The 112,313-nt window shown below is 67.4% G+C and overlaps 3 protein-coding genes across 9 annotated transcripts; 2 read left to right on the forward strand and 1 right to left on the reverse strand.

Moving 5' to 3' along the window:
* The first annotated feature begins 20,181 nt into the window (after nt 1-20,181).
* Nucleotides 20,182-21,525, forward strand: HES5 (hes family bHLH transcription factor 5). The gene is made up of 3 exons (XM_046024473.1): nt 20,182-20,264; nt 20,335-20,500; nt 20,577-21,525. The coding sequence occupies exons 1-3, from the start codon at nt 20,211-20,213 to the stop codon at nt 20,858-20,860; spliced, it is 504 nt and encodes a 167-aa protein (XP_045880429.1). The 5' UTR covers nt 20,182-20,210; the 3' UTR covers nt 20,861-21,525.
* Nucleotides 21,526-23,627: 2,102 nt separating this feature from the next.
* On the forward strand, nt 23,628-38,185 carry PANK4 (pantothenate kinase 4 (inactive)). 4 transcript variants are annotated; one of them, XM_046019270.1, is made up of 19 exons: nt 23,628-23,759; nt 27,057-27,139; nt 27,447-27,661; nt 28,130-28,313; nt 28,519-28,611; nt 28,953-29,106; nt 29,194-29,375; nt 29,930-30,011; nt 30,673-30,773; nt 32,829-32,984; nt 33,628-33,740; nt 33,923-34,010; nt 34,954-35,105; nt 35,971-36,026; nt 36,154-36,203; nt 36,587-36,691; nt 37,008-37,108; nt 37,189-37,257; nt 37,717-38,185. In XM_046019270.1, exons 1-19 carry the CDS (start codon nt 23,636-23,638, stop codon nt 37,928-37,930), a joined length of 2,322 nt encoding a protein of 773 aa, XP_045875226.1. In that variant the 5' UTR covers nt 23,628-23,635; the 3' UTR covers nt 37,931-38,185. The 4 variants fall into 4 exon arrangements, 2 of the variants coding, with proteins under 2 accessions (XP_045875226.1, XP_045875233.1); XR_006820308.1 differs by lacking the exon at nt 37,189-37,257 and having other exon boundaries at nt 36,587-36,774; nt 37,717-37,855; XR_006820307.1 differs by lacking the exon at nt 37,717-38,185 and having other exon boundaries at nt 36,587-36,774.
* A 2,001-nt stretch (nt 38,186-40,186) lies between these two features.
* Nucleotides 40,187-91,816, reverse strand: PLCH2 (phospholipase C eta 2). 4 transcript variants are annotated; one of them, XM_046010884.1, is made up of 23 exons: nt 91,748-91,816; nt 63,697-63,843; nt 61,519-61,762; nt 61,203-61,332; nt 57,947-58,117; nt 55,515-55,608; nt 55,116-55,319; nt 54,782-54,902; nt 53,145-53,316; nt 52,676-52,783; nt 51,318-51,476; nt 48,910-48,996; nt 48,418-48,500; nt 47,888-47,985; nt 47,626-47,808; nt 47,173-47,280; nt 46,480-46,604; nt 46,318-46,402; nt 45,961-46,107; nt 45,456-45,535; nt 42,724-43,480; nt 41,998-42,025; nt 41,671-41,768 (listed from the first exon to the last, which is right to left on the reverse strand). In XM_046010884.1, exons 1-22 carry the CDS (start codon nt 91,776-91,778, stop codon nt 42,015-42,017), a joined length of 3,345 nt encoding a protein of 1,114 aa, XP_045866840.1. In that variant the 5' UTR covers nt 91,779-91,816; the 3' UTR covers nt 41,671-41,768; nt 41,998-42,014. The 4 variants fall into 4 exon arrangements, with proteins under 4 accessions (XP_045868355.1, XP_045866840.1, XP_045866409.1 ...); XM_046010453.1 differs by lacking the exon at nt 91,748-91,816 and adding an exon at nt 73,290-73,418; XM_046011701.1 differs by lacking the exon at nt 91,748-91,816 and adding an exon at nt 68,893-68,978.
* Nucleotides 91,817-112,313: the final 20,497 nt, after the last annotated feature.

Genomic DNA, 112,313 nt, shown 5'->3' on the forward strand with positions numbered 1-112,313 from the left:
CTGGGACTCGGCCTGTGGGTGAGACCCCACCTCTGCGATGGGCATGCTGAGGCCCACCCACGCGGAGAGGCTGGGACTCCGGGGGTGGCTGCGGGGACCCCAGGGGCAGGGGGTTCTCCTGCTCACCGCTCAGTCAAAGCCCCAGGCCCTCTCCCAGGCCTCCAGTCGCCTTGGTCGAGTCAGTCTCCGAAGACGCCCATGGGCCCGCTGCTTTGTCGCTGTCCCTCAGCTGCCAGACCGGTCCCTGCTGGGGGTGGGGGGTGGTCGCGGGCCTGGGGCGGCAAACCCGTCTCCTCCTCCCCTGCCTGCAGCCTCCTTGAAGCTCCAGCGCCAGCAGCACTAGGGAGAGACGCAAGGGAGGCGGCCAGGGGTCCCTGACCTCACGCTCCTCCCTCTAGCGGTGTCCCTGAAACTGGCTGCCTCCGTTGTGGGGTCCCCGTCCCCAAGGCCGGCAGCCCCCTCCTCACAGCACCATCCCTGGCCTCCGGGGGCTGCACTCCCGGGCTCTGGAGCTGTGGGCCGCCCGGATTCTTCCTTCCCCGGTGGTCTCCTTCGTCTCTCTGCTCCTCCTGCCTTAGAACCGGACACGGTCGCTGTCCGTGGGGGACGGGGCTGGACGCCTGCCCTCCGCCGCTCCAGCCGGCCCAGGGTGACCACCATCCCCCAGGACCAGCAGCCCATCCCCATAGACACAAGGGCCCCAAGGCAGGATGGCGTCAAGAGGGCCCCAGAGGCTTGGGAACCCCCATGAGACCCCCACCAGATCCGGCTCTGTCCCACCAGAAGCCCGTTTGAGGTGCGCACGCCCCGCTCCTCACATGTACACTCATAGTCTCTCGCCTGCAGGGGCTTCCAGTAAAGGTGAAAGGGGTCCCTCTCCGCGCCCTGCACTCAGCCCTCACGTGCATTGGGAGGTAACCTAGAGGGTTCCAGGAACACCAGCAGCACGCGGGTGTCTCCGAGCACCCAAGGCAGGGTGTTGGGGTGCCGGGACTCACTGCGTCCTGCTGCACCGGTTTGACCTCCCAACCCCGGCCATGCTCCTCCTGACGGAGGCGGCTGAGGGTCCTGTTGGCTGGGACTGGCTGACATGCACCTCACAGTCACTCCCTAAATCCATTTGCAAGGGACCCTCCGGAGGAGATCCTCGGCGGCAGGGGAAGGGCCAGGGCAGGAGCAGCTGAGCCACCACTGGGGAGTGAGGCAGAAGGAGGAGGCTGGTGACAGGGCCCTCTGAATGTCTGAGACTCCCTGGGGTCCCGCACCCCATCTTCCCTGGTGGGTGAAGTGAGCCCCTAGCCTGGAGCCTCTCTTCCCATCGCCCCCTGTGACCCCGGGACGGCCCCCCACTCCCGACTCAGCCTGATTTGTGCCCAGACACCCATGGGGCTCAAGCTGGGTGTCCCACCCTCAGACGGCAGGGAGGGTCTGGCCGCCCATCTCACTGCCTCCCTGTGACCTCCCGGTCAAGACCGTGCACAGGAGCTCTGGGAATCCCCCAGCCACATTTCCCTTTTCTTCTTGAGGCAGATTTCCGAGGTCTTGGGGGGTAGGACAGAGATGGTGAGAGCTTGAGCCGGACCTCGGAGGAGGCACGGGGCATCCCGAGACCCCGCCACAGCGGCCCTCCCTTCTCTCCTCTGCACTCAGGCTCCCCTCAGTGCCCCTGGTCTGTGCGAGCTCCAGGCCGGACCCAGGGCGGTTCAGAGGCAAAGCGGCCAGGTCTCCCCCCTCCCGGGGCTCCGGGTCTAAGCAGGGAGCCACACCTATAAGCCAGAGATAAGTCACGTGGTGAGCACCTGCCTAGTGAGGGGGCAGGTGCTGGGCGGGAGGAAGGATGCGGGCCTGGGATGGGGAAGAACATCTCTGAGGAAGAAGACAGTTGCGCAACAGGGCTGGGGAGACCCTGGGGTTCATTCCTGGTGAGGCGGGGGGCTCGCACAGTGCAGGGCTGGCCGGGACCCCCTCCCCCAGGGCCACCATGCAGTCTGCAGGCTCGTGGGGGGCAAGCAGAGTGGACAGGAGGCCAATGGGCCAGCTCCCGGGTTGGGCTAGGCGGGAGCCCTGAAAGGCAGGGGCAGGGTGGGAAAGGGGACACCAGAGACGCCCAGAGGCGGAGGCGGGAAGCCTACTGGAGGCCGCTCGGCGTCGCCGTGGAGAGGAGCTTGGACGCAGCAGACCCCACAGCACGCCTCCCGCCTGCGACAGAGGGGAAGGACGCAAGGTTAAGGGGTCAGAGGAGGGCCAGAGCGCGTGCAGGGAGCCCGGGGACTTCCCAGACGTTGAGGGGCCGGCTCCCGGGAGCAGAACTGGGGGGACGGTCTGCCCCAATCTCCAGACCGGTGTGTCCGTTGCTGACCCCCATCTCCCCGGCACCCCAGGCTGTGTGTGCACCCGCACCCTCACCGCCTCCTCCCTGCAGTGGGAAGACCTTCTCCTCTCACCCAAAACCGGAGCCCAGAGGCAGCCGCGCCTGCCCCCGCCAGCCAGGCCCTTCCTCCCCGCCCGTCCCCGGGACCCGCACCCTCGCCCTCTCTCCACTGCCTGGCAGCTGCCGGGGCACCTTTCCAGCAGCAAATCAAGCCACGTCCGCCACTCCCACATTGTCTGGGTCCTCGTGACCACGCGCCTCTGGCTGAGCTGCTTAAACAGCACGCGTCTGTTTTTCTCCACGTTCTGGACACAGGAAGTCCAAGATCACGGGACCAGCAAGGCGGAGGGCCTTGGCCGAGGCCTCTCTCCTTGGGTCGCAGAGGCTGCCACCGTGCCGTGTCCTCCCACGGCCCTCCTCTGCACACACACTGGGGGGAGGGGTACAGAGCTCACGTGTCCCTTCCCCTTGTTCTGTTTTGAAGCCATCTCCTCGCCCAGCCTGCAGCCCGGGGCAGGTCTTGAACCCAAAACCCAAGATCCAGACCTGAGCTGAGATCGAGTCGCTGTCACGCAGCCCTAATTACCTCCCAAAAGCCCCGTCTCCCGCTGCGGTCACGGTGGGAGTGAGGGCCTCCACGCGAGAATCTGAGGACACACAATCCAGAGCGACCTCCACCCAGAACATGAGCTCCTGAGGACGGGGAGCTCTGTCCCCTGTCACTGCTGCGTCCCTAGCAGCAGGCACGCAGCCCAGGCGCATGGGGACGCGGGAGGTGGAGGAAGCCTCCCATCCGTGGAGAGTGGCCCACGCCATCAGCGGGGTTAATCAGTGACGTCACAGCGTGTCAGGAGGACAGGCCATGTGCGCACTCAGACAAAACAAGGTCACTCTGAGGCCACAGAGCCACCAGCTGAACCTGGTGGCTTGTCACACACAGCCTCTGCCTCGCTCCATTCCGCTTCTGATGCGGGGGAGGTACGTTAATACCAGGGGTTCGTGGGACACGCGGGTCTTCAGGGCCAGTGTCCCCAGCAAGGAAACAGGGTGTCGGGACAGCGGAGACAGAACCGGGCTGGCACCACTTAGATGCGACCACGACAGCTTCCTGTCTGGCGGGATGACATGTGCAACGCATCCCAGACAACCAGGAACCGTGGAACGTCATTCACTGTCCACTTGGTCCCCAGAGCTCAGCCCACGAGACCAGCAACACGTGAGCAATTACCCCACAGGCACACGGGGACCGGATCAAAGCTGTGATGGGCACACCTTAGTGGCCAGTCCTCAGGGGGGCCCCTCTCAGGATGCTGGAGACAGTTCCTCAAAAGTGCCTATAAAAACCCCTAAGGGCACCTAGGTGCCTCAGTCTAGGAAGCATCTGCCTTGAGCCCAGGTGATCCCGGTTCTGCCGGGATCCCGGTGGAGTCGGGCTCCCTGCTCGGTGGGGCGTCTGTTTCCCCCTCCGCCCGTCCCCCTGCCCGTGCTCTCCCTCAAATAGGTAAATGGGCTCTTTGAAAAAAATAAATAAATAATAAAAGCCCCTATATTTGAGCACCAAAATGGCAACGCTCTTGGGTCCCCTGTTTCTCCAGGCGCTTTGAACGATGTCGGTAAACTTCGCTTTGCCACCCCCCGTCTGGCCCATCTCCTCGGTCTTCAACGAGCACGGCCAAGAACCACAGGCACTAAGGGGACAAAAGTCTTGTAACATTAAGACACCTGGTCAGGAGCTCCCCGCTCGGGGCCGCACTCAAGGCACACACAGCCCCAATGCCCCGACACAACCCTAAACCCCATGCCCACTGCCCCCAGAGCAACCCCACGCCAGCAATCCCCCAACCTCACAGCGTGGGCATGTGCCGGGGGCTCCGAGTGCCAGGCCTGGAGTGTCTGTGTTCTTCCAGTAAAGTCGCTGCTTGGGGAACGGGCGTTCTTTGTCAAGCAAATGCTGATCACCTGGGGGTAGCTCTGGGCGGCCAACGCGCCCAAGGACCCAACACCCACACGCACAGGCCTGCACGTGTGTACAGGCACACAGCACACAGCCCCGCTGCAAGGCCTGTGACGGGCATTACGAATCCCGCCTGCACCGTGCTTCCCTGCGTCCTGGAAAAGGTCGGGCCTCCTTCCGCTCAGCTCTGGCCAAGGACTAACTTCCCCTTTCTGCTTCATTCTCTTCTGCTTCGTCTGGGTTTTTTTTTATAAGACCATGTTTCCCTTTTACAAGAAAAAGCCTGACGGGCAGATGGATTGACATCATTGCTGGTGAAGGCTGGGCCGCCGGGTCAGCCCCAGGGGAGCCCACGGGTTCCCCAGAATGCAGCCCTGCCGGGCAGCGAGGACAATTCCTGTCTGCTGCACAGCCCGCTCCCCACCCCGCTGGCCGGTCTCCCCACCTGCGCCCCTGGCGCCCCAGCCCTCAGGTCCGGGCTAGGGGCTTGGGAGTGAATCAGGGCCAGCGTCGGCCTGAGGCTCGGAAGACGCACGCTCACCCGGCCAGAGGGAGGAAGCAGCGTCCCTCACAGATGAACACATGAGCCCGTACACATTCCCGCACCACGAGCGTCACGGAAGCTCTGATGTGCATGGTGACCAGCGTGGTTGACCTTGAGGACGTGGGGCTCCGGGAGCTAAGCCAGTCCCAAGAGGACAGATGCCCTCTGAACACACTTGCACAAGGGACCTGAGTCGTCACCTTCCTAGAGAGCATGGGCAACAGGGACTGGGGAGGGCAGGGGCTGCAGTGTCAAGGGGACAGAGCGTCAGGCGGAACGTTCCGGAGACAGGCAGTGGGGACCGGCGTGTGCTTCACGCCGCCCACAGCTAGCACGGCGGCTCTCATGCATAAGCCACTGCAGTTTTTAGAAAAAAAGAGATAGAAAAAATTGTAAGAGAAAGCAGGAGGGACCCTCGTGTTGCTAGAACGTTCTCTAGCTGGCCCACGTCAGCGTCACTATCTCGGTCAAGCCTGTACCTTGGCTTTGCAGGACGTCACGCACGGGGGAACCAGGCAAAGGACACGTGGGGTCCCTCCGCACGATTTCCTACGGTTCCCTGGGAATGGCACCGAAAGAAAAGCCTCACTTAAAGACTAAGAGCTGTGGGCCCCACGGGCGTGGTGCACTTGTGTGGGGCGTATGTGGTTGGGGGACGAGTCCTACGCCCCAGGCCTCAGCGCCCTGCTCGTTGCCACACAGGAAACCCCTGAGGCCCCGGGTCCCCACGTGGCAAGGTTCCTGCCTGCCCTGGGAAGCTACGGTTTCTTTTCCAGTATATTCCACAACGGTGTTTTCTCCCTGAACTGTCATAATGAAATGAAAAGTGTGACTCTACTTTGCCTTTCTCTTCTGTTTCAACAAGGTCACGGGATGTCGTTTACGCAGAAAAGCACGAACACACCGTGAATGTGGGTGTGTGCCCGTGGCGGGGGAGAGGCACCTCGCTTGCTCACGGGGCAGCCTCGAGCCCCCACCCCACCTGTGCCTGGACGGCAGCTGCCCACCCACCTGCCGGGGTGGGGACCGGGACCCAGGGGATGTGTCCCCAGGCCCGCGTCTCTGTGTCCCACCAAAGATACGACCTCCGGGGGACCCCTGAAACTGCTGCTTCAATATCCAGCAGATGACAATGGGCTCCGGCCAACTGTTGATGAGGAAAGCCCTGGTTAGTCCTGGAGACAGCCCTGGGCCAGGGGAGGAGGAGCCTTATTCCAAGCCCAGAGCTCCCCCGCCTCCAGGAAGCCGAGCTCTGCGGGGCCCACGTTTATGAGGCACCTCCTGCACGCCGGGCTCTGGGCACACACACGGCTGTCTAGCCGTCTCACCCACACGGGAAAGGTGCGCTGCTCCACGGGGTAACTGGAACACTGTGGAAGTCGGGGAGCACCCAGGGGCCGGCTAATGGGGAGCAGCTCAGGGCCCCACGAGCTGGAGCCGCACCTGTCAGGGAATCCGCAGTGGCATGGACCCGGCGGGCCGCAGGCAGTCGTGGTCACTGCCCGGGCAGCGACTCATGCTCTCTGCGGGTCCCCGCCTGGAAGAGGTCACAGCGGGGCTGGTGCTTCCCCAGAAGGTGACTTCCCGGCCGGGACGCATCACTTCCCCGCCTTTCCCGGAACCTACCGGAAGACCCGCCCAGGCCTGGGCATTCCCTCCGTGGCCGTCTCCCCCGCGCCCCATCCCCGGGCCAGGGACGGGCTGGGCCTGGGTCCGCAGGGACCCGCCGCCTTCCCCTCCGCTGGGGGGACACGAGCCTCCGCGGAGCTGCGGAGGCCAGCAGCCGCCGGGCCTCCCCCACGGCGGGGTCGCAGGACACCAGGGGGCAGCAGAGCCCAGCCCTGCGCTCCGTCCCCCGGAGGCGCCTGCCCGCCCCTCCGCAGCGGCCTCGGAGACGGGGAGCGCGTGCTTCTCCCGCTCAGCGCGCGACCCAGGCTGGGCCCGGGACCAGGCAGCCTCTCCGCCGCGGTGCCGCTGGGGGAGGCGGTGCTTGTCCCGGGAACAAACGCGGGGCGACGTCTGGGGCACCGGCGGGAAGCGCGGGGCGCCCCCGGCACAGCGCCAGCCCGGGCTGCGGAGAGGCCCCCGCCCACCCGGACCCCCGGTGCCGCCGCCGCAGGCTCCTCCGTGAAATGGGGACACTGAGGCCCCTGCCTCAGTGCTGCTGCGACTGCGGGGCCCACGACCTGGGGGGCTGGCACACTGCCTGCCCCACGGGGGCTCAGAGTCAACGGGAGACACCCCGAGGCGGCCCAGGGAGGAGAGGAGCCGCCGCGGGCTCGGCACACCCAGAGGGTCTTCCCGGTCGGCCGGAGCCGGGGGCGCGGGCTGCCCTTGACCCGCGGTCCAGGAAAGAAGCCTGTGGGGCGGGGCGGGGCGGGGCGGGCGCCCCAGGAGGGGGCGGATCGGTCCGCGCAGCCTGGGCGGGGCCCAGACTCCGTCCGCCTCCCGGGAGGGCGCAGAGGCCCAGGCGGGGCTGCAGACCAGCCGCTCTCTGCCAGCTCCGCGGTGCTCCAGGCACGCGCACCGCCACCCCGCCCGCCCCAGACACCTGCAGCCCCGGGGTACGGCTCCAGCACGCGGCCTCGCCCTGCCAGCGCGCGGCCCTCCCACTCGCTCGCCCTCCCGCAGGAAGCCTCCCGTCCTCCGTCATCCTGGAAGGCACGGAGGTCCCGCGGCCGCAGCCGTCCTAGCGCGCCCGGCACCGCCTCCGCAGCCTCCGCGCGCCCCGCACCGCCCCAGTCACGACCACTTACGGACCTTGTAACACCCAGAGCCCTCGCCCCCAGGACCCCTCCTGTTAGCGGCCGCTGCCCGCACCGGGCCAGCAGGCTGGGCTGTCAGGAAACGGGAGGACACAAAGTGTCCAGCCACACCAGCCTTCTCCTCTGGGTCCCAGCGGCCTGGCAAAGTCACGGCCACCTTGAGAGCGGGGGCTGCACTCGCTCGCCGCTCTCGCGTGGGGCGCGCTCTGCCCCCTGGCCGGGGTGTCCCTCCGCGCCTGGAGCGTGCAAAAGCTCGCCTTCCCCGAGGTCCGCTCAAGGTGCTGGCGGGGCTGCGGCGGGGCTCCCGGGCTGTGGAGACTGAGCGCGGCAGGTGAGCGGGCGGGGCACACAGGCGGGGGGCGGGGGCTGCCCTGGGGGACACCCTTCCTAGCTGGCGCCCCCAGCCCCCCATCCTCCACCAGCCCCGGGCGGCGCTCACCCGGGATGTTGCCCCCTGTCTCCACGCTGTCCCTTCTCCAGCTCAGGGCTGGGCTGGTGCCCGCAAACTTCTCAAACACAAGGGAGGCCAGGGAAGGGGCCCAGGGCGTCTGCTAGCCCCGCCCGGACCGTACCCCCACCCCCAACCAGCGGTCCCCAGACTCCAGCCAGTCTTCATTCTGAGGGTGAACAGGGGCTGTGCCGGGGCTGTGCCTGCCGCCAGGCGTCCACGGCTGGAGGGTGGTGGGAGGCTGTGGAGGCGGCTAGGTGCTGGTAGGGTCTTTATGCGGGGCAGGGTGGTGGGGCCTGAGGGGCGCGTGCCTTCCCACGCTCTGCCGCCAATCAGCGGCCAAGCCTGGACAAAGAACAGCCGCCCCCCCAAGCCCCCCCCTCCCGCCGCTGGGCTGGGATAATGATGTCCCTGCCCCCAGCAGGTGGGGGGGGGGGAGACACGTGGGGCACTAGCTGGGACTTGCCCTGCCACCAAGTCCCTGCTGTCAGACCCTCCCAGAGCAGCCGCCAGCGGTCCAGGCGACAGAGGCCCCGGGAAGCTGTGGTCCCTGGGGGCTCAGCTTGGGGACCCCACCCTCCCAGCACAGGTCAAAAGTCGCTCTCTGATCACTGCCTGCTCTCAGGAGCCATGCTTGGTCTCTCCCCTGGGCCTCTCCAACCCCGCACACCTGACAGGTCTCCAGCCAGGCACCTGCTGGGCCTGACCACACTCACCCGGGGACGAAGGCCGCTGCAGGAGCAGCTTGAGATGTGGGAACAACGTGCACATCAGAGACGGGGAGCTGGCCAGCACCATGCCCCTCGAGTGTGCCAGGGCACGGCCCCTGGAAAACCCCAACCTCATCTCGCATTCGGAAAGGCCAAGCTCCAGCTGGCCACCTCTTCCGGGAAGCCCTCTGAGCGTCTCCTCCATCCGCCAGTCTGGTCCTCACATTACAAGGTCATCATCGGAGGTGCTCTGGACAGTTAATTCCCCGGGGGGTGGGAAGTGCATGAGTTTCCCACCCCTGCCTCCCTGGGACCCAGTATTTTTAAACGATGGATCTCAGGAGGCTTTTCCACTAGCCCAGGGAGGAGGAAAGGCCGTCCTGCACCTCAGAGAGGAAGCTAAGTTCAGGGCGGGGGCAGTCTTGCCAGCCCTCTGTCCCTACCACACGGCCTGGCAGGATGCATTGGGGGGGGGAGCACCGTGCAGCCAGGCTCAGGAGCAGGGGTGCCAGGAGGGGATGAGGCAGGGCCAGGGTAGGTGGCGGGGGAAGGGTGGTGGGGCTGGTTGCCCAGGATGAGCGAGAGGCCCAGGAGTGGTGCCAGCCGGGGGCAGGATGGGGTTGAGGGGCTGACACGTGGCTCCCCAGCCCCCATCCCAGGGACCTCCCGGGCCCTTTGACGGTCAGCAGGCAGGCGCTGCCCCACGGAGGCTTCGCTTGGGGGTGGCCAGGTAGACCCAGGCTGCCCCTCTGCTTGCCCCGCCTGCCTCCAGGCCCTGAATGGCTGGGAGCCTTTTGTGGGAGAGCAGCTGGCGGCCGGCCCTTTATGTGGGGCTGTGGGAAAGTCGGCTGGCAGCCTCTCACACCCTCTCCAAAGCCCGGATTATCTCGGGGCCAGCAGGACACCCTCTCAAGGATGTCCCCCCCAGCAGAGGAGGGGGTGGGGGCCCCCCAGAGGTCCTGTCTACCAAGCACTGGCCCCAGAGTCCCTCAACAAGGGAGGGCCCCTGAAGGCAGAGCCCCTGGGACGCCTGGCTCCCTGCCCCCCACCAGCCCAGCTGCTAGACTCAGAACTGCCCCGTGCCGGGAAGGACCTTCGAGGAGCCCCCACCCACCTCGCCCCTCCAGCTTGTCCAGGCCTCTGGCCTTCATGGGGGTGGTGGCGGGAGAGTTCGCTCAGGGCTGACAGCCCTTATCCTGGCCGCGGGCAGCTGGGCCACAGCTGGGCCAACTTGCGGCAGGCCCAGGGCTGAGGTCAGACTTGGGTTCCTGAAGGACCTGGACAGGGAGGATGTGGCAAGGAACTGTGCACTCATTTAGCACCTACTGCATACCGGCTGAGCAGGGCACATTATCTTCCTGGACCCGCTCAGACTCCTGAGGGGGAGGCAAGACAACAGTGCAGGGCCCAGACCCAGGCCTAGCTCTCACGCTGTCCTGGGTGCACTTTGGCCCCTGAAAGCCACTCCAGTGGCCAGCTCCCAGGCAGCCCGGAGCTTGGGCAGGGGTCATGCTCCAAATGGAGTGGGGTGGCCAAGCAAAGGCCTAGCGGAGCCAGCGTGGGGACGCCAGGCGCGGGGACGTTAATACCAGCAGCCCCGCGGGGAGGCCTCCTGAACGCTCTGCCTTCACCCACTGCCTTCCTCCTCCGCACCTGCCTCACACGGACTGTTACTGGCCCCATTTTACAGATGAAGAAACTGAGGCCCTGAGAGCCCAGCGACAACGCAGTGGCGCTGGATCAGCACCCCAAGCAGCGCTGAGGGCCTCTGGCAGGAGCGCCCCGGGGCAGCAGTCAGAAGGGGCGGGCGGCCCGCATTCCCCTTTGTCCCGTGCTTGGGCCAGCGCTGCCAGGCCCGGGGCGCGGGGACGGCTGAAGGCTGCGGACACGGGAAGGCACCGGCCGGGCCAGATGTGCGACCCTCCAGCGTGCGGTTCAGGAGCTGCTGCTGCCCCAACCTTTGAAGGCAGCCTGGGGGCGCCCCGCCCGGCTCCCAGTGCTCCCCAGATGGCCTCTGGGCCCAGCGCTCGCACACAAAGCCAGCACGCGCCTTTTGTGCAGATGAATGTCCGCGGCAGGCGCGGTGTGGGAAGCCGCCCCGGGAGGCCCTCTGGCCCGCCTGAATTCTCCTCTGGCTTGGGGGCGGGCAGGGCTGCAGGGCTGCGGGCCGGGGCCTGCCACCTCAGCCCGCGTGCCCCCCCAATCCCCGGGCCTCCCCGCATGGCGTCAGGCCGGCGGGGCCCTGCACCCCGTACGACCACCGAGACGCCCTCACGCCCTGTTTCACACCAAGAGAAATGGGCCGAGGGGCTGGGGGGCTGCCCGCTCTCTCCCTTGAGGGAGCTGCAGGGAAGGTGAGGTCTGCCTCATGGGTCCGAGCCCAGGGACAGGCAGGCGCTCGCTGGAGCCACCTCAGTCCTGGGGGCTGGGGCAGGAGACTGCCTGTGAGGTCACTGCCCGACGTGGGGGACAAGCGGAGTAGGAAGGGCCCGACTCTGGCGGCTTCGCCCACCTCCCCCACACCCTGCCCCAGGGCCAGGCTTGGGCCTCTGCCTGGCACCAGCAGCCACTGAACGAGGGTAATTATTGCCCAGCAGGGGGTGGGCAACCTTGGTCTCGCTTCCTCCCCTAAGCTCGAGGCTGACCAGGATCCCGGGACTGGCTGGGCCCTCGAGCCTCCCTCGTGGACTCGGTGTTGGGTCCTGCGGGGTCGAAGGAGACCCCAGCCCAGCGGCCGCACGGAGCATCAGGTGTGCCCAATGAGCTGGTGCTGAGCCTCCCCGATGGGTCCCTGCGCCAGGCTGGGCCCTGTGCCCCCGACGGCCAGCCCGACGCCCGACTACCGTTACAGTGGGGGGGAGGGAGGATCCCGGGCAGGTAGCCAAAAGGAACGTTGATGAAGTCATCTGGAGTCAGGACAGGGGTCCTGTGGGGGGAGGGTCCAAGGATGAGTGAGGCATGACCCTGGGGAGCACGGAGCCTGGACCCTCATCTGCGACCCTTCAGGCCCCCACGGTGCCTGGGAAGCAGAGGTCCCAGCGGGGATGGTTCTTGGCTCTTCCTGCCATCCTCAGATGGGGGGGGCTGCGTCAGTGTGTCACTCTGTGACAACCACGCCCAGAGCTGCCCAGGCCCCCTCTGCTTCCCCCAGCGGCTTCCCAGGTAACTAAGCTGCCAGACCCCCCCCCCCGACCCCCCATGGGTCACTTTGCCTTCTCTTGCCCCATCATTTGTGGGCAAATTTGTTGCCCCCCCAGCCCTCTGCTGCTGGCTTGCTGCTGATTTGGGGAGTCCCAGATGACTTGAGCAGGGGGTGCTCTCTAACCCCCAGCCAGGCCAACCCTTCCACCGTCAGATGGGGAACCCGAGGCCCAGGGCAGGCCAGCCCAGTGTCCAGCAGGCCCACAGGCTGGAGCTTGGTGGAGCAAGGGGGTAGGACCCGCCAGTCCAGGACCCAAGAGGCAAATGGGGGTCAGACTGGGCAGGAAGCGAACTTAGGGAGAGGGAGCGAGGACCTGCTCCGAGGGCCTGGGCTGGTCCACCGGGTGTGAGGGACGGTCCCCCACCCCCAGCCTAGACCCCGGAGGAAGCACAGTGGTTGACAGAGAGGCTGAGTGACGGAAGCAGGACCAGATCCAGGAACCTGCTCCCGCCCTTTCTGTGGGAGAAGCAGCCGCCGCACCTGCCCTCCCCAGGCTCCAGTCTGGCCTCAGCTCCCAACGTGCAGCTTGGGATAGACTGGTCCCCCGTGTCCTTGCCCGTGCACATAGGTGCGGTGACACTGAGCCTTGGCACAGCAGGGGTCCCACAGCAGCCCCAGAGGAGCAGGGCAGGCGGGTGCGGGCCCCCCCATGGGGAGTGAGGACGGAGGTCAGCACCGTGCAGACAATCCACACGGAGCAGGTGCCCCCCACCTCCGGGACAGGCCCAGGGGCATCAGGCTGACCCGCCCCCCTGCTCCCCGCTGCCTCGGATCGGGAGGGCAGCCCCCGATCAGGGAGGGGTGTGCCTGGCGCGTGCCCCCGACGTGTTACTCACTGATGCTCAATTTGAGTTTCATGTCATTTTCATGTGTCACAAAACATTTTCCTTCTTTGGCTGTTTGTTCACGGGTTTGAACACGTGACTGCGTTCTCGGGGAGACACAGACACAGCGCAGCGCCCGATGCGCACCCCGGTGCTCAGCCTGGTCTCCCCAAACCTCAGGCGGCACCGTCGTCATCGCGGTTTACAGGAAGCCAAGCTGGGGACGGGTTAAGAGCCCCACCCCGGCTCTCCCAGCGGAGAGACACCCTGGCAGGGCCCGCGGGCCGGCTGGCCTCCAGAACCAGGCATGGGGTCCCCACACGCCCCTCCTGCATGCGGTTCGTGCTGGCCTGTGGTTCCCACACTGCGGCCGCCGCGGAAGCGTGCCCGGGCCCCCCACCCCTCAGCATTAGTGCTGGGCTCTGCTTTTGAATGAATGGGGGCGGCCACGGGGGGCGGGAGGGGGGACGACTCCCAAAAGACCATCTGGCCCCGCGTTATAATAGAGCAATAAAGGGCTTGTCTGCCTTTCAGAGGTTGGGAGCGAGCTGCTCTCTGACACGGCAGGGTTTTAACCAGCTTTGGACTGCGACCTGGGCCTGCCCCCGGCCACGGGGGTGGGGTGGGGTGCGGCCACGTGGACCAGAGAGGCCCCTAATCCGGAGGGGGCCCATGAGACTCAAGGGCTCAGCGCTTTCCCACACCGCCCGCCTCTGCACGTCCGCCCTTGCTCCTCTTTCCGCTGGGGAAACTGAGCCCCGGAGGCTGGGGCTGGTCAAGCCTAGGGTCTGAGCTCTCCCAGCTCCTGCACCCTCCATTTAGGAACACGGGGCCTGCTCTGGCCCACAAAGCCTGGGGTCCCCAAGTCTGGCCTGGGAACTCGGTGGGACTGCTGTTCATGTGTGATCCCTGCCCCCCATGAAGAGCGGGAGCCTCGGAGACCACGGGACGGCCTGCCCTCCCCCAGTCAGGTTGCAGGGTAGAGCCCGGTTTTGACGGGCTGAGAGAAGTGTGGGTGCAGAGGCTGGAGTGAGCACCCCCACTGCCCAGGGGAGGAGCCAGGTCACCCCAGGCCCCCAGGAGTAAGGACGGAGGCCAAATTCACAGCTGGACAGCTGTCCAAGGGCAGCTTCCACAGAAGGGTTTCAGCCCCCCGGAGCACAGACGGACGGAGCTGGCAGGTCTGTGACCTGAGCCCCAGCATTCCATGAATGAGGCCCAGCCCGGCCCGCCTCATGGGGACTCACACGCCGTCCTTCCCTGCTCGGAGCTCCGACTCCCGGGGACCCCGCCCATCGCGGAAGGAGAGGTGTGTGTACAGACAAGGGTGTGTGGACAGCCTCGAGCCCCTGACGTGGTGACCCCGATTCAGTACACTGGCCTCTGCTCAGACGAGAATCGCAGGCAACCCCACGCCTTCAGCCCCAGCAATGGGGTCTCCTTCTGGGCCAGGCCAAGTGGGCCAGGAGGGGCGGGCACTGCTCTCCTCTGCGCAGTGCCCCCCTGGGCCACCTGTGGCCACCCTTGGTCATCTCCAGCGACCTAGAACCAGTGCCTGCACCGGGCGGTCTCCGCGGGGAAAGCCCACCGCACAGAGGTGAAGTGAGGCGCGGGAAAGTCCAGCGCGAGTTCACCATAACACCAAGGGCAGAGCCTGGCCTCAGCCTCCACTTGCCCCCTACACCCGCCCCCCAGCGTCCATGGTGAACACGCTCCGAGAGCAATCCCCCCGGTCCCCACTGCCCCCCAGGCACTGCCGAAAGGCCCAGGGAGAGCATCTATGGGGAGCGCGTGTGTCCGTGTGCGTGGGACGCTGCGGGAGCCAGGCACAGAACCAGAGGGGTACGGGCACTTCACAAAAGACAGTACTGCCCCCGCCCAACAGTGCAGGAGACAAGTTGTCGATAGGGCCTTCCCCCACACGCCCCCCAGGGCCAAGGTCCACCTGTTCCCGACCAGGGGGCACAGAGCAGCGCTCAGCCCAGCGTGAACCTTCTTCCACAGGGGCCTCTAACACTTGGGCAGCGCGACGGCGCTGGGAAGGAGTGACCCAGCTGGGACCAGAGCTGTGTCTACACACTGACCTGCCAAGGAGAGGGGGCCAAGCTGAGGGGCCAGGGAGCCAGGGCCGGGCCCTTTATTCCCGGAGCCCAGGGCACGTACACAGAGGCACACACACTGGGTTGAGCACACACAGGCGGGGGAACCCCTTCCAGCCAGACTTGGAGACGCTGGTCCCTTTTTCAACTGCCCCCACCCTGCCAAGCCCGGATCCCGCCATTCTCCTTGCCCGGCAGTGTCTGCCGTCCCTTATCTGGAACATGCCCGCTATCCCGCCAAGGACTGCTCAGGCCTCTCCTCCTCCAGGAAGACCTTGCTGGGCACCCCCATCTCCCCCTCCATTCCTGAAGTCCACAGCTCTTTCAAGAAGCATCAGTGGGCCCGCCCTTCGCCCTCTGCAAGATGCCGAGCCCAGGTGTGCGCGCGCGCTCTTAGAAGCCACAGGAGGTCTGACGCTCGCTCCAGAGAATCCGGGCAACAGGCATAATGGAAACCAACCCCTGTGTGTGTCACACAAGCTAACCAGTGTGTGCCCCAGACCACCGGCACCGGGGAGCTTTCCCGCGACTTCTCGGCCAACGTCAAGTGGGTGTCCAGCCGGAGTGCCGGCCGGTCTTAGATGTACACCTCGCCACGTTACCCCCTACCTGTGAGGGTTTCCTGCCCCCCCCGCCCCTGGGTGGAGGCCGGGCCTCAGGACCCTCTTAGCCCCGTGGGCCCAGGTGTCTGTGCCCCTGCAAGGGGAGGAAACCCCGCAGTACGGAGGGGAAGGGAGGAGGAGAGAGGGCGCCCATCTCTGTGTCCAGTTCTTCGGCATGGGGCAGGGGTGCAGGGAGCTAAGGCCACAGAGGCTGGGGCTCCTCCTGGCCGGGAGGTGGCCACGGCCTCCAGGGTACCCCCAAACGGAGTGGGGTGCACAGCCGCCAGCTCCCACAATGCACCTTCGTGGCAGTGCATGTGTCCTGCAGGCCCAGGCGCCAATGGGAGGAACCCAGTGGCACCCAGCTCCCGGAGGGCGGGCACGGGGGTCCCTCACGGCATTCCCCGGCCCTCCAGCCACTTTCCGAACCAACCTCCGGAAGGCCGTGCAGACGGGGTGCGTGGAGAAGGGCTGCACCCAGGAAAGCCACACGGTGACCTCGGACCTGGCACCCTCGGACTCGGAGACCTCGGACACGGTGCCCTTGGACACACGGCACTCCCGGACACGGCGCAGCACCCGCCGACACCAGCCTGCGTTCTGGAGCCGCCGGGAGACTTCGCTCGCGGTCTGTCTCCAGGCCTGGCCCATGGGGAAGGCGCAGGCTCCGGGGCCGGCGCAGGCCTCTCCACGTGGCAGGGACGCCTCACGCCTGACCTCCGACCCCCAGTTATCAGGGTCACCCCGTAGCCCGGGCGGCGCGGGAGGGAGCTGGGCGCTACCCCAAGACGCGTCTCCCGTGCGGCCGCAGCGTTCCCTGGGCTCCCACGGAGCAAACCGTCGGCCTCCTTTAAAAACATCTCTGTGTGTCGTGCAACACGCCTCACGTGAAATTCGCGGTTCTTACCGCTAAGGGGACGGCTCCGGGCGCGAAGCGCAGTCAGTCGTGCGCCCGTCCCCACCGTCCGTCTCCAGGACGTTCCATCTCCCAGACGGACGTCTGCCCGCAGGAAACACTAGCCCCCCGACCTGTGGCACCCACCCTGCCACTTTCTGTCTCCGCGATCCGACTCCCGCTGGAGCCGCGGGGCAGGGAGTCCTGCGGGGCCTGTGCTGTGGGGAGCGGCTTGCTCAGGCTGGGTAACCGTCCGTCACACGGAGGGACCCGGTTCTGCACCTCCGTCCGGCCGCCCGGACCCCGGGACCGCTTCCACCGCTGGGCCCTCGTGAGCGCGGCTGCCGTGGACGTGGGGGCACAGCGCTCAGCCCCTGCACCCGGGTCTTCGGGGCGCATGCCCAGATGACGAGCTTCTGGACCACGTGGTGGCTCCCCGCTGGATTTCTGGGGAACCCCACGCCGCTCCCATGGCGGGCGCCCCATTTCACTTTCCCTGCAAGTGCTCTCCTGCTCCAGCCTCAGGAGCGAACGCCCCTGGAGGCCTCCCCCATGCAGTCACCCTGGGGGTGGGGTGTCATTCAGAAAGGAGTTATGGTCCCAGATTCCTATTCTAGCATAATCAGCCCAACTAGGGGAGCCCCCACATCCGCAGCCAGGCATCTTCCCTCAGGGGCTGTTTCTCCCTCACCTCACCCCAGACTTCCTGAGGTCTCCAGGGTGGGGGGCAGGACAAACTCTCCCTCCCCCTCAAAGTCCCAGCTGGAGAAAGGAGCCCCCCCCGCCCAGCTGTCGGGGACAAGCAAGTCGGAAGACCTGACCATCCCCTGCATTCCCCGTTGCTCTGCGCCAAGCCCGCCAGCCCAGAGCGAGCCTCAGCCCTCCCCTCCCCCGCCCACCCGCACCCCCTCCCCCAGGCCTGGTGGGCCAGCCCCCTCGGGTGGTGTGAGCCAAGAGCCCAAGGAGTTTCCCACACTTTGGCCCCATTCATAGTGTTAAACGGCCCACAAAGGCCAGGCGTGTGCCTTGGAGGGCTCAGAGCTGCCATCTGGCCCGCACGCAGGGAGGGAGCCAGGCTCTCTCCGGCCTCGCCGGGATTGAACACCGTTCGTTTCATATCTCCCACAACTGACAAATGGACCAAAGCTGCTCCAGCTCAGGGGGAGGAGGGAAGGAGGAGGCAGCCCACTCACCGTGGGCCCACTGCGGGCGGGCGGGCAGCTGGGGGGTGGTGGGAGCCGGACCACGTCTCCTGCACGTGTCTCCCTTGGACCAAGAGCCAGCTTGGGGAAGGGGGGTGAGGGCAGGACACAAGCCTTAGCCAAATGCCCCTCTGAAGCAGGAAGAAGCGAGACAGGGAGCGGGAGGGCCTGGCCCGCGGGCGGCCCCCACTCGTGGTCAGGGCCCTGGGACCCCCGCGTCTAGCAGCCAGGCGCTTAGGACTCGCATGGACTTGGGCTCGTATCTTGCCGGCTGTGTCTAGCCAGCTGTGGCCAGGGCCGGGGTGGGTTTGGGGCTTGCTCCCTGCCCCTGCATTCCCCAAGCCCTTAGCTAAGCAGTTTCTTGGTGCTGAGTCCCTAGCTTCTAGGGTGTGGCCAATGGAGACATAGGCGACAAAGTCATCCTCTCCCTCCCCACCCCAGCCCACCCCAAGGGAGCCCATAAACAAGCAAGGGACACACCAAAACATGCCCACTGCCCAGCATGAGCCCCATCTGGGCTGCAAAAATGGCCCCAGGGAGCATCCTGGGGCCCACAGGACCTGCCAGCCGACACCCAGGCTGCGGGGTCACCGGCAGCATCATCCCCAGCTTCTGCAGGTGGTCCCTGCCCTTCGCATCAAACTGTAGCAGGGCCCCATCTGCTTAGGGAGGAGCCCCGGCCCAGGGTCTCCCGCCTCCCACAGCCAGCCCGGGCCGGGTCCCCCTCAAGAGGAGTGCTGTTAGGAGGGAGGAGGAGGAGGAGAAGGTACCAGAGGGGTGAACAGGGGCTCCCTATGCTCCCCCTTCAAAGTCACCTGACGGTCCCCCTCTGGAAGCTCCCCAGCCTAACACACCCCGGTTGGGTGACCCCCTGGCCCACAGGGCAGCCCCGAGCTGGCTCCCAGCCACTCCTGTCATGACACCATCCCGCCTGCTTCCCGCCTCCGCCCATTGCTGGGAAACCAAAGGCTCCTTGTATGCGGTGGGGGTGGAGTGGGGGAGGGGGTTTCTGGAGCAGGTCCACCAGGCAAGACAGTCATAGCTGTGGGTCCCTGCCAAGACCCCGGCCGAGGGGGGGGATCTGACTGGACCCTTGTTAAAGCCCCACGATTTCCAGCCACACCGGGACATGTTCCTGGATTCAAACTCTGGCTGACGTGCCCTGATGCCACCTGCCGGTTCCCGGGACAGAGGTTCTGCCTGCCCCTTGGACCTGACTGGGTCCCGCCTGGCCCCTAGGACGAAGTCCCAGAACCCCCCAATCCCTGCAGGACTCCAGAGAATCAGAGCAAGATGACCGCTCTGGGCAGAGGGGGTGCTCCCGGACAACCAGGGTAGGGCTGGCGGTCCCCAAAGCAGCTGCGGGACCTGGGCTTGGCTGGCCAGGCACCAGGATTACCAGTTTTCCCAGGGAGGCCCTAGGGGGCCATCTGAGCTCACGAAGCATCCGTGTGGGCTCCAGGCCTGTCCTGCTCTGACCCCCATGCCTGCCACCTGGCACCCTTCCTCCCCACCCGTTGGCAGAATGCCCAAGGAAAGCAAACCCCACACGTCCCCGCCAGGCTGGGCAGCGGCCAGCAGGCAGCAGAGGCTCCCCCCACCCCCGTCTCGTACGCGTGGTGACCACACACGTGTGTCAAGCACACCCCTGGGGCCCTGGGCTCTCCTGCGCTCTGCGGACCGTGTGCTCATACCTGCTGCCGCATGGGGCAGGGTGGGGCCCCGAGGAGCACGGGCTGGTGCAGGGCACCCCAGATGCCGGTGCCTGACAGGCTGCTCCCCGGAAGACGGGGTGCAGCAGATCCCGGGGGGAGAGCCTCGGTGCCAGACCCCACGCTGGGCACTTCGGGTGCTCTGCTACCCTGGGTCTTCCCCAAGCTAAGCCACGGAAGCACGGAAGCACGGCAGCCCGTTTTCCGGCCCTGAAGAAGTCACCCATTGCAGGTGACAGCCTGGGACCTATCACCTCAGCCAGCAGGTCTGACTCCAAAGGCGTGGGTCCCTCTTCCCCCTGCCCCCCTTCCCCCGCGCTCCATGCCACCCGCCCTGGCGTGGGTGTGGGGTGTGCAGCAGGTCCCCGTCAGGGAGGGAGCCCAAGCCACTGGAAGCGGCCCCACCCATTCACCGGAGAGCTTCTCCCCACCTAGCCTCTGCCAGCCAGCGGCGGGAGACCCCGGGAGAGGGGAAGGGGAGGGGAGAGAGGGGACCCGGGAGGGGGCACCACTCTTTCCTGCTCCCCCCGCCCCCATCCCCGAGGCCTGGGAAAAGACAGCATATTGAGGCGCGGGGCTCCCAGCATCAGGCCCCGGGATGCTAATGAGGGCGAGCGCGTTCCCACAGCCCGGACATTGTGCGGAGCGGCCCACCTGCTCCTCGGGGAGCGCCCATTGTGCCCGCGCCAATTCACAGGCAATTTAGCGTGCGCTAATGGGCCGGCGCCTTTGTGCGGCCCGCCCGGCCATTGGCCGCCGAGTGTGGGAACGGCCGCGGCGCCCGGGCCCCAGGCGCCTGCCCGCCGCCGCGCCTATATAGGGCCCGCCCGCCCGCCCGCCGGCCGCCACCGCCCGCTCGCCCGCCGCCTCTCCGCGCCAGGCATGGCCCCCAGCACCGTGGCCGTGGAGCTGCTCAGCCCCAAAGAGAAAAACCGCGTAAGTGCGCCCCGCGCCCCGCGCCCCGCGCCCCGCGCCCCGCCGCCGGCTGACGCGCGTGTCCCCGCAGCTCCGCAAGCCCGTGGTGGAGAAGATGCGCCGCGACCGCATCAACAGCAGCATCGAGCAGCTGAGACTTCTGCTGGAACAGGAGTTCGCGCGCCACCAGCCCAACTCCAAGCTGGAGAAGGCCGACATCCTGGAGATGGCCGTCAGCTACCTGAAGCACAGCAAAGGTGAGCCGCGCCCCCGCCGCGCCCCGCCCCCGCCCCGCGCCCCGCCCCCCGTCACCGCCGCCCCGTCTCGCCGCAGCCTTCGCCGCCGCCGCCGCCGCGGGCCCCAAGAGCCTGCACCAGGACTACAGCGAGGGCTACTCCTGGTGCCTGCAGGAGGCCGTGCAGTTCCTGACGCTGCACGCGGCCAGCGACACGCAGATGAAGCTGCTCTACCACTTCCAGCGGCCCCCCGCCGCGCCCACCGTGCCCACCAAGGAGCCCAAGACCACGGGCACCGCGCCCCCGCCCGTGCTCACCCCCGCCAAGGCCACCGCCGTCGCGGCACGCCAGCCCACCTGCGGCCTCTGGCGGCCCTGGTGACCCTGCCGGCCTGGCGGGTGGCCACCCCCGAAGACCGGAGGGCCGGCCAGCCTGCTCCTCTGGCCATCCATCTGTCCCTCCTGGGGCTTGGACAGGCCCCCTTCTCCGGAAGGCTCTCTCCAGGCTGGCGGGCCAGCAGGAGGGTCATTCTCAAGAGAATGTGCTTGCAGAGTCCTTGTCACTTAGGACAATCAGGGCCACCTTCTGCCAAGTGTCTGACTCCGTGGGGTTGTTCTGTGTTTGCATTTCAGCAAGTGGCTTCTGGGAAGTCCCCGCCGCCTGGGGTTCTATGATATTTGTAAGTGTCAGGGGCTCGGTCAGCCGGTGCCTCCCCGTGTAGAAGACTTTCTTCAGGGCCTGCTGCGGCCGGGCCAGGGGGCCTGGCAGGCGGGCCGTGCCGTGGGCACATTTGCCTTTTGTGAAGGCGGAACTCAAGGTGTATCCTCATAGGAACGAGCATCAGCCTGGACGGGCACGGAAGGGCCACGCGAAGCCGCGGCCACAAGGCCCCTGCGCGCACTCGGGTGTCTAGCAGGGGCTCAGAGTGGGCTTTGGGGGGAGGGTGTGGGTCTCCACCATGATCCTGAAAGGGTTCCTGTGTGGGGGTGGGTGCGTGGGGGCAGGATCTGAATTCAGAATTTGAACCGTCGGTCCCGTGGGAGCCCACGGCCAGCTCTGCTGATTTCCAATAAAACCTGACCAAGCAGCCCTCGGGTCTGTCTCTTGTGCGGTACGTGGGTTCTTGGCAGCCGCGGGGGTGGGGGCGGTCTGCAGGGGTGGAGGAGGGCACGCACCATCACGATCCCCAGCTGGGGGGGGAGGTGTCTCTGCCAGTCACCCTCCTGACGAGGCAGAAGCGCTGGTCCCCACCGAGGGAAGGCAGGAATGAGGACAGGAGGTGAGCGAGCAGGGGGGAGGCAGGCCAGAAGAAGAGCAAGCCCCATAGAACGTAGAGCCCCACGTACAGCAGGAGCTGGAGTTTCCCTCACGGCCCCTCGCTAGCTCCCTTCAGGTGGGGGACAGGGAGGGGGCGCTAAAGTGACAGCTGCGGGACTTTCCAGCTCCATTCAGCTGAGAGGGATGCAGAGACCCTGGCCTGCAGGCGGCCCTCTCCGCAGCCGAAGGGGTTCAGCAGGGCCACACTGCACAGGAGCTGGTGTCCCCCTTCACCCTGGCCTTCCGGCATGGCCAGTGGCCCCTGCCCCTGGAAGAGCTCCTGGGAGCAGCCTCTTGGCTAGTCCACGGGTGGCTCTCCCGCACTCCCTGCAGGCCGACCGCTCACCAGGGCTGCAAGAGGCAGGGCTGGTGACGAACTTGCCAAGGACAGTCCCTTGCCTCGGAAAGGGCACCTATTTTTAGGCAGGGTACTGGACACTGGTTGCCTCTGCAGGAGCCTAAAAGGGTGCAGGCTGCCCAAGGGACAAACCCACCCATCTTGGGGGGAGGGGAAGGAGCTGGACATGGGGCCAAAAGCCTTTCACGCGTCATTGGGACCATGGGGCCCAGGCCTGGCCGTCCTTCCTCTTCAGCATGCCTCATCCCACTGCCCTCTGGAATCCTTCTGGCCACTCGGAGCTGAATCCAAGGCGCCCTCTCCAGGCCAGCCCATCGCCTGTCCCACGGCTTTCCCCTGCATCCCACAGGCTTCCTGCACGTGGGCAGGCATGTCAATGAACCGGGAGGGGGGTGCGCCTCCTGGCCAGGCCCAATGCCCCCCACCCCCGTGGCCCAGGGTCCTCGAAGCTCCAGGCCTGCGTCGTCAGGGACCAGGCCCTCCGCACTCTTCCCCTCCAGGCGCCCCCACCAGGCGCCCCCACCTCTTCAAATATATTCCCAAGGCTGCCTCTCCAAGGCTGAAGCGCATGGTCCCCTCCCCTCTTCCCCGTCCCCAGAGCTCCCAGTTTCTGCTGCCCCACAGGCCTGTGCTCCGAAGGCCTTGCCAGGCAGCTGGAGACGGGTTCAACAGAGGCTGAGGTCCAGAGACACAAAGTAACCAGCCCAGAGTCACCTGGGAGTCCGTTGCCAAAGCCACCTTAGGGACCCTCTGTCTGCCACCAACACTGTCTGGGCTCTTTCCTAAAGCGCCTAGTGCCCCTGAGGGAGACACATCCCTCAAGGGTCTCCCAGCCGTCAGAAGCTTCCCAGCGACTGGCCCTGCAACTCTCCCCGACCACATCTGTACCCGCGCTCCAGCTTCAGGAACCGTTTCAGCTAGTTCTCTGCAAACGCCTGTAGACTCTCTGCTTTGCCAAAAGGCAGCCTCCTCCAGGCAGGCTGCCATGCTTTCTGCTGCACTCTCTGCAGACCCCACCATCAGAGTGAGTGTCCACCCTGCACTGGTGGCGCCTGGACAGCAGGGTCCCCGACACCCCCATTTCCATGGGGCTGTCGCAGCCCACAATCCTTCGCTCCTAGAGAGCCGGGCTGGTGGGTCACCCGCGCCTTGATTACCGCGGTACTCATGGACAGGGGCAGGTCTTTGGAGCCCCAGGGGCCTCCTCTGCACTAGCTCACAGCACTGGACGTCAGCATCCGGCCAGCTCGCTGAAAGGGCAACAAAGACAACAGTCCAGACGTTTTGTGTTGGGCCGACGGCCTTGGGGACCCTGGCTCAGGCGAGCCCAGTGGCCCGCCAGTCGCGGGGACCTCAGGGGCGGGCGGGGAGGAGCAGGCCCGGACGTCTCATTAGCATAATATATGCACGGAGGGCGTTTAGCAGTCAAATATATGCGCATATATCTCCATAGATGATTAGGCTGGCCGGGCACATTCAAAATGGCGGAGTGTGGAGCGAGCGGCAGCGGGAGCAGCGGGGACAGCCTGGACAAGAGCATCACGCTGCCCCCCGACGAGATCTTCCGCAACCTGGAGAACGCCAAGCGCTTCGCCATTGACATTGGTAGCCGCGGGCGGGCGCCGGGAGCCGGGCGGCGCGCGGCGGGCGTGGGCGCCGGTGGCGGAGCCGGCGGGCCGGGGGCGGTGGCAAGGACGAAGGGCGGGGCGCGGGCCGCCGGCGCGCACAGCCTGTCGGACCTTGTAGTCCGCGGCCCGCCGGCGCCCGCGTTCGCCGCGGCGGCCGGACTACCACTCCCGGCAGGCGCTGCGCGGCCGCAGCGGGGCACGCCGGGCGTCGTAGTCCGGTGCGGAGAGGCGGGCGGCCCGGCAGCCCCTCGGTGGTCCATCTCGGTAGGGTCGGGCGCCGGGCGGGGCCTGTGCGGGCCACGAGAGGGGCCCGGGGCCCGCCGTCTAGGGCCGCGCCGAGGGTGGACGGCGGCCAGGCCTCGGGCCGCGGGAGTCCTCCGCGGGCTGCCGCCCGGGCCCTCCCGCGGCCGCCTCAGCTCCCGGACGGCTGACATTTGGCGGGAGTTTGGAGGACCTGGACGTGAAACTGGGGGCCCCGGCTGGCGGCCTGCAGAAGCCTCCCGAGCCGCGCGGCGCGCAGCGGTGCCCCAGGGCCCCGCCCCGCCTCCGCCCCACCTTCCTGCGCCGGCCAGCCGGACCCTACCCCGCCCTGGCGCCCGCACCTCCCCGCCGCCCGGCACGGCCCAGACCGGGTCACCGGCTGTAAGCGGCCAGGTGGGCCTGGCTCCTGGGCAGCGCGGCGCCCGGCGGCTCCGCCCGGGTCCACCCAGGGGATGGAAGTCTGGGTCCTGCTGCGGGGCGCGCCCGGAGCAGGCCAGGGCGGGCGCAGGCTCAGATCCCCTCAGCCGGCCTGTGCCTGGCCGCAGCCGGAGTGGGCGCTTGCCCGCGGCCCCAGCCACTGGTCACACCCGACCTGTGCGAGCTGGGCAAGCGCGCTCCTCTCCGGCATGAGCTGGGGCGTCCTGGCAGCCCCGGGTGGCCCCTGGAGCCGCGGCCCGGATGCGAGTGGCTCCGCTGTCTGGGACTTGGGTGGGGCCGGCGTCCCCGGAGGTGGGAGCCCTGGGAGGTGGGGCTGGATCCGGGTTCTCAGCCTGCAGACCGCCGGGGTGGTGAGCAGCGCTGCTGTGGGGCCCTGACGTGGTGGCCGGCGCGTGAACGAGCCCGTGTGGAGCCCGGCACAGGCGGAACGTGGGACCTGATGGTACGGCGCGCCGGGGGCGTGCTGCTGCCGAGGGGAAGCTCAGAGGCCCGGCTGGGGGGGTCCTCCACAGCCAGGCTTCCCAGGAGGCCCCTCAGGGCCCTGGTCATTGTGTCTTCGGAGACCTGCCTGCAGGTGACCAGGCCGTCGTCGGTGTGCGCCCTCGGGCACCCACCCGGTTTGCTGCTGCTTGGGAGCCAGTCGGCACTTAGTGTTTCTGAGGTGCAGCCGGAATTGACTGGCCGCGGGGTTTACCTTTGATGTTCTCTGTGGCCCCCAGGGGCCAGCCTGTAGCCACAGGACGTGGGCAGTCCAGGAAGGTGTCCTCCGGCGCCAGCCCAGGCGGGGCTCCTGGGCAGAGGACACGGGATATTTTTAGTGTCCGTGTTCATTTCCCCTCTTGGGAGGTTCTCTGGGTCCAGGTCCCGTGTCTGTGTTTCTCCAAAGGACACGGTCATTGTTCCGAAGGACAGACCTCGCATGCGTTCCCAGGGCTGGTGGAGGTCACCGCTCGGGTGCGGGTCCTCAGCCGAGTGCACCAGTCACCATGCGCGTCTACAGTCTGCTTTAAAAACAGGCTTCTCCCGCTTCCCCTGGCCTCCCCGAGGCCTCTTGGTCCAGCAAAGCTCGGCTGCTCTGTTCTCAGCAGGCCATTCCTCTCTCGGACACTCGTGTCAGTCGAGTGGATTCCTCACTTGGAAAGCACTGGGGACATTTTGTCAACACAGATTGGGGTGTCCCGCGCGCCTTGTTGCCCACAATGGAAGGACAGGCCAAGAAGGCAGAGGAGAGTCCGGTCCTGAGTCAGGCCCCATAGGTCTAGACAAGTGGGGAGGTCTTGTCTCAGGGGCTGGAGAAGGGACACAGGGAGGCTGCGCTCACAGTCCGGCTGCTCCCCCAAACCCCAACACTCATATTTGCTTGTGATTTAAAGCTCATCCAAAGAACACACAACCCAAAACTGGGTTTCCATGGCAGGGTGGAGGGGTCTCATTTAGGGTCACTTTTTGAAAAGTGTCTCAAAGTGCATCTCTATCCCTTTGCATTGCTGGTCTTTTTAGGAAACAGTTAATTCAGAGTGAAGGACGCTCTGGGCCAGGTGGGGATTGGGGGCAGGGAGGATGGATAAGGAGGCTTAAGACCAAGTTCTCCCTCTAAAGCCCACGGTCTAGGGATGAGGGTAAGCCTGTGCCCGGGCGGCCTGAACAGGGCCCGCCAAGGGCAGGTCACCGCCGTCCTCGCAGGCCCGTCCACATTGCGGCAGGCTGCCAACGCGTGCGCTCGGCAGCGGGTTTCTCTTCCCTGCACCAGCTTCAGCCTTCAGGTGTTTCCCATCTGGCCTGTTTCTTACGTGTTCCCTTGGGATCGTGTCTGAAAGCAACGGTCAGAGATTAGCCTCAGCCTCCCCCAGGCCAGCCCACAGAACCGGGCGGGTTTCAAAGCTGCTCCCGGCCCTCCTCATCACCGGCTGTCGCGCACGGATCCACGGCCCACCTCACTCCGCGCACTCGGAAGTGACCTCCCAGTTCGGCTTTTTAAGTGGCCCTGAAACGTGTTTCAGGCAAATAAAGCCTCTTCTGCTTCCCGATACTGGGCTTCCCGGGGTGTTCACAAGGCCGGCTGGGAGGAGGAGACCCTGCTGCCCCCGCGTGGCCGGCCAGAGCCATGAGAGGGTGCGCTGGTGAAAGCAGCCCCTCCTCTGCCTGTCCGGTCCAGGAAAATGCTTCTTTGATTGCTTTCCCGTGTCGCCACGGCCGGTCGGGTGCCGGTCAGTGCACGCTGTGTACGCGCCAGCTTCCTCTGTCGGGTCATCTTCACGATCGAGTCTGAAACGGAGTTTTTCTGAACCACTCATGATCGCTGAGGCCTCCTGGAAACAGGACGCTTTCCTTCCCCCCAGGACTGGATGTGGAGGGGAGGTGGACAGGCTCAGGCCTCATGTGGTCTCGAAGACAGCGAGTGTCTGGGTCTCCCGGCTGATGCCCTTCCTCTGCTCGGGGCCCTGCAGAGTTTGGGGCTCACGTTACACCAAGTGCCTCACGCACGGGACAGTGTGGCCGACGAGGCCGTGCGCGGAACAGCCTCGGACCCTCCCGTCCGGCTCCTGACTTTGCCCGTCTGTGTCTCCCCTGCCAGGGGGCTCGCTGACCAAGCTGGCCTACTACTCCACTGTGCAGCACAAAGTGGCCAGAGTGCGGTCCTTCGACTACTCGGGCAAGGTGAGCCGCCTGGCGGGCGGGGCGGGCAGGCAACGCGGTGCTCTCGTGCTCTCCTTGCCCCTCACCGCTCACCCCGTCGGCTTCGCTTCCTGGACGCTCCTCACGGGAAAGACCCTCCCTGCTCCCTCGCGCGGGCACCCCCCCCCGCCCCGGTCAGGGACCCCCGCAGGAGCATCTGCTCCCTCCCCGGCTCTGCCTCCCACCTGAGCTCGGCCTGGAGAGCTGTGCCTGTTCAGGGCCCTCTTGTCCGCGTCCTTCCCTCCCCGAGGGCAGCCCCCGCACCCAGACCCCCGCCCTCTCCCCACAGGACGCAGAGCAGGACCACGAGCCGCCCTACGAGGTCTCTGTGCAGGAGGAGGTCACCGCCAGGCTGCACTTCGTCAAGTTCGAGAACACCTACATCGAAGCCTGCCTGGACTTCATCAAAGACCACCTCGTCAACACGGAGACCAAGGTCATCCAGGCCACGGGGGGCGGGGCCTACAAGTTCAAGGACCTCATCGAAGAGAAGCTGCAGCTGAGGTCAGTGGGGGCCACAGGGTCTGGGGGGGGGCGTGGGGGCCGCCGACCTCGGGTCTCGGGGTCAGGCTCTGAAGGGGCTAGAGTCTGAGCTGGGCTGGCTTCAGGCTTCTGGTGGCCGAAGCCTAGGACGGCCTGGGTGGCCGAGGGGGGAAGGGGGCCCTGCTCCTGCGGCAGCGCTCCCCGTCCTGCTGGGCCAGAGGTCCCTGACGTCTTCGCCCGCGGGGGGAGTGAGGCTGCGGCCACGCACGCGGCAGAGTTCCAGGTCTTGGGGTGCGTGCGGCTGGCCCGTCCAAAGCCATTTGCAGGGCAGAGGGGAAGGGGTCGGTCCGAGTTGTGTCCGGTGCGTGTCTGAGAGCCACGCGTCCCTGCGAGTGGGCGGCTGAGCACGGCCGGGAGGCAGCCCTGGAGGGAGCCCGGGGCCGGCCCAGCCCGAGCCGCCGCACACGGCAGAGGCGCTGTCCCTTGCAGAGTGGACAAGGAGGACGTGATGACGTGCTTGATAAAAGGCTGCAACTTCGTGCTGAAGAACATCCCCCACGAGGCCTTCGCGTACCAGAAAGATGCCGACCCCGAGTTCCGGTTCCAGACCAATCATCCCAACATCTTCCCGTACCTGCTGGTCAACATCGGTTCTGGAGTCTCCATTGTGAAGGTGGCTGCTGCGTGGTGGCCGTCGGGCGCGGGGGCGGGGCCGCCTGGGGGCGCCAGCCTGGGCTGTCGGGGGCGCGGCAGGCGGCCCGGGTGTGGCCCTCAGGAGCGGAGTTCCCCGTGTCTGGGCCACCCTGAGCCCCCATGCCCCGTGAGCCGCAGGGTGGGGCCGGGCCCCTGCTGACCGGCCTATCGCGCCGTGCGTGCAGGTGGAGACCGAGGACAGATTCGAGTGGATCGGCGGCAGCTCCATCGGGGGCGGCACCTTCTGGGGACTTGGGGCTCTGCTCACCAAGACAAAGGTACTGCAGGGGCTGCAGAGAGACGCCGCGGGCTCTGCCAGGTCCTGGGCCCCAGACCATCTCAGGAGGGGGTGGCAGCCGCGAGGCCCGAGGCTGGTGGCTGGGGGGCGGGGCTGGCCAGGGACCCCGGGCCTCATCCCGGCCGTGGTTCTTGGTCGCTGCGGGATGGCCATCCATACTGCCAATGTCGCCGGGGCGGGGGGCGGCCAGCGGAGCCCTGACCGCCTCTCCTATGCTCAGCTTGACCCCCTTCCCGGACTCAGGAGGGCCTCGTGCTGCTCCGCGGGCTGCGGCAATGCCGGCCGTTCCCGCAGGCCACCCTCTGTCCCCCGTCCCCGCAGAAGTTCGACGAGCTGCTGCACTTGGCCTCCAAGGGCCAGCACAGGAACGTGGACATGCTGGTGCAGGACATCTACGGCGGGGCCCACCAGACCCTGGGGCTGGGCGGCAGCCTCATCGCCAGCAGCTTCGGGAAGTCGGCCATGGCTGACAGAGGTACCTGCTCCCCGCAACGCCCTCTGCGTGCCGCCAGCCCCCCCGCGGCCCGGCCCTGCCCAGCAGCACCCGCCTGTGCCCCCCCAGAGTTCTCCAAGGAAGACATGGCCAAGAGTCTGCTGCACATGATCAGCAACGACATCGGGCAGCTGGCCTGCCTCTACGCCAGGCTGCACGCCCTTGACAGGGTGTACTTCGGCGGCTTCTTCATCCGCGGCCACCCCGTCACCATGCGCACGATCACCTACAGCATCAACTTCTTCTCCAAGGTGACCCCCGCCGGCCCCTGGCGCTGCCGCTCCTCCCGACCCTCCCCGACGCGCCCTAGCTCGCCCTCCTGTCCTCGCCGAGGCTCTGGCGCCAGCCCTCCGTGTCCTCAGAACCCGTTGACCAACGGGCGGTGGGGGGGGCCCAGGGCAGGCTTTTCCCGGGCCCCTGACTCTCCCCTGGCGGGTCCCAGCGCCGCACACCGGGCGCCGTGGCCGTCTCAGCGTTGGTCGGGGTGGCAGCGGTGGGCACTCGGGTACTGTCCCCCCCGTGGATGAGCTGACCTCGGAGACGCAGTCATTCCCTGGGACACTCTGGGCTGGGTCCGCGAGTGGGGTGGTTGGTGGTGATTTTGTGGAGGAAGCTGGTCTCTCTCTGGTTTCTCAAACGCCAAGCGTTTCACTCCAGCCCTGAACGCGGTTTTGTGGACGGGTGCGTCGCGGACTTTTCGGGAAGCCTCTGCCGCGTAGGGAGGCGGGCGGGGGGTCGGTTCAGAGCTGCCCAGATTCCCCCCAGTGGCGGTGATGCCAGCTCAGACGGAGTCTTGCTGTGGCAGGGGGAGGTCCAGGCCCTGTTTCTGAGACATGAGGGCTACCTGGGAGCCATCGGAGCGTTTCTTAAAGGAGCAGAACAAGACAGTGAGTCCAGCGGCCGGGGTGACGTCGCGTCTGGGCGGTGCAGGGCACGTGGGGAGCGAGAAGCTGTGGAGGCTGTGGAAGTGGGTCTCTAACCTTCCCCGGAGGTGCCGGCCCAGCGCCTTCACTCTCCCTCTGGAGTCCAGCGCCTGCGTGGCTGTCTCAGTGGGCCGGGCGGGGGCGAGGGCTGGCCTGGGGCAGGGAGGGCGGGGGAGAGGGGTGCAGGGACAGGGGTTGGGGGGCAGGGGGCAGGGGCGGGGGCTGGCCTGGGGCGGACGGGGGGGGGGCAGGGGCAGGGGCGGGGGCTGGCCTGGGGCGGACGGGGGGGGGGGGGGCAGGGGCAGGGGCGGGGGCTGGCCCTCGGCAGCAGTCCTTCCTTCTTCCGATGGGTGGTCAATGCGTGAGGAGGGCGAGGAACGTGCCTTGGCGGCCCGCCCGTTGAGGTCCGCTTGGTCGGTGTGGTGTGGAGGGCCGGCAGGCTGCTTCAAGACGCTTGGAAAAGTCCCAGTAGTCGGACAAGGGTTCAGTACTAGCGAGAGAGACCACGGTGCCACAGCCCCAGGCTCCCTTGGTGTTGTGGGGACCTTCCATGGCGGTCGGGCCGTGCTGGGGTGTGGGCGCAGAGTGGTACCCCCGGGGTGACCCCTGGTTTTCCCCTGTCCAGACCCTAACCAGTACAGCTGGGGAGAGAACTACGCAGGCAGCTCCGGGCTGATGAGCTCGTCCCCGGAGCTCTGCCCGGCGCAGCGGGCCAGGAGCGGCACCGTAAGTGCGGGGTCCTTGGTGGGGTCAGGTTCCGAGACCCCCTGTCCTGGGGCAGACTGGCCACTGACCGACCGTGGACATCGGGACGATAAGAACAGGGGTGCTGGCTTCCCTCCTCGGGCCCTAGCATTTCTGTGTTTTCCAAAAGTTCCACGGGATCCCCAAGACCGTGCGGTCCAGGCCCCTGTCTGCGGGGAGAATACGGTGTGTGCTCCCGCGGGACCGTGGAGCCCCCGACAGCAGAACCAGGGCGGCACCAACCCGGGCCCCTCCCCTTAGGCCTCGTTCTCTGCCTGATGGTTTCAAACCGACGGAAGCACAGAGTCTCTTGCCCTGGGACGTTTCCTGCCCATTCCTCGCCCCCCAGCTGGGGAGTCGCCCGCGTGACTGGGCAGGGGCTCCTCCGTCCTGCTGAGCGGGCATAGGGGGTCTCCCACCAGGACCGGTGTCAGCCGGACACAGGACGCCACCATGGCCCATACTGGGGAACTCACAGGCTTACTGAGGACGTCCCCCCGACGGGCATATCACTCTGTAAGTCTCTGAGCACTTGGCAGAGTTCGGGCACCGGGCTGGAGAACCAGCTGGACACGTCCAGGCGGCCAGTCCGGGCACATGGGTCGCATGGCCTCCCTCAGGACCAGGCTGCTGGCTTTTCGGATGCAAAGCGGGTTTTCAGTTGTAGACGCAGGTTCTCTCACGAGTTGGCCTAAGCACCGCGAGAACGCGGGATCTGATCATGCCTTCCCCACGCGACCCCCTCCCAGGGCCACACGCGCCGGGCCCAGCCGTGCAAGTAGGTGGTACGTGTGGGGTCTCTGCGTCTTTGATCCCCTCTTCTGATCTGCGGAGGCGCGACGTGGATTCCTGCCTTGGGGATCGCAAAGCTAAGCGGACGCGTGAGCGAGGGCCGTGACTGTCGGAGCTGGCGTGTGAGCTGGCTGGTTCTGCGCCTCACGCACCCGTCCTGACGGGTCTCCGTGCGGCCCGCAAGGCAGGGGCAGAGGCCCCCTTCGCACAGGGGTGCGCAGAGCCTACACAAGGGAAAGCTGAGGTTTGAACTGCTTGTCGGCTGGGCGCGGTGCCCCTGAACACCGGGCCGAGGCCCCAGAGATGGGCGACCGTCCACTTTCTCTCATCGCCCGGAGATGTACCAGCCGTTTCCTGGGTGAGCGCCCTGTCATTCGGGCACCCCGAGAGCCAGGTGTCCCAGGTGCAGGCACCACAGCCCAGAGCACGCCTGCCTTTTGCCCTCCCAGCTTGCTGGTCTGGCCGCCGGCAGACAAGAGCGGAGTCAGGTGCGCGGCCGCAAGCAGGGAGAGGGCTGCCAGGCTCGTGCTGAGTGAGGTGTGAGCACGTCTCCGGGGACCAGGCCTGGTGCGACACCAGCCTCGTCTGAACAACGTAAAACTTAAAGCTCCAGGTGGCGGAGGGACGGCTCCTCCGGAAACGGCCGGAGCACGTGCTTATGGCTGGTGGTCCCAGGTAGCACGTCGGGCAGGAAGGAGTCCTACCCCTCGGCGTAGCTGGGGAGTTGGTTCTGGACACGTCATGTGTGTGGGCACCCGTGCTGTGGAGAGAAAGGAGCCAGTGTGGGAGCCTGGACTGCCTGCCCCACGGGGTCCCCGCGGCCCTGCTGTGGGCACAGTACCACGGGAGTCACGGAACAAGGGCCTGCTGGGCGGAGAGTGGGGACCACGCCCGTGGGGGCTGGAGCAGCAGAGACGGGTCCAGATGAGCACGGCGTGTGTGGGAAGAGCGACACGCGATGTGCAGACGCCCCCGGCCACGGCCCACCCCGTCGCGGAGCACCAGCAGAATCTGGGAGGGAGGTGGCCTCTGTGGGGTTGGGCGGACTCGGGATCCGGGGAGCCTGGCTCTGGGCGCCCAGGCCGGGAAGGGCTGCAAGGTGGGTGGGCGGGGCCCGGGAAGAAGGGGCTTGTCCACCCCGGCCTCGTCCACTCCCCCCGAGAAGCTGCTTCTCAGACTGGCACGAGGGGTCTCGGTCTTCCAGAACCGCCCGGCTGACGCATACGTCACCTCTCGCCCTCCCAGTTTGACTTGCTGGAGATGGACCGGCTGGAGCGGCCGCTGGTCAACCTGCCCCTCCTTCTGGACCCTTCTTCCTACGTGCCTGACACGGTCGACCTGACGGACGACGCGCCGGCCCGCAAGTACTGGCTCACCTGCTTCGAGGAGGCCCTGGACGGGGTGAGGGCTTGGGGCGGGCCGGGCGCCCCCGGGGACGAGAGACGGGCGTCTCTGGAAACCGTGGGGCTCCCGAGGAGCCAGCGACAGGTGGGGGGGGGGTTGCTCGGTGGCCGTGGGGTCTGTGTCAGACTTTGAGGGTTGATTCCTGTTCCTTGGGTGTAAGTGTGACCCCACGGGCTTCGTGGAGCCGCACCTGGGGCCGTGCCAGGTCGCCACGCTGGTCGTGTGTTTGGGCAGAGGCACGTGGTGGACGCGGGGTCGGGGGCAACGGCAGGAGGACTCCAGGCCCTGGTGGGCCGCTTCTCGGGCCTTCCTGGCTCCTGCGCATGTGCGTCTCTCTTCAGCCCTCACAGGCCTCGGGCTCTGTCCTCTGAGTGAGGGGCCTCCAGCCGGGACCTCACCGTGGCCTCCGGGATGGTCCCAGGGCACCTGTCCGCCCCCCCTCCCAGTGCCGCAGGAGCTCGTCCCGGCCAACATGGCTCTGAGCCCCGGTGGGGGCCAGCGGTGACCCCATTCCCACCCCACAGGGGAGAGCCCGGGACCCCGATCACCAGCGGCCGTGGGCCTTTGTGTGGGGACGTGCTCGGACCACAGCCCTGGCCGCGCAGAGGCCGGGGCCTTGCTAAGCGGCTGTGCCCGGCAGGTGGTGAAGCGTGCCGTGGCCAGCCAGCCGGGCGCAGCTGACGCAGCCGAGAGGGCTGAGAAGTTCCGGCAGAAGTACTGGGGCAAACTGCAGACGTTGCGGCATCAGCCGTTGTGAGTGTCCGCGCCGAGCTGCCGAGAGCCGCCCCGGGCGCCGCGTGCCTCTGCCTGGCCTCCGCGCGCACCTGCTCCGTGGCCGCTCGGCCGCTCGGACGCCCTCCGGGGGCAGAGGCGGGAGGTGGGCAGTGGGCTTGGTGGTCGACCCCCTGAGCTGCCTTCTCCCGCCTCTTCCCCAGCGCCTACGGGACCCTGACCGTGCGCAGCCTTTTGGACACGAGGGAGCACTGTTTGAACGAGTTCAACTTCCCAGACCCCTACTCCAAAGTGAGTACTGCCTCCCTGCGCGGGGTTGGTGCCTGCAAGGGGGGGCGCGGGCAGCAGGGGCAGGGGTGCGGCCTGGCCTGGCCTGCCTGGCGCCAGCGCGAGCTGACCTCTTGGTGGGCGGTGCCTGTCTCTGGCCTGGTGGGGTCAGCGTCCGGCCTCAGAGTTGGCGTTTGTGGACACCAGTCCTGCTCTCGCAGGTGACAAGCCCCCCCGAGCCCCCCAGCCGGCCGAGAGGCACCACCCTCCTCCTCGGACCGTTGCGCCCAGGAGGCCGTGTGCCCGGGGACGGCAGCCAGGGCTCCGAGCCAGCGCCGCACACCCCGCCTCCCGCCTCCCCTGCCTTCAGACGGAGTGTCTGGGGATAGGGCGTGGGGCGCCTGCGAGGGTCCGAGTCTCCCGCCCTGGCGCGTCTGTGCCCTGCCTGGGGTCACGGCATGAGCTCCCCGCGGCCGTGTGTGGGTGCGCGCCCCGCGGCCGGGGTGAGAGTGCCCCACAGCTGGGCTGAGTGTGCCCCGCGGCCGTGTCTGGGAGCGCCCCGCGGCCGTGTCTGGGTGTGCCCCACGGCCGGGGTGTGAGCGCCCCACAGCTGGGCCGAGTGTGCCCCCGCGGCTGTGTCTGGGAGCGCCCCGTGGCCGTGTCTGGGTGTGCCCCGCGGCCGTGTCTGGGTGTGCCCCGCGGCCGGGGTGTGAGCGCCCCACAGCTGGGCCGAGTGTGCCCCGCGGCCGTGTCTGGGTGTGCCCCCGCGGCCGGGCTGTTCTCAGTCAGTAGCTGCCAGCACCCAGGTTTGGTGGAGCGCCTGCGACTGCGTGCTGGGCGTCCGTCCCCTTAGGCGGCCTCGTGGGGACGTCCGCAGCGGGTGTCCTCCCTCTGCCCGGTCCGCCGAGGGCCTGAGGGAGGCAGGGCCGTGCCTTCACTCTGCCCAGTGACTCACCTCTCCCCGCAGGTGAAGCAGAAGGAAAACGGGGCCGCGCTGAAGTGTTTCCCGAGGGTGATCCGCTGTCTGGACGCCTTGGGCTGGGAGGACAGGCAGCTGGCCCTGGTGAAGGGGCTGCTGGCGGGGAACGTCTTCGACTGGGGAGCAAAAGCTGTTTCTCAGTAGGTGCCCGCAGCCTTCACGGCCCCTCCACGCTTCAGCCCTGTCCCTGCCTGCTCACTCCGTCTCGGGCTCAGGGCTGCGGCCCGTCCTGTCCCCCTCGGCCACGTCCACTGCCCCAGCTTGGTCCCCGAGGAGGTGGCAGTGAGGGATGGGGTCCCGGCGCCCCGGCCCCAGGAGTGGGTGGCGGCTCTCCTTCCGGGCTGCCGCGGGCCTGTTCAGAGCACGCGGAGGGCTGGGCTGTGGGTTTGGGGCGTGACGTTTTCAGGCGTAGAAACCCAGGTCTGGCCTTTGCCCGTTATGGTGGGAATCAAACCGTACTTCCTGGCTGGAATTGGGAGACGGAGGTGCTTTTCGAAGGCGCTCGCAGACTTGGGTGGGAGCAGGTGGCCCAGGGGCCCTGAGGCCCGGGCCTGGGCTCTGAGTCTCGGGGTGCTGTAGGCTTTCCCGGGGGCCCTGAGGGAGTGGCACCCCAGCCCAGGCCTGCGTCTCTCCCCTTGCTGGATGCTTGGTCTCCTGCCTGGTGTCCTGTCCTTGCCCTCGCTGGGTCCCCGTTGAGAAGAGCTCTCGTGCCCTCCTTACCCTTGTCACCGGCTGTCCCTTTGAGTGGCATGTCGGGGCGTGTGCCGGGTGAGGCTGGGGCTGACCCAGCAGCCAGCCGGAAGCTGCCACACACTCGGTACCCTCCACGCCTCACCCCACCCCCAGCTCCCCACCATGCCCCGGGTCCTGGGCGGCTCTTCTGATCGCCGCTGCTCTGGGGCCCGTGCGACCTGCCGGCTCCTAGAGAGCTCTGCCCGTTTGGGCTCTGCAGCGAATGCCGGGAGCTGAGGTTGGATTTTGTGACGCATTTTCTCCCCCGCGCAGCGTTCTCGAGTCTGACCCCCAGTTTGGCTTCGAGGAGGCGAAGATGAAGCTGCAAGGTGGGGGCCACGTCCTGTGACAGGGCGGGGGCCTGCGGGGGGGCGGGGGGATGTGGCGAGGGCGTGGCTGCGGGGGAGGGGAGTGGGCCTGCGGGCCCGGCCGGCTGACTGGCTCCGTGTCCCGCAGAGCGGCCGTGGCTCGTGGACTCCTACAGCAAGTGGCTTCAGAGGCTGAAGGTACACTCCGCGGCCCCCGCCTCCGCCCCAGGGCCGGGCCATGCTCTCGAGGCCCCGGGGGAGGGGGGCGGGCACGGGAGGCGGCAGGGGCCACTCCAGGGCGGTGCCCCAAGGGCCCCCTGGAAGCGGACACCACGGCCCCACTCCCCCCGGCCACTGCCCCCTGCAGCTCTGCTGGTTAGGTCGGTGGCCGCGGCTCAGAGGTCATTGGGGACACGGTTCTGGAAGAGCCACAGGCACGTCCCACCACCCCCCCCCCGCCCCCAACACCCGCGGGAGCCAGCAGCCCCCGGCCTCGGCCCGCGGGGAACGTGGAGTATGGAGCTGTCTGCAACGCTTGGACGCGCCTGTTCCCGACTGAACGTCCTGGTTTTGTCTTACAGGGGCCCCCTCACAAATGTGCCTTAATTTTCGCAGATAACAGTGGAATAGACGTCATTTTGGGAGTCTTCCCCTTTGTCAGGGAGCTTCTCTCTAGAGGGACGGAGGTGAGCGTCCAGGCCGCGGCGGGACCCCTGCCCTGGGCCCTCCACTCGCAGTGGGGTTGGCGCCGTCGTGGCCTCTGGGGCAGGTAGGTTCGGGTGAGGCTCCTCGCACCGCGGGCCTCGGGTCAGCCCGACCACCGTGTTCTGGGGCCGCCTTCGTCCGACCCAGGAGCCCGCCCTCCTGGAGGCCAGCGAGCAGGGAGAGGTCGTCGGCGTCGTGCCGCTCAGCCGGCAGCCCCGGGCGGGTGGGCAGACAAGCGCTGGCTCGGCGCCGGGCAGTGGCCAAGGCCCCTCCACAGCTCGGGGCCTCCCGCCGCAGGTCATCCTGGCGTGCAACTCGGGACCCGCCCTGAACGATGTCACCTACTGCGAGTCCCTCATTGTGGCCGAGCGCATCGCGGCCATGGACCCCGTCGTCCAGTAAGCTGGCCGGGGGCCCGGGGTCTCTGGAGGGGCGGGGCTGGAGTGGGGGGGTGCCGACCGGTCCCCGTGCTCTGCAGCTCGGCGCTCAGGGAGGAGAGGCTGCTGCTGACGCAGACGGGCTCCAGCTCCCCGTGTCTGGACCTCAGGTACCCCGAGGCACCCCCGTGCCCGTCCCTGGCCTCGCTGCGTGCCACAGAAGGCAGCAGCCCCTCGGTGGGACCCGCTGGCCGCAGCGTGGGTCGGGTGGGCCCCGTCTGGTGAGAGAGGCAGACGCCCCCGAGGCCCCTTGGCGCCGATGACCGGGTCGCCGCGCTGGCGTTTCAGACCCTGGGGACCCTAGAGTGGGAGAGCCGGGCACCGGCAGCCGGCTGGGGCCAGAACAGTTCCCGGGGCCGACCTCTTCCCTTTCTGGGGCCGCTGTCAACCAGGAAAGGGGATTTCATCATGGAGAGAAGAGGCGTCAGGCCCAGGGGGCGGGGGCTCCCCAAGCATCCCTGCCAGTCACTGCCCTTCAGGAACACAGGGCATGGCGTCTCCCCAGGGACAGCTCAGTGCAGGGGGGAGGCGCCGCCATCCCCCTCTCACGGCTCCCTCCCTGCCCGCAGCCGCCTGGACAAGGGACTGGCCGTGCTGGTCCGGGAGCGAGGCGCAGACCTGGTGGTGATCGAGGGCATGGGCCGCGCCGTCCACACCAACTACCACGCGGCCCTGCGCTGCGAGAGCCTCAAGCTGGCCGTCATCAAGAACTCCTGGCTGGCCGAGCGGCTGGGCGGCCGGCTCTTCAGCGTCATCTTCAAGTACGAGGTCCCGGCCGAGTGAGCCGCCGGCCCCGCCGGGCAGCTGTGCTCGGCGCTTGTCAGGCACGTGCTCCGACCGCAGCAGGGAAACCGAGTTCCAAGCAGAGCGTTCGTGTCGCGCGCCTGGGACAGGACCAGGGGCCAGGTGCGCCCGGACGCGAGCGTGAGCCGTCGGGTGTCTGTGACGCTGCCACGTTCGTGCCAGGAGACGCGACTTTTGTCCAGTGAGACATGCGTACTGGAATATATTTAACTGTGAAGTAATCTTTCATACACACGTGTGCAGATGTAAATCCGCGCTCACGTCTCCGGCAGGCCAGCGGGAGCTCGGGGCGCCCAGAGAGAGCCCACGGTGACGTCCGGCCGCGCCGGGAGCTCTCGGCCAGCGGGCCCCAGGAGCCCCTCCCTGGGTGGCCGCGAGCGGGGTCTTCCCTCCGCTTACTGCTGGAGCCCCTAGGTTGCGTGTGGCTGAGGGCCACGGCCGTCCCGTGGCTCCCCGTGCCCGGCACGTCTGTCAGCGAGAGCCGTCAGTGTCCGCGGCCCCACCGCACGGGGGGGGGGGGTGGGGGTAGTGGCCCGGGCCAGGCTGGGCCACGCGCCTGACTGGAGGCGGCAGCCGCAGGGGGTCTTCAAGGGCTCTCGGGCTTGGCGGCCGCACACACTCCTCGCCGCTGACCCGCTCACGGGGCCGTGTGCCCAAGCCCAGAGCCCTGTCCCCGGCCCCCGGAGGGCTGCGTGCTGTCCTTTCCCGCAGGGCGTGGGCCTGAGCCACGGCTGCCGTCGCCCACGTGCACGCGGATGGGGCTCGGCTCTGCACCTGGGAGCCTTCCCTGGGGGGCGGCCAGCCCTGTGCCCGATGCTGCAGCTCCCGCCGGGCCCGTGGCCACTCCTGCGCCTGCCTTCCAGGCCCCCGGTGAGCCACACGCGTCACCCCGAGCCCCACGGGTTCGTGGCTGCGTGCGCCAGGCCGGGTCTGGGCCCCTAGTCGCAGCCCTTCTCAGGGCCCCTAGGCCAGGCTGGCCCGGTAGGGGGTCCCCGTGAGCCCCCACCGCCCCCAAGGGTCCCCCTCCCTGAGCCCCGCCACAGTCTGGCCTGCATCTCCCCAGCCGACGCCCCTGCATAGCTCAGCAGGCTGTGGCCCCCTGGGCATGGCTTCCTGGCCCCTTGGCCCGATGACCCTCTGCCCCCTGCTTCCTGGTGCAGGGAGGGCCCAGCACGGATGCCCAGGAGGCCCCACAAAGTCTGGCCAGAGCCTGGCTCGGCCCAACACCCAGACGCCCCCCAGGCCCTCCCACCTGCCGAGCTTTGTCGTCAGCAGCTGTGGTGCCCCCGCCCTGGCGTCAGCTGGGCAGGGCCGCGCGGGCAGGACCCCCTGGGACAGGCCCGGCTCCCCAGGTGTGATGGCCGGCGGCTCCCAGCCTGGGCCGGAAGGGAATTGGCCCCGCTTCTCAGCTCCGGGAGCCCCAGCAGCCAGCCTGGCCCAGAGCCCACTGGCGGATGCCCCCGGATGCCCCCTTTCAACACAGATTCTAGGGACCCCGGAGGCCAGGCACACCTCCTAAAGGCTCTGCTTTGGGGCTCCTCTTGGTCTTGGGGCACCGCTTCCCACGGAAGTGTTCCCCGTACCTGAGAAGGGGCGTGGTGGGTTTGGGGGTGTGTGGGGCCCACAGGCACCCTCCACCCGGCCTTTGCTGAGATTGGGCGAGTGGCTGGAACAGGTCCCTGGAGTCTGCAGAGGGGACACCTCCAGGGCGACCGCGCCCGCCCACCAGCACCCAGCTCGCGTTGGTGCCCACCTTCCCGCCAGCCTTATCGGGAAGACAGGACGGCTTATCCTGGTAGCTGGACATGAGACCTCCCGGGCCAGACTCCCCACCTGCTGCATAAAGGGCACTCTCGTCGCAGAGGTCTTTGGTGGCTCCCGTGGAGGTCAGATGCCAGAGGCCGGGCTGGGGGCCAAGCCCAGACACAGACCCTCTGGTGTCCTGGCTGTCATCCCCTCCGCCCCAGGGGAGAGGCCGTGTATGCATTCAGCCAGCTGGGGGTCCTCTGGCTTGGGGTCCCTGCCCAGGGCCAAGGTTGCCCCCTGAGTGGGACCACGAGGTTGGGAGGGAGGGAGCAGGGGCTCCGTCTTGGAGGCTGGAGGTGTCCCCCGAGGCCCTGTGGAAAGGGGTCGGGGTGTCCTCACACAGAGCCTGGCCCAGGAACATGTAGCAGATGGTCAGGGCGCGGGGGCGGCCCTACAGCCAGCAGGAACGTGTTTATTGGAGTTGTGTCCGCAAGCCTGGGGTCTAAAGCGTCCCGTACAAAGGGGGCTTTGTGCAGAACAAGCCAAGTGCCGTCGGGCAGGGAGTGGGCATGGGACGAGCCCCGGGTGCCCGCACAGCCGTGCACCGCGCTGCGGAAAAGCAGGTACGACAGGGCAGGGACTGGGCACCACTTTAATGTAGAAGCTTTGTCTCTAGTGTTTAGATACTTGTCGCATGTGTCCTAACGTCATGAGAAATCTGCCCTGACGGCGGGCAGGCTCCCTTCCTCCCTGGGGAGGGGTGCGGTTGAGGGTCGGGCTTCCACGGGACCACAGTGCAGGGCCGGGGTGGGGGGAGGGGCTGGGGACCTCCCACCCCGGGGAGCCCGTCAGAGTCTGAGCAGGAGGCCGGTGGCAGCCGAGCCCTTGGCGGGGGCAGGCACCTCCCCACAGCCCCCGGGGCCCCCGGAGCAGGCACCCTCGGGGGTGCCCCGCTCCTCCCCTGGGGGTCCCCTCGGGCCCTGCAGCCGCTGCTGCCGTTCCTGGGCCTGCCGGGCCCGGCTGGCAATGGCACGCACGCGGCTCTGGCTGCGGGAGGAGGAGCGCCGCAGGAAGCCCGGGGGACCAGGCGCCCCTTCCCCCACGGCAGTGAGACTCGTGGGCGAGGTGATGTCGCCCGCCTGCTGGAAGCCCGTGAGCCAGCGCAGCTGCTCCGTCAGGGCGTCCCGCCGCACCCCCTGCCCTGCCCGCCCCTCCCTTGCCAGGCCCAGGCTCCGGCCCAGGATCCCCACTTGGGGGGCAAAGTCGTCAGCAGTCAGGTCCCCCAGGCTCTTGGACTTGGCAGCTGCAGGGCAGTCCCGGAGGCCCGCCAGGGGGAGGCGACCCCAGGGGGGCCTGGGGGCCAGGGGACGCGGCAAAATCTCTTCCAGTGTGGCTGGCAGCTGGCCGGCAGCCCGCAGGTTGGGGCTGGACTTGCTCTTGGTCACGGCCGACAGGTCCAGGCGGGCGGCTGTGGCCGAGCAGGGCCGCAGGGGCAGACGTCCGGCTAGAGCCCCTGAGACGCTCTCACGGCCCAGGCCCAGGCCCGGCAAGGAGAGGTCGATGACCGTGTCGCTGGACGACACACTAGAGGACGAGGACACGCTGTCGCGATGGCCCCCTGGTTCCAGCCGCCGCCACAGCCGGTCTCCGCTCGTGGCATCCGAGTACACGGTGGGGCAGGGCCCAGCCAGGGGCCGCCATCCACCCGGGAGCTCCAAGGGCACCTGCCCCTCACTCATGGCCTTTTTGACCATCTGGCTGCTGGGGGTCCCCTCGCACGCCCCCCCGGGGCCCCCACCATTGTACACCCTCCGCCGGCCTTCCAGGGCCGGCTCCGTGTCCCCTCTGCTCCGGGTCCTGGGCTGGAAGGGCGTGGAAGCTCCCAGAGCTACCGCTGCGGGGCTCGCCACTTCGGTGCCGGGTCCCGAGGTGCACGGGGCCCCTCCCGGGGAGCGGCTGGGGGGGGCGGCCACCAGAGGTGGGGAGCCAGGGCCCAGGGATGGCTCCTCGGCAATGGTTTCCAGGCCACACAGGGAGGAGCCCGTCCTCTGCATGGAGAAGGGGCGCGTATCTGTGGGGGAGAGGAGAGGAGCGCGTTGGACATGTCCCCCGTGGCTGGGGACTGCGGGACCCTCAGCGGCCAGGCCCCTCCACGCACAGCTGCCCCCACCCTGCCCTCCGGCTCTGCTACTGCTGGGGCTGGGGGAGCAGAGGGTCTGTGCCCACAGGCAGGGTCCACAGGGCCCCCTGGCAGGCCAGGGCTGGGGACGGCCCAGGGCACACGGGCTGGGCCCCATTACCTGGCACGCAGCTGCTCTCAGTCCCTAACTATGAAGGCAGCGTGGGGACAGAAAGGAGAACAGGGTGGTCAGCGTGTGGGTGCGACCGGCAGGTGGACAGACAAACAGCGAGGCTGGGCGGGGTGCCAGGAGGGACGGGGCCTGGGGGAGGGGACGGGCTCAGCTTCCAGCCCCTCCCAAGGCTGAGGTTCCCCAGGGCAGAGGGGCGGGCGCTGTCTCCCCCACCCCTGCAAGCGCGGGGCCTGGGCACCGTCAGCCGTCTCGGGGCGTCAGGGGCCGCCTTGCAGAGCGACACCAACACTCCAGGCTTCCCAGAGGGCCAGGGGCCGAACACCTGCAGCCTGGCCCTGGGGGAGAGGGCGGGGGACAGGAGGCTGCCCCTAGCTCTTAGCAAAAGCGTCCGGAGAGGGCGGGGCTGGCCAGCAGAGGGCCACAGGGGCTGCTGGCTGGGGCCGTCTGGTCAGTGCGCGCAGCAGCCGGAGTCAGACCTGCTCTCACTTAGGGGCTCGTGGGGAGTCTCTGAGGGCAAGAGGGGTCTGGCACCATCAGCTGGGGAGGGGGTGCTGGGGTGGCAGGGGACGCCCAGGCAAGCCCGCGGAGCAAAGGAGAAGCAGCCAGGACGAGCACACGGAGGCAGGCTCTGAACACAGAAGCACACGGAGAGCGCCGGGCCCAGGCCATGCCGAAGCAACACAGAGGACGCCGGCCAGGAGCGTCTGGTCTTACCGGTGGACAGCATGGAGGAATTACTCCTAATCTCCTCCAGCTTTTGAACGAACAAGGCATTCATCTCCCTCTGCAGGGCCCCTGCCTGCCTGCGGGCGCCCTCGGGCCAGTGCGGGGCCACCTCGGGACTGCCCGGGCCGCTGGAGTCCGTGGACACAGAGCCGCCTCCCGGACCTTGCCGCGGGGCCCCTCTGCCTCTCCCTGTGCCGGCACAGGGAGCCCCCGGCGAGTCCGCCCTGGCCTGGGGCTGCTGGCTGATGGCCTTGTGCGTGGCTGGGGACCCCGGGCTTGGCAGCCGTCCCCGCCGCAGGCCCTCGGCGTCCTCACCGGCGCAGGAGCCCACCACACACTTCATGCAGGTGGCGGCCATCCCGGCAGGCCCGGGGCCCTCAGGGCCACAAGGGGGCAGCTCCTGGCCCAGACTCTGGGGCATCCGGCTCCTCCCCACCGGTGCCTTACCTCGGGGGCTGCAGCTGCCAAGCTCCTCCGGGGCGGGGGCCTCCAGGGTGGGGCCGGGGCTGGGAGCGGCCACGTCTCGGGCCTCCCCCTCGGAGCCTGTGTCCTGCGTGCCCAGGACCAGCTCCGGGAAGGCCTTGCGGCCCGGCTTCTGGCTCTTGGTCGGGGCGCTGGCCGTGCGCCGCAGGAGCCTCTGGCTAACGGAGGGCCGAGGCGGGGGCCGCCCAGCAGCATGACTGTCCAGCGACCCGGGCTTTGGGCCTCTGAGGAACAGGCTTTTTAGGCCCAAAGCCTGCTTGACCTGCAAGAGAAGGAGCCCACATAGCCGGCAGCCAGGCCCCGGGGACCAGGGACTGCCAGCTCGCTGCCGCAGCCCAAGGGCCAGCGTGTCGGGCTTGTGCCGCTCACAGCTGCAGGTGGGGAAGCAGGTCCCCAGGGCACCCCTGCCGGGGACAGCAGCCGCCAGGGCCTCGGCACAGACCGGGAATGCTGCCGTCCTTCAATGCAGGGGGAGGGTCTCAGGACAGGTGGGCCCCATGAGGGCTGGAAGGAGGAGGCCCCCCGGACTTCCCAGACAGGGACCTTGAACCCTGGCTCCTGTGCCCACCAGGTAACCCCTCACAGGTTCCCAAAGCCCCCGGCTCCAGCAGAGCGGGCTGGCACAGGGTGCCCGGGGGGTGCTGGCAGGGAGAGAGAGAGGAGAGAAAACCCATGAGAGCAGCACCGCCCCGCTCACGCTCACCCTGCCTTCCGGCACACAGGCCAAGGAAGCAAGCAAAGCCGAGCGCAGGCCGGTGGTCTGCTCTCCCACGTCCCTGCCTGCCCGCTCCCCGGAGGTGCTCCCTCTTCTGGGAAGCCTTCCCAACTGCTACGGGCCTCACCGTGCTCTCCGTGCAGCAGCCCCAGGGGCATTCCCTGAACTGCTGCTGGCCTCGGCCTTCCCGGACAGCCAGGCCTCTCCCCGCCGCCTCCCTGTCTGAGGGGGGCAGCTGGGGATCCCCGGGACCAGCTGGCAAGGTCCCAGGTCACTGCCAGAGAGGCCGACAGCTGCGTCTCTGGAGTGCGGAGGCCAGAAGGGTCCTGGCATGCAGAGGCCCTGACCACAGCCACGACTGCCCAGGGACACGGGGCGCTTCTACGCAGGGCTGTCCACGTGGCCCGCACTTGAATCGGCTTCCCGATTCAAGATCCCAAATCCAGAGCAATTTGGTCAAAGTTGGTGGCAAAGTCATTTAGAAGAAGGTCCAGGATTCAAGCTCAAATCACCTGGTCCCTGGGGCTTCCCCACCCCGCAGCGGGCGTCGTGGGCACACACAGAGCCAGGGAGCACACGGGGGGCAGAGGGGCCGAGAGGAAGGGCGAGGGCAGGGAGGGCAAGGAGTGCAGGCGCTCTGAGCTAGAGGACAGGACGCGGGGTGGGGGGCGGGGGGCACGGAGCGCCAGACAGAGGAGGGGCGGAAGGCCAGGAGAGGTCCCCACACAGGAGGCCTCGCCAGAGTCCTGGACCTGCCTCGTAAATGCTGCTCTGTGGCTGGACATGGCCCGAGGGACCCCAGAACCCCATCACGACCATGTCACAGGAGCTGACGGTCTCCAAAATGCTACCAGGCTCCGCAGATGCTAATGGGGTGGCCTGAGCATGCGGGGGCGGGGGGGGGCGGGCGGGCTCGGCCGCCCTGGCGCTGGGGTACCTTCGAGCTCCTAACGGGACTGTCCGTCTAAAGGTAGACTTTGGGCATGGGGAAGGCCACTGCAAGACCAAAGAGACAGAGTGACGGCGGTGAGACGCAGACAGCCGGGCGAGGAGCCCGCGACACAGGCAGACGCAGGACAGACAGGCAGCTGGACGGGGAGTGAGAGCCGAGGGGCCGGCGGCACCTTGGGGCCATGGAGGTGGCAGGAGAGAGACAGTGGGTGCCAGGACCATGCCAGCCCCCGTGCACGCCTGACACGCCGCCACACGCGGGCCCCCGCCTGGGCCCAGAGCTCAGAAAGGGGGAGACAGGGGAGGTCCCCCATCCAGGGATGCGGGGGACGGGAAGCAAAGCCAGGCAGACCCCTTCAGAGACGGACAGAGGACCAGGGATCCTGAGACACAGAAGGGCTGGGGAGGCTCGAGAGAGACGGGGAGCGGGGCTGCGGCCGCGGTGCCCCACCACCCATGTGCCGGTGGGGAAACAGGCCCAGCAAGGTAGCCAGGAGGCCCGGCAGCCCTGGCAGCGTGGCTGGGGGCCCTGGGCGGGGGCGAGGCCGGCGGCCCTGCGGGCGGCTCTCACCTTACCGCTGACGTCACTGATGGCCACGTGGACGAAGATGGAGGCTTCTTCCATCCCCTCCAGGTACACGTGCCTGTAGCCTGCAACACCGGCCGCCCGCCCGCTCCGCTCAAAGGCCCCGCACGCGGCCGTGAGCCCAGCTCTGAGGACACCTCCTCCAGGAAGCCCGCTGATATCACGGGCTCCTCCCCTTCCCGGGGGGCCCGTCCATGCGGCGGCCTGAGGGCTCCTCCCCTCCCCCATCCTCAAAGCGCCCTCGGCCCCCACTGCGTCCCCAGACCCAGCCACGGCAGGAGCCGACCCACAGAGGGGAGCTGAGCCCTGGTGCCCTCCACTGACCTACGGGAGGCCCTGGCCTGTGGTGTGGGGGACACCCCGGATGTGGGGGAGGGACTGCTCTCTGGGGGTGTGCTGGCCTTTGTGGCAGACGCCTGCCTGTGCAGGGGACGTTGGTCTTTATTATGGGGGACGCTGCCCCTCCCCAACCTGCCGGCCCCCTGCCTACCTGGCATCATGCTGCTGAAGGCCAGCGTCCTCTGGCCAATGAAGTCACGCCCGATGGGGTCGTGGTCCCAGACGAGGAAGCGTACCAGTGCGACCTCAGGCATGTGCACGGTGAACACCAGGGTCTCCTCCCACATGGGGTTGAATCCTGGAGGCCACCGGGAGGAGGTGTTGCCTCTCAGCCCAGTCCCAGCCAGGAGGCCACTTGGGCCCATGCCCTCTTCTGGTGCCTCTGCCTAGGCTGGCCGCCCGGTGGAGAAAACCAGCCCCGGGGACCAGGCTCCCCCACGGGCTCCTGCGAGGGGCAGCGGCAGGGTCCCGGGTCGTCCCCCGCCCCCGCCTCCCCTGTGAGCCTCACCGTTGTCGTCCACCACGCGCGTCTGCTCCTTGTTGCAGTCCACGGGGAGCCCGATGACCTCCACCTCCACGAAGGGGTCGATGATCTGGGCGGGGAGGGCAGGGGTGGCACCGGGCCTGGCGTGGCGGCCCCGCCCCACACGCCCCGCCGGGCCCCGCCTACCTCGCCTCGGTCGCCCAGCACGGAGGCCCGCGGCTTGGGGAGCTGCTGACCGCTGATGACGCGGAGCACCAGCTGCTTCCTGAGCTGTCCGGGCAGAGGGTCCTCAGAGTTGGGGTTGAAGACACCTGGGGGGGGCCAGGGCGCCAGGCTGAGGGGTTTGTGGCGGCACGGGGCTCTCCACTGCACCCCGCTGACCGGCCGGGAGTCCCGGGCCGGGGACAGGGGCGGAGGAGCAGGGTTCCAGCACGGGCGCACCAGGGGTCTGCGTGCCAGTCTCCCCAGGGACCGTCCTCGCCCCCTCCACACGCTGGGCTCCCCGGCCATGGGGCTGTGCAGGCCCGTGCCCCAGGCGCTGCAGTGAAGGTGGCCAAGGCCGGCCAGGAGGGCTGGGAAGGCTCCAGGTTAAACTGGGGACAGCTCCACACGGCTGCCCGCGGCTGGCAGCGAGAAAGCCCGAGGCTCCGGGAGGGGATTCGGAAGCTCTGCGCTGAGCCCCGTGGGCCGCCGCCCCAGACGTGTCCTGCTGGGGGCCTCGTGGCGGTCAGGCGGGCAAAGGGGCTCCCTCGTTCACCCCTGCCGGTCCCTGGTAGTGTGGGGCCCTCTGCCGCGCCCCCATGTCTGGTGCCCCCACTTTGGAGGCGAGCCTGTGGCAGCTGCCCCTGCCCGCCCCGCGCCCCGGGCCCCGGGTCTCACCCTGGCACATGCACTCGGGCTTGAGCACGTAGCCACAGTTCCCGTTGGCACCGAACTTGGCCCGGTTCAGCTGCAGCATCCGCCCCTCCGACTGGTAGTTCAGGGCGACTGTGGGGGACACGAGGTGGCCCGTCGGCGCCCGGCCTGCGCCCCCCCACCTCCCCTGCTCGGCCGCCCCCGAGTCCAGCGTTCGCCTACGGGAGCCGGCCTCGGGCTCACCCTCGTGCATAAGCCAGGCCAGGCGACCCGGCAGAAGGCCCCTGGGGCCCAGCACAGCTGGTCTCCCGCCGTCCCTAGAAGCACGTGGCCGATGTGCCTCAGTCTTTCCCACCTCGTCCCAGGGTCCCCGGGACCCCCCCTCCCCAGGGCCGGCCGCTGGCGGGCACGGCGGAGGCTCTCCCAGCCCAGCTCCTGGGGCGCCGGGCCCTCCCACTTGGCGTCCGGCAAGCGCACCCATCTGGCAACCGGCGTTCCAGAAGGGCTGGGGGTTGTAGTTGCTGGAGTCCACGCGGTAGGGGGAGGGGTAGATGCGGGACAGCTGGTGCTGGTTGAAGCGGAGGTACTGGGCCGGCTTCTGCTGCAGGATCTGCTGGGCCCTGGTCTCGCTGAAGGACGACACCTGCCAGCTGGACGCCACTGCGGGGCGGGCGGATGGCCTCAGAGGCCCGCCCAGGCCGCGGCGCACCCGCTCCCACTCCCCGGCCCCGGGCCTCACCCTCTGCCTCCACGTCGTGCATGCCTACGGACTTGGTGTACTTCACCAGGTCCGACAGGGCCCGGGACAGCTTCACCGTCTTCTTCTGCCGAGCCGCCCTGCGGGGAGGGTGGGCGACAGCGGTCAGGACCCCGGCGCGGGCGCCGCTGCGGACTCAGGGCAGCCTGGGCAGCGCGGCTCGTGAGCCAGGCCCCCCGGTCCACACAGAATGTGCACCCAACGCCTACTACGCCCCGGGGCAGGGGCCAGGATGTGCGGGGGACCCTGAGGAAGGATGTGGGGGAGGGGCAGGGGTGGGCGCCAAGTCCACCCAGCCACAACGGGCTCTGGGAGCAGGCGCAGGGGTCCGTGCTGGCCCGTCCGGCCCCGTGACCCTGAGGTCCACACACTGGGCTCCCCCTGGCCCAGCCCACTGTGACTTCGCGGAGCCACGGCAGGGCCGGCCCGTCTGGTATCCGCCATTTCAGGGACACGGGCCTGGGTACTTCCTGCCCCGTCTGTCCAGGGTCAGGCTGGGGCAGGGCACTGACCCTCGGCTCTGGCTGCCCTGGGAGTCCAGGTCCTCGTCCCCCTCCTCCACGCTGGCCACCTTCTTCAGCTTGCTGGACTTCTTCTGTGGAGGGAGAGTGGGGTCAGGCCCGGCGCAGCCCGCGGATCAGCCATGGCCCTGCGCAGGCCAGAAGCTGCGGGAGGCAGGCCTGCCGTCGGGGGGGGGCTGGTACCAGGGCTTCCCGGCTGGGCCTGCCGGTCCTCTGCCGTGCACTGGGCGGCCTGGGCCCGAGCGAGCCAGGGGCGTTGGCTGGTGTGCACCGGGGGGAGAGCCATCGAGGCACCTGCCCCAGCAGCCCCTGGCAGACGATGTAGCGAGCAGCCCCGGGGGGGGGGGATTCCGGGAGGCAGGTCAGGGGCCCTGGGGGCTGGAGGGGATGGCCCGGCCGGCTGGCACAGGGACAGCTGGGCCCGCGGGCAGGAGGAGCACAGGGGGCTCCAACAAGGTGCCCCGCCTGGGAGCCCCGCCCGACCTTGCGCTTGGAGAAGCCGCTCATGAGGGTCCGGTTGTTGCGTCGGCTGGCCCCGGCGTCCTCCCCCGACTCCACGTCCTCCTCCGCCTGGGGGACAGGGAGACAGGGGCAGCAGGGGGAGCCCAGCCTCAGGCCCAGAGCTCTGGGTGGCCTCCCCAGAACGAGCCGGAGGGAGCGGGAGCAAGAGCGGGAGGGGCTGCTGCCACCCCAGGCCCGTGGGAGCCCGGTCCACGCCCGCCTGGTGGGCTCCGAGGCCGCTGCCGGGGACCGGGCTCCAAGAGGGGCGTGGAGGGCTCAGCGGGCCCCCCCGGGTGTGTTGCTCTAAACCCATTCAGGCCCCAGTTCTGCCTTTTTCCCCCACAGGGGGTGAGCGTGTGAGAAACGCCGTTCGCGTGTCTGGAAGTTTCCTCGGCTGCGCGTGCTGGTGTCCTGTCCTGCTCCTTGCGGAGACAAACGCGGTCTGCGCCCCCCGAAGCTGCCCGTGCTCACCTCAGGACCACCGTGAGGCTTCCTCGCCGCTGCTTACAGAGTACCTCCCTGCCCCCGCCCGAGGGGCTCCCCAGGCCTGGTCCTGCACACGCGTCGGCACACCCGTGGACGCACCTTCCCCACTAAGCGTGCCCTGGCCTGGACCACCAGCCGCAGCCAGCAGGGGAGTAGGCCCCTTCCATTGTGGACGCTGGAGCTCAAGGAGGCCCCACTGGACCCCACTATCGGGACAGGGAGCACCTGCGGCTCAGCTCCACCCCGGGACACGGGGGACACGACCTCATGCTCTGGAGTGGCCCCCAGGAGCCCCCGGAGTGCCTGCCCCCTCGGCCTGAACACCCCTGTGGCTCACACACGGGAAAAGGAGTGTGTGGCCCGTGACACCGCTGGGCAGCCGCCCCCCAGCTCCAGTGGCTGCCCTGGGCTGCCCACGCCGGCTCGGGAGAGAACCTGGGCCCGTGGGGAGTCAGGACGCTCCCGTCTCCGCCCTGGGCCTGTCCTGCTCGCGCCCTGCTCGTCCGCGGCTGTGCGGAAGGAGCGGGTCGGCGGCCACAGAGGAGCTCAGCATCAGCCAGGCTCCGGTCGCGCTCAGAAGCGTTTCTCTCTCTCTCTCTGCCCGGCCCCAGCAACGCCAGCCCATCTCCCTCCTAATTCACGGAGGGCTCCACGGCCCGCGGGCAGAGGCGCGGGGGGCCGTGTGCCTGGTGTGCTGGGGGCCAGGGGAGGCCGACACATGTCGCCGCTCTGCAAACACTGAAAGGGCACATACGGCTCTAAATCTAGGCGCAGCCAAGGAGGGGCGCGTCACCCCGCGTCCTGGAGGGGCAGCGCAGCCTCAGCCAGAATCCGCCGTCACCCCCCCAGCGCCCACACGTCTGAGCCCGGCTGGGTCACAGCACGGGCCCGAGCTCCCACCGCCCTCAGGGATGCTGTGGGCGGCAAAGGACCCGCCCTGGGCCACTCCTGCCCCCCAGGCACAGCCTACTGACCCCAGAGAGCACAGCAGGGTGGAGCGGGGCACTCGGACCGCAGGAGAAGGTGTTTCTGCGCCTCGGACACAGCACAGACGGCAGGGCCCAGCCCAGCCGGCCCCCTCTCATCAAGAAGGTCCAGTCCCGGCCCCTCTAGATGTCGGGGAAGGCGGCGCTGCGTCTCTCCCAGAGAATCGGGCCTGTCCTTGGCCAGCGCAGCCCCTACTAGAGCTGCGCCCAGCACTGCAGACCGGGGTCCCGACCGGGGTCCCCTCCTTACTCCTCTGACGGCACCCGAGCCACCTGCCCTCTCCCACACGGGACCTCCCGAGGGATGGGGGGCTGCAGCCGCAGGCCTCCCAGCAAAGGGGACAGAGAGGTGTGCTGGGGGCCTGCGCATGACCTCACTGCCCAGATGTCCCCCTGCCTAGACCCCCCTCAGAGAGCTCTGTGCCCCACACCTCCCCATTGTCCCCCTACCCATGTCCCAGCGGGGGAAGCCCTAGTGCTGGGGACAGGGTGGTTCCCCGATCCCCTCCAAGAGCCACGCCTGGCCGCTCAGCCTAAGCAGCTTCTCCTGCTCTTCCTCTTCCTACTCCTCCTCCAGGAAGCCCTCCCTGAGGACCGCCCCCCCATGCAGAAAATCACACAGAGGTAAGTTTCCCAGGTCCAAATGGCCATCCTGTGTCCCCAACTCCCCAGGTGCATGCCCAGACATTGCGTGGTCGAGGGAAAGCAGGGACTTCACGCCGTGTGACCGCACCAGACACACTGCCCATCGGCTCACCCACCAGGGCCCAAGGTGCTCTGAGTCCGCCCCACCCAGAAACCTGCGACGGGTTTGGTGAGGGTGGGGGTGTACGCACGGGTGTGCACAGGTGTGCCCGGCTGGATGCCCCGGCCCTTCCCTCGGCCGCAGGCTGACCTCGTGGCGTGCACGGCCCTCACCTTTTTGCCCTCTGCCTTGCGCCCAAGCTTTCCAGACGGGGGCAGCGTGGACACGGTGAAGTCATTTGGGTCCTCACAGTCCCGAATCTTCGACTCCTTCATTAGCGAGTCTAGTTTCTTCTTGGCAATGTTTTCCACACGCTTCCGATTGGTGGCGACCTGCCAGAGCCAGACGGCCACCCCTGTGCCCTCATCCCAGCCCTGCAGCAGCAGCGGCAACGGCCCCCAGGTCCCTGCTGGAGGGGCCCGCTGGAGCTGGGGAGCCCGAGCCCCATCTCGGCTTCCCCCCGGCCCCCGCCGCACACTCACTCCTACACAACATTGCTGATCCGCACGCCGCCCCGCCGCAGGGCTACACAGCGGGCATGTCATTCGCCCGGGGCCCCAGACCGTGACCAGCAGGCCCTGAACAAAGTCCTCTCTGCTTTGAACACCTGCGTGTTCAGTGCTGCCCGCAGAAGCTCAGCAGACAGCTTTCCAGGCATCAGGCCGGCGGGCCTTGCCGGAGGAGGTCAGTGTAGCCGGTGGCCACTCTGGGCTCCAGGAGCCCCCAAGCAGCTGGGGATGTAGGATCCCACCACCGGTTCCCAGACAGCTCCAGGAGTGGGCAGGGGGCGGGGACCATGGCCGGCTGGCAGCCTCCAGGTGTCCTCCCCGCCTAGAATAGCCCCCACCCCCTTGTAGCCCTGACACACGGGAACCCCTCCAGGGCAGGGTCTGGGTGGGGGGGGCATCCGGGCGCCCCAGGGCCCAGGTCAGAGTCACGCAAGGTAGACGTCAGACAACCTGGGTTCACAGTCACCTGGGGCCAGAGAAATATGCATCCACATCCAAAGCAGAGAGAATGCTGCTTCAGGGCTTTCTAGAACAATTCACCCACGTGGCTGGGAACAATTGGCCCATGTGGCTGGGAACAATTAGCCCACGTGGCTGGGAACGCTCCTGCTCAATTATTTTCTCATCTGATGGCCCCTCAGGGAGAAGTAATGCCTTCCTGCCTCACAGCGGTGGCTCAGAACAGTGCCCGGAGGAGAGAAGCAGCTAATTACAGAGTCCCCCCAGCCCGCTCTGCGGAGCCCTTTTTCACACCTCAGCCTCCCCGTGTGACTCCCCCAGCCCCAGCGTCTCTGGGCAGAGAGCAGAAAGCCCGCTAGCCGGAGCTCGCCCGAGTCTCAGGTGGGGAAGGGCACCCCCTCCAGTCGAGCATACGCCCAGCAGTCTAGCCACTGTGCAAAGCACCCTCGCAGCATCCCAGTACCCCCCCTCGGCCACCTGCCTCCTCCCAGCAAGGCCAGGAGTCTGCTGCTCGGGGCTGCCACTCCCCGCCTTCCCCAAAAGGACCTCCCAGCCCGACTCACATCCCCGTTGAGAAGTTTGCAGTCCTCGTCAATCTCATCTGCACTGTCTTCATCCGACACCTCGCCCTCCTCAGCGTCCTCACTGATGCTGGCCGGAAGCTTCTTGCCCTGGAGGGAGGTGGTGGGCCAGGGGAGGTGTCCTGCGGCAAGTGCTGAGGCCGGTACCCACCCGAGAAGCGGCAAAGGGGAGGAGCCCTTCTTAAGCTTGCTCGTGGACTTCAGGTCACGGGGTAGAGGCCAGTCCAGCACTCGCTGGGCTGTGCACACGGACGTCCCTAGACTGAGGGCCCACCGTGGGGGAGACTGAGGCCAGGTCGGGGGTAGGGCCTACCCTGACTCCTCAGATCTGCCACCGACAGTGTGGAGCCCCGCACCGCCTAGAGCAGGGCAACCGTCTCTCCCCTGGCCCAGAGCAGCGGTCAGAGGCCCAGCAGGACGCCGGCCTGGGGAGGGGCAGGCAGGGGCTCACCTTCACCAGAATCTTGCCCTTGAGCACCTGCGGAGAGGGAAGCATGGTGGTATCCTCGCCGCTCACGGATGACAAGTCCAGCTTATCCCCGAGGATCTCCGTCAGATACTGGGCCATCTTCTTCTGCTGGGCAACACTGCAGTGGTTCTCGATGGACAGGATCACTGGGAACCTGTGGGCCCCGATGCGCAAAGAACAGAGTGAAGCTGGGGGAGGGCCAGGCCCCACCTGCCCAAGACCTCAAGTCACCTGTACCAGGGAGTGAGAAGAGATCTTCCCATCAGCCAGGACAGATGGACCTGCCCACCACTCTGGGAAGGGGCCCTTCAGTGGCTTTGAAAAGCACCGAGTGGGAGGGAAGGTGGCTGGGACGGGTAAAGAAGGCAGTTCATGTCCGGGTGAGAAAAAACAAAGGCAATTAGAAACTCCAGGAAAACCAGGGGGCACATTCAAGCAAGTCAGCAAGTCATGGTTTAAAAATGATGGGCTCAACGGAGGGGCGACGCGGAGCAGTGAACCGACGGAAAAAGAATCTGGTCGACCTGGATACCGGAGACATGGTCCTGTGAACGGCCCCGGGGCCCCAACACTGGCCCCATAAGAAAGGAGACATCAGCCGGGCCCATGCCATGGGGCAGAACATGGGTGTTACCGTGCAGTGCAGAACAGGGAGGGCAACTAGGAATTTTCATTATATGCTCTGCGGCTGTTTCATTTATTTTTTAACCAAGTGCACATTTTACTTGGATTTTTGCCAATAGGTAACATGATCTTTTTAGAAAACGTAGGTGGCCCCGACCTAGAGGGCATGAATCAGAGCAAGAGACAAGTCCCGTGATGTGGAGAGGGCAAACAGGACTTGGGTCAAAAGTATTCATCTCCCCATTTCTCAGGTGAGAGACTGAAGCCTAAAGTCCAAGGCGCCAGGGAAGGACTCTCTGCCTGCAAAGATCGTGCCGGTGCACAGAACTTGCAAGCCCTGAGCTGAGACCCTGGGTTCTCCGCGGCTCCAGACACCTGTCTGCCTCAGCTCCCCTGCCCTGAGATGCCTTCCTCACCTGCCATTCGGGGGCCCGGGCTACCACGGCGCACTCCCACTTCCTTCCAGCAGCCCCACGCGGGCTTGGGCAGGCTCTTTCGGGAGGCGCCCGTCTATTCCCGTTTCCTAAATCAATCTTGCTTCTCTGCCCCTCCCTCATTCAATTAGTTCTTTCCTTGCCTGTGAGCCTCATTTAGCCAAGACTTGAAGGTGACGGTGAGTACGGGGAAGCCGTCTTCTATTTCCAGAAACTAAATTGGATTTTGTTCAGCACTGTCTGTAGCTACAGCTGAGTGACAGTAAATTGAGTTTGGACACAGAGCAGCTTCCGGGGGGTAATTAGTGCCAGAGCTACCCGTGCTGGAGAAGGCTGGCCCCAGGGCCCGCGAGTGTGTGCGACAGGGCCGCGGGCACAGGTAACCCCCCAGCCGAAGCTCACCTGCCGTCAGCAGCTGCCCCCGCCACCCTCCCTCTCCCCAGACCTGCAGCTTCCTGCCTTCCCTGACCCTCAGCCTCAACGAGAGACCCCAGAATCAGTCCTGTGACCTCTGCAAACATGCCTCCTGAGAGAGGATGTGGGCCAGTCCCAGCCACTCACTCGTTCTTGACAAAAGCGTATTTGTTGATGGTTTCAATGACATCCTTGAAGAGGATCTTGGAGGTCAGAGTGTAGCCGTGGTGCACGATGGGCTCCCCGTCAGGCCCGTCCCAGCAGTCCACTGCGGGCAGGCAGACCGCGGTCAGGTGACCCACAGCGCGGGCACCGACCAGAGGCGTCCTCCCACTCAGCAGCGAACACCAACAGGCAGGAGCCTGTCCCAGCCCCTGCCCGGGAGGAGGGCAGCCCCCTGCTCAGAGCCGCCATGGCTGTGTCCCCAAGAGCAGACGCCGGTCCACAGCCCAGGCCCGGGGCCAGAGCCCCCCGCACGTACCCTCCACGCAGCGGCAGCCGGCCTGCAGGACCCAGGCGTACATGTCCACGCGAGACTGGGACATGAGCTGGTCGCCCACGAGGTAGGTGTTGTGGGACGCGGTGATGAAATAGTGGCTCAGCGGCCGTGTCATGTCCTGGTGCACGCCGTAGTGCTCGGGGTTGAAGATGTCGCCGGCGGGACTCCGAGTATAGTTGGTGAAGCCTGCGTGGGGGGCACAGGGGGCGCTTAGCCCTGCACGCCAATCCTGCCCCAAGGCTCGTCTCAGCACCACCCACCCCCACGCCGTGTAGGACAAGAAGCTGCCCGCTCGGGCCACCTGTCCCGCCCTCGCGTTGCCGGCCCGCACCCCCCACGGGCCTGCCAGGACAGCCAGACCGCAGCGACGCCCCCACTCACCGTCGATGCCCAGAACCCCCTTACTCTTGTTTTCCGGGCAGGGCTCGAACTGCTGGACGATGTCCCGGCAGCTCTCAAGGGTCACACCCGCCATCTAGGCCAGAGCAGGGGCTTAAGCCCAGGCTAGCCCGTCACTGGCCTAGGCTGGCCTCAGGCAGCCCCCCCCCATCACTGCCTCCCCCTGCCTCTGATCGTCACATCAAGACCAGCCATGGCAGGGGGAGGCTCAGGCCCCTGCGGTGTGCTTCTTGGACTGGGGAGCACGCTGGCTACCCCGTGTCACAAGACTTGGGACTCGGTGGCCAGGGAACTACTGGTGGGTCACACGGCTTCGAAGAGCTGTCTCCAACTTCAGATCCTTGAAGCCGGGGAAGGGTCTTTCGTTCCATCGGCTGGGCCACCCCCCATCCCCACCGGGCTAGGCATCGCAAGAGCTATGGACCAGGGCTGTCCCGGCAGAAGTCCCTGTGCGGGAGGAGGTACAGGGGAACCAGGACCCAGGCCGACCTTGGAGGGACCCAGGGGCGCAGGGAGCCTCCTCTCCCTGCCTCCCCCTGCTGCCTCCCCGCATGTCTCACAGGAAAGCTGCACCACAAAGATGAGCCCAAGATAGCCCTGCACATCAGTGACCCCATGGGCCAGAGGCCAAGTGACCTCCCAGAGCCCTGCGGTGCAGCAGGCCAGGAGCCCCCAGTTCCCAGGTGCAGGCCCACCATTCCCGAGGAACGCGGGTGACGGTGCATTGCCGGCAACAGAAGGGAAAGGGGGGCAAAGGGGGTCAGAGCCCAGAGTCCAGAGGCCTGGGTGTGGGCTCAAACGGCCTTCCTGGTGGACAGTTTTGGTCCCAGATATATGTTCTAGAAAGCTTAGGGTGACGGACAGGGAATAATGAGTCAGAACTGCCCAGCCCAGTCAGGACGACCCTCCCACTGCCCAGTCCCATGCACACCAGCCACCACGACAGAGAACCCACAGCCTCGTCCCAGGGCTGCCCACGGAGGCTGGGCTGAGGAGGTTAGGGTTAGGGTTAGGGTTAGGGGTTAGGGGATAGATATAGGGTTGGGGTTAGGGTTAGGGTTAGGGATAGGGTTAGGGTTAGGGTTGGGGTTAGGGTTAGGGTTAGGGTTGGGGTTAAGGTTAGGGTTAGGGTTAAGGTTAGGGTTAGAGTTAGGATTAGGCTTAGGGTTAGGGTTAGGGTTAGGGTTAGGGGTTAGGGTTAGAATTAGGGTCAGAGTTAGGGTTAGGAGTTGCCCTGGACATCAGCATCTGCGAGGCTGTTTCACGTCTCTTCCGTCCAACCCAAGAGCTTCCCCAGCAGTGCGGCCGCAAGGACAGAACCTCATAAGCTGTGTACGTTAGTGGAGGTATTCTGGGACAACCGTCCCAGGTGCTGCCCTCTGTCCTGTGCTTGGCTTGAGGCAGCCTTGTAAGGCCAGGTATGTCCGGATGCCTGTCTTGGACTCAGGGTCTTGCTCGCTGTGGGAGCACCACGTTCCCCATCCCGGGTCTCTCTGCTGTCCCTCCTGTTCCAGCTGCCGTGTTCTGGGTCTAGCGCAGTGGCTGATGCTTATTACCCCTAACCTGCCGTCTGACTCCCTCCCACTCTCTGCTCTAAATGAGGTCCCTGAGCGTTTCAGGAAGTTTCACGTCTGGACGTTTATCCTCAAGGTGCCCTTCCACCGGCCCTGAGGTGGGAACCACAGGCTATTTGAGCGCTGCCTTAGGAGTGCTCTTTCCCCCATAACGAGGGTGCCCAGGGACACTGGCCATCCCGTCTCCCACTGCAGAGTTCCAGCATCCTGTCCACCACAGAATGCAACAGCCAGCTCGTGCCTGGTCCGAGGTCAAGGGGGCCCCCATCCCTGAGCCTCTGGTCACTGCATCCCCCACCATCTGCAGGGCAATGCCCAGGGAGCCCTCAGCCTCTTTGGATGGGCAGGGGGCATAGAGTCATGAGAAAGGGGTGCGCATGCCCCTTCGGACACCCAGGGCATCCAGGCATCTGTTGGACAAATGGGCAAATGGCGGCAGCAGCGGGCCTGGAGCTCAGGGGTACAAGCTAACCAGACCCGTGGCCGGAACAGGAGGGACCCCCGTTCCACAAGGAGTTCCACGCTAAAGGTGCTGTGGTGAGGCACAGGCTCCCTTCAGGAAGCTCGGGGTGTCTGTGGTCAGGGCTGAGCTGCTCAGAGGCCCACAGGGAGAAACCGTGGAACCTCCCCACCTGCTCAGGGTCTCCATGGGACACACCCTCGAAGAGGCTGGCATGGCCCTTGATGGGAACCAGAGCAGGTCCACAGAGTGGAACCCTGAATGCCAGGGTGGATCCCATCCTTTCACACTGAAGGGTTCTCAGCCACACTCAACCGGTTCAAGGGCCCTAAGAGCCCAAGGGGAGGCCATGTAGGCCCGCCTGTTGCCCAGGCCCTCACCTTCTGCTCCACCTCCAGGAAGCGCTGGAGGTCAGTGACGTCCAGGTGGTCCTTGTGGTCGCTGTAGGTCAGCATGAGCAGGTAGAGGTCCCGGCGGGTGGACATCATTTTATAGAAGGCACAGAACTCCTCAAAGCCCAGCGTCCCCTGGTGGTCATCTGTGTCTGCTTCCTGCAAGCCAGAACCCTGTGTCCCCCAGTGTCCCACCCTGATAGCTGTCTGGGATCCTTGCAGCAGAGAATTCACTGGGCCCCCCCCCCAACTCTCCCACCAAGAAGCCACTGAGTGACCCTTTAACACAGATCTGACCCTCCCCCAGTCCCAGTCTGCCAAGGTCCACTTACACCTCAACCTGGCACAGTCACCCCACACTGAGAACCAACACCGCACACTGGAGTCAAAACTCCACTCTGGGGCCCGTGCCCCGTCTGGGAGTCAGCACCCCACGGTACAGCCGACACCTCCCTGTGGCAGCTAACAGCCCACTCTGGAGTTAACGCCCACCTGGGCTCTGAGCCTGAGATGGTACCAGGGTGCCCAGTGGCTAGAAGAGCTCCAGGGCGCAGGGTGTGCAGAGAGCCCTGCCTTCAGTCCCCACAGCAGGGAGAGAGCCCCTTGCTGCTGTCTCCCTCTTGCCAACCGGGCAGCTCACACAACACCAGCGAGAAGCTGCTAGACACCAGTGAGACCCCAGACTCCTTCATGAACCCCCACTCAGGGAGCGACCCCTGAAGCGTCAGACCCTGGGAACACCAAACACCAGAGCCGGGACAGACCCAGAGGACAAGGGACCGGGCAACAGCAGGCTGGGCTGCCCAGAGGAGCCTGAGGAGCCCCGGGGCCATGGTGATCCCTGGTAATGGATCAGAAAGGCCCCAGAGAAGGTGCCTCTCCAGTCCCGAGTGTTCTGGGGTGTGAGCAGGAACCCCCTGGAGGCGTAGGGCACAGCGGGAAGGGACATGGGGTCAGCACCACGGACAGCAGTGCTCCCGGCCCTGCCTGCGTCCGGACAGTCTTTCCTCGTCCACTGACACAACCTGGAGTGACAGGGTGGGGCGTGGGCGCCAGGTCCCTGAGGCCCTGTCTGAACCGGGAGCGTCACCAGGGAACCAGGGACCACAGACACCCCACGTCCCCGTGCCCAGGGAGAGTACTCCTCTTGGCAAGGCAGATCTCTAACGCCTGCTCCTAGCTGGGCACTGAGATGGGCACACAGCAGGGCCCCTGAGCCTCAGTCCAGGACCCCAGCACCCATGCCACGGCTGGGACAGGACCAAAGGCCACGTGTGTCTGGAGCTGTGTTGGAGGGCAGCCCTGGGTCTGAGAGCCGGCAGGATGGCCAGGCAGGCCGCCGTCCCGGGCTGTGACTGGAGCTGGGCAGGGACGCCCATCGCACTGAGTGTCTAGCCCACGGGGCGACCTGCCCTCCCACCCAGGTCTGTGCTGGGCTGCACCGCCGGGAGTCCAGGCTGGAGAAGCTGCCTGCCCTCCGTCCCGCTGCGAGCCCTTGGGGCGAGTGAAAGCACGTTCCCAGGACGAGACTCGAAAGCCCAGACCGGCCCCTCAGCCAGTCCTCTGGCGGCTCCTTCCGCCCACAGTCGCCAGCCAGCTGAGGCCCACTCCGGCTGCAGCCACTCCGCTGGGCGCCCGAGGGCCACGCGGGGCCTAGCCACATTGCTGTTACTTCAGACTTCACGGAACTATGTTCAAGCCACCCTTTGCCCTCTACGGATCTCTCCTTTATCAGGCACTTCTGGGTGTTGGGAATAATCTTGAAATTTCTTGGCAACCAAATTGACTCTAGTGACCAGAGCTGGTTGGCCTGGTGGGAAGGAAGTCAGCTCTCCTGTCCTGGGCTCCAGAGCACTGGGAGGGAGGCCCGGGGACGTGGGGACTACCGTGGACACGGTGGAGGGGCGCAGGCTCTGGGTCCACAGCTCTAGGCCAGCGTCTACCCCACACCCTTGCTGCGCGCTTCCCTCCGGAGCCAGCCCAGAGCTGCCGCCACACACACACACACACACACGCACGCACACGCACACACGCACGCACACACACACACACGCACACCCCTAGGCTCCAGGCTGCAGGGTCTCCCACTGCTCTGGGCTTCCTCGAGGGGATCTGGTCAGAGCCCGGACTCAGCCAAGCCAGGGGCGGGTCAGAGGGCTCTGTGGGGAGTCCCCGTGTCTGAAACCTGCCTGAGAGACCCCATGTCCCTACAGGACCGGGTGGTCATGGGCTCCCCAGGGCTCCCAGTCCGGGCACATCTTCAAGCCAGGACTTTGTGCATGACCTTCAGGCCCTGGGAGTCTGCGTGCACTCGTGCCCCATTCTGGGAGGGGACGCTGCTCTCCTCACGCCTCAGAGGACAGGCTGGACCCCAAGGTCTAAGCCAACCTATTGCCCAGCCCCTGACAGCCTCACTGTTCTGGAACAGCCTCTTGCCCCAGAGCGGTCCCCGGAAGCAGCGTCGGCAGGGTTCGGGTGGGGAACGGATCTACAGGCCTGAGCCGTCTGCCAGCTCCTCACTGCCCAGGCAGGCTCTGTCCCCTTGGAGGTCCCCAGGAGGGGCCCTGGGAGCCCCCTAGTCCTTGGCCAGCAGCCCAAGGGCGTCCCACTCGCCCCTTCATTCACGCTCTCCTCGCTCAGCCCAGCGCCAGCACCTGTCAGTCATGAGAGCCCAGGGGAAGCCCCAGAGGCCGTGCCCGGTGGAGCAGTTGGCTCCGTGTGCGTGACAGACAGAGTCAGAGGGACCGAGAGACGGAGAGTCATCTTTCCAGGCTGCATCCTAGGAGCTGGGCTTGCCTGCCCTTCAACCCCACAAAGCAGGGACCCCCTGATGCCACCTTTCTCCGCACCACACCAGCTGGGCTTCGGAGGGAGAGAAACTAACTACGGATGGTAAAGCCTGCCTCTCCGCCGACAGGTGCGTTTTCCGAACGCCTAAGGCCGGGCTCACACTGAACCAGGAGGAGGCCCCGGGTGGGGCCCCAGAGCTGCTGCCCGCGGGATGGGCCAATGCCGGGCACTCTGGGGGAGGACGAGGAAAGGGGGTGCTTTGGGTGGCTTCCCTTGGGGACCTGACTGGGCCTGAATGCTCCTTAGCAAGGGAGGGCCCCCAGGAGCGGCTGCCACCGTGCCCGGGGCTTGAGCCTCCTCAACGCGAGCTGTCCCCACCCCGTCCCCGCAGGCCCCGCCGGACTTCCTGCAGCTCCCGCGGGACGGCTCCCGGGGCGCACCTGCAGGCCCTCACCTGGAACATCTGCTTCACCCTCTGCCGCGGCAGGTTCACGTTCAGCTTGTGTAGCAGCTGCAGGACCTCGCCGATGCTCAGGCTCCCGTCCCCGTTCTTGTCGGCCTCGTCAAACGTCTGCTTCAGCCACTTCAGGGCCGAGTTAGGGAGCAACACGGTCCAGCAGGGCCAGCCGCGCCCACCCCCACCTGCCATGGGCCAGGAGGAGCGGAGGACCCCAGCCCCAACGCCCTCCCCTGCTCCCCTTCCCCAGATGTGTGACCCCCCCGGGAGGCTAGCCCTTGCCTGACGCCTGTCCCCCCCAGACCTAGGATATTGGTCCCTGGTACGCTGGCGGCGGGCCAGGCTGTCCTCGTCGCTGATGCCGGCCATGAGATAGCGCAGGCCGGTGACCCAGATGCGCGCCTCGTCCCCGCTGGGCGACACCAGGTCCAGTGACTCTCGGTGGCTGCCGTGGTAGATGCTGAAGCAGCAGCTGGGGTCGAAGAGGCCATCAGGGTAGCGCTGGAAGGCCTCAGACTGCCGGCCCTCACTCACCTCCTGGATGGAGTCGATGGAGACTGCCGGGGCAGGGGCACCGGTCACAGCCCGCCCGGCGCTCGGGGCCCCCGCCTGCTGCAGCGGCTCAGCACAAAGGGGCAGGAGAGGCGAGGCTGGGGACAGCCGGGGAAGGGGCATTTCAAGGGACCCTCGAAAATACAGATGGGCTCAGGCTGGGGATCCCACCCCTCCCCGCAATGCTCTGACCGTAAGGTCGGCTCCCCACTTCCTTCGGGTGTGAAAGAGGTTCACGCACTCCCCGGGAGGGAGGGGGCTGCCTCCCCCGCATTAGTAATCCCAGGCATGTGGCCCAAGCCCGAGGCTGCAGAGCAAGGGAGCCCAGACAAGCCCCTTCTTCTGTCCAGCTCCGGCCCGCTCGCGTCCCCGCCTGGATGCCAGCCTGATGCAGGGTTGTCCCCCTGGTGAGCGCTGACCCCGCAGGTGGTGGGACCAGGGGTGCAGCGGGGTCCTGCTCTGTGTGCCCCAGCCCAGGTGCCTCCAAAGGTTGCCTTACTGGACGCAGCCCCCGGAGCTCCGGAGCCTCCATGCAAGGCCTGAAGGACGCTGAGCCGACGCCCAGCCGACGAGTTCGAGAAGGCGTCTCTAGGCTCAGTCCCCGCACGTGTGGCAGGGCCCCTCACGGCGGGTGTGCAGGGCACAGGCAGCCAGGGTCCCCTCTGGGAGTCAGGCACCCGGGCTGACCCCCCGGCGCTGTGCCCTCCGTCCGGCTCTCACTGCCTCCCATTTCTGCCGCTCTACCCGGCGGGCGCTATGCCCTTCTGCGGGGGGTCATCCTGCCCAGGGCAAGGATGGCGGGGCAGCCCCGTCAGTGCGGTGAGGGGTGAAGGGTGGGCTCACCCCCTGTCCCCTGCTCCCACTCCCTGAGCTCCCAGGCATGCCTGCCCACCGGGGGGGCTGCCTACTCCCCTTCTCCAGCGCCCTCGGTGCGTGCGTGTGCCTGGCAGGGGTGGGGGTTCTGAGACCCCGGCCCGGGAGGGTGACGGTCAGGGACCAGTTGCCCCACATTCCTCCCTCCTGGCCGGGGACAGCTCTAAGCTGTGCCGTCAGCCTCCCCTCCCCTCCGGCCAGGCTCTGCCCTGTCACCCTCTCTGTGACCCCATCTACTGTCCCGTCTCTCTCCGTCCTCTGTGCTTTCTCCCGTGCTCAGCTGGGCGTGAAGTCGCCCTGTTGTGCGGTGACGGCCCACCTCGCACTCGAACCCGGTACAGGGAACAGTGCCGCGTGCAAGGAGGAGCCCCGGTGCGCACTGCATCCCCACCCCTCCGGGCCCGGAGGGCAGTGCCGGGCCTCTCCTCCAGGATGCCCTCCAGGGGCCTCCACAGCCCGGCTCTCTCCCAGGCCCCACGGCAGCGACAGTGCCCTTGGCAACTGCTGGGCTGAGGCCTGGCCCTGGCTCCCCTGGGTCTCTCCCGGCCCGTGCGGGCTCTAACGTGTCCCTTCCTGCCTCTCAGCCTGGCTCCTGCCATGCCGTGCTCGGAGATCAACCATGCCCTCCCCTCCCCTGCACAGACCCTCCCAGCTCAGGACCCCTCCTGGCCCCAGGCTGCCTGAGCTAACCCCGGGCACAGACGCCTGGCCCTTGGTGTGCCCAGCCGGGGGCGCTCTCTGTATTTCCGGGAGGTCTCGTCCCTCAGCTCGACGGAAGCTCCTTTTGCCCCTCAGCCCATCCCAGATCCCACCCAGGAAAGGGCAGCCGGTCCCCAGAGTCCTCGAGGGCTCTGCCAGGCAGGAACAAGGCCAGGGCCCTGAAGGGCACTGGGCTCCGACCCCTCCCTACCTGGCATCCAAGGTCCCCTCAAAGCTCCAAGTCCACTGGACCCATGTGCCAGGCCCAGAGCCCCCTGGAGACTTGCAGAGCCCCGGACCTTGCTGCCCTCCCAGCTGCCCGCAGCTGCCCCCACCCCGCGCCCCTCCCCCCAGCGCCCCCGCTCACTCTTGGCCTTCTCATTTTTGCGCGACGGTCGCCAACGGATGCAGGAGCGATGCTCGTCCAGGAAGTAGAAGCGGACCAGGCCCTTGGAGCTGCCCCGGAGCTTGACCATCTGGGTTCCCGCCTGCATGGCGCTCATGCATCTTTCCACTGGACGTCCGCGGACATGGCCGACAGACGGACGACACGGAGACAGACGGATGTGACAGACAGACGGGGGACGCAGAGATAGACGGGACACTGTGAGCGCTGGGCCCCCCACGAGCTTCAGGGGTGCAGAGACCACCCACACGCCCACCTCCGGGCCCACGGAGCCCACCCGAGAGACTGGGGCTGCCCAGCCTGGCGGCTGCTGCCTCCATCATGAGCCTGGGCCAGCTGTGGACACAGGCGGGGCCCAGGTCCGCCACGGCTTTGCTTTCCTTTGCTCTGGCCATTTGCCCACACCCTGCCGGCCGCAGTGACACCACAACCCCAAAGTCTACGACGCCCTCTCCGGGGCTGCCATGCAGTGTGGCCTCTGTGCCGGGCACAGGGAGGTCCCTGGCGGGCAGCTGGCAGGCCGGGGGCTCTCCTGAGAGCCTGTACCCCCTTCCCGTGGCCTTCAGGAAAGCCGCCCTCCTCCGGGAGGCAGGGGTGACTCGGCGCAGTTGACCCCTGGGGGCCCAGAGGGGACCCTGTGAGGCCAAGTCTTGCACTGGGGCGGGGGGGACGGCACCAGATTTCAGCTCCAGAACGCAAACCCGTCCCCCAGCGCCCCTCCCCTCTCCCCGCTCCTCGGTCTGCCTGGCCTCCTGTCTGCAGCCTGCATGTCTCTCCGGTCCCGGGCTCGGGGGGCTCCCGGCCAGACCAGCAGCCCCCTGGGGCTGGAGAGAGGCCCAGGGATGGGGTCCGTTGTTCCCCCGGCCCCGCCCTCTCACACCTACTTAGAGAAAGCCAGGCCTCAGGCTACCAACTGTTAAAGCACCAAGGAATCAACCCCATGAGACCCACCCAGTGAGGGACCCTCGGCTGGCGTGTTGTGGGGATACCGCCCGCCGGGGAGCCCAGTCGGGCAGGACCCCCTAGAGGAAGCCAATCCCTGACCCTGCACTGCAGGGTGGTGGGAGACGGCCGCGGGGAGGCCCGGCTCCATGGGGACACGGGTGGGTGAGGACACAGGCGGGGCTGGTAGGGGCAGCGGAGCAGAGAGACGAGGCAGGGCCTGGGAGCTGCAGCCTAGAGGCCCAGAGCAGGTTCTGGAAGGCAGCCCCTGGACCAGGCCCCGTCTTTCGTCTTTCGGCTGGAGCAGAGACCCAGGGGGCACAGAGCCCCGTCAAAACAGATATGCAGTCTTCCTGTCATAGCCGGGCAGGCCTCTGCCCGCACACAGCTGAGTCTCACATCGCTAAGGGGTGTCCCGACCCGCCGACGGCTCGTGTCCTGCACGCAGGGCTTCTACCCCACTGGGGCTGAAGGTGCACCGCCCCCCAGAGTGCCAGGGACCCCCCCCCAGAGAAAGCTGCAGAGCCGCCCCCTGCCCGGCCAGGGTCCTGCCCCCAGGCGCTCCCTGCCCCTGAGCCCTCTTCCTCCCCACTGCCTGCTGGGCCTGCAGCCTCTAGGCCCCAGGAAGGGGGAGGGGTGGTCGGGGCAGGCGCCGCGGGAGTCTCCCAGAGGGAGACCCGAGGGGTAGGAGACTACGGTTCACACCCCCGGGAGCGGCCCCCACCCTCCTGACCCCAGGGGCTGGGGGGCTGGGTGGGGCTCGCTGGGCAAGCACCCCACGGCCAAGCAGGGCTGCCCCCTTACCTAGTGGGCCGAGCTGCCACGGTGGGGACACGGTCACACTCCGACCCAGAGGAGGGCCTCCGCCAGCCAGGACACCGCTCCCCCGGGGCCGGCTGGGGTCAGACGGCCCGGGGACCGACACGCTGGGACAACAGCCAGGGTGGCTCCTGGAGGCCAGAGAGGGCCTGCATCCCCCACCCCACCTGGGCAGCAGGTCAGGGAATGGCAGGGGTCACAGAGTCCCCACGGGCCCCCTCCTCTCTTCTGCCTCCTCTTCCTGACAGCCCTTCCTTCGAGGCCCCCCGGGGCTGCTCCCGGACACATCTGGCATTGGCCCAACTACCCGCCACGGTCCGACGGGACCCCTAGGCCAGCCTGCCCACCCCGCGGGGCCACAAAAGGATCCCCGAAGAAGCGGCGCCTGGAGTCTGAGGGCAAGGGGGCCGCTGCACCTCTGCCCGCCCCGCCCAGCCGCTGCCCAATCCCCTGTGCTAATCCAGCCCAGGTCCAGCCCAGCTGGCCAGAGGATTTAGGCCAAGGGAACACCCAGCTGGAGACCAGGAGGGCAGTAGGCAGCCAGCAGCGTCAGCGAGGACCCAGGCCACCAGTCCCCACGTCCTGGCCAAGCAGGGACAGCCAAGACAGACGTGGTCACCCTGGGGACCTGAAGAACACGGCTGTAAGTCCTGGGGGGACCGTCCGCCTGGGACCAACCACCGCTGCTCACCGTCCTCCCCGTGCTGGACGCGAAGGCTGCCGTCCTTGCCCCATTCTGGCCTAAGCCCCAGGAGGGGTCCCTACTCCCCACCCCACATGTCTTGCACTTGCCGGGGACTCTGAGGGACTCCCACAGTCCCCAGGGGAGGGGGTAAATGGGACAGGAGGAGCAACATCCTGTCCCCAAGCCCTAGCCCTCTGTGGACCATCCGGAGCTGAGCATGAAGGGAGGGAGGGGCCCCGGGGCTGGGTCTGGCACTCTTGCTCCCGCCCCCACCCAGCTCCAGGCCCCTGGGTGTGCGGCCTCAGTTCCAAGGACCGGCCCCAAGCCCGAACCCACTGGGCTGTGGCAGCCCACGGCCCTGGGTGCGTTCACCACTGAGTCCAGCCCAGAGACTGGGCTGCTCTGGGCCTCCTCATGACAGACCCGGCCTTGGGGAGAGACCCCAGCCCAGGGAAGACCCGCTTGCCCATGTGCCGACCAGACACAAGGCCCGGACTAGGACAGGCCCCCTGCCACCTGCTTGTCCTGGGTCACTGCCCCCATTCCATCGGCTGTCCCTCCCCGACACGGGCCATACCCTCCTGCCTCAGAGCCTACAGCTCTTCACACCCAGGCTACCCCTGCTCCGCTCCTCTCTTCTCCCCCATGCCTGGTCCCACTCTGGGGGGGCCCACCTCCTGGCCCCCCCCAAGCCAGCCACACCTGTCATCCTAGGTCATGCCCCTGCGCTCTCAGCCACCAGCTGGTCAGTGGTCTCCTGCCCTCAGCCAGGGGAGCTCGGGTGCCCTGATCTGCCCGTGTAGGGGTGCGCTTGGGGGCACAGGTTGAGTGGGTCCAGCCCCTGCACCCCAGACACCCTAAGTCCTCCTCAGCCCCCCCAAGGGCGTGGTCATCCGCCGCCCAGCCAGAGGAAGGTCCCGCTAACCCAGCCTGACGCAGGGCTCTGCCAGAGAAGGCCGTCTGGCACCCGGGGGCCCCGGTCGCCCCACCCCCGCTCTGAGACTCCGTGAGGTGGGGGACGTAGAGCCGGGGTCCTCTGGGGCCATAGGACAGACACCGTGGGGGAGCTCCCGGCTCTGGGGGTGCCCATGTTACCCCACACTGCAGCTGAGCACGCTGGATACGTGCAAAGGCCACGCCCCCAGGTGACTGCCAGGCTGGGCTTGAACCCAGGACAGGCCCCGAGCCCTGATGGCCCCATCCGTCCCCTAATCAGGAGCAAGTTCCCTCCTTTCCCACCCTCCCCACAGCAAGAGCTGAGCACTTGCTCTCAAAAGAAGGGACAGCAGCACCCAGGAGAGCCAAGCACAGGGCAGGGGGGCCATGCCAACCCCCAAGTCTACATATGGCCCCTGACAGTCCCCACCTGCTCCCTCAGGGTCCCCTGAGAAAACCCCTGGGAACAGATCTGGGCCCACACCCAGGGGAACAAGAGCCCAGCCCGGCCCAACAAGGAGGCCACAGCAGGGCCCAGGATGGACTCACTCTCTACCCAGCACCTGGCCCGGCTCCCACCCCGCCTTCCCCTGCGAGCACCAGCCACCCCAAGCACAATGACCCCAGCCTCGGTCCATGCCGGGCTCAGTCCCAGTCGCCAGCCCCCGCAGGGCCAGCAGGTGTGGCCTCCGGGCCCTCGAGACAGCGCACACCTGTCCGACAGGCACAGGCCGGGGCAGCGGGGGCAGCGGGGGCAGCGGGGGGCCAGCAGCCCTGGCCAGGAAGGGGCAGCAGGGCTCCCTCACGCCCTCTCCTCCTCAGGCCCGCCCCACACAGCTCTCCATGGGTTCTCAGTCCCGGAAGCTCAGCCGTTCTCTCCGGGATCCTCACAGCTGCCTGATAAGACCACACACGCCGATCTGCATGCCTCCAGACCCCCAGGGCCCTCTGGGGCAGGACCACCCCGTCCTGTCCTGCTCTGGCCCTGTGCTACCTGGGGCAGGCTCCTATCAGACCCTCAGAAGTGGGCGGCTGGGCCCCCAGTACCAAGACCACCAAGCCAGCCCCAGGGGGTGAGAGGCGCCAGCACCCGGCATGGCCGTGCAGCCGTCTCGGGCTTGGTCACCACCGGGCGGAGCCGGCACCTACAGGGCGGTCCTCGTGGAGGCTGGTCCTGGGGTGTGCCCAGCCCAGACGGAGGAACAGGCAGGGCCACCTTCCCAGGGGCCTCCGGCCCACAGTGACACTCTAGACCGCAGGGGCCCATGGCTGAACCGCTGCCCCGGACGCCCACCCTGGGCAGTCGCCGGGAAGCGGACTCTGAGGGCGGCCCCGTCTCTGTGCCTCAGTCTCCCTAACTGGCAGCAGATCCCCTCAGCCCGTCCCTCCTCTCTCCCTGCAGTAGCCACAGGACCCTGGCTGCAGCTGCTCCAAGGGGAGAGCGACCCCGGCTGAGCTGGGCCACCGCTGGCTTGGCCGTAAGCGCAGACGCTGACCCCGTCCCCACACAGGAGGCAGCAAGAGGCTGGGGGCGGTCAGCATCTCCGCCTCCTCCCTGGGAAGGCCGGAAAAGCAACGCACTCTCCCAGCAAAACCCACAAGCGACGCTCGACGTCGTCCCGGGTGGGTGCGCACAGGCAGCCAGGGCAGGTGCCGCGGGCCTTGCTCGCCTGCCCCCACCTCCAGCGAATGCACCCGGGGCCAGGAGAGGGGTGACGCCTCCCACCTCCCTGAGCGCCCCCACCCCGCCAGCCCCCCTGCCTGAGCGGCCGCACCCTCCGCAGGGTCCTCAGCGCCCATCGGCGCCCTGAGCTACGCAGGCAGGAGGCGCCCAACTGTGCGCTGGGAGGGAGAGGAAGAGGTCAGCAGGCCCAGCCGCCGCACCCGGCGCCCGCGCGCACCCACGGGGACAGGCCCCAGCGCCGGGCAGTGCCTGGCAGGAGGGAGGGACAGGCCCACACACATATGGTGGAGATTATTTAAACGTCTGAGGAGCAGCCCGTGCCCCTCCCCCTGCGCGTCTGGGCGCCTCCTCCCGACTATTTTTATGTTATCAGGGACCGGGAGTCACTCCCTCAAGTCCCGCCACCACCCGGCAGGACTCCAGGATGACGGCACCCGGTGCCCAGGGCCACGGAGCCAGTGCCGGCCCGGGGGAGCCCAGGGGACGGTCAGCCAGGTTGGCAAGGCCCTGGGCAGGCCCCAGACAAGCCTGGAGGAGGCCTGGGGGCCGGGGGCAGCGGAGAAGCAGAGGGGGAGGCCCGTGCCAGACACCGCCCCCCACCACCACGATGGGCCTTTCTTCCTCCCACGGCGCCTCCCCATGGGGCAGGCACTCGGCCTTCCCGCAGGAGCCCGAGAGCCTTGTGGGCGGGGGGCCCGGACCCACAGCACCACCAAGCTCAGGACGAGGAGTCGGGAGGGAGTCCCGGGGGCAGACCGGTCCGAAGTTGCTCTGCCCCTTTGCACGGCTTCTGGCCGACCCCGCCCTCTCCCGCCCGGGCATGTGGACCCCGGGGAGCCCGGGCAGCGAGTGTGTGGGCGGTGGGGCGCGTGTGTGCGGGGCATGTGCTCCAGCGGCTCTGTGCCCCCCACCACACCGACTGACCAGCCCAGGCCTGGACCTTCTGCCCTCAGAGGCCCCTGGAAGCTCATGCTTCCGGGCAGGGACAGCAGCCACATGGCCCCTTCCTAGCTGGTGACACGAGCTCCTTCAGGGACCGGGCCTGAGGGAAGGCCAGCGGGAACTCCCTATGTGACGGACGAGCGGTCCACAGATGGCCCGGGCTCCTGCAGCCGTGGGCAGTGGACAAGACGGAGTCCCGTGCCCAGTGCCCTCCCACCGGAGAAGGCCCTGGCCACGCACTGCACCGCCACACTGTCACCAAGGCTGCGGGGCACCGTGGGGACCCGGGGTCTTCAGCACAGTGGGGTCCCAACATCCCACTTTCCTCTGCCTGCCCAGCAGAGCCCAGGACCTGCTCACACCAGCCTCACGAAGGGGCCTTCTCAGAGTCCTGCCCCCTCCCGTCTCGGCAGCCCCCAGCTCAGCTGCAGTGGTGGCCGTAATCACGTGGGAGAGTCGTGTGCGGAGGGGACTCTGTAAATAGCCCGTCCACGGCGTCCTGCCTTCCCAGGTGCCCTGGCTGGCGTGTTCCCCGGCCCTAGCCCTCAGCACCCGGGCACTGACCTGGCCAGGAACTGGGAGGGGGCATCTGGCCATACACACCCTCCTCGGCCAGGGCTCCCCGGAGGCAGGCACCCAGCTTTGTGGGCTTTGTGTGAGGGATCAGCCCCGGGGAGCCCCCGGCGGTGGCCGGGGAAGGAGAGACAGGCTCGCAGCGGCTCTGGGGGTGGGGGCATGTTCCTGAAAAGTCACCAGATGGAATTGGGCCCACCTGCTGGGAGGAGAGGAAACTCCTGCAGGTTGAGGGAGGGGGTCCCCCCCCGCATTGGCCAGCAGGCCCCATCCCCACCCCACACCCACCTGGGCCTGCGCGGGAGGCAGGCGGCAGCTGGCGGGGCTGGACGGCCGCCGGAGGAGCAGGCACAGAGCCACGGGAGCCGACAGGGAACAGAAGAAGCCTGAGCCTGTGGACTCCTCCCCGGGCCCGGTGGCTCTTCCTGGCCAGGGCAGCTTCCTCGACAGCCCGGGGGCCTCGGGCACCTTGAGGACTGTCCGGAAACAGCCGTGCAGGACCCCCAGCCCACTCCCCTGCGTGGGCTGGACCAGGCCCTCCCTGGACATCACCCTGACTCCCCTGGGCCCTGCTCCCCAACATGCCCACCATGGAGCTGGGAGGGAGCTCAGCCAGGGCCACCTGCACCCGCCCCGCGGTCACATCCACCCACAGCTTGAACCACAGGGGAGTTTCCAAAGGTCAGTAGCTCCGCTGACTGGGGCCTGCCTGGACCAGGGTGACTTCTGATCCATGTGGACCGAGACCGCCAGGACTCCTGTGGACTCACAGCGGCTTCCTTCTCTCTATAACTGACTGTCGGGCGCACGAAGCCCCAGCCTGGGGTCCTGCAGGGCAGGCTGCCCCTGGCTGGTTTGGAGGCCCACTGGAGCCTGCCCAGTGGGCAGCTTCCTTCCCCTCCAGCTCTCCAAGAGCCAGAAAAAATCCATGCTATCCTGGAAAGGGTGTCTGTCTCCCTGCCCGAGGGGCCCACAGCCCCGTCTCCACCGGCCTTTCCCACACAGGAAGTCCAGCCAGCCAGCAGAAACCCACGTCTACTGGAGGCTACGTCCCAGGAAGGAAAAGATACTTCTGATTACTCATCCCGTCTTGATGCCTCTACCCCCGAGAGCCCTCACGGAGCGTGGAGCTGGCCTCTGCACCCGAGAGGGCCCTCTGCACCCCTTCACAGACCCCTGCCCCAGGAGAGGGGCGCCTCCCCGCAGGGCCCATCCACTGGCTTTCCAGGAGAAGGTGCCAGGAGCGAGGAAGCCCCGCCCCCAGCTCATTAGCGGGACAGATGGAGCCGGACCCAAGACGCCCGCCCGTCTGCTCTGTCCTCAGCTGTTCATTTGAGACTGTCCTCCCCGGGAGGGGGGGGCAGCACACTCACCCCCACAGACCACGGCCATGCCACACGTCTCCCCCTCCCAGATGGGGGCACGAAGCGGGGCCTCACATCTGCCCCTGCGGCTGCCGCCCTCCCCCTCACTCCAGACCAGGGCCCTTCCTTCGCTGGCTGCACCCTGAGTGTGTCCGACCCCCCTGGGCCCTGGGAGCGGCCAGTCCCAGCCCTGCACCCCGGGGTTCTGACCAAGGCCGGGTGCTGATTCCACAGAACTCTCTACGGGTCAGGCAGGCAGGAATGTGCCAGGCCGGCCTCTCCCCAGGGACCACCCGCCATGGAAGCCCTGCCCCACACTGGCATGGGGGTCTGCGGTCATCGGGTGGGCTCAGCTGTGAGCGACCCAAGCACACAGCCCCATCTCCACCTGCCATCCTGTCCTCCACTCACAGAAGGCATCGCAGGGAGGGAGGGGGGTGTGGTGGGGACAGGCATTCCCGAACCATCCACACAGACTGGACATACTCTGCCCACAGCCGCCCTACGAAGGCACCTCCATGCTGTCCCTCTCTGGCACAAGAGACTCCGAGAGGGCTGGTGCCTTGCCTGTGGCCACAAAGCTCCCCGAAGGCACCTGCAGGAGACGTGCCCTCGGTCCAGCCGGCAGTGATGTCCCCCGCTCCCACACATGCTCTCCACGGCCATGCAGTCCCTCCCCTATGTCCGCACCAATCAGAGGGCAGGACACACTGGGTCCAGAACAACCGGGACCCAGACAGCCAGCCAGAAGGCAAGCTGTACTCCCCTTGGGGTCTCAGCCCTTAATCAGGAAGTCCCTCTGCATCTGCCTGGGGTCACTCCGGCTACAGCTGTGGCTCTGACCCCCTTCCCTCTGCTTCTCCCCCACTCCAGCCCAGAGCAAGTGCTGCCCTGGGGCAGACTGACAGCTGGCCCCGAGAAGCCCTGCCCCATCTGGTCCCCACAAGGACAGGGCCTGACCAGGGGCAACCAAGTGCCCTGGTGATGGCAGCTCGGGGCTGTGTCCCCGGTGGATCCCCGCTGTCTGCCCAAAGTAGTGCCGGGCCCCAGGTCAGGACAGAGTATCAGATCTCAGCAAGAAACTCCCACTGGGGCGCCAGGGCTGGAACCCTGAGGGCCCCAGGAAGGCGGAAACAGGCGACCCCTCTGGGAAAAGCCGCCGCTGACCTGTCCATGGTGCTGACAAGGTTCAGGGCCGCCCTGCTGCGCTGGATGAGTGGGGCCGGAGGGGGCTGGACCAGGCGAGTCCCCAGGGCCACACAGGTCAGAATACCCCAGATCGACAACCCCCCTTCCCCCACTGAGGCTGGTATCCCATAGGGGCAGACTGAGGTCAGGAGACTGTCAGCTCGGCTGGGGCTCCTCCTCCCCCCGTCCATCGGGATTGTCTCCACTTTTGGCAGAGAAGCCAGCCCCGTGGAGGGTGGTGGGGGGCAGGGGGATGTGCAGGTGTTGTGGGAATGGGACTGTTCCGGAGGCCCCTGGGGGAGGGGTCAAGCCCTGCCCTAGTGGGCGCAGTGGGTCACCGACGGGCGGTTCCGCACCTGACCCTTGCTGCCTGCAGGGTCGTCTCAGCCTCCTTCCTTGAGTCCCTGCTGCTCCCTCTTACCTTTGTCCCGGCTGAGCCCACCGGGGTCCCCCGGCTCTTCCATGGCCCACAGGTACCACCCCCACCAATACCGGCGTGGCCCAAGGGGGCGCAGGTGGTGTACTGGCCCCGAGTGTCCCTGCGCCTGAGCGGGCGCCCATGGCCGATCAGGGATCAGCGAGCGCCAGAGCCCGCCGCTGCTGCCAGGACCGCCCCTCCCGCCGGAGCCCCGCCTTCCTTAACCCTTCAGAGCCCAGCCCAGCGGTGGGCACGGGAGGAAGTAGGAGCTGGGTTGGGGGGGTGTCTCAGTGGGCTCGACGGCTGGGGGTGGGGTGGGGGGCGGGCGGGGCTCAGCCGTGCCGACCTCCTACCAGAGGGCAGCAGCTCTCTCCCCTCGGGAACAAAATGCCCTCTGGTTGGCGGCCCCCCAAGACCACAGGGTCCCTCAGATCACTACGGACAGCCTCCCCCAGACCCCAAGGGCTAGTTCTCTCCAAGGAGGGTCTCCAAGAATGACCAGGGCTTCAGGGATGGTGAGGGAGACACTTCCCGGGCTGCCTGGTCCAGGTCCGGGTGCAGGATGGTGACGACCTTGAGGGTCCAGGCCCCAGCCCAGCCCCTCGGCATCCAAGCCCCATCCTGAGCGGGCACCCGCCTGCCTGATTCAACCTGCTACGTCCAGCATCCAGGAGAAATAACGTTTCCCACATCAACGGGAGAGACTTTCGTCCCTCGTCCCTCGGGTGCTGTTTTGAAAGCTGCCGCTTCTACCCAGAGCCATGAGGGTGGCCTGGGGAGGTTTATGGAGATCTGGGAGACTGGGTTGGGGCGGCCTCAGGCAACAGGCCAGAGCAGGAGGACCGGGGGCTCCTCGGAGCTCCCTGAGCTCCCGCCCCGGGTGTGACTGTCCCCTGCCAGGCCAGGCCCCCAGGAGTGCAGGGGTGAGACACATGAGCTGTCACCACCAGCCCCTGGGTCCTGTCCAGGGAAGGCCACCGGGCTGCTGTGGGCTCCCTTAAAGGGGCAGCTTTTCTTCCTCTGCTGCCGCTGGTGGAACCCTGGCCCTCCGGTCGAAGGGGCCGCTGCCTGGGTTCTGGGGAGCTGCCTTCCTGAATCTGACATGGTGACCCTCGTGCCCACATGAGTCACATGTTCCCTGAGCACAGTCAGGGTCCCTGGGCCTGGGGCCACTGGGCTGGCACAGACCCCAAAGGGAGAGGCAGCGTCCTCCCCCTGGCACCAAGTGTGACTGGGGTTCTCTGCTGGCCGCAGTGGGAGGAGGTCCTACGGCTGAGTGGGAAAGGCTGAGGAGGGGTCTGTCAGGCTAAGAGGAGGGGACCAGGCCAAGCCATGGTGCCTGAAGCCAGGGAGCGAAGGAGGGAGAGGCCAGTCCGGCTCCCTGGCTTTGCAAATCCCCTCATGCAGTCCCCAAAGTCTCAGAAGGGGGGAAACTGAGGCAGGGAGCGACAGGAAAAAGGAGAAGAGACAGAAGGGAGAGTGGGTGATGGAGAGGAGTACACAGACACAGGGTCCCCGGGGAAGGGGCCGGCTCCCCGGAGTGGACAGAAGGAGGTTCTGGTTCAAGCTCAGGTTCCGATGAATAATCCATCGGCTTGGCCAGCCGCCCCCGCGCAGCCTCCGAGCTGGTTTCCCTCAAGGGGCGGGGCGGGTGGTGATTACCAGCAGCGGCGATTAAAAGCCGCCTGCCACAGGTGTTAATTTGCTTAAGATTCTGGGGGCGCCTGCGTGGCTCAGTGGATTAAGCCGCTGCCTTCGGCTCAGGTCATGATCTCAGGGTCCTGGGATCGAGCCCCGCATCGGGCTCTCTGCTCCGCAGGGACCCTGCTTCCTCCTCTCTCTCTGCCTGCCTCTCTGCCTACTTGTGATCTCTCTCTGTCAAATAAATAAATAAATAAATAAATAAATAAATAAATTTGCTTAAGATTCTGATCTCCTAAATCTCCTTTCTGGGCATTTAAGCAAAATTCTGTCTTTGAGAGCATTTGGCCTGGCTGGCAGTGGGTGGGGACGCACGTCTGGAACAAGGGCTTGCCAGACCCCCCAGGAGCTTCATCATCTTCTTGTGTGAAGAGGGGGACAGGAAGAAAGAAACTGCCAGGTGTGGGGGAGCGAGCCTGCCCCCCCCCAGCCCTGCTCTCTTAAGGTGGGGGTGGGGAGCTCATGCTGGGGAAGCGGCCCTGCCCCGAGCTGCCACAGCCCGCCCCCTCCCCCCTCCCCGTCTCCCTGCCTCCCTGCCACCTGCCAGCACCCACTCCCTGCCTGGGGCCCCAGGGTCGTGCAGGGGGCTTTGCTCCTGCCTAGGGTTGCAAGGGTGGGGCTTCCTCAGCTCTAGGGCCAGAGCCCAGGCCTAGACATCCAGCGCAGGAGGCCTGCGGGTCAAAGCACCCCAGGGGTCATCTCCCCCCCACCCCAGGTCTGAGTTCTCGGCCTTCCAGACCTTGAGCACCGGGCGGGGCGTCTGCAACGCAGGATCTGGCCATGAGATGCAGCTGCGTCCGTCCTCTGGATCCCAAACTTGGCCAGAAGACCATGCTGTGCCCCGACACAGGGACACACGGGGGCCAGCCCTGACCACGGGCCTGGAGCCCTGGGCTCCCAGCCAGGCCCGTAAGTGGCAAAGTCCGTTCCCCTTCGTGCCTCGGTTCCTCATCTGTGCCATGCTCAGGGACTGGGCTCCCCAGCAGGCAGCCACCTGCCGGCTGCTCTCGACAGCTACAGCTGCGGCCCCATCGGGGTCAGCCAAGCCCCTCTCCTCGCGGGGTGAGCCTTGCCAATGGAGCTGACCCTGGGGGTCCGACTCCACGTTCCAGACCCATCCCGTGACCATGTACCGTGCTGGGCACCCAGGCCCTTCGGCGCGCCCGTCGAGCTCTGCCTCCGCTGGCGAGGACAGAAGTCAGGCCCCTAGCCCCCCCAACCCCCCGCAGCGCCCCGCCGCGCCCTGAAGCCTGCTCTCCACCAGGAGCCCGAGGGAGGTGATGCAGCCCCTCTCAGAGTCACCTCTCCGGAAAGCGGGAGCAGTCGCCTCCCCGCGAGCGGGATGGAGCCGATCCGCAGCCGCAGACACCTCCACGGGGCCCTCGGATTTCGTCTTTGGACTCCCGTCCTACACGAGTCTCCAAGGAGACGCTTCCCCACTGACCTGTCGCAGTAAAGCTACCGCCCAGCCCCAGGTGGGCCCCCCCAAAACCCCACCAGCCCGGGGGAGACCCGGGGCACGGTGAGGGTCTCTGTATGTCGCCACGCTGCCCCTTAGAACGCCCGAGGCAGAAGGGCCCCCAGAGGCCACCTGAACCAGAGGTTCAACTCCTTTGCTTTTCAGAGAGGGAAACTGAGGCACAGGGGTCTTGCCCAGGGCTCATAGCCAAGCAGAGACAGACCCAAAGCCAGGCCCCAGGCCCTGACCCCAGGCGTGAGTTCCAAAGGGGGCGTCTGGGAAGATGGCTGGAAAAAACAAACCCAAGCAAGTCCCAGACCCGGACAGATGCTCAGGCACAGGGCCCAGGTGGCAGAGGCACTGCCCGAAGCCTGGAGCCTCTACTGCCCCCGCACCCCCGTGTGCCCTCAGCACCCCCGTGCACCCCCAGCACCCCGGTGTGCCCCCAGCACCACCGTGTGCCCCCACACCCCCATGCCGGCCCCAGAGCAGGGCACACATCCACACTGTGGTTCCGCGAGCCCAGAGGAGCCAGCAGGCAGCCTGCACGCAGCTCGGCACTCCCAGGCCCAAGGACGGCAAAGCCGTGACACCCGATGGACCTGGCGTCCACGGAGACAGGGGGACAGTGGGGAAGGCAGAGGCCCACTGGCCTGGGTGGTCATCGCCCCCACAGCATCCAGACGGTCGCCAGGGCAGGAGGGAAGCCCCAGCCCCAGTGCTAGGGACCGGCCCCAGTCCCCATGCAAAGCAGAAGGCGGCCAGGGTCCTGGAGCCACAGATTGACCCAGTGGGAGGAGGCAAGGATGTGATGCCTTGGGCGATGACGGGGGGGGGGGGGGCAGGGAACGAAGGCCCCAGGACGCAGGAGGGATGGGGTTCGGCAGGTTCCACCTAAAGGGCCGCAGCCACGCCCCCACATCTGGCCCCCCCGACAGACCGCAGTCACCCCCTCCAGCGGCAGCCTCAGGCACAGTACCCTGCCTCGTGCCTCCCTCCTCGGCCCGCCACAGGACAGAACCCCCACCCCGATTCCCCTGCCCCCTGCCAAGGTGATCAGGTCTGGGTCCTGCCCGGGGCTGCCGCGGCTCCCCCCTGCATGGCCCGGCCTCTCTGCGCCTGCCTGACCTAGATTCGGTGCCCGCGAGCAGCAGGCACAGCCAGCCTGGCACCAAGACAGGAGGGCCGACTCCAGGGCCGGCCGCCACACAGCCACCACCCCAGCCCACCTGGGGACACCCCCACCGGCGGGTGCGGTCTGCCAGGAGCTGCCCCCCACCGACCCACCCCCTCCATGGCCCAAGCCCACTGCAGGCCGCACGCCCAGGCGGCCAGTCTGCGCATCCGGGTGCCGCCCTGAATGCAGGCACGGGAGGCCACTCGGTCACTTGCATCGATTAAAACCACAGAAATCCTTGAAATTAAAAGCAGCGGGCTCAGTGGGTGAAGCCCCTGCCTTCGGCTCAGGTCATGCTCCCAGGGTCCTGGGATCAAGCCCCACATCGGGCTCTCTGCTCAGCGGGGAGCCTGCTTCCTCTTCTCTCTCCGCCTGCCTCTCTGCCTGCTTGTGATCTCTGTCTGTCAAATAAATAAATAAATAAATAAATGCACAGAGAACCAGATGCAAATATATGCAAATCGGCCCCTGCCTTGGGCTTCCAGGCCCACAAGCTTTGGGCAAGTTTCTGGGCCACTCGGTGCAGCCCCGACCCCAGGGCCAGGTTCAGCCCCCTGCGTGTGCCCCGTGCCAGCCTTCCTGCCCTGCCCCCCGCCCGTGCGCACCCCCCAGTGGTCAGCCCCTGTTTGTGGGGCCCCGCTCTGTTGGGCTCGCACTTGGGGCTCGGAAGGGAGTGGAGGGCGAACCAGAAGCAGCCCCCGCCGTCTGGGAAAGGCAGAGTAGCGGGAATGGGCCCAGCTCCAGGGGACGGCCCTGGATGGCCGGGCCGGAGCGTGCCCGCCGCCGCGTGGTTACCGGGACAGGAGAGCGCTCAGGCCAGGGCCCGGCTTAGGGAGCAGAGGAGAGGGAGCGGCAGGGGACAGGAGGGGAGCTGGTCCCCCCGCCGTCAGAAACGCCCTCGCTGCGCCCAGGACGGACAGCCCCGTCACAGGGCACACCCCTGAAACCTTCCTCCTGGGCCGCCCCAGGCCCCGGGCCGTCCACCACGTGCCACAAGTATAAACGGCTGCTGGATTTGTGCCGCCACTTCCGACACCGTTGGTAGAACGGGAGGCACGGACGGACCCTGGGGGCAGCCCGCGCATCTCCAGCAGCAAACCAAGCTCAGACTCGCCGAGCGACGAGCGGAGAATCTGTCAAGTCGTCACCCACGGGAGGCGAAACGTGAAACGCGCCCACAGTCGTGCTGGGCTCCACCTCCGGGTGGGGGCCGGAGCCTGGGGCGGGGGAGGGGGCTTCCGGGCTGACTCCTGACAGGCCTGGGTTCCCGCCGGCAGCTAGGACAGCCTGGGTGACATGGAATGGGGCCAGAGGAGCCGGGTACCGCCCAAGCCACCAGGAGAGGAGACCACCAGCCTGCGTCGCCACGCGCTGCGGCATCCCCGACCACTCACCGCTCGTCCCAGACACGCCGTGGCTGCGTGAGCGCACGTGGTCAAGGCCACTGAGATGGGCGACACCAGAGGCTGACCAGGAAGTTCAGCTTGGCCTCAAGACCATCTGCTCCGCGACAGGTCTGTGTGGGCCATGGACCCGCATGCGGAGTGGGTGTGCACTGGGGCCTCCCTGAGCAGGGCCATGCCACCCATTGCTGGCCCCGTGCCCAGAGCTGTGCCCGGCACACGGTTTCTCCCCAGGAGTTTACTGAGTAACCTCCCCAGATCCGACCCTGGCAGCAGAGAGGGCCACGCTGCCGGTGGTGGCCGTGTCCTGGGGACCCCCCCTACCAAGCCATGTTCCCATGGGATTCAGCTGCTGACCTGCGAAGGAAGGGCAGTCTCGGTGTGCTGCCTCGCAAGCCAGCTCCCCACGCAGAGTGACTGTCCCTCTAATTCCCCAGGCACCAGAGCCAGGGTCTGTGGCTTCTAAGACAGGCAGTACCTTGATCAACTAACAGGCAGGGGGCAAAGTTCCAGGGAGGCTGACAGCTCAGGGCAGGGGTGTGAACACAGATCAGAGCAGGGGTATGAACACAGAGCTCAGGGAGGCCGGGGCTGTGAATATACAGTAGAGGAAGGTTGGAGGTGTGAACACACAGAGTGGGGGGAGTTGGAGGTGTGAACACACAGTTCAGAGGTTGGAGGTGTGAACACACAGTGGGGGAGCTGGAGGTGTGAACACACAGTTCAGAGGTTGGAGTGTGAACACACAGTTCAGAGGTTGGAGGTGTGAACACACAGTGGGGGAGCTGGAGGTGTGAACACACAGTTCAGAGGTCGGGGTATGAACACACAGCAGAGCGAGGTTGGAGGTGTGAACACACAGCAGAGGGAGGTTGGAGGTGTGAACACACAGTGGGGGAGTTGGAGGTGTGAACACACAGTTCAGAGGTCGGGGTATGAACACACAGCAGAGCGAGGTTGGAGGTGTGAACACACAGCAGAGGGAGGTTGGAGGTGTGAACACACAGTGGGGGAGTTGGAGGTGTGAACACACAGGTCACAGAGGTCGGGGTGTGAACACACAGCAGAGCGAGGTTGGAGGTGTGAACACACAGCTCAGGGCCAGAGGACAAACAGGTAGCTCAGGGTCAGGTACCTGGAAGACCCATTTTTTCTTCAAGACCAGAGAGAGACCCCGAGATCCTACTGGACCCAGGCATCTGCCCACCAGACAGCTGGGAGTCTTCAGGGCCTGGTGAGATGTGGAGGGGAGGCCCCTCCAGTCGCCTCAACTCAGCACACAGCTCAGTGGGCTCAGAACTGAAGCAGCTGCCCCAGTCAGTGGGCGCTGCTTACAGGGGGTCAGTCCTGGGCACCTGGTTTCCGTAAGCCCCCTGCTCAGCTCCCCAGACCCCCTCAACCCCACCCAGTCATCCGCCTTTGCTCTGGGGCCCTCAAGGACCACAGGCCTGGGGTCGCAATAGGCCACACTCCCCACCACACAGTGACCATCCCCCCGACACTCACCTTCACCCACAGCCTGGGGCACATCCAGCCAGGGGCAGACACCATGCTGGGAGCCCAGGGCACCTTGGCCCTGGCCTGCCTGCCCTCTTGTCACCCTCTGCCCCCCAGCTCCCTGCCTACAGATCGCGTGGGCCCCAGCAGCCATCAAGTGCTACGCACACAAATGTTTATTTTTTTCTCTAGGGCAAAAAAAGAAAAGAAGAGAAAGAAGCAGCGTGGCTTATCCAGAGAGTGAGTCACTGGGGATGTTCGAGCACCCCCATGGGCAGGACCGGAACTGTCCCCGCCCGCCCCCCCCGAAGTACAGGCTGTGCTCTAGCTGGCCTCCTGGAACGTCATGGTCCTGTGGTCGGGGCTCCAAGGAAAGCCGGTCCCTCCGGGGGTCCTCACTGACCACCTCAGAGGGGGCAGCTGTCCAGCAGCCTTGGCCCCTGCCACACCCCTGGGAGAAGGGGGCTCCCCCATCTCAGGAACTCTTGCTTGTCTGGGGAGCATCTCCGCCACCTCGTTCATTTTGGGGTGATCAACCAGGAGGGGCAGGAGCACCAGAGAGAAGCCACTGTCAGCTGGAGACCGGGCCAGAGGGTGACCCGGCTTCACAGCTCCTGCAGCTGCTGAGGGGCACAAGGTCCCCTGGACCTCCGGTCCTTGCAGGCCCTGCCCCATGGCCAGGCTCGTCCCCCCACCCCAGACAAGGCAGGGGCTGGTGGCAGTCCCGGTGTGTTGAGCAGAAGCTGGCTGATCTCATTCCTCCCCCACCAGGACGGAGCCGCCAGCCGGTCAGTCCAGGCCGGTTCCCCGAGAGTGGTCATCCTGGGCGGGCCCTCAGTGCCCCAAGCCCAGCCGCCCTGGATGGGGCGGGCCAGCATGGAGGCAGGATGGCTAAGCCGATGTGGCCAGACCCAGGGGTTCTGGAGACAGGTGCCCGCTCCTGAGGAAAGGGGTCGGCTTCCGGGCTGCCCAGAGAGGACCTAAGCCAAAGGCCAAGAGAAGGCGCCGCCCACCCAGCTGTACTCCATGTGGGAGCACATCCGGCCCAGGGGCCTCAAGGAGACCAAGCCGCCCGTGACCTTGTGCGTCGTCAGGAGCAGAGCTGGCTGAGTCACCACCTGCGTCTTTTTAAGGCACAGCGAGCACAAGGGGGCAATTTAGGTTTTTCCGGCAAGACAGGAGACCAAGCGGTGGCGAACACTAGAGAGAGCCCAGCGGGCGCCGTGCATCCTCCGCTGCGATGCCCCCCAGCTCTCGCGGGGCAGGGGCTGCCGCCGCAGCGTGACGGGCTCTGGCCAGATAAGCGCAAGGTGCCCCCTAAGGGGGTGTGCCGTGGACCCCCCTCACTGGCCGGGGGACGGGGCTGCTCACAGAACGAGGCGGGGTGTCATGTCTATGGGGGGCTGTGCCCTTCCAGAGACTTCTGAGAATGGAGGACATGGCAGCCCCCGTCCCATCCTGTCTGGGGAGCAGCCAGAGTCGGGGCGAATGGGTAGAGGCCGGAAGAAAGCGCCCTGTGCCAGGGTCCCGGACAGCCTGTCTCACATGGGCTCTGGTTCTAGAGGCTTGATGACCCCAGCTGCGGCCAGGAGCCCCGAGGAGGTGGGCAGGGAGGTCCTGGGGGGTTCGTCTGACCCCCAACACCTTCCGTGTGTGTCTGCTCTCCCGGGATACCTCCCCATGAGCCCGGCCTCGCCCAGCTGCTCGGCGGCCCAGCGCAAGCCAGCAGGCCTCTGGGGGTCCCTCCTGCGAATGGGGCCATCTGGAGCCGGGGGGGGCGGCGGGCGGCTGCGTCCTCCCCCATTACAGCGCCCTCCTCGCTCTGGGCCCCACATCCCACGGTGCCTCGAGCACCCCCCACCCCAGCCTGAGGACCCCCAGGCGGCGGCGCATCGCCTCGCAGACGCAGAATATAATAATTCCTGATAATGCCCAAAATAACCCCACAATGCGCCACGCGGGCTCCTTCAGAATGGGACTGAGTCAGGCACAGCTGTGTGCAGGGTCGCTTTAGAATGCACCAAGTGAACCACACAGACGCGCAACCCGGCCCGAGGACGCCCGCCCCCGCCTGCCGCACTGCACACGTCGGGGGTAAAGGTAGGGCACTGGGGGGGGGGGCTGCCTTCCACCCAGACGCTGAAGGGAGGCCCCAGGTGTCACGCCGGGCGGAGGGACCACAGGTGCCCCAGAAGTCCCCTCACACCCGCAGGCCCCCCGCCCCCTGCCTCGAAACCCGTCTCTGATAAGTCCCGGGAGCTCTGAGACCCCCCACGGCCGCAGCAACTCCCCACTCGGCCCCGAGAACGGTTCCTCGCCCCAGTCCAGTCTCCGCCAACTGGCGGGCAGGGGCAAACTGCCCTCTCTAGAAAGCTCTCCCCAGGCCTCTACCTGCCCCCGGCCCCAGCCCCCGAGGCCCCCTAACCCCTGCCACACCCCTTGCCCCCCGCACCACCCGTGCCAGGAAGGGCAGGTGGGCAGACCTGCCCAGGGGAGGCCGGTCCCGGGCACTCAGCAGTCCCAGGCCTCTCTGGTGGGGGACGGGGGCCAGACCCCCCAGATGGGTGAAGCAGGTGCCTAGCAGGTGGCCGGCAGCTCCAGGCCCAGAAGAGCCGGCACCCAGTTCAGGTGCCCGGCGGCCTCCGCTCCCACACCAGAGGGCCCCACAGCACCAGGGCTACGCCAGAGAGACAGGCCAGCCTGCACCCCAAGAGGAGCCAGAGGAGCCCACGTGTGCCCACGTGCTCCTCCCCACACTCATGAGCCTCCTCTGTGAGGGGACCTCCCAGGGCCCAGCTGGGGCCTGCACCCCCAGAGCCGGGGCAGGAAGGCCGGGCGGTGTCAGGCCGCCCCCTCCCCACAGAGCATTGCTGCTCCGCCCGCCCAGCCCGGAGGCAGCCACGCTGCACCGCACGCGCCAGGCTGGAGGGGTGGCTAAAGGGGGGGCTGGGTGGATGAGGGTGACGAGGACGGGTCACAGGGAGAGCGCCCTTGGACGGTCCGCCTGGCCCCTCAGGAGCCCAGGCTGGTTTTGTTCTGAGGGGCTGAACCCCTGCCTGTCCCTCTCTCCGCCCCAGGCTCCTCAAGGAGCCCCACGCTCCCCTCCATGGCCTGCTGCCTGAGGCAGGCGGCCCCCCAGCTCCGGAACGCGGCCATGGCCAAGGAGCCCACGGCCTGGAGGAAGCAGGCCACAGCCTGCTTGCTCGGAAACTGTGGTGGTCACGGGGTCTGCCCTGCCACTCTGCCCGCGGAGAGGGACCCCCTGCTCAGACCGCCGCCCCCTGCAGACCCTCCCCGCCCCACGAGGCTCAGGCACAGCGCTGGTCCTCCGGCTCTCCACGGCCTCCGCCACGGCCGCCGCCCTGGGGGAGGAAGGCCTTTCCCTCAGGCCGCGCCCTGACGGGGCCACAGTCCTGGGGACGGCTGAGGGCTGGAGCCACAGCAGCCCTTCTACGAGGGGGACACCAGGGACACGCGTCTCAGGTCTCATTGCTGGGCTCTGCCAGAGTGAGGACAAACAGGGGCACTGTCCGTGGCCACGAGGGCCCCTGGAGAGCGACAGCAGCACGCGGGTGCTGGGCGTGGCTTCTGTCCCGAGCGCGGACGGAGCGTGGCAGGTCCTCAGCTGGCGGACAGCAACGACAGCGGGACCGGGAGGACCTGGCCCTGGGGCCCCCGGGGAGAGTCCTGGGAGCCACCGCTTCCCGCACTGAGACGGGAGGTGGAGTTAGGGCCCCCACATGGCACTCAGCCCGCCCAGAGCCTCCATGATGCCTTCCACGCGGGACAGAGAGACCCGGACGCGGGGAGCCGACCCTGCACGGGCGCTCGTGTTCACCACCCGCTGGTACCACCTCCCCGCTGTCTGCTGGCCCTGCGGCCCCGGCCGCTCACCACCCCAGCCTCAACGTCCGCATACGTAAAATGGGGCAACGGCAGGGCCAACCCTGCGGGGCTGGGAATAGCCCCCATAACCAGGCCAACAGCCCGGGGCCCCGGAAGGGGAGGCTGTAGGAGCCCGAGCCGAGCCCCTGTCCCCGCTGCCCGGGAGTTCCGTGGGCGCCTCCCCAGGCCCAGATGCTGTCCGAGGCAGATAGTGGCAGGTGAGTGACCTCTAAGCTCTGGGGGAGGGAGGGGTGGACCCTGCCCCCGGCAGAACCGAGGGGCCCCCGTCCTCGGAGCAGCACCCCCACCCCCCTCCAGCCCACTCCAGGCGATGGCTGCTGCCTTCGAGACAAGAGGAAATCCTTCTGCCAGCTGCTCTCCAGGACGCAAGGCCGGGTGGAGGGGCCCGATGGGGTCCCCGGCCAGTCCCCTCCTTGGGAACCTCAGGTCTGCTCCCTGAAGGCCAACACCCATGTCTGGCACCCAGGGCCAGCCATCCCCAGGTCTCAGCTCTTTCCTTCTGTAAACCGGGGCGGGGGGGGGGGGGGGGGACAGGGTGACTGCCGTGGCGCCACGGATCGGGACAGAGTGACCAGGCCCCGGGGGGTGCCCGCTTCCGGTAGGGGAGACCAGAGGCAAGCAGCCTTTCTTGCGGGAAGGTTCGGGCCTGGTGCCCGGGCAGAGGCCCCGCTCTGCCCGCCTCCCGCCAGCTGGAGGGAGGACACAAACCCTACTTTGCAGGTTTGGCCTTTCCGAGGGATGACCGAGACCCCAGGGTTCCGCTGTGTGAACAGAGCCTCGCCTCACCAGCGTGCGGAGAGCAGCGCCACCCCACAGCTCGGCCCAAATAACCGCCTCCGGTCAGAGCTGCCGCGGCCGAGCTGGGAGCGCGTCCCAGGACTCGGTCGGGTGCGTGCGGGGGCGAGACGGAGGGGCCTGGCCTCCACGCACCCGCCTCTCCCCTCTGTGACGCTGGCCCAGCCCCCGGGGAAGGAAGCGACCACGGTTCCCAGAAGGGACACTCTGTCCCCAAGGACAGAGTTTCAGGCAAGCAGTGTCAGGGCACTTGTTGGGGGCCCGGCCCACCAGGGTCCCAGACCCACAGGGCTGCCACGTCCAGGGCAAGAACAGGGGGGCTGCGGCCTTGGAGCCAGTCCCCGGGGCTGGAGGGAGACCAGGAGGGAGACCAGGGCCGGGGGAAGGAGGCCTCCTGGGAGGCGGGTCTGCGGAAGTCCCCACCCAGCTCCCCGGCCTCAACCAGGCCTCCCCGTGGCTTCCCTGGGTGGCAAGACCCAACAGAGCTAGCAAAGCCCACGAGGTGGGGGGCCCACCAAGTACCCGTGGTTCGGACCCCCACCCCACCCTCAACTCAGAGGCAGCCGGACCTGTGGAGGCTGGGGGTGCCCTGGCCTTCCAGGACACGGGGCCCCTGGCTGCATCCCCCACCCGGAGCTGTCCTAACCATACCCCAGTCCCACTTCCAGAGGGTCAAGCAAGGCCCCCCAGAGGCCACCTCTCGGAAGCTTGCGCGGAGCCCCAGCCTCGGGAACGCGATCACCCTGCGGCACGACCCTCACATTCCCTGCGGTGACAAGGGCCTGACGCTCAGAGAGGCCACTGTGTGGTCTAGGAACGCACAGCCCAGGGGGTGGCAGGGTCAGGCTTTGACATAGACCGGGCTCCACAGCCCCTCCCACCTGGCCACGGCGCCACATGTGGCCTCACACGTGGGCCCTGCCTGCCCAGCCCAGGTGTCCCCTGCGGGGGACCCGGGTAGGGGTAGAATGTTAAGCAGGACCAGGCTAGTGAATTAGCCCCTTTTATACTCTCTGGAGGGCAGGAGGCATCCCCGAGGCTCAGCCATGCTCAGCGGTGCGAGCAGAGGCTCTGAGAAAGTGGGGCACGTCGTGATTAGCAAAGGAGATGACCAGAGGCCGTCGTCCTGCGCTGGAAAGGCCCCTGGTGAAGGAAGAGGAACCAACCAGGCCCTTGACGAGAGGCCCCGGTACCCTGCCATGCTCCACCTCCAGGCTGGGTCTCAGAAAGGACACCGAGCTCGAGCTCGCCCCTCGAGCCCATCTCTGACCAGCCTCAGAGGGTAGGGGCCAGCGGGCAGGAAAGCCCGGGGGGAGGGGGACAGTGGCCGCAGATCTGGATACAGACCTGTGGCTTACCTGCATCCCAAGGCGCACCGAGACCCAGGGCTGGACGCAGGGACACTGAGGCCTCCCGCGCCAGAGGCCATTCTGGCCCAGAGCTGGCCTCCTGATCACGCACCGGAGCCGCCCGCGGCCACCCTGGCTCCTGCGCCCTGCGAGCGGCAGCAGGAGAAGCCGAGGGCGGGTGGCTCTCCGGGGAACAGCAGAGCTCCAGAGAGCACCAGGGAGCGGGCTGGGAGGAGGCTCTGGCCTGCCCTGGCCTCTCTGCCTTGCTCCTTGGAAGCTGGGGAGAGCAGGCAGCCGTGGCCACCAGCGGCGGCTGGACTCTCATCCCCTGCCTGCCGCACAGGTGAAGATGCTCAGACCGGTCCCCTGCCCCAGGCCGCACAGGGCCGGTGGCGGAACAGGGAGACAACCTGAGTCTGCCCCACTCTGGGGGTCCTCCCAGCCCCGGTTCCCCCAGGCAGGGCCTGGGCTTCACCTTCCCACCAAAGCCAACCAGCACCGGCAGATCCCCCGGACCCGCTCTCCCCCACCACTCACTCTCACGCCTGAGTCCCTCCGGCGGGGCTCTCCGGCTGGCAGTGTCCCCTGGGAGACCGTGCCAAAGGCCCATCTCTATCTATGGTGCTGTCCCCATCTCCTCCAGCTGCGTCCTCCGTGCTCCCAGTTAGCACCTAAAACCCACTGTAGCTTGAGAGCTGCTCGGGGCCGTGCTAAGACCAGGGGTGCCTCGGCAGAGGCGCTGGCCAGTGCCCCAGGGGCTGCGCGATCCCTCTGGTACAGAGATGCCCTTGAGACCCCAAGGCCGCAGGCCGCTCAGCCCACTAGAGCCAGCCCTCCCCTCACCAGCGAAACAGCCCACTGTGATGAGAGGGGAGCCTGGGAGTCCCCACCCCTCGGGGTGGCCACGACCACCGGCTGGCCTGGTCCAGGAGCAGCCATTCCCTGAGGGGGAGCCCCCCACCTCCCCCAGGAGCCTCTAGACAGCTGGGGTGGTGGGGACCCAGGCGGCAGGCTGTCAGGGGCTCTGTGTGGAGCAGCCCTGCTCCTGCCCTGCACATGTCCCCGCCTGTGGGGTCTGGGGGGTGCCACCGGCCGGCAGGCACTGGGCAGGGGCACGGCGGGCGCACAACAAGACCGCTGTAGAGCGCCAACGGCTGGCCTCCAAGGGACACACCCACACCCCAGAACTGATGCAGAAGGTCTCTGCAGGTGTGACGAAGCTAGGAATGGTCGCCCCACATGGGGCGAGGATCCCACGACAAGCATCTCTGTAAGGAGGACGGAGGACACGGGGACCGGGCCATGTGAAGACGGAGGCAGGCCCTCAGGGCTGAAGAGCGGGAAGGGTCCTTCCACAGAGCATCTGGAGGGAACGCAGCCCTGGACACCTTGACCTGGGGCCCCCCGCCTCCCAGCGGGGACGGAGGTTCCTGCTCGTTTGCTCTGGCCGCTGCAGGGCACCATGAGGTCCCCTCAGGCTGGCCCGGAGGACCACCTCCCGTGGCGTTCACGGAGAAAGCAGCCTTCCTACTAAGGTGGGTGCTTCTGCCGGGCCTAACTTCTTGGGGGCCACCCAGACAAGGTCCACAGCGGCCTTGGGGCCCCAGAGCCGCCAACACTGGCAGGAGCTACACACTCTGTGCCGATGACCAGACCAGAGCCCAAGCTCTCCGGAGGAGCACAGGAGGACCGTTGGCTAGGTGACCACAGCCGGTAAGGGGACCAGGAGAGGCCGCGCTGGGGGCAGCAGGAGGCCTGGGTCGGAGGCTTCCCTGGGCTCTTCCCCATGTTCCGAATGTGTCCGCGAGACACATTTCAGAGACGGTCCCCAGCCCTCCCTGTCTTTCTGCCTCCCAGGCCCCCAGCGTCCCCCTCGTGCCGGCGTCTCTCCCGGCTCCTCCCACTGGCCCCACTGCAAAGTCCCCTCTGAGTACGGCAGAGTCTGAGGATGGAAAGCGGGGGACCCAACACGCCCGCTGGCTCACCTCCTTCCCCTGAGCGGCCTGGAAGCCTCCCGTCTCGGGACTGCACGTCTGCGCACGTGCACGTGAGGGTCGGGGTCCACACGCGGGTGCGGCAGGGGAACAGGGAGACGACCCCCCAGGACACAAGCGAGCTGAGTGCTCCAGGGCCTTCCCCACTCAGGCTCTGGGTTGAGCCGTCGCCCTGCCCCAGGCCTCTGCAGGCCCAGCGGCTTGCCGGCTCCCCCCCCCCCTCCCCGCCTCCTGGAGCCTCCTGCCCACCGCCCACTGGGACACCATGCGCTGAGAAACAGGTGAGGAGCCCGCTCTGCATGGGGGAGGTGGAGACCCCAGAACCAAGTCCCAGAGGCTGCTGGGAGCGCAGAGGGGGCGGAAAGGCTGAAAGAAGGGCCATGAGGGACCAGACGGGGCTGGGTCAGGCCCCCTCCCGAGACCACCATGCCTGTGAGAACACGCGTGCACACACGCAGGCTGAGGCCTCCTGCCACACTCGCCCCGGGGAGTCCCAGAGCACCTGCCGGCCCAGGCCCCTCGCCACAGCCCCAGCTGGCCAGGTCTCGGCTGGGAGTGGTGACCAGGCAGCCTCCTTCGTCCCCTGCACTGGGCAGGTAGAAGGGACAAAAGCCCCACTCGTGGCTGGCTGGCGGCCCCGCTGGAGGCAGCTCCCAGGAGCCCTTGCTCCCTGTGCTGTGTCTGTTACACAACAAACCTAAGAATAATCCAGAGGGCGGGCAGTGCAAGGGGAACGGAGCTCTCCTGCTTCCCGGGACCCCTCAGGCTGGGGCGGGGGGCGGGGCCGATGGCATGGGGGTCCCGCCTCTGCCTGGGGGCCTGAGGCCATCTGGAGACCCCGGGGCTAGCCAGGTGTGCGCCCACCCCCAGCACCTGGGAAACCGGGTCACAGACAGAGTTCTGGCTCCCCAGAGCCAGCCAGGCAGATGGGGGAGGCAGGCAGAGCCCCACAGGGCCATCTGTACCCAGTGGTCCTTGGAGTCCAAGGGCCTGGCCCGGTCTGCCGTGGGCACTGTGGATATGATCCCACGCCTCCAACGGCCGCCCCTTCTCCGCACTCGGGGCCTGGGGGCTTCCGTGGATGTGACTGCGCGAGACGGAGGAGAAGGGAGACCCAGCGTGACAGGAGTGGCCGCTGGCGGCCCGGCCCTTGCCCTGTCCGGCCCTGGAGGTGGCAGGCAGCCCGTGGATCTCTGGGCCAGACTCCCTCCCTTCCCGGAGCAGGCAACGGGCTGGTACGACGGTCGCGCCCAACGAAGTAGCCCTATTAGACGCAGCGCAACAGAATATGAACAAACGGACTCGCGGCTCTTTGTCTATCACAGGCATTAAAAATTAAAATCCAATTACAACTCCCATTGTCAAACCTGGCTCCTGCCACTTACAACAACCCGTTGGGGGCGGGGGGAGGATTATGTAACCTGAACTCTCGGCTTCAGGGAGTGAGATCCTGGGCGGGACCGGACCACCCGTCCGCACCAGGAGGGTCTGCATGGGTCACAGTACCCTCTGGAACCCTGGGGACCCCACAGACTTGACTCGGGCATCAGCTGAGGAGGTCCCCGGCTGACCACGCTCAGGAGGGGGCACGGCCAGCCCCACCTCCTCCCTGCTCACAGCTGCACCCGACAGCCGCCCATCTGTGCCGCTGGTGGCCGGAGGCCCCGCAGGACCCAGGCAGACCCCACCCCAGCTCCGTGCTCGCTTCCAAAGCCCAGGTGGGCCAGGGTCCAAAATGTGAGGGTCACCGGACCCACCCTCTGGGAAACCCCAGGACACGAGGGCACTGCCCAGCACGTGCTCGCACTGAGTCCCGTGACCCCCCAAGACGTGTCAGCCTCTTGCCTCTGGGGGGTGGGGGGGCCGAGCCACAGCCTCTGGCCAGACGCAGGCCAGGACAGGGCCACCAAGATGTTCAGGCTGGGGGAAAAGGGCTGAAAGACCCTTCAGTCAGACAACAGCACCCACGCCACCTGCCACAGACCCTTCTTTCTGGAACCCTCAGGCTCTCTCCTTAGGGCCCCGCAGACGTGACCACGGGTTAAATTCAGAGAGAACTCCGATGAAGTGGGGGCTGGGCGGCGGCAGGGCCCGTCCCTTCTGTTTCCCCAGGCAGGGGCCACAGTCGGGTCTCGGGGCAGACATGCGGGCTCCTGACCCCAATTCTGACCTGCCCCTCTGTGGCTACAGTGCTCTGATTGAGGCTTTGGGCTCCAGGAACCCTGGCAGGACCCTAACAGGTTCTTCAGGACAAGCGTTTCGGCACCGCGGCCCAAGGGCCAGGAGAGCCGATCCTCCCCCGTGGGAGATGAGGGCGGAGGGCACAGCAAGGACGCAAACGTGGGACAGTCCCATGGGTGAGGGGTGGGGAGGCCACCGGAGAAAGGCCACTCTGGCTGTGGAGTCAGCGTTCTGTCTGCCTCCAAGGTTTCTAGGCCGAGTGGGAGTGGGGGTGGGGGAGCCCTCCGGATCCCCTGGCATCTTCCCTCTGCTGGCTCCAGAAGTTTCCGCCTCCCCTGAAGTGCGCCCCTTGCCTCTGCCAGCGGGCGCTGCACTCCGGGAGGTACCGCTTCCCTACCGTCAGCGCCAGCGCCCTACAAACAGCCTGGGAGCCCCCCCACAGCGCCACTGGGCCCCCTGCCAGGGCAGGTCCCACCACACCCCCCTGCCAGTGCAGGGGCCGGAGCCGCACCTGCAGCCAAGCAGAAGGGCCCCGGCCGACCCTGGCCGCATTCTGCCCAGCACCTCCCCACAGACCCAGATGACGGCCGTGCCCCTGCCGCACCGTCCACACCCAGTGAGGGGACAGGGTGCCCTACCGGGGCTCAGCGGGGCTCCGCACAGGGTCACAGCCCCAGCGCCCCATCCGCCCGGCACCCGGGGAGGAAAGTTCGCAGCGGGTAGCCCCAGATGCCTCCACGCGCACTTGGGCCTCCAGGAGAGCCCAGGGCCCCTCACCTGCCGGCCGCGATCCCGCACCCGCACCCGCGCCCGCCGCCTCCAAGATCCCAGCCCTCCCTCCCGGGTCTGGACCTCCGAGGCCGCTCGCGCCACCGCCCCGCGGCGCCGCGGAGCCAGCCGGGCGCCCCCTCTCCGCGCCGGCCCCGACCCGCCCGAGCAGCGGCGCCCCCGCGCGTCCACCGAGCCCGGGCGCAGCGGCGGGAGCGGCGCGGCACCTACTGCGCTTCGGCGGGGCGGCTCCCGCGTCCATTGTCTCCGCGGCGGCGGCGGCGGCGGCGGGGCGGCGGGGGCGGCGGGGGCGCCGTCAGCAGCCGGCCTCGGGCGCGGGCTCGGGCTAGGTCCGGGGCCGGGGCGGGGGCTCGGGCGGCATCAGGCCGGGCGGCCCGCGGCGGGCTGTGCGCGCCGACACTGCGCCCGTGGAGGCGCCGCGCGAGGAGAGCGCTGTCACTCGTGCCGCCCGCACCACACCCCCTGCCCGCCCCGTGCGCGGTGGGGGCCGGGGGCGCGGGCTCCGCGGCGGGCGCAGAGCGGGGCGCGGGGCGCAGAGGCGAGGAGCGCCGGGCGCAGAGCGGGGCGCGGGGCGCAGAGGCGAGGAGCGCCGGGCGCAGAGCGGGGCGCGGGGCGCAGAGCCGTGGGTAGAGCGGGACGTGAGCAGGGCGCAGAGCGGGGCGCACAGTGGGGCCCGCAGGCTTTCCCCGCAGAGGTGCGGCCTCGTCGCTCCCTCTTCTTCCCCCTCCACGCCCCTCTGCGTGGCCCCAGACGGTGCGACTGCGAAGGGGGGCACCCGGGGACGCCTCCCAGTCCAGGGGCTGGGCGCAGCGGGCAAGGGTGTTTGCCTGGCTTCACCCCTCCCCCAAGGTGTAAGGTGGAGAAAGCGGAGAAAGCTGCACAAGGGTCTCGGCCTGGTGGGTTGAGGGGCAGCAGCTCCCCCACCAGGCGGGAGGCACCCTTAGTCCACGTGTGGGGGCGGGGGTGGGGGGCAGTGCCCCGGGCGGGGGGAGGGGTGCTTCCCACCGACGTCTTGGAAATGGGACGAAGAGCGACAGTGGGGGCTGGCCCGCAGCCTCCTCTCCCCAAACCAGCCTCATACACCAAGGAGGCCACGACGTCAGACTATGTCCCCCTCACATTGCGCCGGCTCTTAGAGGTCCCCCGAAGCAGCCCCAGAGATGAGCCCTGAACCCTTTGGAGCCCTCCCTCACAGGACCTCCCCACCAGACCAGGCTTCCTGGGGGCCCCCACCTCTGTCCGCTCCCCCTACCCCCTTCTGTAGGAGGCAGCAGTGGGAGAGGAGAGGGGACACAGGTGGAGAGAACTTGTCCAGCGGGCAACAGTGTCCAGGCAGGCTAGGACCCCACCAGCTGCCCTGGGGCCAGCGACAGCAGGCAGCCCGACGCCGCCGGTGAGACCAGCACACACCTCAGCCAAACCCTCCCTTCTCTGGGCTTCAGTTCCTCCGGGTTCCGCCCAGCCGGCCCCCAGCACCCTCACCCCGACAGGCCGGGGGCCCAGTACCCAGAACCAGGGCCAGGGCTGCCGGGTCTGCTCCCCACCCCTACCTACAGCCCCGGGTGGCCAGGACCCTGAGATGTGACAGAAGGTGGTGGGCGACAGCCTCTGGGACATGCTGGGAGGGGCCCTGCCGGAGCCACACCCGGGCCAGGATGAGGCTCTCACTGGAGGACCCACGACGTTTTGGGATCATACCCGTGGGTACCCACGGTTCGCTTCAGAGACATCACAGCAGGGCCCTGGCCGGGCAGGGGCTGTGGCCTTCGCTCTGCCCTTTGCTCATCCCAGGGCCTCCAAGGCTTTCCTCAGCATGACAGCCCCGGGCCCGCCTGCCTCTCTGCCTGGCTGAGAGCCCCCCCCACCCAGGCTGGGAGTAGGCCAGAGCAGGTGACACCGTGACCCGTCCCCACCTGCACACCTTTTTCCCAGCGGCCCGGGGCTCAGCCAGGGGAAGAGGCGGCCGGTCTCAGAGGGACCAGGATGCCAGTCCTGGGGGCGGAGATGCCTGGGCATGGCCGCGTCCCAGCAGACCTTGGAGGTGTGGCCCAGGGAACCAGGCCCAGGGACACAGAGACTGAAACCAAGCCAGTGAAACAGAGAAGCCCGGACTCCGGCTCCGAGCAAAGCCAGGATGCAGACCAGAGACCCCCAGGAGGGACCCCGCCTTCTGAGCCAGACTCCGGACACTGTGAGAAGCAGGGGCGGGGGTCTGGGCAGCCCAGCCATGAGGATGGGGAGAGGCCATCGTGCAGGGCACGTGGTGTGTGGACATGCCCACCATGAGCTCCGGGTCCTCTGGAGCAACTCCAGCAACAGGGACAGCCTGCTCTCTCCCGTAGCCCTCCCTCACTCCTCCTGAGCACTGCCCTGGCCTGTCCTCCTTTCCCACATCTCCCGGACCCACTCTGGCCTCCCCCAGCCCCAACCCACCGATGCTGCCCAGGCCGTTGCTGGCTCCAAATCCTCAAGGACCCTACTCTCTGGTCATGGGATATCAGACCCGTGAACCTGGCACCCAGGGGGCCCCACTGCCTGGTTTCCAGGGCCTGGAGCAAGGTATCTCCTCCAGGAAGCCTTTCGTGCTTGCCTTGTCCCTGGTGCTCAGCTCCTCTGAGACCACAGCATCCACGGTCCAAGCCAGAGAACTTCACACACCGTGTCACAAGGGGCTTGCCCTTGTTTTGAGTGTCGTTGCCTAGGAAGATCACAAGGTCCCTGCAGGCAGGGCACCACGTGACCCCTGCTCTCCCACACACACATGGCTTGGGCCCCGCTTCAGGGCAGCCTCAGGTGTGTGCCTGCTCGGCCTTGGCAGAGAGGATTCCAGCCACACTGCCCGGCTGCCCCTGTACGCCGAGACTGTCCCTGCGGGCGGCGCTGCCTCTAGGAGTGACAGGTGAGCCGGCGAGAGCCCAGGGAGGACACGGGGCCCAGAGAGGCACGCGTGGAGGCAGCCGGCGGCGCAGCAAGTGAGGGGGGGCCAGCGCGCACGCCGAATCAATACGCCTAATTGGGGGAATGTGCAATTCTCAACCGGCTAAATTTAGAAAGTGTGTATTTCGTTCTTCACCAGCATCTGGTCTTAAGACGTCCCGTTCTCAATCAGAGCTCAAGACAGTGTGCGGGGACCAGGTCTCAGCGTTGCCGGCTCCGGCCTCCCACACACAGCCGGAGCCTGGGGACAGACCGCGGCCGGGCCGGCCAGTGCTGGTACGAGTGCTGTGCCAGGCATCTCCCAGGGCACAGGAGGACGCGTGGGCGGCCTGACCCCCCCCCCCCAGCGCAAGCATTGTGCTGCCCACTTGAGGAAGGGGGAGGACACCCTGCGAGGGCCACCTCTGATGAGCCAAAGGTCTGGAAACCACCGCCAGCCCTCAGGGATCACTGGCTCCCAATAGAACCTTTTCTTTGAGGGGGACACTGAGGCACAGAGAGAAGGCACCTGCCCCAAGCTCCTGGAGACCAGGGATCCGCCCCCAAAGGGCCTCTGTCATTGGATGCGGTGGGTGTTTCCACCTAACTCTGGTAGGTCAAGGCAGGGTCCACAAGCTGGGTCAGGGCTGGGCCAGGCCACGTCTAATACGGCCATCCACACGGCCAGGGTCTCAGCTCCTGCAGGCCAGCCTAGACCCTGGGCAGGGCAGCCCAGCTCTGGGGTGGGGGGGGGGGGCTGGAAATGCTCCATGATGCCCTGGCCACCCCAGGGCCAACCCCCTGCAAGCCCCCCTGGCCAGGGGAGGGGGGAGGCTGGTGAGCCGGAAGCACACAGAAGACTGGGGCTGGTCCCGGCCCAAATGACCCCCGAACAGTTGAGCAGAACATGGGCCCCGCAGTGAGCAGCTTGTCTCCACGTGGCATGGAAGCCAGCAGGGGAGGTGCGGGGGGTGCCAGGGCTCAGGGCCCAGAGGGCCGCTGGATGGGGCTTTCCCCGCCATGCAGAGGGTGCTGGGGAGACCCTCTGGTCATCCCGGGGTGGAGGTGAACATCCCCTCCCAGGCCTCCCCGTGGGCACCCCAAGCCCATAGCCATCACCCCAGTTCCATTTCTGTCTTCCCCAGGTGGCCTGTGCTGGGGGGCGGGAGTGGCTCTGGGGAGAAGGGAAGGGGGCAGGTGACATGGAGGGAGAGAGGTGGGGGCGGAGATTGTGTCTTGGAGAGGGGGAGGGGCGCACTGAGAGGCCTTCCCACAGACCGTTGGTCCCTCAGCCACCCCGGTTGTCCGTGGAGCAGGGGACGCTGGGCCCTGAGGTGGCAATGTCCCCCACAGTAACCAGGCTGCTGGCTGGGCTCGCCCTTCCTGCAACCTGCACATCCCCGGGTCCCCAGCTGGGCGGCTAGGAATTCAGTGTGACCCCAGCCCCAGCCCCCAGCCCGAGAGGAGGCCTCTGCCTCCGGACCAGCATAAAGCATGCACCCAAACTACTCCCTGTGTAGTTTACCAAAACCATTTTGCGGACACTGGGTGGGCTTTTGGAGGGGCACAGCAGGAAGGGCCTCGGATGGGGGCATTGAGCTTTACCCAGTGGGGGCAGGAAAGGGGTTGGGGGAGAGGCAGGTGAGGGAAGAAAGGGCCAGGGCCAGATCACTAAGGGTCTTAGAGACAAAAGCAAGGTGTTATATGTAGTTGGCGGGGCAGTGGGTAGAGGCGGGAGGAAAGGAGGGAAGGGAAGGGAGAGGGAGGTGGGGGGTGCAGGAAGCAGGCTGTCTGGCATCCTGGGCACCAGACCCAGAGGGAGTTCAGACAGGGCGTGGCGTGCAGGTGGAGGGAAGTGAGGGCACCTGAGGTCGTGAGGAGCAGCGTCAGGGGTGCTCTTTGCTGCGACAGGGAACCTGGGAGGGGGAGGTCTGGGGCGGAGCTGCCGCGCTGGAGGTTTGAGAGCTCCAGGCAGAGCAGGCCCCGGAGGGTCCCAGGTGAGCTCGGGAAGGAGTGGGGGCTGGACACCCTGAGTGGGAGCGACCCCCAATGGCAGGGGCCGCTGGCCAGGCTCCGAGAAGAGCCCCCCCCAGCCCAGCTGGGTGGAATGCTGCTTGCCTGATACTTATCTACTCCTTCCCAGATGGCTGGAAAGATCTGGAAGACCCTTTCATTCCACGGGCCGGGTCTGGGCTCGCTGTTCCCTCCCTGCCTGCTCTGGCCACAGGGGCCTGGGCCAGCGAGTGTCGGCTGTCGGCTCCGAGCTCCAGGGTGAGTCCTGGGGGGCGGGCAGCCGAGCTCACACCCCATGCCCTTCCGCAGCTGGCAGCAGGCAACGGGAACAGGGCTGGGCTACTCCCGTGGCCCCAGGGGGATGGAGGGCGGAGGGGCCCTCACCCGTCCCCTCTGAGCCCAGTAGGCAGTCTATTCCACCCTGGGCCAGGCAGAGCTGGAGCCCTCAGCGTTGGGCCGCACCGGAAGCCAACCTCCGTCTCGGAATGGGGGGACGAGCCACCTTGCCCCCAACACCGCCCTCCCCAGGCGCCACACACAGGGAGGTCCTGCGACCCGCACCCAGCCTGGTCAGGGGAGCCCCACCAGTCCCTCCTCCCCCATCCCCACCTTACAAGCACCTGCCCGTTGTGCAGTCTCGGGGAAACCCGAAACACCTCCTGCTAAGCTTGCTGCTGGCTGGGCCGGCTCGCTCTGGCCTGCCGCGACGGTCAAAGAGCCAGCCCCCAGCCCAGAGGAGTCCCAGCCCCGCAGTGTCGGGTGTGGGCTCCCCGGCCCCACCGAGGAAAGGCCACAAAACCAGGCTTCCTCTCCAGATGAAGCGAGGCCCAGACCGCCCGCCACAGCACCCTCCCAGCCCGGCCTGTCCACGGGCCTCCAGACACCCTGGGGACCACCGTCAGCTCCATCCCTGCTTCTGACCGGCGACCCCTTCCCTCCTCCCTGATGCAGAGCCCCCCTTCCTGGCCTCGCCCGGGCCACTCGCTCCCGTGCAGACTGGGCCGTGGGGTCTCCGTCCGTCGGGCTCCCATCTGCCAGCAGAGCCAGGCCTGCGTCCCGGGTCCCCGCACGCTCTGACACACGTCAGGCTCCGATCCGCGGACAGCCGGGAGCCGCCAGCCCCACGCTCGTCAGAACAATCTCCCATGTGTGACCAGCTTCAGGCCACGGGAAACCACAGCTTCCGGGGGACCCCAGCCTGGAGGTTCGGGTCACCCTGGGGGTTCAAGCACAGACATAACAGCTCACGGCCGCACTCACCCAGCCAGGCCGGCCTCCCGGGGACAAGAAGCGTCAGCGCCCAGGGTGCCGGGGCAAGCGGCCACGACTGGTAAGGTTCAGGGAACCTGTCCCCGGAACCCCAGAAGCCTGGCGTGTCTCCCCTTGCTGGGGAGGAGAGACCCTTCCCACACTCCCCCCAAACTGGAGGTTCGAACTGGCCACCAGCTAGAACTCTGTCTGCCGGAGCGAGGCGGCCCCAGAGGAAGCCGACACCCACCGAGTCCTGGCAGCGGTCGCTCCGTCACGCTGACCCAGGGGCAGGGCATGATGTCACCGCCCCAAACCAGGCTGCTCCCTGGGTACAAGGCTGCCTGGGGGGGGATGTCCCTGCCTGGGGAGCGAAGGAGCGCGGGGCGGCACCGTCCAGGGAGCTGTGGTCACTTGCCCACCCGCTCCTCAGGGTAAGGTCTGCTCCCTGCGGGCTGACTCCGGAAAGGCAGCGGTGAGGCCACAGCCCCCCTCTCTGGCCCCTGCCCTGCCCGGCTGGCAGCTCAGCGGGAGGCTAGCGATGTGCACGCGCATCCAGGGCCACTGTCCTGAAGACACGGGCCTCGGAGGAAACAGGGGCACAGCCCCGCCGCCTCCTCTGTGTCCGTGAATGCTTCCAGGCTCCCCGACACTTGGTGGCAGCTGCTGGGCCGTGCCCACTGGACTGTGAGGCAGCCATTAGAAACCAGGCTCCAGAAGAAAATCCCCGGGTTTGAAGGGAATGCAGGCCGCGTCCCAGCCCCAGGGCAGGGCTCCTCGGGGCACGGTGCCGGGAGCTCAGAGACCTGAGTGAGCTCAGAGCCTCCCGGAAGGTGCCCACGGGGGTGGGCAGACCCCATCTCTTCTCCACATTTTCCCGTATTTTCCAAAGCATCTCCTCTGGGGAAGTTTCGCTTCTTGCTTTCATATCAGGAGAAAAGGAACTACAAGCAAGACAACACACAGAGAGCTGGCGGGAGGTCCCGGGGGAGGCAGGGGTCTGAACACGCTTTGAAGGTCCACACATCCTGCTCCCGCCCTCCGCCTCCCGGCCCCGGCTCCACGAGGACACGGGCCTAGACATGCAGCCCAGCCTCCCCAAGCCGGGCTCCCACACAGGGACAGGAAGGCAGCAGGACCAGTCAGCTCCGGGCTCCGCCGCCCCCCAGCAGCCCCAGCCAAGCACTGGGGACGCCCGGAGAGGGCGACGGAGGCTGCTGCTCCCGCTCCAGGAGACCCGCAGCTGCAGCCCGAGAGACCCTGCCGTCTCCCGTCCCTCAGCCCGTCCAGTCCAAGGCTATGACCTCATTCACCCCGCAGCATCCGGACCATCTTGCTGACCCTCCCCGGGCTGGCCCTTCTGTCTGGAAATCTCGCTGTGTGGGCTCGGGGGAGTGACTGAACGTCTCTGAGCTCACGGGGCCGCATCACACCTCAGCACAGGGCTGGCCCAGGCCTCGGCGGGACAGGGCCCAGCCAAAGAAAGACCCTTCTCAGCCCAACGGCCCGGCATCCAGGGGGCGGGCCGTGGAGTGGGGCAGCTCAAACTGGCCTCCCTCCCCCAGAGCCCACGGGCTGTCCGACCCCTGCAGAGAGCTCCGGCTGCTACAGACGGCCCATCCCCGGGATGCGGGCCCAGATGCCCAACAAGCAGGTCCTCCGGAGTCCTCCCACTGTAAGCCCCTCTGTGCCCTTGGGGGAGACAGGAGGCCATGATCTGGACCCCCCAAGAGAAAGGACCGCACGGCAGCCCCGCCCCACCTGGCCGGAGGAGACGCAGACTGGGGAGCAGCCAGATGGCTCCCAAGACAGCAGGGTCCCCAGGGTGCCCCTGCCCCAGCGGCTCTGTTCCAGAAGCCCTTGGCGGGTCCCCTTCCTATGTACAGCAGCTGGGCCGGGGGGAACCTGGTGCTCCCCTCCCAGGGGACAGACCCCAGCCTCCAAAGCCCTGGAGGGAGTGCTGGTCTCTGACCAGGTGGCCAGAGGACAGCCACTCCCCTCCCCCGCTGAGGCCCTGTCCAGCACCCTGTGTGGCAGCGCACCCCGTCCGGCAGGGCGTGGCCTCTGTGTCTGTCCTGCCGAGTCCCGCAGGCCTGGCTCTCACCCAGCGGGCCCAGCATCAGGACCCCAGGGCACCAGGAGCTGACCGGCCACTTGCAGAGCCCGGTGCGTTGACTGTCGGGGCCAGAGAGTTGCCCAGACTGTGAGCTCAGGTCTCCACCGGCCCCCGGAAAGGCCCCCATGCCGTCCGCCCCTCAGAGCCTGTGCTCGGCACCCCCAGCCCTCATCACACTTGTCTTGAGGTCGTCGGAGAGCAGCTCCTGTGGTCTCCCTGACCCTCACCCACGGAGCGGGCCCAAGACGCTCGAACTGAAACCTGTGACCGCGGATAGGCAAGGACAGGGGTGAGCAACCTGCCGTGGGGATGGCCACTTTCCGGGCACCGTCCCACGGTCCCAGCCCTGGCCCTGGGCCCCTGGGGTCCACACACTCAGCTCCGGCAGGAAGCGACCTTTCTCCCCACCACGAGTGGGCCGCGGGGCTGAGGCCACACTCACTTTCCCAGCGGGAACTTGGCACCTGCAGACCATTGTGGGCACGTGGCTGGGAGTCCCGGGATGGGGGCACAGGGCAGACACTGGGTGACTGCGCTGCCCCCACACAAGCCACCGACCCAGGTCCTTGAGACCAAGAGGCCATGGCCCCAGAACAGACCCCAGCCACACACACCCCGGGCACACCCTGAGCCTCACACCCCCACACACACCAGCTCCCCTTCTGGGACTGAGCTGGCATCGGCCAGGACGGCGCTGTGGCTCTTGGCAACCGGACAGACGTCAGTCCAGACCCGGAGGAACCCCCTGGCCACCAGGGAAACAGAACTATAGCCACTGACTGTCCCCAAGCAGCCGCCAGGACACGCGGGCCACTCCATGGCCTTGCTGTTTCCAGGGCCCAGGGCCTCTCCTGCCCCACCTTTGTTCCGTGGTGCTGCCCCAGGGGGCCTTCCGGAAGGACCTGCCACAGCCCTCGGGCCCAGAACCAAGCCCAGGGCCTGTCTCATCTGCGTCCACACACACACGAGCCAGGCATGGGGGGGAGGCAGAGCATAGGGGGCACCGGTGGGGGACAGAAAGCGGGAGGTCGGACAGGCAAGGGACAGGGCCACGGGGAGGGGACAGCCGTCCGAGGGTGAAGCCCGTTCCTCCCCCACAGCCCCTGGCTCCTACAGCCTCCCTCCAGGGTCCTGCCTGGGCTCCCCGTGCTCTGTTCCAGCCACCCCTTTCTCTGGGTGTCCGTCCCAGACTGAGCCGAGCGGCAGCCCCAGAGCCTGGGCAGGGGGCTGTGGGCCTCTGAGCAGACGTGTCCCCTTGGCAGAGGAGACCTGCCGGGACATGCCTGGGAATGTGGGAGAACAAGCCGGGTCCGGCCCCTCAGGGCACAGGGGCCCGCAGAGCGCACACACAGCCCACTCCACACACACACACACACACACACACACACGCACAGACCCTCACGGGGCGCGCCAATTCCTGCCATGTACACGGGCCACGTGCACCTCCACCGCCGCTACCCTGAGGGGCCGCCCCCCGAGCAGGCAGCAGAGAGCCTGGGGACGAGCAGGTCCTCCTGGGCAAATCCAACCACCGGGACGCACGCATATGGGCCACCGCCCCGAGACACAGGCCTGCTGCCTGGGCCTCACCCCGATGGCCTTCCCTCTTGGCTCTCCTCCCCCACCTCCCGAGAGAGCTGAGTCAGGGTCCCACCAGCTGCCCATCCGCGCAGGAGGAGCCAGGAGGAGCCAGGGCCCCTGCACCAGCCGACAGAGGCCGACCCGCTGCTGCTCAGAGACGAGAGCGGGAGAGCCAGCGGACTTGGGGGCTCTCCCGCTCCGGGTGGGCGCCAGCAGGCCCCCCGGCTCCAAGCCCAAACTCCCGAGTCAGGGGCTGGCAGGACCCCGGCCCAGAGGTGGCAGCTCCGCCCCGGCCCGAGGGGCCTGAGCCCTGGGACCGGGCACAGACGCGCCCCAGTGGCCTCCGCTGCACCCAGGGTGCGGGAGACTCAGGACATGGCAGCCAGCTGTCCTGGGGCGGGAGGGAATAAGCCCCCTGCCTTTTGGAGAGCCTCGCCCAGCCTGCAGGCACCCACCCCGCAGCATGCGAGTCTTCCCCGTGGACAGACCGTCTCTGGCTCGAGCAAATTATACGGCAGGAGCGCCGCTGCAGCCGGTGTCTGCCGGACCAGCCGGTGTCTGCCGGCACCCGCCCTGCCCTCGGGGAGGGGCTCTCCCACCTGACCAGGCTGGCCTGCACCCCTGCACTCCTGTGTGCTTCCAGGCGTTGGAAGCCAAGATGCAACAAACAAGCATAAGGCGGTGGTTCCGTGGCACATCCACGTGGCAGGACCTTCTCCAGCCACGAACCCGACATGCGAGCGCCCCAGTGTGCACCGACGCCCCAGCTCTCCTGGGGTTGGAGAGGAGACTGCACGCTCCAACCAGTGCTACCCTCCTCCGGAGACCACAGATGCCCCTGCCAACAGGCCACGGGGAGGCACAGAGCAGACAGGCCCAGGGACACCGAGAGCCTCCCCGGGATGCACAGCCCGGCTGTGCTGAGGACCCTGGAGCTGGACCGGGATCCCGGGGGTCCCACTGACACAAACAGAGCCGGCAGCCCCAAAGCCGTTTCCTAACAGGACAGTCTGTTCCCTCTGCTACCCTTGCCCTGGCCCTTGAGCAGAGGACACCCCCGGGCTGCAGGCAGTGGGGAGTGACCTCGCTTGGGTCCCTCCCCCACTCTTAGCCCCAGCCCCGCGGGAAACCTGCGTCACCTTTGCCTGCAGCCGCAGGGAGCCCCCCCGGACGCACTTGTTCCTGGACGGCAGTTCCTGCTCAACCAGAGGAAAGCCAGGGTCCTTGGGTGAGGCCATCTCAGCCCCAATCTTGGAAAAAGACCAGCAAAGACATGTCACCCTTGCGCACTGGGGACGGGGCACACGTTGGCATCGTGTGCTGGGCCCCCCGCCCACGGCAGCCCCCCCGCCCCGTTCTGGGGGCACAGGCAGAACTCTTTCTCCCGGGAGGGAGGGCTGGGCTCCGAACCACGTCCATGTCTGACCAGAGGCCTCACTCACCCACAGGCAGAATATTGACGTTCAGGAAAGACTGTCCAGTCCTCAGATTGGGCCCTGGGTCCCCCGGTGGGGGGGCCATCATGGCGGGTGGAGGGCTCTAGTCGGCCGGGGGCAGCAGGCGAGAGACGGGGCTGGCCTGGGTCACCAGCTGGGGCCAACTGCCCGCGGGAGGCCGGAAGAAGCCGCTCTGAGGTCCCTCTGTCCCCGGGGCCCCCCGCGTCCCCCTCTGGAGTAGAGGCTGGACCTGGTGTCATCACACACCTGGAGAGAGAGCAGGGCGGCAGGCGTGAGGCCTGGCCGGTCATCCAGGCCAACGGCAGGGTGGGATTGGGGCGCGTGTTGTAGGGCGGCCCGGCTCGCCTCCCTCTGGAGCTGAACAGCCCACCCAGGTGAGGGCCGGTCACCACAGCATCACCAAAGTGTGACCGTTGCCCGGTGCTGGGGCCTTTCCACAGCTCCTGAAGTTCAAAGACAGAACAGGCGTCACTTCACAGCAATCAGCCCATACCTTCGGCTATGAAGGAGGAGCCGGCGAGCTGCGGGCCGTGGTGGGGCGGGCCCAGGCGCTCAGAAGCTGCCAAGGAGGCCGCCCTCTCGCCCTTCCCACAGCCCTCGGCGCCATCCCCCCTGGCCCTGGGGCTCAGGCCCTTCCAGCCACCAGACGGTCTGTGCGGGAGATGGAGACCCTTTGTTCTCCAAAGCCCTAGTGGGACCCCAGGCTCTGCCCGCCTCCTTGTGCCCCCAGATCTCAGCCCCACTGGCCTCTGCTCAGGCTCCTTCCCCGCTTGGAACCCCGCTCCGTCTCGCCAGCTCTGCTCACCCCCCGGCTGCCTCCTTCCAGGGACTTCCTCCTCCCTGGGGGCCAGAGAGGGGCTGCAGAGGCCAGGTGGGAGGCCACTGGGCCCAGGACAGAGTTTCCCGGCCTAGCCACGGGGTAGACCGGGTGCCCTCCAGACACCCAGAGCCGTGCTCTGCCTGCGGAGGAAGAGCGACCGGAGGCCCAGGTTCCCCACGGCACCCCCTCTCCCCGGGTCCCTGCGGATCAGTCTTAGCACATGACGCTGGAAACCCAGGCCTGTGATGCTCCTAAACCCCCAGGAGTCTGGCCCTCCCTCATCCTGGCCCGCTCCGGCCCCCCGACCTCCATCTGGCCTGCCCCCTCCAGTAGACCTAGAATTTGCCACCATGAGCTCTCTGGGGTCCCGGGCCTCAGAAGAGCATGGGGAGAGACCAGGTGGCCCTAAGGTCAGGGCACCCGGGACTCGTGGGTCCCTCCAGCCCCAGCCCGGCTCTGCCCACTACAGCCCTGCACAGGCACACGCTCTGCTCCCTGTCGCCCCTCTGCACGCCCCAGCCCCAGGCTCACCGGCAGGTGTGGGGTCTCCTGGCCCAGGTTCACCCGAGGCAGCTGGGTCCCTGCAGCCCACCAGGCCGAGCAAGCTCCTGCCGCCGTCCCAGCCGGCTACTGCCGGGTCCCCGAGCAGGCACCGCGGCTTCCTGCCGCCCCGGGAGCCCAGGATCCGTGCCCGGACACGTCTGTGAGCGCGGGCCGGGCGTGAGGCTCAGCAGGGCTGGCGCGGTAGAACCTAATTAGGCAACAGCACCCCACTGCAAGCCGGGGCGCGGCCGTGACGGACCGTGAGGTCAGCCCTTGGCATAAGCCCGGCCGCACCTGGCCGTGTGAGCGGAGCCCCACCCCGCCGACCCCTGCCCCTCAGGCCGTGCCAGGCTCCCCTAAGCTGCCCCCCTTCCAGCCACACCGGCACACCGGAGCCCCTAACAGTCTGGGGGCCCGCGGCCGGGTCAGCGGCCTCGGGAGTGGGCACCGCAGGCGGGAGGCACGCCCCTCAGCCGAGCCTCTTCCTCCTTGCGGGGCCCCAGGGGAGGAGGGGGCGCCCCTGTCTCAGGCGCTCAGCCTCTGCCCAGACTCCCACTCAGATGCCAAGGTCAAGTCCTGGAAACTGGCCACTGCCCACAGGTGACCACTCATGGATGACACTGTTCAGGGCCAGGCTGGGCCAGGCTGGGCCAGGCCGTGGGCCAGGGCGGAGAGGACCACCTGACCCTGCCCCCCAGGGCCAGCAGAGTTAATCAGGACATACAGCCCAGGCCCAGACAGGCGGGAGGGCGGCCCAGCCCGAGTCCGTGTGCCGAGGGTGTGGTGCTCACACTCAGACGGGCACGCCCGCCCCCACAGAATGGCCACCTGCCCCCACCAAGCCCCCAGGGGTCAAAGGGGTCGTCGCCTGCCCTTGCCAGTCCGTGGTGCCCCGCCCACCCTCGCTGCCCTCGGGCACAGGGAGAGCCAGTGTGTGTCCCCCCACGCCCCAGGGGCTTCCTCTCCCGGCCGCTCTGATGCCCGCCGCACCCCGTCGCTGTGTCCTGCAGACTCCTCGCGGGAGTGCGGAGGCGCCCACGCAAGCCCCAGCCCCAGACACTCTTTGTCCCGCCTCACTGGTCGACGTGACCAGGTCTGCTGCTCCCTCCATGGGCATCCGCTGGCTGGAACGACCCCCGGGGCGGGGAGGGAGACAGGCCGGACACAGGTACCAGCCGGGAACCCCGCCGCTCTGCCCCGGAGAGAGCAGCACGCCAGCCCCCAGGGGTGCGGGCAAGACGCCGGCAGCGGCGCTATCCGGGGGACGCACGAGAGGAAGGACAGGCTGTGTGGGAACGGCGGGAACGAGAAGCATCCTGAGAGCACAGAACTGAGCCCAGGAAGCAGAGGCCGGAGGGGGCACACCGGAGGGGGCACGCTTCCCAAAGTGCGGCCACGGGGAGCCCCGGGGGTCCCCAGAACCCCCGGCACGGTGCACGCGGTCTGCTCTGTCCACACAGCCTCCTTTTCTCCCCTGCGCGGACGTCAGCCCGGCCCGGCGGCGGGCGAGGCTCTGCATGGACCAGGCGGCAGCTCCAGGCAGCACAGGGTCAGCCCTCCCCCCGCCTCTGTCACTAGGCGCCCAGAGCCACAGAGAGAAAGCCGCTGCCCTGGGGACAAGCTGAGGCTCCCAGCGCCCTGTGTGAGCCGCGGGGCGCGGGCGGGGATGGCGGGAGAGCGCGGCTGCAGCCGGTGCGCTGGGCGGCCTGCGTGCGCCTCCGTGGCAGCCGCGCTCCCCACGCCCGCACGGCAACCCGCCGCCCGGGGAGGAAAGCGACAGGATCTGTTGCCGATGATGTTCGAGCTGAGGTTGAAGTGAGCATTTTGGGGTGCGCGCACCCGGCACAGTGAGTCTGATGGCTTCCCCGTGTCTGAAGGCATTTGCTCGTCCTGGCGTGGTAGCACTAGGGACGGCGACTCCGGCGTGTCAACGTCCAGGAAGTCTGCCCCCGCCCACCCCGGCCCCGGCCCGCGGCCAGTGCTCGGGTAAAGGGAGATCCACTCACGGGGAAACACGGACCACCGGACCGAGGAGGCAGAGCCCCGCGCTCGCCCACGACCCCCTCCGTCCTTGGCTGTGGCGGGGGTCAGGACCACGTGCTGTTCTCGGGGGCTCGGGCATGTGCGCCCCACCCACCCGCGGTGCAGCCACAGAGCCAGAGCCGGGCCCCTTCCTCCTGCCCCGCATGGCAGAGACCTGCAGCCCCAAACAGCAACACCCCCTTCTCCCTGGATTTGGTTTTGCGGGGGAAAGCTACTCTTCATAAAATATTATTTATATTAATGTAAACAGGCCCAGCCACTGTGGAAACAGTATGGGAGTTCCCCAAACACTATGAAGAGAAAGACCGTAGGACCCAGCGACCCCGCCGCTGCGCTGCCCGCAAACACGCAACACGGATCCGGGAAGACGCGAAGCCCCCGTGGGCCCCGCAGCCGAGACACGGACGCACGCGCCTGTCCGCCGCCACGTCGAGACGTGCCACACACACGACGGAGGACGACGCGGCCGTCAGCAAGAGGGAGCGCCCGCCACCTGCCGCTGCGTGCGTGGACCGAGAGGGGGTCACGCTAAGCGAAGCCGGTCCGTCCCGGAAAGACAAACGCACGATTCCGTACGCACGTGGAACCTCCAAACCACAGCCAGGAGCAGAGAGGCAGACGGACTCTCAAGTACGGAGAACACTCGGGTGGTTTCCTGAGGGGAGGCGGGGGGCAGAGGGCCGCGGACTTCCAGTCGCAGGAGAAGCCGTCCCGGGGACGGAAAGGACGACGTGGGGACCGCGGTCAGCAGGACGGGAAACCGTCCGCACGCCGGGCCATGCGCACGCCCGGGACTGCCGGGTCACGGCCTGGGCCCCGGAAGCCGCCGCGCACGGCTCTCGAGTCCACCTCAGCCCCAGACGAGAGACGTTCTCCGCGGTGACCGTGATGAGCCGACGGTTACCCAGGAAGACGGCGTCGAGAGAATTCTTTCAGATGGCGAGTTCCCATACTTGGCGAAGTAAATACCGGATAATAACGATAACCAGGAGGCCCTGGTACGATTTACCAGCAGCTCCCGGGGGCAAAACCCTCGATGGGCGGTTGGGCGCTGTTTGCCAACCTCCACGTGAATGCGCCTGCGGCAGCCAATCTCCCGCCCCAAGAAGACGCAGCCGCCGACGTCCCGGGACCGCCGCCGGGCAGATGGCTGGGACCCCGCGGCTCCGAGATGATGGCGCCGACGGCAGCGGGACGTGACCGATGAGGAGACCCGAAGTGTGACCGTTCGTGACCTCACGTTCCGGATACAACGCACAGGTTTTACGCCATTTAATGAGTTTAATTTGATTTTAACAGCGGCCGTGTGTCACAGCTCTCAGAACTCCTGGAGACCACGCAACCAGCTCGCGAGCCCCTGCGCACGACCCAGTCCCCACAGCACCCAACACCCCGGGGACCCCAGAAACGGCTTGGCCTGGAGACGGGTTCGGAGACCGCCTTGTGCTCTAAGACTGATTTTTTAAAATTCCGGCAAAACCACCCCATCCGTGCCGAGAAATGCCAAAAACAGGAGATGCACCCTGAAACCCACCAGGGCACATCCCGGGGGGACCAGACAGGCGAGTGGCGATCCGTCGTGAGGACTGGCCTCTGCGGCCCTCTGTGCTTGAGGACTCCTGGGGTCAGAAAGCGCTGGAAAGCACAGCCCGGGAGCTTCTCTGAGCTTTGGTTTCCTCACCCGTCGAGCAGGGTGCTGAGCGCCCCCTCCCCCACAGGAGACGGTAGGCGCGGGGTCCACCCGCGGGGCGCCTGGAGAAGCCCAGCCTGGTGGGCAGGCACAGGTCCCTCCCGGTCATCACGCCCTGGGACCCCCGTGCCTATGGATGCTTTCCCATGCTCGCACCGGGAGCACACCCTTGGGGGCAGGGCACACCTCGCGGCTGGAGACAGGCCTGGGGGGCTCCCACACTCCCCCGCGGGCCGGAGCCCCTGCCCCTGCCCGCATTGCATCTTCTCCCCTCGAGGGCCACTCGGGGCCTGACAGGCAGCTGCAGGCGGAGACGTAAGGGGGCAGTTCTGTCTCCACGGCACTGCGCAGGGTTAAAATGGAATCCTGAAGCCCAGCGCCCGTGAGGAACAGCAGAGACCCCCGCCTTGAATGCCTCCATCCGCCAGCTCCCCTCAGCCCAGATGAGATGCTGAGTCTCTGGGGTGGGGGCCAGAGTCTGCTGACATTGAGAGGTAAGTTGAGGTTTGGGACAGGAAGAGGGCAGAGGCACAGGGCAGGTCCCCACATCCCTCTGTCCTAACCCAGAGCTCACTGAGTTCCTGATCAATGACCACACACCCTGAGGCAACCCCAGACCCACCAGCCAAGCTGCCAAAAAGCTCCAGAGCAGAGGAGGGAAGAAGGGGCTCAGAGGGGCCCAAGGGCTGGCCACGCCCCCAGGACCCTCTGCAGAAGGGCACCTTCAGGCAGAAGGGACAGTGTGTGCAAAGGCTCTGTGGCAGGGCCCTGTGATCCGCGGGCCCTGGGCTGGCACAGAGCCCGGGTCCCAGCGTGGACGGAACTGCGATGGGGCTCCCGGCGTCCTCCAAGGATTAGCCCGGAGGAGCTCACTTCTCGGTTGGGGGGCACCTCCCAAAGTCCCGCCTGCCGGGCTCCCCTTCCCCCGACGGCGCCCCAGGCCACCTGCTGGGCCACAGAGCAAGGGGAAGGGGGTGCTGGGGAAGGCTGCAAGGACCCTGCCGGCCTCGCAGGAGGGGAACCCAGGAGCCACTGTTTGGGGGCGCCCTTTCCTGCACTCAGCACCAAAAGGAGAGGTCCTTCGTTCCTTTCTTGTTTGTTCAGGAACACTTCTGAAGCCCCTCGTGGACCCAGGACCCCGCAGTGACCCGTCAGAAGGGCCACACTCGTGTGGCTCACATCTCAGGGAGGCAGGCCGCAGACCGCTTCCCTCATTATAAAGGGCTGTGGAGGGGACCGTGCCCGCGAAGGGGACCGTGCCCGCGAAGGTGAGTGCAGCAGGCTGGGAGACTGGAGGGACCTGAAGGTGTCCTCGTGGGCGGGAGCAGCCTTCGCCTGTCAGGGCACCCGCGTTCTTGCACCCCCTCTTTGCAAGGTGCCCATAATACCCACGGGGCCTCCAATGCCAAGGCCAGACCCAGAACTCTGTCTTCAGGCACCGGGGAGCCTCTGAAGGTTCCGGAGCAGGGACAGGACAGTTCGGTGCCACAGGGGCGGTGAGGCAGGGACCAGGTGCTGGCCAGGCACGGAGCCCCACCACGTGCCCAGAGCCACCAGGTCCAGCGGGCTCCACTTGGTAGGTCATGCCTGTTTGTCAGTGCATAGTCGATAAACGGATCAGAGCAATGAGCATGCGGACGGGCCGAACACCCAGAGCCCTTGGCTGGAGGCCTCAGCCCCGCCCACAGGCCTCTCTGCTCACAGGAGAATCCCAGGGCACACTCAGGGCACCCCGGGGCCGCACGCGGGCCTCTGGGCCTTGCAGGGGTGTCCGTGCCGCATGAGGCCCCGCAGGCCTTGTCGCTTCAGACCAGGAAGGTCGTGGGCCTTCAACAGCCTCAGCTCTCCAACTCCGCAGCGGGAATCTCCCACCTGCCTCTTCTTGGCTCACGGGGGTGCGCCCCGAGCTGAGCCAGAGGAACCAGGAGGAGCTGCTGCCCTTGGCGGCCACTGACGTCGTGCAAACCCACGTTCAGGAACCAAGGGGCTGCAGCATTGAAGCTGAGCACGTGCTCCCAGAGCCCTGACACGGGGAGACACCGGCGGGATGGGCCGCAGCCTGGGTCCCCTGGAGCACCTGTCCACGCAGTCCCTCCGCCTTCCACAGCGGGGAGCCCCTGCTGCAGGCCAGTGCCTGTCCAGGGAACAGAGCAGGGAGCAGGTCAGGAGGTTCCCCCAGACTGACCCCCCAGCACCGGCACCGAGTCCACAGACCAACACTGGCTCTGCCGGCAGAGGCCTTCTCCACCTGCTGCCCCCCTTCCCAGGACCCCGAGCCTCTCGGCCCCCCAGGGCCATGCCCCCTCCTCACCGCAGCCAGGCCCTGCGGCTCCCGGAGCCCGGGGAGCCTCCTTTGGCAGAAGAGGAAACCGAGACCCAGGAAAGGTGGGGACCTGCCCAGACGCAGCAGCCACAATGAAGGCTGCCCCGAGGACAGCGGCACCCCAGGAGAGACGAGGAGCCTCCAGCACCCAGTCCCTCAGAAGTGGCCGCCTGCCCACAGCCCCACCCAGGACATGGCCTCAGGACAGGCCTGACCTGCCAGCTCCCCGGGATGGAGGCCACACTCCTGGCTGGAGTGAGGAGAGCACACGGGTGACCACTGCCACCCCGACACCCCGCCCGGCCTGTGGCCCTGCTGAGGCTTCCCCATCAGGCTCTCCCTGGTCCATGGGTCCTCACTCTTGGGAACCCCACTCTGCAGGGGCCTGGCCTCCCCCCACCATGCTTGCTTTCTCCCTGCAGCCCCACAAGACCCCTCTCTCTTGTCTGGATGGAGCCCGCCCTCCCCCTCCCCTTCTGCCAGAGCAAAGCCTCCTCATCCAGGAAGCCCTCCTGAACAGTCTCTTCCCTGGGCCCGTAGCGTGGCCAGGCCGTACCCGTGTGAAGACCCCGCGCCCACCCAGCAACAGGAAAGGCCATTAAGGAACAGCTGTGGGACCGGACAGGCCTGGGACCTGCCTGGTGCCTGGTCTGACCAGAGAAGGGCCTCTCTGACCGTCGGTCGCTTAGCCTTGCCACACGACGGTAACCCTCCTTCCCCAGCCCCAGAGTTCGCCTTCCTGTCCTGGCTCTGGTGGGACCCTGACCATGGCCCCGAGCCCCGAGCGCCAGGCTGGCTCTGCTCCTGCTGTTCTGCCAGGAAAACGCCGTCCCTGACCAGCACGAGGACACACTGGTCCCCAGCCACCCTCTGGCACCCTGAGTCACTGACATCACCTCCCAGACAAGGCCGAGCCCCAGGCCCAGGCTCGGTACTCCGGCCCCTCGTCCTGACCCCACCTGACAAGCCCCCCGACTGGGCAGTGCTATGGGACCACCCCAGCTGAGAAGGCCTCTGCTCTGGGGGCTGGCAGGAGTCCCAGGGTAGTGTAGCCCTGGCTCTGTTCTGGGGCGCTGCCTCCCCGCACCCAGGGCTGCCCTCCCCTCCACAGGCTGCCCCCACCCCTCGCCCACTCATGGCCACGGCACGTTCTCGCCAGCCGGTGGAGTGAGGTGCACTCCCGGACCGCCAAGCCCTCCAGGCAGTCATGGGGCGGAGGAGCCTGTCCTCTGTGTTTGCGCAGAAGCGGCTCCCCACGAGGCACACTGCCCTCCTCTGCTCAGCACCCGCAGGGCCCCTGCCCCATCAAGGACCCACACACAGCCTTCTCCATCATCGTGTGTCCCCCTGGACTGACGTCTCGGCCTGGAAACTCCCACTCCCTGTCCCAGTCCCGGGACAGGGATGGACCCCACCTGGCATTTGACCTGAGGATCCTGAACCCTGGACAGCAGAGCGAGTCACACGCTGAGCCCGCCTTAGTGAGGAACCCACACAACCCACACGGTTTTTCCTTCTCCCCTGCCGGCACCGTCTTCCTCAGTACCTGTGTGTGCCAGGCCTAGCGATACAGCAGCCACCCAAGCAGGAAGCCTACGCCAGGTGGAGCCGGCCTCCCTGGCGGAGCAGAGGGACACCGACAAGCTGCCCAGCGGACCACTGGGGGGCCCACTAGGCTGCTGGGTGGTGCCAGGTGGAGGTGGGACACGAGGTGGAGACCGAGGTTGAGGCATGTGACGGGGCTCCGGTGAGGGGCCGGAGCAGACATCCGGGAGGAGGGACAGGGGACACTACATGCTGGGAGTCACACTCCTGCTCCACGGGTGGCCGGGGACCCAGGTGACTCGAGCGCTGCCGTCGTGGGCCTAATAAACACCAGCTAATTCTCTCAGTGTTCCCATTTCACAGCACAGAAAACAGAGGTCTGGAGCTTGAGGCAGCCTCTGTGTATGTGAGAGCTCTCTGTAAGTGACCGAGGGCCTGCAGAGGTCAGAGCTGGTAGGGTCAGAGACAGCCACCCACGGGA

The sequence above is a fragment of the Meles meles genome, chromosome 1, assembly GCF_922984935.1.
Source record: "Meles meles chromosome 1, mMelMel3.1 paternal haplotype, whole genome shotgun sequence".
NCBI classification, from domain to species: Eukaryota; Metazoa; Chordata; class Mammalia; order Carnivora; family Mustelidae; genus Meles; species Meles meles.

Coding starts and splice junctions, on each gene's coding strand:
- PANK4 (XM_046019270.1), top strand. CDS start 23,636: ATGGCGGAGTGTGGAGCGAGCGGCAGCGGGAGCAGCGGGGACAGCCTG. Junction 27,662..28,129: donor GAAGAGAAGCTGCAGCTGAG/GTCAGTGGGGGC, acceptor TGTCCCTTGCAG/AGTGGACAAGGAGGACGTGA. Junction 30,012..30,672: donor TAAAGGAGCAGAACAAGACA/GTGAGTCCAGCG, acceptor TCCCCTGTCCAG/ACCCTAACCAGTACAGCTGG.
- PLCH2 (XM_046012399.1), bottom strand. CDS start 73,332: ATGGAAGAGCCGGGGGACCCCGGTGGGCTCAGCCGGGACAAAG. Junction 47,281..47,625: donor GAACGCCGGTTGCCAGATGG/GTGCGCTTGCCG, acceptor TGTCCCCCACAG/TCGCCCTGAACTACCAGTCG. Junction 45,536..45,960: donor CTTCAGCAGCATGATGCCAG/GTAGGCAGGGGG, acceptor CCGGTGTTGCAG/GCTACAGGCACGTGTACCTG.
- HES5 (XM_046024473.1), top strand. CDS start 20,211: ATGGCCCCCAGCACCGTGGCCGTGGAGCTGCTCAGCCCCAAAGAGAAA. Junction 20,265..20,334: donor GCCCCAAAGAGAAAAACCGC/GTAAGTGCGCCC, acceptor GTGTCCCCGCAG/CTCCGCAAGCCCGTGGTGGA. Junction 20,501..20,576: donor CTACCTGAAGCACAGCAAAG/GTGAGCCGCGCC, acceptor GTCTCGCCGCAG/CCTTCGCCGCCGCCGCCGCC.